This window comes from Lepidochelys olivacea, assembly GCF_965140295.1.
Source record: "Lepidochelys olivacea isolate rLepOli2 genome assembly, chromosome: 10".
NCBI classification, from domain to species: domain Eukaryota; kingdom Metazoa; phylum Chordata; order Testudines; family Cheloniidae; genus Lepidochelys; species Lepidochelys olivacea.
Genome location: NC_140420.1, coordinates 58,664,359 through 58,808,537, shown reverse-complemented (window position 1 = coordinate 58,808,537; position 144,179 = coordinate 58,664,359). Strand labels below are relative to the sequence as shown.

General features: G+C 41.8%; 1 protein-coding gene across 2 annotated transcripts; it reads left to right on the top strand.

Moving 5' to 3' along the window:
• Positions 1–72,320: 72,320 nt before the first annotated feature.
• Positions 72,321–143,859, top strand: LIPC (lipase C, hepatic type; the record flags this gene model as incomplete). 2 transcript variants are annotated; one of them, XM_084642346.1, is made up of 9 exons in its annotated part: positions 72,321–72,465; positions 119,873–120,060; positions 122,113–122,292; positions 125,472–125,589; positions 128,851–129,084; positions 130,610–130,852; positions 136,919–137,039; positions 138,526–138,744; positions 142,520–143,853. In XM_084642346.1, the coding sequence occupies 9 exons, from the start codon at positions 72,321–72,323 to the stop codon at positions 142,641–142,643; spliced, it is 1,572 nt and encodes a 523-aa protein (XP_084498472.1). In that variant the 3' UTR covers positions 142,644–143,853. The 2 variants fall into 2 exon arrangements, with proteins under 2 accessions (XP_084498472.1, XP_084498473.1); XM_084642347.1 differs by lacking the exon at positions 72,321–72,465 and having other exon boundaries at positions 119,893–120,056; positions 142,520–143,859.
• Positions 143,860–144,179: the final 320 nt, after the last annotated feature.

Here is a 144,179-nt window from a genome sequence, read left to right as displayed (position 1 = left end):
TTGTTCAGTGAATGTAGGAGACCTACCCTCAGCTGCATGTTCCTTTAGGCTAGCCAGCCACTCCTATCAAAAGGCAAAGAAAACTGAAGATGCTGCCATGGCCATGAGGGAGGCAGCTAGCTACATGATACGGAGTCAAAAGTTCTCAAAGGCAGAAGTGCTTGAGACTTTAGCTGAATGTGCACAGCTGTGTTCTGGAATCACTAACCAGGATTTGTTAGGTAAGTCAGTAACTTTAGTTACCAATTTTGTTTCAATAAAGATAAAGAGAACTGTGTAAGTTGTTTTCTTACAGAATTTAAATAGACAAAAATGTGCATCCAGCCAAGTACAAGACTCAAGGAGCTTGGCTTGTTTAGCCAAACTAAAAGAAGGTTGGAGGGGAGATATAGAATCATAGAATATCAGGGTTGGAAGGGACCTCAGGAGGTCATCTAGTCCAACCCCCTGCTCAAAAGCAGGACCCATACCCAATTAAATCATCCCAGCCAGGGCTTTGTCAAGTCTGACCTTAAAAACGTCTAAGGAAGGAGATTCCACCACCTCCCTAGGCAACGCATTCCAGTGTTTCACCACCCTCCTAGTGAAAAAGTTTTTCCTAATATCCAACCTGAACCTCCCCCACTGCAACTTGAGACCATTACTCCTTGTCCTGTCCTCTTCCACCACTGAGAATAGTCTAGAACCATCCTCTCTGGAACTACCTCTCAGGTAGTTGAAAGCAGCTATCAAATCCCCCCTCATTCTTCTCTTCTGCAGACTAAACAATCCCAGTTCCCTCAGCCTCTCCTCATAACTCATGTGTTCCAGACCCCTAATCATTTTCGTTGCCCTTCGCTGGACTCTCTCCAATTTATCCACATCCTTCTTGTAGTGTGGGGTCCAAAACTGGACACAGTACTCCAGATGAGGCCTCACCAATGTCGAATAGAGGGGGACGATCACGTCCCTCGATCTGCTCGCTATGCCCCTACTTATACATCCCAAAATGCCATTGGCCTTCTTGGCAACAAGGGCACACTGCTGACTCATATCCAGCTTCTCGTCCACTGTCACCCCAAGGTCCTTTTCCGCAGAACTGCTGCCTAGCCATTCGGTCCCTAGTCTGTAGCTGTGCTTTGGGTTCTTCCATCCTAAGTGCAGGACCCTGCACTTGTCCTTATTGAACCTCATCAGATTTCTTTTGGCCCAATCCTCCAATTTGTCTAGGTCCCTCTGTATCCTATCCCTGCCCTCCAGTGTATCTACCACTCCTCCCAGTTTAGTATCATCCGCAAATTTGCTGAGAGTGCAATCCACACCATCCTCCAGATCATTTATGAAGATATTGAACAAAACCGGCCCCAGGACCGACCCCTGGGGCACTCCACTTGACACAGGCTTCCAACTAGACATGGAGCCATTGATCACTACCCGTTGAGCCCGACAATCTAGCCAACTTTCTACCCACCTTATAGTGCATTCATCCAGCCCATACTTCCTTAACTTGCTGACAAGAATACTGTGGGAGACCGTGTCAAAAGCTTTGCTAAAGTCAAGATACAATACATCCACTGCTTTCCCTTCATCCACAGAACCAGTAATCTCATCATAGAAGGCGATTAGATTAGTCAGGCATGACCTTCCCTTGGTGAATCCATGCTGACTGTTCCTGATCACTTTCCTCTCATGTAAGTGCTTCAGGATTGATTCTTTGAGAACCTGCTCCATGATTTTTCTGGGGACTGAAGTGAGGCTTACTGGCCTGTAGTTCCCAGGATCCTCCTTCTTCCCTTTTTTAAAGATTGGCACTACATTAGCTTTTTTCCAGTCATCCGGGACTTCCCCCGTTCGCCATGAGTTTTCAAAGATAATGGCCAATGGCTCTGCAATCACAGCCGCCAGTTCCTTTAGCACTCTCGGATGCAACTCATCCGGCCCCAAGGACTTGTGCACGTCCAGTTTTTCTAAATTGTCCCTAACCACCTCTTTCTCCACAGAGGGCTGGCCATCTATTCCCCATGTTGTGATGCCCAGCATAGCAGTCTGGGAGTTGACCTTGTTCGTGAAGACAGAGGTAAAAAAAGCATTGAGTACATTAGCTTTTTCCACATCCTCCGTCACTAGGTTGCCTCCCTCATTCATTAAGGGGCCCACACTTTCCTTGGCTTTCTTCTTGTTGCCAACATACCTGAAGAAACCCTTCTTGTTTCTCTTAACATCTCTCGCTAGCTGCAGCTCCAGGTGCGATTTGGCCCTCCTAATTTCATTCCTACATGCCCGAGCAATATTTTTATACTCTTCCCTGGTCATATGTCCAACCTTCCACTTCTTGTAAGCTTCTTTTTTATGTTTAAGATCTGCTAGGATTTCACCGTTAAGCCAAGCTGGTCGCCTGCCATACTTACTATTCTTTCGACACATCGGGATGGTTTGTCCCTGTAACCTCAACAGGGATTCCTTGAAATACAGCCAGCTCTCCTGGACTCCTTTCCCCTTTATGTTAGTCCCCCAGGGGATCCTACCCATCCGTTCCCTGAGGGAGTCGAAGTCTGCTTTCCTGAAGTCCAGGGTCTGTATTCTGCTGCTTACCTTTCTTCCCTGTGTCAGGATCCTGAACTCAACCAACTCATGGTCACTGCCTCCCAGATTCCCATCCACTTTTGCTTCCCCCACTAATTCTTCCCGGTTTGTGAGCAGCAGGTCAAGAAAAGCTCCCCCCCTAGTTGGCTCCTCTAGCACTTGCACCAGGAAATTGTCCCCTACGCTTTCCAAAAACTTCCTGGATTGTCTATGCACCGCTGTACTGCTCTCCCAGCAGATATCAGGAAAATTAAAGTCACCCATGAGAACCAGGGCATGCGATCTAGTAGCTTCCACGAGCTGCTGGAAGAAAGCCTCATCCACCTCATCCCCCTGGTCCGGTGGTCTATAGCAGACTTGGACCACTACATCACTCCTGTTGCTCACACTTCTAAACTTAATCCAGAGACACTCAGGTTTTTCTGCAGTTTCGTACCGGAGCTCTGAGCAGTCATACTGCTCCCTTACATACAGTGCTACTCCCCTACCTTTTCTGCCCTGCCTGTCCTTCCTGAACAGTTTATAACCATCCATGACAGTACTCCAGTCATGTGAGTTATCCCACCAAGTCTCTGTTATTCCAATCACGTCATAATTCCTTGACATCACCAGGACCTCCAGTTCTCCCTGCTTGTTTCCAAGGCTTTGTGCATTTGTATATAAGCACTTGAGATAACCTGCTGATCGCCCCTCATTCTCAGTATGAGGCAGGAGCCCTCCCCTCACAGACATTCCTGCCTGTGCTTCCTCCCGGTATCCCGCTTTCCCACTTACCTCAGGGCTTTGGTCTCCTTCCCCCGGTGAACCTAGTTTAAAGCCCTCCTCACTAGGTTAGCCAGCCTGCTCGCAAAGATGCTCTTCCCTCTCTTCGTAAGGTAGAGCCCGTCTCTGCCCAGCACTCCTTCTTCATGGAACACCATCCCATGGTCAAAGAATCCAAAGCCTTCTCTCCGACACCACCTGCGTAGCCATTCGTTGACTTCCACTATTCGACGGTCCCTACCCAGGCCTTTTCCTTCCATGGGGAGGATGGACGAGAACACCACCTGCGCCTCAAACTCCTTTATCCTTCTTCCCAGAGCCACGTAGTCCGCAGTGATCCGCTCAAGGTCATTCTTGGCAGTATCATTGGTGCCCACGTGGAGAAGCAGGAAGGGGTAGCGATCCGAGGGCTTGATGAGTCTCGGCAGTCTCTCCGTCACATCGCGAATCTTAGCCCCCGGCAAGCAGCAGACTTCTCGGTTTTCCCGGTCAGGGCGGCAGATAGATGACTCAGTCCCCCGGAGTAGAGAGTCCCCGACCACCACCACCCGCCTCCTTCTCTTGGGAGTGGTGGTCGTGGAACCCCCCATCTCAGGACAGCGCATCTCATGCCTTCCAACCAGCGGAGTCTCCTTCTGCTTTCTCCCCCCAGACATATCATCTGGTCCACTCTCCGCAACGGTACCTGTGGAGAGAACATGAAAGCGGTTAGTTACCTGTGTCCACATTGCTGGAACCCGGACATTCCCCCTTCTTCTTCTGGAGGTCACATGTTGCCAAGCTTCTTCACTGGCCTCTTGGCTCCGCTGTGCAACCTGCTCTAAATCTTTAGAGCTTTGTGCCCGTAGAAGCATATCCTGACTTTTGTCCAGAAAATCCTCCGTTTCTCGTATGCAACGCAGGGTCGTTATCTGTTGCTCCAGACCTTCAATCTTCTCTTCCAGTATGGAGACCAGCTTGCACTTTGTACACACAAAGTCGCTTCTGTCCTGTGGAAGAAAGACAAACATGGCACATCCAGTGCAGGTCACAATAGCTGAACCCCTCCCTTCCATACCACCTTCTTACTATGAGCTTCCTCAGAGAAGTTGGCAAGATGTAAGCCTCACTGGGTTCACTCCAGGTGAACTCCCAGGCAAACTCCTGCTGTGTGCTGCTCTGCTGTCCCCCGCTGCTCAGCTGGTTCACCCCCGCTCAGCTGGTTCCCGAAGCTCTGGCTATTTTTAAACAGCCAGGCTCCCCTGAAACAAACAAACAGACAGCCCCACTGCCCACCCCCTGCAGGCTACCAGCCAATCAGACACTCGCTCAGGCTCTCACACTGCCCTCCCAGCAAACACATGCTCGGATACTTACTCAGCAAACACGCACTCGGATACTCACCAATCCCAGGCAAACTCCTGCTGTGTGCTGCTCTGCTGTCCCCCACTGCTCAGCTGGTTCACGAAGCTCTGGCTATTTGATATGATTTAGATATGATTGCTCTCTATAAATATATCAGAGGGGTAAATACCAGAGAGGGAGAGGAATTATTTAAGCTCAGTACCAATGTGGACACAAGAACAAATGGATATAAACTGGTCATGGGGAAGTTTAGACTTGAAATTAGACGAAGGTTTCTAACCATCAGAGGAGTAAAGTTTTGGAATAGCCTTCCAGGGGAAGCAGTGGGGCAAAAGACCTATCTGGCTTCAAGATTAAACTCGATAAGTTTATGGAGGAGATGGTATGATGGGATAACATGATTTTGGCAATTAACTGATCTTTAAATATTCATGGTAAATAGGCCCAATGGCCTGTGATGGGATGTTAGATGGGGTGGGATATGAGTTACTACAGAAAATTCTTTCCTGGGTATCTGGCTGGTGAATCTTGCCCATATGCTCACGGTTTAGCTGATCGCCATATTTGGGGTCTGGAAGGAATTTTCCTCCAGAGCAGATTGGAAGAGGCCCTGGAGGTTTTTCGCCTTCCTCTGTACCATGGGGCACGGGTCACTTGCTGGAGGATTCTCTGCTCCCTGAAGTCTTTAAACCACGATTTGAGGACTTCAATAGCTTAGACATAGGTAAGAGCTTTTTACAGGAGTGGGTGGGTGAGATTCTGTGGCCTGCATTGTGCAGGAGGTCGGACTAGATGATCATAATGGTCCCTTCTGACCTTAGTATCTATGAATCTATGTAAAGTACAGAACCTTCAGAGGTGTCTAAACACCAGACAGAAATCTCTCTGCTTTCTTTTCTCAAGGGCGATTTCATGTAGTGAACAGTATCACAAAGCCTTTGCCTGGCATGCAAGCAAGCTTTAGCCTGTTGCCGCTGCTTTTAATTCCTGATTTGTGCAGCCAAACTGAGGACCAAATTTTAATAACTTTATTTACAGTCTTGTGCCTTAGCTAATAGAGAGTAAGTATCATGATCCATAGAAAATGAGAGAATTTCAGTTGTACATCTATTTCAAAACCCAATCCCGCTCTCCAAGGGTGGTTCAGGTATTTCCATCTGTGAAAACCAGGACCAGCTCTAGGCACCAGCAAAGCAAGCACATGCTTGGAGAGGCACATTTCCAGAGGCGGCGTTTCTTTCCCCCGGCTCTGCTCAGTCAGCCAATGACTCTGCTCAGTCAACCAACTCAACCAACACGTCCTGGCACAGGGTCCCCCCCTTCCCGCCCCGGCCACACGTGTCACAATCGGCAGAGGAGCCGGAGCCTGAGATCGGGGCAGGACTCGCAGCCAGTAAGGGACCTGCTGCCCCGGGCGGCTCAGCGCTGGGTGGGCGCCCCTGGTCCGCCCCCCTCCCCATGGCTGACCCGCCCCCCAGCCACTCTGTCAGTTACTGTCCCCTGTGCGGGGGTGAGGCTAGGTCTGAGATCGGGCTGGGGGCCCACAGGCGGAATGTACACCTCACTCCAAACACTGCTATAGCATTACGCATTCTTTTAACAATTCCAGTATCAGTGGCTTCTGGTGAGCGCAGTTTCTCAAAACTGAAATTACTAAAAAATTATTTGAGGTCCACCATGTCTCAAAATCATTTGTCAGGACTTGCATTCATTTCAATTGAAAGTACCATTGCAAAAAAATTTAGATTTCACTTAATTATTAAAAGACTACGCAAGTATAAAAACCAGACAAATTCAGTTCATATAAAATTCTTTTAATTTATGAGACACCGGGCACACCGGAAGACACTAATGTTTTTCATCACAGTGTATAGTTGAACCCAAATTGTTATTAATTGTGATTTTGTTAAAATTAAATGAATACACTAGTAGGAAATGGTTGTATTTCACTAACTACAAATTCTGTTTTAATTTTTAAAAAAATTTTAACAGTCAAAAAACAAACAAACAACACATAGCAAAGTGCAAACGTGTAAAAGCCAAAAAAAGGGGCGGGGGGGGGAGGCTGCCAAAATATTTTTTCCTTGGGACAGCAAAACCTAGAGCCAGCCCTGATGAAAACTGACAACAGCAAAGTATCACTGTAATTCCTACAAATGGCTAATTTATTACTTACTTTTTTTACTTGCCACAATTATTTAAAAGGAGCCCCATGCACATAAGCATTGGCTTTGGGTCACAGTTGCAATAGTTTCACATTTGCGCTTCCAGATGCGACAGGAAGGGTTCAGCCAATTGTACAACATATTACACATTATGCCGCACAGGCTCAGTCTGCTCATGGTGTCTTGTACTGTACATTGATCTGGAGTTCATTTACCTCAAATAGCCTTGTAAACATCACCACCTAAAAGCAGTTAATCATACATTCAGCCAATTAGAAACATTATGGATGGAAAAATATAGCCAAGTTATTAGTCCGAAAATGTACCAACCCCTCTCTCTTTGCCCAACCCCAGCTATCTAATGTTAATGTTGCTGTGCTACCTTTCAGGCAAACTCTACAACCACATTGGATTGCACCATGCTGAAATGATGTGCTTCCACCAAGCTGGGAAATACTTTATCAAAGCCATGCAAATCTGCAGTGGGGCAAACTTTTCTATACAGAAGAGAGCTCTATTGCTACAAAACCTGGGAGCAATCTACAATGCTTTATGCCAGTATGAAAATTCATTGAGATATCACGTCGAGGCAGCACATCTGTACGGTGAGGTGTTGAACATGTGATTCATTCAGCAGGGTGGAGAGGTTCACCTCTCAGGGCCGGCCTACAACATTTTGGCACCTGAGGCGGGGAGCTCAAATGATGCCCCCATGCCCTCTCGCTTGGACCAAAAAACTTTGAAAGGTCTCAATTCTGCCTTCTTCCTGTTATACTCCTCTCATGGTACTGCTCTGCTACCTACTCCAATGAAAGAGAACTAACAACTTAAACTTTTTTGAACAAGGCGTTTTAAGTAACACTTAACTTTCAAACATCTGAACAGCAAATGTTACTTTTCTTGTCTGCATAGTAAACACTGGCATTTTTATCTGTTTGAAAAATCAAAGTGGTGCTTTCCATGCCTTCTTGGTTGCAAAGATTTGAACTGCTTCCTGCTGAAGGCCCACAGTTTGGACCAGCTTATGCTCTATTGAGATGGTTGCAAGGCTGACCAGCCTCTCCTGTGTCATTGTGGAGTGTAGATGTGTTTTTATTAACTTCAGCTTGGAGAAGCTGCGTTCTCCACTGGCAACTGTTACAGGACGTGTTAGAAGTATGCACAGAGCAACAAAAGCATTTGGAAAGAAGGTGGTCATCTTATTTGTGCACATATATTCCAGAACAGCCTTTGGAGTTGATCCTGCTGAAAATGTATCTTGAAAGGGCTTTCAGTTCATCACCTAAATCACTTGCATCAATATCGTATATGTGTATGTCATCATGTGTCAACACTGTCTCTTGTGCCCTGCATTGCTGGTGTAGGTCTTCTTCAGGTATAGTGAGGATTTTTGGAATATCATACAACATCCCAAATATACAGCTGTTTTCCTTGAGCTGCATGAAACATTCTTCAACTGCCTGTATTGCACAATCTAGCACCTGGTTAAAGAATTCAACTTTGAATTGTTGTTTGGGGTCTCTCATGGGATTATCCCGTGCTTTGTAATCAAAATGTCTTCTTCTTCGGTGACTCTTGTATTCTTGAATGGGTGGGAAAACAGCTTCAATGTGAAGTTCCTCTGCCAACTTCTGTGCCCTCTTCAGAACGTTTTGAAATCCCTCATCTGACCGGTAAGACTGTAGGTATGACTTTGCTTTGTCCAGTTGTTCCATTGCTCCAGATATACCAAGGTCAACACCTTGGAGTCTCTTGCTTACAACATTTATTTCAAACAGTATGTCATGCCACGACACTAAGCCACACAGAAATTTGAAGTTATATATGTTTCTGGTGATTCCATTTCCCTCTGCCACTGTTCTCCCATGAACAGTTCCTGTCATAGCATTATCCTCCATAATGGCAACTATGGCATCATCTATCTTCCCAATTTGGTGTTTGATAGGCTTTATTACCTCCACTCGACTTTCCCATCGTGTGGCATTCAGTGGTTTCAGTGTCAGAGAGGATGTTCCCAGATGTTGCTTCAAAATTTGTCATCGATGAGCTGATGCACAGAAAAATACATTGATGCTTTGAACTATATTAAAAAATTCAGCAGCCTCACTAGAAGCTGATGCTGCATCACTGACCACCAAGTTCAATGAATGAGAACTGCATGGGACAAAAAAAGCTCGAGGGTTTAACTCTCAGATCCGTGTCTGCACTCCTCTGTTTTTTCCTCTCATGTTGGCACCATTATCGTAGCCCTGACCTCTCACGTCAGCTATCGCAATTCCTGTATCTTCCAGCTTTTTAAGAAGCACATTTGTCATACCAGCTCCTGTAGTATCATCACTGTCAATAAATTCTAGAAAATGCTCTCTGACAGTCACCATTGCAGGGACATTTTCACTGGGTTCTGTTGTTGTTACAAAACGCACCATTAAAGTCATTTGTTCCGTATGGCTGATGTCAGGTGTGCAGTCCAGAATAACAAAGTAATATCTTGCTGACTTCAGATCTGCCACAATCTTCTGTTTGACTTTTGTTGCCAGTAACTGTATGATCTCATTTTGAATGGTTTTTCCAAGGTAGTGGTGCGTGTACATTTCTTGGGTGGCGACTCTTCTTAGATGCTCCTGGAGTACAGCGTCAAACTCAGCCATCAGCTCCACAGTTGTAAGGAAGTTTCCATCATTTGGCACATACAGCTGATCTGAAGTGCCACGCAGTGCTAGGTTTTGGGTAGCAAGCATTCTCACAACGGCAATGAGCCTTTCCAGAACATTTTGCCAGTAAAGAGACTCTGATGCAATCTTCTATGCTGATCATCTATGGTGGCCTTTAGCCTTAGTCTCATCTCAAGTTCTTTCCACCTATGGAATGCTCTCTGGTGATTTGCTGCCTTCTCATGGCATGTCAGATTTCTAGCCAGATTTTCCAGTCCTTTGGAAAATCTGCACCAGCAGCACACACAATTGTCTACACTCTGGGTCCCAGTGGTGCCCCCTCACCCCTACAGTCTGGCACCTGAGGCAGCCGCCTCAGTTCGCCTCATGGTAAGGCCAGCCCTGATCAGACAGGAATCGCCAGCCCTGGGGCAGCTGCCCTTTTTTGCCCCCCGTCGGTGGCCCCTGCAGCACTGTGGCAGCACTTTAACACTGTTGCCCCTTCCTGCTGCCGGTACGGACCCTAACGTGGGCTGCATATGGGATGGTACCAGCTTCTTACCAGTACACCATACTGGCTCACTTTCACCACTGACCCTCCCCTCTAACTGAGTCTAGCAGTCTGCTTCAGTCTCTTGGCTGTGTTTGTGGAGGCAGCCTAGTACAGGAGTGTTGCCCCTTTCTGTTTCAGGCCTTTCTGCCTCCCCTTCCTTCTCTGTATTCTCTCTTTTATAGCAAGCCTTGTTGCCTCCATTGGCTGCAGCTGTGGGTGTCTGTCTCCATGACTGGCAGCTGTGACAGCTGCAAGGGGTGTGGTCAAACTGCTTGCTTGTAGATAAGAGAGGTTCTCCTCCCCCTTCTGTCTCTGAGCAGTACGGGGTTTGTAGACCCCATTGCAGGCCCCATTTCAGCAAACCATTCAAGCACACACTTAACTTTATGTCAATGGGACTTAAACACATGCTTAAGTATTTTGCTGAACAGGAACTGACTACAGAATTTGGGACAGATTCAGCAAAACTATTTTGTGCCATCTTCTAGCCTATGAAATGTTCTAAGGAAGAAAATTTGGGGAATAGGTGAATATGCTAATAAAGATTTATCGTTAAGCCTCACGCTTGAAATACTTGGATCCTATGCCTAGACCCACAGCTGCCAGGACTTTGAGCACAATCCCAGAAGAGTGAATATGGGCTTGTGTTTTTAATTAACTTGATTGAGAGGAAGTGAACGATGCACAAGCACTTACATAAATAACTAACAGTGAAAAATTACAGATCTTCCATAGTGTTTTCATTAAACATTACACAGACTTTTTAAAAAAGGATTGAATTCAAGTGTGGTGCCTGAATGCAGCAAGATTATGGCAAACAATGTCTAGAAGGAAAATGCCCCTTTGGTGCAGAGGCTGTTAACCACTCAACATGACCAGTATTTCAGTTGTCCTAAATCAGATTAAGTCCTATAAAGTACTCATTAATTGTTAAGGAAATCTGGTTGTTAACTCTATTTTCCTTGGGTGAACCTAATAAAAGTTCGCAGATCCAAATCCTGCAGTCCTTGCTTAGGCAAAAGTCCTATCAAAGTGAATAGAAATGCTGCCTGACTACAGATTGAAGGCCCTATCCTTCTATTTAATCAGCATACCTATAGATGTTTATCTATAGACTTCAAAATGCTCCACAATAGTGAGTAAGCATCTGTAGATGGGGGAAACTGAGGCACAGAGAAGTACAGTGAGTTGCTAAAGTTTGCATACTAAGCATCAAGAGCCAGAATAGAATCCAGGCATCTTGATACCTAGCCAGGTGCCCTATCCACTGGACTATACTATCACTATGAAGAAATATGTATATTTCAGTCAGTGAGCTTTGGATACTCAAAGATTGTAGGATTTTGTCATAGGTAAGGATAGTAAGGTTTGGACCAGACATTATCTTTTTTCCTTCTTTGCTGTCTTTTTGATATTTTTCTGGCATCCTTTTGAATGCTTGTATTTCTAGTCGGGCTAGCCATGCATTTTGCATGGGATATCAGCATGCTGTACATTCAAAAAGGTACAGCATGGTTATAATGGATTTAGGTTAGTCATAAAGCAGCTATAAAGAACCACTGATGCCTCATGAAAAAGATCTCTATTGGAACAATTCTGCCTCCAAAGCATCTAATTTTATGCTTTTCCTTCCCCTGCTTTTCATTAGTTGGATATTTGTACGACAGCAGGCTTTTGTTCTTTAGAAGGTCATCTGAACCTGCTGGCTTTCCCTCACCTGAAATCACAAGCCTCTGACTATGACATCACAGTTCCTCCCTGTTTAACAAACAACATTTATTGTAAAACGAAGCAAAGAACAATGACCTTAGGTGAGGAAAACTCAGCAAGTTTCCAAAGGAACAAAGATCATGTGTTCTGCAAATAGCCCAGGAATAATTAAAAAAACCTTACAGGGTAAACAAATACATTACATAGTACTAGGCAAGACTTGTTTCGAGACACATTGTTTATTAAAGTATCAGTAACTAAGGTAACTGCAGCCTTACACCAGTGATTCTTAACACGAGAGATACTAACATTTAAAAATTAATAAAATCCTCTTGATCTCCCCTGCACCAACACAACACAACACACTGGTCTTTTGTCACATTTTCTATGCATCCAGCTCACATATTTTGCCACAAAACACACAAGGCTGTCTCTGTCCGACTGCATTACCTAACTCTTACAATGTGGGGGAGGTAATATCTTTTATTGGACCAACTTCTGTTGGCAAAAGAAACAAGCTCTCTTCTTTAAGAAGAGCTCCGTGTAGCTCAAAAGATTGTCTCTTTCGCCAACAGAAGTTGGTCCAATAAAAGATGTTACCTCACCCACCTTTTGTCTCTAATACCCTGGGACCAACATTGCTACAGCTAACACTGCAAACAGATACTGAAGTTTTCAGAACCCACGCACCAAGGTAAATGACATTTCTAGGCAGGGATGGAAATGAGCAAAACCTCTCTCACCAGTACCATCTGAAGAAGTGTTGGGGGGAGGAGGCGGTGTGGGTAGCACATATACTGTGCATCCAGTTCAAGCACATTTTTGGTACTGTTTGCTCTCATTGTACTTTTTTCCACTTTGATATTTTCTCTGCTCCTCTTTCAGGCTGTGGAGACATAAGCCACACACTACAATTATTTTCATTGTTCCAGTTTATACAGTAAAAATAATAATTGCTCAGAAATCCTTCTATGTGATCCTTACAATTTCTGTCCTGTTGCAGCAGTGTTGGTCAAGGATATGAGAAACACAAGGTAGGTGAGGTAATATGCAAAGAGGAGGTCTGAAAGATTATATCTTCCACACCAAACAGAAGCTGGTGCAATGAAAGATATTATCTCATCTACCGTGTCTCTCTCAACTTCTGTGCTTGACTTGTTCAGTTTTAAAGGTGGTTTGCACCAGGCTTTGGTAAGCTTTTCCCCACCATTGATGCACTGTTTCATTCCCTTGCTAATTAAAGATGTTTGGCTAATCAGTGTCTTCAAAGTCTTGTCCCTCTCAGCTAGCTGGCTGAAAGATATTGCTTATACCAAACCTGGTTTAAAGGGTTACATGTCAACATGTTTAGGCCTAGAATTCAAACTAACTACTTAGCCTATGTCTAGAGCCACCCCTGAACAAATCAGTATAAAAATATACACCAAGACAAGTTATAAAGGAATTTTCCCCAGATACCTGTACTGATTCTATAGTAACTGCAAACAAAGTATTTCTTTCAATCTCCACCATAATAATATAGATTTATTGCTTTGCTTCAGGGTACATCATGTCTGTAAGTTAAAATGTAATACAAGTAAAATAGTGATAATTAATAGCATAGATAATTTTAAACAGTACATTCATGGACCCAATTGTTCATGCAGAATATGGGAGAATGTATAAATCCGTTTATGTAACTATAACTCATGAATTACTTACATTAATCTTTGCTTTAGGTGCACTGAGAGAGAGAAACGCCCAAGGACAAAGTCTCTGCAATTTAGCATATGCTTACAGCCAGCTGAAAAACTATAGCATGGCAGAGTATTACTATCAAGAAACACTTAATGCATTTTTGGATGTGGGTAAGAGAGCTGCCTCCAGCCACTATAATTTTAGATTTGTAATAAACCCGCATTTTCTGCTCTTAATAAATCAGTAGTGTCAGTCTGCAGCAGGCTGAATCCACTGATTTCACATCATGCTTGGAGAACCCATAATTAACTGGCTCCCACTACAGAGGAAGTGTTCCATACCTTTGTATTGATATTGTTTAGTGTCCAAAAAGTCTATACAACATCAAAGTGCCTGACACTTAAAAATGTCTAAACTAGAAGTCCATTGACATTGGACTTCATTGAAAAGAACCAATAATTGTTTCACTAGCATAAGATCAGGTCTGGAACAGAGTTTCTACAGTTACCAATATCAATGGAAGATTTTTCATGGAAGTGCCTCATGAGTTTCTTGCTCATCAAGATCAGCACAATTGTTTACAATGTCAACAGAAGATTTTTTTAATTTGTTCTTTCCCCACCCCCACAAGGGAGCCATTACAATGGGAAAAGAATGTTCTTCTCTTTGGTATTAAATGAGCACCAGAGAGAAATAATCTCTTCCAACATCAATACACTTGAAATAAAATAATTTGTGTTAAATTACAATTAATATCTACATGAAGTCACTAAAGGCAAAATAATTTAACATTAAGTCTGTCATTCTGTCCCAATCACCGTGACATGTGTAGGTATTTAAACTAGCTGTGGGATAGTAAATCATAGAATCATAGAATATCAGGGTTGGAAGGGACCCCAGAAGGTCATCTAGTCCAACCCCCTGCTCAAAGCAGGACCAATTCCCAGTTAAATCATCCCAGCCAGGGCTTTGTCAAGCCTGACCTTAAAAACCTCTAAGGAAGGAGATTCTACCACCTCCCTAGGTAACGCATTCCAGTGTTTCACCACCCTCTTAGTGAAAAAGTTTTTCCTAATATCCAATCTAAACCTCCCTCACTGCAACTTGAGACCATTACTCCTCGTTCTGTCATCTGCTACCATTGAGAACAGTCTAGAGCCATCCTCTTTGGAACCCCCTTTCAGGTAGTTGAAAGCAGCTATCAAATCCCCCCTCATTCTTCTCTTCTGCAGGCTAAACAATCCCAGCTCCCTCAGCCTCTCCTCATAACTCATGTGTTCCAGTCCCCTAATCATTTTCGTTGCCCTTCGCTGGACTCTCTCCAATTTATCCACATCCTTCTTGAAGTGTGGGGCCCAAAACTGGACACAGTACTCCAGATGAGGCCTCACCAATGTCGAATAGAGGGGAACGATCACGTCCCTCGATCTGCTCGCTATGCCCCTACTTATACATCCCAAAATGCCATTGGCCTTCTTGGCAACAAGGGCACACTGCTGACTCATATCCAGCTTCTCGTCCACTGTCACCCCTAGGTCCTTTTCTGCAGAACTGCTGCCTAGCCATTCGGTCCCTAGTCTGTAGCTGTGCATTGGGTTCTTCCGTCCTAAGTGCAGGACCCTGCACTTATCCTTATTGAACCTCATCAGATTCCTTTTGGCCCAATCTTCCAATTGGTCTAGGTCCTTCTGTATCCTATCCCTCCCCTCCAGCGTATCTACCACTCCTCCCAGTTTAGTATCATCCGCAAATTTGCTGAGAGTGCAATCCACACCATCCTCCAGATCATTTATGAAGATATTGAATAAAACCGGCCCCAGGACCGACCCTTGGGGCACTCCACTTGATACCGGCTGCCAACTAGACATGGAGCCATTGATCACTACCCGTTGAGCCCGACAATTTAGCCAAATAATATCTCCCACTGTACTGAGACCAATCTGAGACCCCTGCGTTACCTTGGCACCTAATTTAATGATGAGTAGATAAAAGAAGGAAATTTCAGATACAGGTTTATCAGTTAACACAAACTTTGGGGGCAGTGTAATACTATCAGGTCTGTAGTGTTGACTTCCAACATGTGGCTTTCAGAATTTAAGTGGTCACCAGCATCTTCCACTTAATTTAGCACCTGCTGCTGGGACCCTCCCCTCCTCAAGTCTTTCACATTTTGGTAAAATGAACGCCCAAAGGGAATATGGTGTGACTAGTGGGTGTAATTCAGTACAAACCACCACACAGCCATACTGCATCATCAGAAATCAGAAGTCCTGAAAAGGGAAAAGCTAGTGCCCATCTCCTCTGGAATAACCTGTTCTCTAACATTCAGTGCTATGTAGTCATTGTGGAGTTGTCTGGTCATTTGCACACCTACCTACTATACTAAATATCCAAATGGTGGAGTATAAACCTAATAGGGACTGATCTGAAGCTCATTGAAGCCAATGAGTCTTTCCTCTTGTCTTCATTGAAGACTGTTCTAGGCAAAATACTTAAGCATGAGTTTAAATATAATGTGCTTAAGTGCTTTGTTGAACAAGGATGGATTTAAGTATGTGTCTTCATTGTTTTGCCTACATGGAGGCACAATTTCTTGCTGAATTCATTAATAGTTATTTTGTAGCTGAGATCAACTAAGCATTTGAGTTCTGAATGTAAAAACAAAAAATATTTAAAATCAGCAAACTATATTTTAATGTGAACAAGCCTGCCATGTTTCAGCAAGGAATGTTTTCCCTCAAGTTAGAAACACAGAATGCAATTGTATATTGGAATTGCCATCTAAACTTTAATTTCTTCATTAAACTCATTATATCTGAATACACAGAATTTAACATGTGTGCGGTTATTCATTTAATGTCTGGCACCATCGTGTCTGGTAATGTGTATTGGATTAGGCCCCAAATTAGCAGTAGTTTAGCTACTGCTAAAATTATTACAGGGAGAAAAAATATTTTAGTTAACACAGGTGAGCCTGAAATCATTGCATTCCATGTTGCTTCAAATCGATAGCAATTGTTCCTGAAATGAAACATCTTATCTTTCCTGGAATAGAAGCTCCAATGTCCTGTCAAAGCAAAATAAAGCAACCAAACAATAACCCTCCCCCACCTCCACACTATTTACTGGAATAGGATCAAACCATCATCCATTTAGCTCAGGAATACCCTGCATCCAACACATTTCAACCCTGTACACACTGACTTGTCCATTCTGTGTTTTAAAGTTGAATTTATATAGACAGAATAACAAACTTTGAATAGCAATGATATGATCTCTTACAGGTGATTTGTACGGCCAGCAACAAGTCTGCGAAGGATTGGGTGCTACTAGTTTCTGCCTAGGTGACTTAGATCAGGCCATCTCTTATTACAAACAAGCTCTGACTCTGTTTGGAAAGTCAAAGGTACTTTTTGTTTGCACTGTTTGCACACAATGTGTAATGCACACAGAAGATAAAGACTTTTTTTTGTCAGCATTAGGAAATAATGTAAGCTGTTTTCTCAGAGCCTGCACCTTATGAAGAATTCCCATTCACTCCAGTGGGAGTTCCACACACATAGCAGCTAGAGAATTGAGTCTTTAGCTGCACCTTCCTAAATGCAACCTTTCCTCCCACACAGTATTTGTCAGCTGAGTGGGTGATGAAAAGGAGCTTTACAGGAGTGGTGGGCTTAGAGGCATTATTTAAAAAAAAAAAAAGAGGCAGAAGGTTTCAATCAACTATTTAAAATTCTGCTCACTGAAGTGCATTCTGCTATGCCTAAAATGTAATATATTATGTAACAAATGCATTTCATAACAGCTAACTAGGGAATCTCACAGACTGTGAATTAATTAGCAAAGGGAGTTTCTGATGTAGAACATTGATCATCTCAACCAGCAGGTTGGCCTCTCTTTTTTTTTTTTTTTTTTATTAAACTGGCAATGATTTTCTCAAATTCTGTAGGTCAGAGTAATAGCTGCAAAGATCACAGAGCCCCTCCTGAGAGAGGCACTGCTGTTGATTTGAGTGGCCCAGTGCATGCCCTGTATTTCAGGGAAAGTGCCTAACTGTGCTTGCTGCAAAGATGAGATAAAGAGTTCAAAGAGCAGTTAAGGAGGGGAGGGGGAGTAACTCATGGTGGGTATGTTTTTGTTTGGAACATCCCATTCTACAGCACAGGGTCTGATCTGTGTTTTAGAGCGTAAAGGAACAGGCGAAAAAGGACCTTGGATGAAAGCATGTTTGCAAATATACATCAGAGCCACCACTGGCTATAGTGTCCTGCAACCTCAAGCAACCCAGCCTCATTTAAAAAAAAGAAAGATTTTCAATATTAATATCTAGTTATTGCCACTATGGCATTTATCAAAGATTACGGTTCATGTTTGGATTTGTCTCACAATTCAACTTAAATTGTTTAGATTTTTCTCTTTTCCCACTATATGATGGAACCCAGTATAATGAGAGCAAATTATTTTCAAGCTCTCTGCACAAACAAGAGGCATGTCACTGTTTAGCTGACATTCTGACACTAGAGTGAAGCATTTGCAAGTTATTTTTAAGGGAAATATTAGCTCTGGTAAATTACACACAAAAAAAACCAACAATGAAAAGTTGTTTTAGGTGAAAAATTTTTGTTGAAAAATTTAACGAGACAAAAAAAAATGACAACTGACAGGAGAGAGAAGGGCTGAGTTATACACAAGTAGATATGCTGCTTTAAATACCCCAGAGAACATACATTGCAGTTATGTAGGAAACATTAAAATGAACAAAGAAAATATAGTGTAATGGCAAGACAAAGGATAGTATAAATATGGGGTATTTATCAAGGAAGATTACAGCTCATGTTTGGATTTTCCTCACAGTGAAATATCTAACTGTTTTGACTTTTCCCTTTCTTTTTTTTCCTGAAACAGGAAACATCTGATCTCTTCAGAGAAAGGGTTTTAGGGAAACTGAGGGATGTTACTAAATATCAAACCAGTCATCAGTGTCCTGTTTCATGCAGAGATGGCTTTTCAAACACAACAGCAGCTGTAAGTTTAGGGCAGGGAGAATCATTACAAAACATGAAAACAAAAGCTAACTTTAAAAATCATTGCTCATTTGCTGGACTCCCTTTCTCCCTCCTGCTAGTTGCTAACAAGCACAGTGTGTGCTGTTTTCAGAGTAGCAGCCGTGTTAGTCTGTATTCGCAAAAAGAAAAGGAGGACTTGTGGCACCTTAGAGACTAACCAATTTATTAGAGCATAAGCTTTCGTGAGCTACAGCTCACTTCCTCAGATGCATATCGTGGAAACTGCAGCAGGCTTTATATATACACAGAGAATATGAAACAATACCTATTCCCACCCCACTGTCCTGCTGGTAATAGCTTATCTAAAGTGATTTCCAGCACAAATCCAGGTTTTCTCACCCTCCACCCCCCCACACAAATTCACTCTCCTGCTGGTGATAGCCCATCCAAAGTGACAACTCTTTACACAATGTGCATGACAATCAAGCTGGGCTATTTCCTGCATAAATCCAGGTTCTGTGGCATTCACCTAGAAAGGGAAGGTGAGCAGCAGCTGTCCCATCTGTGTTGCGAGAGGAGGTAGCACTGGTGGATGACAGAATGAGCTCTCTGGAACACATGCAGTCTGCAGCATTGTCCAGAGCCTTGAGTCAGAGGGGAAAAGATCCCTGGGGATCTCCTAAACTTATCCCCTTCTGATCTCACATCCATGTGCCAGAGGATCCCCTCAACAGCTCTAGTCTAGTCAAAAGTTGGTCCAATCAGAGATATTATCTCACCTACCTTCTCCTTTGTTTAGTGATAACCAGAGCAATAGGAAACATTCAGCTGGGGACTGACTATCCAAAGACTAGACTACACTGAATGCAAACACAAGGGCTGAGGATTAATTAGGTGGAACTGTGTGCACATCAGAAGCAGGCAGAAAGTAGGCAGAAGGGACCAGAAAAATGATAAGACAGCCAGTTAAGCTTTTGTATAATGGCCTTGAGAGGAAGCCAAGAAATTTTTTAGGCAAATTTCTGGCTGGAAAGTAAGGCTTGGAATCATGGGCGGTGGGTCTCAAAGGCAGCAGGGGTTGTGTCTCCCCAAACAGCCTTGCGTGGTCCCTCCCACGCTCTGTCCCCAGCCCCCTTCCTGCTTCCTGGGCTGTGCTGCAGGGGGCTCTTCCCCTCCCATAGCTGGGACCCCAGGCTGGCAATGAGGGGCTAATGGGGTCCGGCCTGCGCTTCAACGCTGGCCCGTCCAGTGCGCTGCCTAGGGTTGCCAGGTGTCTGGTTTTCAACCAGAACATGTGGTCAAAAAGGGACCCTCCCCAGCCCAGTGAAAATGAGTGAGTGAGTGAGGGTGGGGACAGCAAGCAACAGAGGGAGCGGAGATGGAGGTAGTGGAGCGGGGCCTCAGAGAAGGGGCAGGGCAAGGGTGTTCGGATTTTTGCAATTAGAAAGTTGGCCGCTATCCTGCCCTTCCGGCACTCACCCGCCCCGCGTTCTGTGAAGTGTGGGCTTCCTGTTATTTTTCTAAGTTTCCTGACTCCCAGGGTTGTCTCTCTAAAACCCTATTGATTCATAGTTGCACAGGCCACTTCAGATTTAAACACAAACAACTTCATCTTCAGATTAAAGTTTGAATCTAACTATTCAATTCAGAACAGATTGATTTTTTTTTTACGCACTAATGTATTCTGCATAATCAGAACTTCTTTATTCAGTTCTGAAATCCTCGTAATATGCTTTCACCTTTTAGGGATGGAAACCGGCAGCTCTATTCCATTTCACTTCCACAACCTAATTCTATTTTATATAATTAGAATAAAAAACCTACTAATGAATCCAGGAGCTTGGGAATGGATTCTCCCCTCACTTACAAATGGTGTAAATCTAGAGTCCCAATAGAGAAGCCAAACAAATTTAGAATCTGTTCTGTATCATGTCAGTTTTACTAGAAATACTGTGCTTATTAGAATAATAATAAAAAATCCTTTGCTCTTTCATAGCAATCTTCTCCCAAAGTTGCCAGAAATGACCATGATTCTGTGGAATCTGAACAAGAAACATAGTAAGTTACAGCAATGCTTTAGTTGGTCAGATTTCAGAGACCTAAAACACCAAACTTCTTTCTATAGTCCATGTTCTGTTTTAAACATACAAAACTCCAGTACACTTGGCAAATTTGGCCTTGTTAATATTAAGCAACCGTTATTTAAGAGACTCAAGGCAAATGGATATGCATAAGATGAAATAAAATACAGCAAAGACGCTATAAACTCAGCGTAAACATTACAAATATTGTTGAAACCTGGGCCATTCCCAGTACTTCTGAGCAACCAGACTCTGCCCTCACTTCTATCCCTGGCAGTCAATGTGGTTTAAGGGCTGCCCATGAGAGCAAAATTTGGCACAAGAGGAATAGGTCATTGACAACATCAGTGGCACGTGTATTTAATGAAAGAATGCTAGGACTCAAGATGCATAAGGAGGAGAGATGTCTCTTTGGTTTGTTGTTTTAGACACAAGTATGAGGCAGTCACTCAGCTTTTAAGCAGTAAAATATGCATGTTAGTATTGTTATGTAAAAAGGACAATGGTGAGACTATTATGCTGCTCTCCAATTCCCTGTCAAATGCTCCACTTCTGAGAGAAAGATGACATTAAACTCTGCTTTTATCACACACACACACACACACCCTTTAAAAACAAAAACAAAATGATAGTTTCAGCAGCACACAAGTTTCTTTCTAAAAATTCAAGGAGTGGATGGGTCATGCATCAGTCACTGAATGACCCTACTACTTTAGCCCTTCTCTAGCACCTTACATCCGAGAACGGCAAAGCATTTTGTAAACACTAATTAAATAAAACCTTGCCGCACTCCTGGAAAGTTATATTGAGAATTAAAAGTATTAGCATATTATTCCTATTTTACAGATGGAGAAACGGAGGTTAGTTGATTTATATAAAACCACAGAGTTAGTCAGTGTCAAAGCTGGAATTAAAATCTAGCAGTGAAATCCTGATTCAGTTGACTTTGACGGGGCTAGGATTTCACCCCAGATCTGGACTCCCAGTCCTGAGTTCTAACCTCAAGGATACGCTGCTTCCCATGAGATAGGCTCAGAATCACCAGGTAACAGGTGGTGGTGAAAAAGTTCGAGATTTTTTTTTTCTTTAAAAAAAGGGGGGGGGGCTGATTTCATTGCTGCACCTGTACTGACCCAAACTAAGAACTTTTACATCAAACTTTGCAATAGGCAGCCAGAGTCCTTTCTACAAAACATTAGTATATTTTAGTACCAGCAATTAGGAGTCAAAGTATCTGATCATTCCACCGTGTCCAAACCTGAATCAGATTTTAAAAAATGTACGTAGTAAGTTTTATTGCCAGAAGCTTGTTTCCAGTAATTGCATGCACAACTACTAGACACTTAAAAGTTACAAATGGCTACCTGCATGCTCAAATACCAAACCTGGGAGAGCAGCTGTTGATATCATAGTTTATGTAACTTTTGAAAATCAAATGGAAACAACTGAAGAAGCAGTAGTTTTGTTGCAGCAATGATTCCATGCTGTTAGATATTTTAGAGGAGAGTTTGTTGTGGAAGATTTATCCAGTCATGTATTGAAAACCTGAGTCAGAAACAGTCAGACTGTGAGGAAGAGCAATTCCCTTGTTATGTCCTGTCATGGTTATTCCTCTGAATGTCTAGGTTCACATCACAAACATAGCCACTAGATGTCACTTTATTAAGGTTATTTTAGTAATCCTGTGCTGTTTTATTGGCATTAGCCCTTCAGAGGTAGTGCGCAGTTTCATTTTGATTTTAAAACATGAACATTTTAAGACCAGCTAGGAGTTGATGAATCACTTGTCTAATTTGAAAACTACAGAATTTCCCATATTTCAAAGACTGAAATCTCAGAACATACAGACAATGGAATTACAAAACAGGGATGAATTTGGCCCTGGGTGTGCATTAGAAACGTGCATTATGTATGTGATCACGATGAAAGGATAAAGAGAGGACTCAAGCACCAATTTCTATTCAATTTTTTTCAGTCTGTATGAGGAGCCACGGAACGAGTATTTGGGTAATAAAAAGAAACAGAGAGATGGATATACTGAAGGTGAAAGGAGTGTCACTTCCAGAGCAAATTCAATGTCATCTCACCTTATTCCACTGTAACAAAAGTGCTAACAGGTACTGTAGATATGGTTTAAAGATGTTCCATTTATTTTATATTTAGGGTACAAACCCTCTGCTTTCTGATGCCTCAAGTCTCAGTCTCTGACAGGTCAGTCTTACTGAGTAGGACATGGTTTGAAATATCCAGACCTTGCATTCATGCAATTCTCCTTTATAGAAAAAGCTGACCCTGGCGAAGAGAGGGAAACAGAACAGGAGGATGACTGCATTTCTGGGCACATGAATATAGAATCACAGATGTGGGCCAGATTCTTCATTTCCTTACGTGTGTGTGCATCGGGAGGACCACCACTGAAATCAGTGGAGATACATGTCCTGCTCTCACAATGGTGTAAGAGCAGACTATGGCAACACGGAGGCAGCACAGGCCATTACACATACACAGACTTTTGTTTAAATCCCGTGGTAGAACAAAGGTTGTAACAGCCAAGAAATGGCAAAACATTGTGAATCTAAGTCAACACTGAACATTAGATTAACATATAGGTAGGATCCAATGTTTATCTTTAGGAACATGGTATTAGATTGGTTTAATATCAAAGACATTTACCCTGAACTCACTGAGGACAATAGGGTTTTGCCATTGACTTCAATGGCAGCCCAATCAGGCCCAAGCAAAGTGCATTTAAAAAGAAGGGAAGAATAATAATTTGTACAACAAAATAGAACTTTAAAAAGTCTTATTTGAAATAATAGCAACAATGATGGCGTCATTTAACATTTTTATACCTTCTTCCATCCCAAAAGATCCCAAAGCACTTTACAAAACTACTGGATAAAACTGTATGTAGAGCTTCAACTACTGAGAATGCAGCCATCTCTGGGAAGGAGATTGGCAGATAACTGCTCTGCACTGGGATTAGAGGATATTTTAGCCAAGAACACAGGCTAACCTCTGCTGTCATGGAAGGTGTGTCAGAATATTTGATAGTCACACAAAACAGCCAGGTCTTCTTTGACTTTTTAAGGTCTCTTCCAAAACATTGAGGTATACACTGTAATAACTATGCTCATTTTCTCAGTATGTTCATTCCACCCCAGGAGCTGTAAATGCAAGCAAGACAATTAACTCTTTGGAAATGCCTCAGTTCAGCTGATTATTCTAGTTTCTAGTAATTAAGATTGCATTCCATGATCCTCAGCCTTATTAAATTAGTGTTTACAGTTCTGTATGCTACAAAAATAAAACATGGTTATTTTAATTAAATTATTCATAAATGGCATTCGTTCTACCTCAGATGTATGTATAATGAGAACAGGGCCAAATAGACTCATCATTCATTTTCATGTATTTTTGTCTGCTAATTGGAGATACACGTAACTGTTCAAATTAAATGCAAATCTTTCCAATTTCTCTATCCTCCTCCTTTCTTAATCTATTTCCTTCTACAGGACCGTACTCAGAAGTCTTATTTGCCCTCCCTCCCTCCCTGGACGTGGACCCTTATTTCTGGGGATATTCTTCCAGTCCTGACATGGTTTTCAGAAGCTCACTGATTTTCCAAATTGCCTGCTGTGTCGCAAAACACACAGAGAATATTAAAGAGCAATGACGACTGTCTCCACTATTTTATATAGCAACACATATGCTGTCAGCAATTCAGTACAAGAGGAGATCAAGTCTAGTTTTAAAAGGATGAAATACTAACAGTAGTCATAGCAGCTCCCAACATATTTGAATTGTAGATGTTTCATATTGCTGTTTGCAGCCAAAGAGACTATTTTAGTATTGCAGTTCTAGGAGCAATGGGCCCAATTCTTCTGTCATCCTGATCAGAATTCTGATTAATCCAATTGAATCCAAGGGGGTTACTCCAATTTACTCTGAAACTGAGTTACTCCAGATCTACACCAGTGTAACAATGCAGAATTTGGTCCCATGTTTCATGGTGTAAGACAATTTTGCAACAGATTTTCTGTCCTGTGAACAGGCAAGGGGGAACAGAACTTACCGGCAAATTGCCAGTATACATAGCCAGCTCTTACACCTCTCACCAGACATCCACTGAGATACAGGATGTTTTGGGGACGGAAAAGGGACCATAGCCAATCAGCTGGTGAAAGCTAGGTCAGCCCCTAGGCTGCTCTAATCTGCTCTGGGACTGGTACAGAAAATCAGGAAAGCTTCCTGCTTGTGTAACCAGAACCACGCAGCCATTAGTTTAGAACTGGAGGAGAGATTCCCTTACAATTACTTTAAAGTAAGGCATGATCCAAATTCAAGGCATCATGGAAGGCATAGCTTGAAGTGATAGGTTTAGACCATACTCTTTTCCCTTTGCCATCCCAATACACATTTAACTGACTGTTCTTAAAAATACAAAGAATTTCTTTGTTCTTCCCCTCTTCCATTCTGTATCAGCTCCAGAGAATGCCAATAGAAGTTCCATGAACAAAGCACAAATACAGCACTATGGATAATGGAGAATGCTGCCCTTACTGAACAGAGTTTTGTTTTAAACAAAAGTCTTATAACTGTTATTGCACAAACCAGGGCATTTAGGAGCTATTGCGACAGTCTCTTCATCAGTACAATTAAGCAGAGAAGTTCCATTGGAATCTAATCTAAATCTGAAAAAAAAGTGTCTAAAATTTAGACTGGGTAACTTGACCATTGCTTCATTTGAACCCAATCAGTTTCATGCATAAGGGTCAAGGCGGGGGGAAAGGTGGGCCGGGGAGAGAGAGGGGAATAAATCCATAAAGAACAAATATCACACAAATGAAACAGCTAAGGAGCTGCAATACAAAACAAAAAGCATGTCCACAGACATGTACAATCCTAGGTAATGCCAAAACCACCAGCAGCAGCTTCATCCTCCTGGTCAGTAGATTATTGCCTACAAATGAGCTGCACTGTTCTGGAATAACAGTTTTTTATTTATTGGTCAACTTAGCCCTGCAGGGCTTCCTTTGTCTGCCAGAGAACAGTCTTCTTTGCCTGGCATAAGGTAGGTATTCTTTTACTATCTCTCTCCAAATCTCTATTAATTCTTAGTCTTCTTCTAGTGTCCTCTGTATGTGCTTGAGAACAGCTGGGGTCTGGTATCTCACAACCACTCTATAGCAATCTGAATATAAGGAGCAGACAATAAGGGATTTGAGAGAGCACTTTCTACGGTGAGTAGGAACCGGAGCTTTCATATTAGAGAGCACTGCTTTGAATAGCAGAAGAGCTAGAAAATCTCTGGATTTACATCCTCACATTGCCAGGATGCAGTCATTTCTGATGGACTTGGAAAGTATAACTCAGTGCTATTTGCAAATCCCAATGTTCTTTCCGGGTTGGAATTCTTCCTCAGTAGAGCTGCTGAAATTCAACATTTCTTCCACAAACCATTCCTTATCACAGTTTCTTCAATGATTAATTAGACTCAGTGCTGGTAGCCTTGGTAGGCTGGGATGTGTTTTATTCCATGCCAGTAATAGGAATGCATGCACAGTGAGAAATCATGACTCACAGCTTAAAGGAATTAATTCTTTTTCACATTTGGTTAGTCATTTCTGATGATATATATTGCTTTGAAATATTTCTACCAACACCTTTCAGTCTTTTTTAAAATATATAGTCAGGAACTAGTATCTGGTGTGTGTAGCCACAAAATCATAATGCCTCGGTTTCCTATATAAAGTTGTAAGAACAACTTTTAAAAAAAAGAGTTCACACAGAGCCAGTAGCCATTTTGATCTTAGAGTTGCTACAGATGACACACATACACACTGCTCTTCCATGGAGATGTTACATTTGCTCTTTCACGTTTCTTTATTGTTTTCCTTTATCTAAAATAAAAGTCTTCAGACTAAAAGTATATGGTTACTCTTTGTGTTTGGAAAAAAAATAGCATCTCAACACTGGAATGGGGCATACACCCAGGGCCGTCCCTACCCATACGAAAAGTACAGAGCTGCGGTAGGGCACCAGGAAATTTGGGGCACCAAATTTCCTGGTCACAATCAGTGGCCATTTATTTTCCTTTACAAAAATGCAAGAGCAACAATGCATAAGTTTCCTTCTCCTGTGTTCTCTGGCTTTTTGCTGTTGCACTGACTGTATGGAGACAAACAGTACTTCTTGGGGGACTGCTTATCCAGTAAGGATTCTGATGCCATGAAATGGGGATGTTATCTGATGATGCTGTATTTTAATCATCAGTTTAAAGGGCAATTAGAATATAGCACTGCGCATTAAGACCGACAATGCAGAACTCCTTACTAAGAGACAGGGCCAAATTCAGAGTGGTGTAAGCAGAGGAAATACTATTGGCTTCAGTAGGGCTGCTTATACCACAGCTGACTTTAGCCCATGATTCTGGGCAAGTACTATCACTTCAAGACATGGTGGAACTCAGTAAAAAGCCTGAGGCAACAGGAAAGTGGTGATTCAGATATTCTTATCTTTTTTTAAGGAAAGAAAACAGTCTATCACCACCACACACAGCTCCAGCCAGCCACAATTAGCTCTTATCCGATCTTGTTCAGCGGTGTTGCCAGGGAAAGACAACCCACTCCGTGGTGAGTGGCAAGAAATGCTAACATAAATGGTTGGCCCTTGAATGCAGCCAGACTAACTCTTCCTTGAGTGTTTCAGCTCCTTTCACAGCCTTACATTCACTTGAAGCACAGAGGCTGAAGTTCCTCTGTGTACCAAAACAACAGGTACAGCACTGGCAGTGGCCGTTGGGTTTCTAACTTGACCTTTGTGCCTCAGACAAAGGTCTGGGGGAGAGAAGTGCACAGTGTTGATGCCCACAGAGGCTTGTAGCTCTCTACACTGCACTAAAAAGTGTGATCTTGTTAATTAATGCCAGTTACACTGCGATGGGGTTTCTGGTGCTGTGAACACCTGCCCACTATAAGCTGGACTGGAACCACCAACTCATTTCACACAAACCATCCTACAATCATTAGATGTCAACAACTTTTGGTCACCATCACCTACAGAAAACCAAGGAGATGGTGTCTGAATCTCATTTAGGAGAACATTTGGGGCTCAAGACCAAGGCCAGGGTAAAGGTTGTCATTAGTTAGTAGCACATTCTGGTGACAGTTCAGCACAAAATAATAGTTGCAGTGCAAAAATCTCATGAAATCATTAGTTTGTGAGACTGTCACCATCTTGGGCCAAACATAAGATTTTAGCCTCATCCAAAATCCAAACCTGAACATAGGTTCTTCTACTGTTCTAGTTATCACCTGGAACCAGAACTGCAGGGTGGGGGTGAGAGAGATCCAGCAACATGAATTCAAATGTGAACTTAATCCCCATACACCTCATGAAATCTGATGTTTTGTTCTTGATCTATCTCCTACCATTAACTTGGGCTGCATTCATCCATTGACCTAAAGGTGAAAGAGCTGGGCAAAAATGAGAGCCTCTCTTTTCCTCTGTGTTGTCTCTGTTCTCACTCCTCCTTTTTATTTCCTTCTACTCTGCTCTCTCTCTCTCTCTCTCTCTCTGCTGTACCCTGCATATGTGAACAACAGCAGAATGAAAATGACTAAAATCCTGATCTCTGAAGCGCTTCCAGCAATTCTCCCTGACTGGGGAGGGAAATGATACAGGAACTGGAGACGCCAGCGGCTGGGCCTGCGGTGTGGTTGAATGCAATCTTCGTGGCTGGACTTGTGTTTCAGCTGCTGTGTATCCTAGAACCGAGATTTGAATCTTGTTGCCAAAAGGCCACAGCTCCCTCAAATAAAGCAAGAGAAAACCCCCACTGCACAAGTGAGAGTAGTGATAAGCTTGCCTCAGCTAAACAAACATGCTGCACTGGCTTTGGTGAAATTATTTGTATTATGGGCACACCTAAATCCCTCAGTCAGAACGGGGGCTCCTTTACACTGAAAACTACCTAAGGACATGTGCCCGGGCCCTGAAGCACTTACAATCTAAGATGACATTTGACATACAAAAGGAGGGGGAAAGGAATATGTAAAATTTGTCTATTTGACTGTATGGTCATTATTTTTCTCATAATTATAAACAGTAAGTCCAGCTATCCTTATCTTACCCTCAATCAACTCATTTCATATATACAGCAAGCCAGCAGTGGATCTTGAGGAGATATTTGGAGGAGGTAGCAAAGATCTTACAATCCATTTGCTCATTTTTACTGGAGTCATACCCTGAGCTGATAAGTACAAGGATTTCACACACTGACTCCTAAATCCCAGGGCTGCTTGGTATGCTAGATCACTGTTCCATTTCATATGTATATTCCACAGTATTAATTTAAGTTTGTCTGCATTCACTTTATTTTCAGTCTACCTACACTATCACCTTAAAGATAAATCTCCCTGAATATTCTTCAATTTATTTATCTTCAATTTCAGTATCCTCAGCAAATAGTTATCTTACAATTGATATTGCTATCCATCATAATTAGATACAGCAATCAACAAAAAGATGTCTCATAACTGACCCCAAAGGAAATGCACCGTTTTCTAATAGTCACTCAGTTACTTGTTTCTGAGATTGATCTCTATCCATTAAGCTATTTTTCCCTCTCACACAGAGAGTCTTCACTATAACATCACCATGGGACCTTAAATTTTTTTTTAATGTAAATTTATTCTGCATTATATCGCCTGTATTAGCTGTGCCAATCATGGCAGTGATACTGTATCTTGAAGAAATGCAAGAAGATAATGAACCAAAACCTTCCTCTCCTAAATCCAGCTTGATTGGCTCTTATAAAATTAAGTTTTTCACAGTGTTCCTTCACGAAATTCTGCAAAACAGACTGCTAATATTCTCAGTCACAACTGTTGTTAAGGTACCTAGGCAACTCTAACTGCTTGCCAATCTTTCCTAACCTTTATCTTGAATTATGTTTACCCCAGAATCTGCTCTTTTAAACAACACATTGGGATTTAATTTCTACTCCCATTTCCCTTAAAATTCATGGGTATGTATTATTTGGACCTGCATTCACTCTAAGAGATTGCAGTGTTTAAACAACTGTTTCCATTCTTATCTATACACTAGCTAACACTTCCTGTGTCCTAACAGGAAATCTGATCTCTGCCATACACAGTTCTTTATCCTTTCATTCCATTTTAAAGCCAGCTGGAAACTAATTGTTCTTTAAGGGCAATGAAGTGACAGGACATCCATTAGCTTCAGTAAGAGCAGAATTTGGCCTTAAGTCTACTATGTCCTTACAGGATTTCCCTAGACTCCCCCTGAATTTCCCCAACACCCTTCCCAGTTACATGCAGTGGTGCCAATTTAGTCGTTGGTTGGAAATTTGAATTGAAATTGAAACATTAATACACACTTTAAAAGCATATACAGTATATGAGAAAATACTTGTACCTGAGAAAGCATAATGGGTTTGAAAAGTATGAACAAAGACTGGCTTCCTCACACAGCTGTTATTTATGACAATGTTGGCACATTTGTTTCGGCTATATTGGCCTACCTAATAATTTCAAATTATTATTTATAAGCAAGGTCTGAATGAGCTCTCCCCTGACAGCTAGTGATAAGCCAGGGGTAGATGTAAAGGCTTCAGGACCAGACTGTATTTACATGAACACACCTACTCTGCCTAGGTATCCAGCGGACAGCTGTGCTACCCAAGTGATCAGTTTTGGCTGGTATTGGGTTACAAATCACTTAAGTATTAAATGTGGGGATTATGAAATGTTGTTATCCTTATTGTAGGAGTAAAGGGCAGCAGAACTGTGCTTAGTCTGACTGAATGAGGGGGTCTCCCTCAGGGCTTAATTTGCACTAGGGCTTGCCAGGGCTGAGCCCAGGCACCTCTAGGCTCAGCAGTTCATAGCCCTGGGACCTCTGGGCTTCTCACATCAGTTCTGAAAGTAACAAACTAGCTTGAGCTCCAGCACCTCTTTCGTTACAAATTAAGCACCGGTCACCCTCAACTGAACTGCACTCCCTAAGCGGAAGGTTTGGATGCCAGATCCTAGTGAAGAGAGAGAGAGAGAGGGTGGGGTAGAGGTGTTTTGCTTGATTAACTGTGTGGGCTCTGCCTATTTGACCTGTCCCCTCTCCTGTTTAGAGAGAGAGATGATTAGGCTTCATAAGTGACCACTAGAGCTGAAATCACTAATAATCAGGTTTAAGAGTTTAGACCTGCTGTGGGACAGTGTTTCTGTGGAAGAGACAAACCAGCCAGCACTAGCAGCGAGGTTCGCCCACTGAGAGCAGGGTGGAACCACGAGAGACCAACTCGCAGAGGTCACAGTGGCAGGTGGCAGCAGAAGGTGACAGTACAGGGCCATTGGGGACGGAGCGGTAGAGTGAACGGTGGCACGACAAACAGAAGCAGCCAGAGCACTGGACTATGTTTTAGTGACTTCACTACAGAATGTTAGATTTGTGACTGGGAAACTTATATAAATACATTTCCTAGTAGGCCAAGATTTTTAAAATGCATTATTTGCCAAGGTCATTATCTCACATCATCGCTATCTCAAGAGGTCATTATCTTGGGGAGTTTCTGTACTAAAAACTTTATTATAATTATTTTTATGTAATTGGTCCAATGGTCCATCTATCCCAGTATCCTGTCTTCCAACAGTGACTATTCCAGGTGCTTCAGAGGGAATGAACAGAACAGGGAATCATTGAATGATCCATCCCCTGTCATCCACTCCCAGCTTCTGGTGAACAGAGGCTAGGCACGCTCAGAGCATGGTGTTGCATCCCTCCCCATCCTGGCTAATAGCCATTAATAGATCTAACCTCCATGAACTTATCTAGTTCTTTTTTGAACCCGGTTATCATTTTGGCCTTCACAACATCCCTGGCAAAGAGTTTCACGGGTGACCGTGCGTTGTGTGAAGAAATACTTTCTTTTGTTTGTTTTAAACTTACTGCCTATTAATTTCTTTGGGTGACACCTGGTTCTTGTGTTAAGTGAAGACGTAAATAACACTTCCTTATTCATTTTCTCCACATCAGTCAAGATTTTATAAGCCTCTATCATATCCCCTGTTAGTCATCTCTTTTCCAAGCTGAAAAGTCCCAGTCTTTTTAATCTCTCCTCATATGGAATCGGTTACATACCCCTAATCATTCTCTGCCCTTCTCTGAACCTTTTCCAATTCCAGTATATCTTTTTTTGAGATGGGGTGACCAGAACTGCATGCAGTATTCAAGATGTGGACATATCATGGATTTATCTAGTAAAAGTGGAGGAGCTTGGTTTGCCCGACTGATCAGTTAAGCCAATACTGAAAACCTATATGAAAAGCCTGCAAAACACCATGCCTCTGGCATGCATCAACATGCAGAAAGCCTTATAAGCCAGTCACTGTCAAAGCCAGTTTTAGAAGAATTTAATGAGGCTGTTAAGAAGGTCTGTGAACCAACATGGCTGTTGCATCATACTTTTTATTTAAGCAAAAGATACCACACACAACAAACTGGAGGCCAATGTTAAGTGCATTGCCACTTGTTAATCCTGAAGTTGGACACTGGTTTCAAACAAGACTGGCAAATGCTTGCTATCTTTCTGAAAAAACTCAGCTGACTCTCTAGAAGCATGCAGTGCAACAGTGAAAGACACAGCAGTTGAAAAAGTGAAGAACTTTCTCACCATATTCAAAATATGTGCATTCATGGTTGATGAAGCACCAATACAAATAGGCATCAAGTATTAAGTCATTGCGTATGTTATCTTGATGTCTGTGGTAGGCCAGTAGATGCATTCTAGATGTTCAGGTTATAGAAGACATATCAGCTGCATCTGTGACATCTTAGAAGAGTTAAATGCTTGTAAATTGAACCCCAAACAGATGGCGGCTTGTGCAAACTTCTCTGGAAGACATAGTAGAGTACAAGCTTTGCTCAGAGAAAAGGGTAACCCTAATCTCTCCTATACACACTGCAGAGACCATCTACTCCAGCTAGTGCTAGTACAAGCCGCAGAATCTTAAAAAGACATTAAAAAGCCACAAACTTAATGGCTGTTTTTTGCTGAAAAAAAGAGTATGAGTCCAAAAGGACTGAACATCTTGGAAACAAATAGAAGATACACTGGGATTGAAGTTCAAATTAGTCCAACCTGGGAAAACCTGCTGGCTTTCTCATGAGTGATGCTTGGCTGTTGTCTTAAAGTTACTGCAACCGTTATTACTGGCTTTGGAAAGCATCAAGATAGGACAGATTTAAGTAGTGAGGCTGGTGGACTACATTTGTTACTAAATTCAGAGAAGACTATTGTCATTCTCTCTCTTGTATGTCTACTGTTGAAACCACTTGGGTCATTAAACAATGTCAACCAGGCATCTGCTACAACAGTGGTAGATCTTTGTCCAGCAATAGAAGCTACCCTTGGATCAATCAGAGATATCCATTGAAAATGTACTGGAAGAAGCAAAGACTTCAGTCCAGAAGCTGATTAATGAAGGTACTTATATTGACTCTTTAAGTGAAGAGGACAAGAAGTGTTTGTTAAGCCAACTGAAAAAGTACACAGACTCGATTCTTACAAATCTACAATAGCAATTTCTGGATTCTACTCAATCTCCATGTAGCTTTTACAGATGCCTGTCTTATAAAACACCTACAGTTGAGTGGAGTGAGGCACTACCAGCAATAGAGCTGCTATGTGATCAGGACAAAATAGAGAATTTTGAACACAGAGTGGAATATTATACGATGAACGAAGATTTAACTTCAACTTCTTTCTCCTCACTAGTTGTTCGACCCAATCTTTGTGCTATGTTTCCTGGGATGAAAAAAGTAGGAATTTATCACTTGCTACTCACAGTCACAACCGCTACAGTTGAGCATACAGTTGAGCATTTTTCCTCATTGAATAGAATTTTGTGTTCTGAAAGAAGTCGCCTTTTGCCTGATCATGAGCATATCATAAAGGACCTGAAGTAATGGACATACAAGAAGACACCAAAAAGTGAAAAATTACAAGAAACCAAGATGGATGTAGATGTAGCTCTTCGTAGGAGGCTTGAGTGGCCAACTTTAATTTTTGTGACGATTTTAAAACATGAGTTAAATCTAATAAAATGGTTGTGAAACATGTTTCAGTTTTTACTATGGCGCCATACAGACCACCTTTGCCCTCACAGTCTCAACCCTTGTTGGCCTCACCCGCCCTAAATATTCCAACACCTCCCCTAATCTCAATTCTTGGGGAAAACACTGCTTATCTTTGATCTCTGTTTGCCCTCTATAATGAGTGGACCAAATACATGTAGATGAGTGATGTGGCTGTCTCACAGAGAGAATAACCTTTAGTTCATGTGGGAGAGGCCTTGCTGTTAAAAAAAAAAATCCAAGTTACTTTCCTGGATCCCTGTTTGTGTGTGAGATTTACACGGTAATTGTATCTCTGGTCATATGGATTATTATACAAGTAACCTTGTTTGAGAATATATTTGTATTTGTAATATATAACATGTTAATTCTGCAGTCTTTTTAAAAGTGTGGCAGCATGGTGGCTTCTATTGTAGAACCCGCAAAATAGTGACACTAGCTGGTGACCACTATTCACTGTGTCTAAGGAGTGAATTTTCATCAATGTTTGTTTGAAAGCTTCACTTTACACTGAAAATTGTTGCATCAAACTGTAATCTGTTTCAAAGTCAGGTGAAAGGGAGTGTTCTGATTTTGTTACATACTATGAGACACAGAGGGCCAGATTCTGGTATAACATAGGTACCTCTGGAGTAACGTCACTCAAGTCCGTGGATCTGCACAGATACAAAACTTAAGAGAGATCAGATGCAAAAAGCTGGAATCAGAAACTTCCATGCTACTTTGGAGTGACAATTATGTGGATGTCCTACTGCTAGCTGGTTCACCTAAGATGTTTAGGAGTCTGTTACTGTTCCAGATAACAGGCCTAGTTCTTTAGCTTAAACAGCAGAGACTCCTTGATTTCAAAGCAAGCAGCGGCAGGGTTTTATCCCCACAGAGTACCACATTGAGATTCTGACATTCATGTAGATTTCATAGTTATTTCAATACAATTCCACTATTTACCCTCAATTAAATAAACAATTATATGGATTTAGATGCATAGGTCACTTAGGCACATCTGAAAATTTTACCATTCTAAGTTATATTTTCCTTTATATCAGTACATCTGCATATTTTCTTGTATAGTTCCTACCACTGAGGCTATAACTGAAGAAATACAAAGCCCAAAAGAAACAGGATTAAATGCTACTAAAATACTGCGCTAGGATTTTGTAATTTCAATATTTAACATTGTGTTCTGACACCAATAGATGTGTATTTGGCATCACAGGCTAAAGCAGATGTTAAGGCAAGAAAACTGGTAAACACTCAACAGTGCAAAAGGGTTCTATCGTGATTCAGGACTTGCTGAAAACATGCTATGATTGGCTAATGTTGTGTCTGCCAATTAAAGAGAGCTAGTTACATTATTTATTTAAAACAATATCTTTTAACAAAAAAAAAGGGTTATTTTTCAGTGGGTTGTTCAGGAGCTGATCATAGTTTCCTCAAATGCATGCATTATTCATTAGTATTCAGTCTATGGGGGTTGTTCATAAACTGTTCACTTTGATTAATCACCATTTGTATTATAGTCGCCTGGTATAGATTTTCTGTTCCCTGACTGGATGACAGATTTTTCAGTCTAGAGAATAACTTCTGTTTTCCCATATACAAGGAGAACCCTATACTTTCAAACACAATTCCCTTTATTTTACATTAAAAAGAACAAGCGAGCACAAAAGTAATACAGATACAAGCTACATACAGCACAATGATGATTATAAGTGCTAAATAATGAATAGCCCACTTCTGAGATGAACGTTTCAATAACATGAATCAAACTTCTGGGACATTTTACAGCAAATTGCACTTAGGTATTTTATTCACAGCCATTCATAAATGAAGTGTTTGGGTTTTTAAAATATTTACACAGTTCTACACTAACTAATTATTCAACTCCTCAGAAGGTTCACAGGGTGCTTTACTCATTGTATGTGTCTCCTGCACCTTAGAACTCCTGGTTCTCACCCAGCCCTGTGTTTTTGGGCCACAGGTCCATCACCAGAATCATAAGGAAGCCCAGCAATCCAAGCCACTTTAACACTACTTCCCTCCTCCTAAACCAAACACTTGCACCCATACAGAATCCTACTGAAATCAGTTGGACCTCTCGCACAGACCTCCATGCCCATACAGTGTTCCTAGTGTCCCAATCAAGTCAATGGGACTCCGAGCACAGACCCCTACACTGTACAGTGCCCCACACCAAAGTCTGTAGGATGCTATATGGACACCAATTCTGCACTAGTGGATTAATTACAGGGCTAGGGCCTTGGACTGGAAGCTCCTCAGGGAGGGACCATGTCTGTTTCTGTTAAGCACCAAGTCCTCTTTTGGGCACACAATTTTTTTTTAAATGATGGGAATAAATTGCTGATTTTTCCTGACTTTCTTTGCTCACTAGTGAAGGAGAAAGGCGCTGTAGCAGAACGTGAGTATGCAAGGGTAGCTGTGCTGTACCTACTAAACTCAAGTTATCTATGGCGAGAAAACCTTCAAGTTCTGGGATGTAATCTCTGCTTTCAGGCTGCTGGATAAATCAGGCAGGCACAGTTGTGCTTCCATTCACAGCATAGGGGCAAAGGTTAATGGAACTGGCAGCCTCTCCTAGAAAATTTGTTCCCTACATCCATTGTATCCATTTGCAGTTTGAACAAAGTGTTATTTTGGCATGTGGCTATTCCCTGGACAAACAAGTTTGCACAGATCAGTTATTTATTTAGCTGCTTTCTTTTTTAAGCTGTTTGTTTTAGAAATAGACTAGCAACTGAACATCTACACCTAAAAACATGAAAGGTGAAAAGTTCAGGTGCTATGAGGTGTCTGGTCAGAGGGACAGGAAACTGAGCATGCCGCTGTGATTGAGCAGTTTAGGAGGTAGATAAAACCTTTAAAAGGCTCTCATATCTTATGCTGTCTCATGCTTCCTTGCTCTCAGTTTCCAGGCAGAGTCTGAATTTCCTTTTAAGTATCTCTGACATCATTTAGTCCAACACATAGCGCTACAAGAGGCTGAACATCAAATCTCTTGAATTGTGTATTAGGTCTCTCTGCAACCTCCTTCATCTTTGCTTCTGGAAGATTAACAACAATCCTGTAGCTAACCCCTTTTTACACACAAAGCATATGATTGAGTCTCCTATTACAATAAATCTATATCCTTCTTTTGCTTCCCAGCGTTCTCTCATTATGCTTTGCTGCACAGTGAAACGATCCTTTGAATCATATTCAGTGCCAACCAGTACCTGAAACCATAAGCACTTCATTTCCCTATATACTATTCCTTTTATGTGTCCAACAGCATCTCCTGCCTTTTACCTATTCACCATTTGAGAGCCACTAGTTTTATCTATACTGCGCCTCTAAAACACCCTCCACACAGTTCTCAGATATTCTGGGGCTAAAATGACAACACTCCTACAGTACCTTTGGTCTCAAAGCACAGTACAAACTATGCCCACAAATCACTTCACACACCCCTGAAATGAAGCAACTCAGAAGCTGAAAGGCAGCAACTGCTTAATAGTGCATTGCAACATGACCACAGTAGTTAGGTCAGCAAATGGTGAATAAATTTGTTCCATCTGAACTTGCTGTTGGGTTTTAGGGTAGGGGTAGGAAGAACGTAATTACGGCAATTTGGAATTTGACCAGGACAACAGTCTCGAAAGATTCTTTGGGAGTTTTAAATGATCATGAGTGGTCAGGATCTTAATTTTACATTTAATCTGGAAGATGAATGGTCACTGTGTTGTCAATGAACCTCTAACTGGTTTGCCTCAGAACCTTTTAAATCAATATCTTATACCTCCTACTCTCTATCAGACACAGATTTTACACTCAGTACAATGCAGTCCCCCTGTTTCAACACGACAGCCTGGTTTTAAAGAGAGGACTGGGAATGCTTATAATTTACCATGTGTGTTGAAAAACCTTTATTTGTTTTGAACTAATTTCAAGTTCTAACTGAACTTCATTTGTTTTGGTCTGCAGCAGGCAGAAAAAAACCAAAAGCTTCTAAATAATGGTTTGGGAACAAACTAGGCTTCTATTAGCAACTTTAAAAAAAAAATAAAAAAGGATCTCTGAGCTCTGCCAGCTCCCTTGAGCAAAGGTCACAAAAAAGGCTAGTGTCCTTTTCTGTTCTCCCTTCTGAAAAAAACTAAACAGCTTCACTTACCAGTGAAAATACCTTGAAATGTTGGAAATAGCAATTTAATTATTTCTACTCTACAGTAGTTCTATGACTTGATTTGCATTAGTTCAATACAAAATAAACGACACCCTGAATTTAGAGAGCTGTGAATGACTGGAAAGGTATGTGCACACTGCAATTAGACATCTGCGGCTGGCCCTGGGGCTCCTGGGGTTTGGGCTAAGGGGCTGTTTAATTGCAGTGTAGATGTTGGGGCACAGTCTGGAGTCTAGACTCCAGGACCCTGTGAGGTGGGAGGGTCCCAGAGCCTGGGTCCAGCCCGAGTCCAAATGTCTACGCTGCAATCAGACAGCTCCTTAGCCCGAATCCAGCAAGCCTGAGTCAGGTGGCATGAGCCAGCTGCGGGTGTCTAATTACAGCATAGACATACCCAACGAGGCCAGAAAAGAGAGCAAATACAATATGACGACACTGACACAGGTCCACAATTTCACTCAGATTCACCAAGTTCTAAGATTCCTTTTATGTCAGGTGTGGTGCAACCAGAGCTCTTGGACCAGAGCTGGCCCACCTAGTGTTTTGTGTGGAACCAAAAGCAGAGGCTGCTCCATGGAAGCAGAAATTGGCTTTTCCTTTCCAGATTTAACTAATATTCAGAAAGGGAATCTAGCACCTGCCTACCAGATTTGAACACCCTCAAAATTCAGGAGTGCTCAAGCACAATTTAGGCTGCTGTTACTTTATTTCTCCCAAATAAAATATACTGATCGACTGTAATTTGCTGTAAAAAAAAAGTAGGATAAAATTGAGCAACAAATGCTGGCATCTTCCCAGTGCTAACTAGGGCTGGAATTGCTATTTTCAACAGCCATTATCATTTTTTTTAGTTTTGTTTGTTTAAAAAGAAGACAGTAATATTGCATTGGCAAATTCCCCACAGAAACAAAGAGTGGAACAAAAGAATAACAAAAAGACACCTCAACTTTTATGTAGGACAGTCTTATAATATGGATCCAGATAGCCTCCAATCACACAAGCTCAAAATTGTTCCACTTTGCTGACGTTTTGTAACCGGGTGGGAATCAGTCCTGTCTGTGCGCTGGGCACAACCAAAATTCCTACTGAATTCAGAAGTGCCTTGCTTTGGTAACCATACTACCTGATATTTTCACCCTTTGTAAGCGAAGCAGGTTTACACTTAGTAATTGGGTGGGAAGACTCTCAGAAAAAGTTAGGTGATGTAGGAGGTGTTGCTTATTCACTAGGTAATGTGAGACCTTCCTGTTACAACAGTAAACCAGTGCAGCATAGAATGCACTTTGCTCCTAGAGTCTAGAATGGGGTCCTTTGCTTCTATACACAGCCCATTAAAGACAATGAAAAAACTCCCACTCACTTCAACAGGCTTTGGACAGAACTGGTTATACATGGGGTAACTCCACTGTCTTCACAGGGTCCTGGTACCACAGTGGAGCGGGACCATGTGAGCTTGTTGCAGAGCTGCTGCTCAGGGATGGGAACCTCCTGGCACGACAGCCTCCAAAATCATTCAGGCTGCACTTTCTGCTCGACTATGTGCTAGCTGAGGGATGCATGGGAATTGGTCGCCTCTGCTGGAGGTGATGGGCATCTCAGGTACTTAAAGCCATGGCCTAGAGGAGGGAAGTGCCTAACTGCAGAGTATGCGGCTGCCTAGGGCCAGCACTGAGGATTTAGAGTCTATAGTGCCGCCGTTGCAAGGTTCAAACATGCTCAGCCTTGGAATCGCCACCCCTCCTTAGACTAGTAAGCTACAGCTATCTAAGGCTCGCCTCTCGCGATTGGCCCCATGGCTTTAGCCAGAGAAGCTGCAGGTGGCTCTGTGACTTCTGGGGGCCATTAAGCTAGGAGCAGATAAAGAAACTGGAGTTAACCTCAAGGAACAGAGGTCACCCATAAGAAAGGAATGTCAAGGGAAGCAGGGAAAGAGGAAGCAGGTCAGGCTTGCAGGGGAGAATAGCGTCCAAGGTAGAAGGGAAACAGGCCTGGGGAGAGGTGATGGTGACCAGGTAGTAGACTAGCATGTAGATGGGAGCAGAGGGAGAAAGGCTGATGACTTCAGGTTTCCAGGGGTTAAGTCCTCACTTTGGGGAAATGGTGTTTGCAAGTGGCTTGCTCAAATGGCAGGATGGATGCTGAGGGAGGGATTTGTCAGAATTGATCAGGTAACTGCTGGCTTTGGGACTCTGAGCGGAGACTAGGACCGCATACTGTGACTGGTGAAATAGGCTGGTTCTGGAGACAAGGCTATAGAAGGTCTGAATGAGGAAGGAGATAGATCTGTGGGGAGTTTCCCCTGATCACGACAGAAGTTCTGCTCACTGGACACTGGTAAACCCACGTGAGTGTACAGCTGAATGAGAAAACCTGGGGGCTGAGGGAGCTGGGTACGGCAATGCAGATAGTCACGCAGAGGTGTGTGATCAAAATGCAAAATGTCCCCGAGATTCAGCACCGGGTATACTATGGCACTGCCGCACCAGGCCCACAATGATGACATGCGGGCTCACAAATATGTGTGACACCAGGGCTCACAGAAGGTTAATCTGGCCCTGGATCCCAGTATAGATCTGGCCAAAGGCTACAACCTACCCTTGACCCTTGTATCAAACTCCCACCGGTAATTCTGTTGTGGGTTGAGAGGAATACACTCTTAAATATAGAATTCAGCCCACCTCACAGAACAAGTTTGAGTCCCCTGCATCAAAACAAGACTGTATAGCACATTTTCCAGAAAGACCTTCCGATTCTACAGATGCATCCCTCAAGTGAAAATCCCTCTTCAAGGCTCCCCACCATACTGCGTACACATATATTAATATGTACCATATAGAGAAGGCCAGGAGAACATCTGGGACAGTTTCAACCTCTAGGTAAAATAGCCTTCCTCAGAGCAGGAAGTTTATTGAGGGAGCACTGCATGTTATGAGATAGGACTAGGACAGTTCTTCCATCCAATATAATGAAGTTGGAGCAAGCAGTGTGAGACTTAACATCTCTGTGACTTTCCACCTCAGGAGGCCACAACAAAGCAAAGGACTTTTTTCCAAAAGTATTTTACTGTAAAAATGAATGAGTAATATTAATGCCTAAAGCATGCATCCTAGGAACAGGAGGCTGCAAAATATTAAATTAACTCTAGACTAGATTAGCATAGCTTTGATCTGCAAGAACAATACTGGCAATAAAATTTAACTTTGTACTGAATTGTTTTTAAACCTCACTGTAGTTTCTTCTATTGTTGTGTGTGTGCCTAATCTTAACTTCAAATTCAACATGCAAGTGACCCCATGTGTTTAAGTCTAGCCCAGATTTATGCAGAACACACATCCTCCTTTTTCAAAGGGTGACTGATCCAAGTCCAACAACTATTGTCAAAGGATGCATTTTATTTTTGGTTTAATGTTAGCAGCTGAAGTCGAAAGTTTGAAGTTCATGCCGAATGTGTTTAACAATGTTATATTTTAATAAATCAGATAACAAGCCAAAAACTCCAACCTAATACTCAAAAGACTGTCAAATTTGCCATCACAAAATGCACAAACGAAGGTGATTTTTATTCCCTTGGGCGACTAGCATACCCAGACAGAGACTGTAACAATCACTTTTGAAGTTTTTCCATTTTCTATATATCTGAGATTCTGCCACTCAAACCAGTACAATGAACCTAAGTTTAGAGAAATATAAAAATGAAGCCTATGTCCCAGAAGGTACTCACGTGCTTTAGTTAGTACACGTGTAACATATTTACAATTTAAACATTTTACACTGATTTCCCTCTCCCTGCAACTGAAGCTTTTAAGGATCTCTGTCCATTTTCTTCTAAGGTTGAGAACTATTCTCCTCATGAACCTTCTCACTTCGACAGGGATACTCACAGCATATTCCTTTTGCGAGGAAAGTAGCTGACTAGCGCTTCCTATAACGTTGCTGTTCAGTCATGGAGCTGTGGCCATCCTGCCATGAACCCAACAGTCTCCCTTCTGAGAAGCTTCAAAGATCCACCTGCTCAGGAGGAGCAAGCTACAGTCATTCCTAAACCTGGAGTTGCTGCACACTATAGTGCAAAATGCAACAAGGCCACGAGGGCCATTCACAAAGCCTGCTCAGATGGGTCAGATTTTCAGTGGGCCTCCTTGAGTGTACCTGCAGACAGATCGAGTGCATCCATTTTGCATACTGAAAAACCACCAACTGAATTATGAGTGCTTAGACTGAACTGAAAAGGAGACTCGCACTCATAAGCATCAGAAAAAACTAAAGAGCCTTGAAAAGGAAGCACTTTGTATTGGAAAATGGTTGTATGTATTGGCATTTTACATTTGAATTTTTGTTTATTTGGTATAATGGAAAATTGCAGACGTTATACAATGTCAGCTATTACCATGTACATAATAATTGGGCCACATAATTCATTTCTAGTAGCTGTTAGTAGGAAGCCAAGTGTAAAAGAAATAGTTTATGACCTAGCCCTTTTACTATGGATTTATGGTTGCGTGTGACCTTCAGTTAGCAAAGCTAATGTGCTTCATTACACTGAAGGAATCGGAGTATGTTTTCCAAACTCTTATTTTGAATCCTTAAAATCCTTTGCCTTTTGGTTTCTTCTGTATTCATTTTGAAGAGTGAGTAATTTAACATATGAGGTAGTTTTTCTTCCTGTAATTGGCTCATCCATTTAAAGATAAATAAAGCTAGCACTGCTGCTTTCCTATTTATGTTTGTTTGTTTTTTAAAATTAAATTACTTCCCTTGAAACTAAATAATAATGGCTCCAACTACAAAAATCAAAATGAATAGCGTCAGCAAAAAGGGGGGTGGAGTGCACCACAAAGAATACAAATGGAAGGAAGAGATGAAATGTCCAAGCTTGCAATCTTGATATAGCCAAAACTCCCAGTGAAGCCATGCCTGACTGTAAGTGATATGCTCCATTCAGTATTGATGGTTTTGCTGAATACTCTACAATTGCAGTGATCTGCTAAAGACTTAATATCTTTTGTTACTGAATCCAAAATGTCACATAAATGCCCAATCCTGTAATCCCAAGTAAGGGCTTCCTATGCAGGGGAGGGAAGAAAAAACAAACAAAAAAATGAAATGAAGGATAGAGATATAAAAAAAAATTATGGTTAGATCAAAGACAAATACAACCTGTAATCTGCTCCATTTCTTAGTGCTATATCGATTTTGACAGAGGTCCTGAACTATGTGCAATCTTAAAGTCAGGGTTTTAATAATTACAGAAAATGACACTTGATTGTATTCTTAGCTCTTCAGAAATATTATATAGTGGATAGATTAAAATAGAGATGTGTTTCAGGATTTATTAGTCATTATTTAGAGTCTGTCATTTCACAGAGCTAAGGGTATGCAGTTTATAAATTCTCCCATTAACAAATACTGATTACCATGTGTAATTCTTCAAAAGTTATTTCACTGATTTGGAACAGTCTGGAAGACATATTTTTTCTAAAAATCAGTAGTCCATGTGCCTGTCAGAAACACAGCATTCTGTTTTACTACTGAAAATAAGAGGATCAAAATAGCCTTCCAGGCCCCATAAAAATTAAAATCCCAAGACTTTAGTTAAGAACAGTTTTAAACTTGTTTTTGAGAGAAGATTTCTACTGCCAAATTATGCTGTATATTTCACAGGCTCTCTCTGTAACAACAAAATGACTGGAATTATTAACAGAACATTCATTTGCATAGCACACTCAACTCAAAAGCAGAATAGTTTACATTTATCAGGGCCAGCTCTAGGTTTTTTGCCACCCCAAACAAAAAAATTTTTGGCTGCCCCCCCCTTTTTTTGGCTTTTACACATGTTTGCACTTTGCAATGTTGTTTTGTTTTGTTTTGACTGTTTAAAATAAAAAAATGAAAACAGAGAATTTGTAGTTAGTGAAATAAAACAATTTCCTACTAGTGTATTCATTTAATTTTAACAAAAATCACAATTACAAACAATTTGGGTTCAACTATACACTGTAATGAAAAACGTTAGTGTCTCCCGGTGCGCCCAGTTTCTCATAAATTAAAAGAATTTATATGAACTGAATTTGGCTGGTTTTTATACTTGCGTAGTCTTAATAATTCAGTGAAATCTAATTTTTTTGCAATGGTCCTTTAATTAAAATTAATGCGAGTCCTGACAAACGATTTTGAGACATGGTGGACCTCAAATAATTTTTTTTTAGTAATTTCAGTTTTGAGAAACTGCGCTCACCAAAAGCCACTGATCCCGGTAACGTTAAAAAAATGCGTAATGCTATAGCAGTGTTTGGAGTGAGGTACTCGGGGCTGTACATCCCACCCGTGGGCGCCCAGCCCGATCTCAGACCCAGCCCCACCCCCGCAGAGGGGACAGTAACCAACCGAGCGGCTGGGAGGCAGGTCAGCTGCGGGGAGAGGGGTGGACCAAAGGCGCCCACCCAGCGCTGAGCTGCCCAGGGAAGCTGGTCCCTTACTGGCTGCAAGTCCTGCCCCGATCCCGGGCTCTGCTCCACTCGGGCTCCTCCGCTGCTTGTGACACATGCGGCAGGGGCAGATGAGGGGGAGGAGCCACATCGCCCCGCTCCCCTGGTGGTGCGGGGCCAGGACCCCCACGCTGAGCCTGCCACCCCACCCCACGCAGGGGCTCTTTGGTTGACTGAGTGGGGCCGGGGGGGGGGGGCGCGGGAAGGATGGCTGGAATGCCGCCCCTGGAAATGTGCCGCCCAAGGACGTGCTTGCTTTGCTGGTGCCTAGAGCTGGTCCTGGCATTTATATAGCACCTTTTATCCCAAGGGATCTTCCAAAGCTTGTCACAGGCTAAACACCACTGAAACATACAATACCTTCTGATTTGGGGAAAACTTCCAGTGAAGTCAGTGGGAGGTTTAAATGAACGGAGTGCAGAATCCAGCCCATGGAACTTGTGATTGCTAGCTAGAATGTACAAAGTATTAAGAAGATTTTTAAAGTGCTTTGGTTAGGATATTGCAGCAAACCAAAGATTTCTGACTTACCTCTTTAATTTATAGTATTCATTGCAACTGGACTTTTTTATAGCTCTTCTCAAAGAGTCTGTTTGCAAGTTATTCCTGTTCATATTTCTAAAGATGATAGCACTGGATCCTTTTGAGTGGGATAGAAAAAGGATTCCAACTGTAAACAGTGGGTGACTATGCTGGAGGGAAAAAAAGTGAATTCCTACCAGTTTATCAAGCCAGTTCCCTGCAAGTCAAAAGGCTAAATTTGTATTATTACTAATAATTTGTATTGTGGTGGTGACCAGAAATCCTGGCTCCACCACACTAAGCACATTACAAAAGACAACTCCTGCCCCAAAGAGCTTACAGTGTAACTAAACATACAGGTTGAAATTCCATGCTGCATCTAACTCACAGCTCAAAGGGAGACAGGCTAAGGTGCCTTTAAGGCCTGCAGCCTAAGTCATAGAAGGGTCCCTGGGTTGCCCTATGCACCTCAGAGCTGCCCAGAATATCATAGTGCTCAACAATGTGGCCCAGCCCCAGACCTTCTTCTACCAGTGCAAACCCCAGCACATCTCCTAAACCAGGGCTTGAGATGGGGTCCTCAAAGGTCAGCCTTACAGCAGTCTTCCATACTATCTGCATCAAGGGAATCCTCCCAAGGATGCAACCAGGACATTTAGGGTACGTCTGCGCTGCCAGAAAAGGGCAGCTGACTTGAGGGTCTCAGAGCCCTGACTCCAGTCTGAGCCTGAACATTTATACTACTATTTCATAGTCCCACAACCTGAGCCCTGAGAATCCAAGTCAGCTGACCCAGGCTCAGACTTGGTGCTGTGGGTTTTTTAATTGCAATGTTAAAATATCCTGTGAGCCCCTGTATGCTGCTCCAGCCCTTTTACTCAGCTAACGCTAAAAGAGCAGGGGTGAGGTTCTGAGCCTCAAAACTTCACCTTGAATTGTAACTTGAACCCTCAACAGAGTTAGCTAGGCTGTCTGTTTAAACACATCTGATCAGCTTTAATCATGAATAGTTATTATGCATTCTCTCTGTATAAACAGTTGGGGCTGATACACCAAACTTATACCAATGAAACATTTATACAACACCCAACCATTATGCATTTTCTCCATATAAAGAGCTGTCCCATAACAGTTAAACATATAAAGGGTCTGAAAACAGCTCAGTGTTCAGGTCAAGCCAATCTTTACTTCAGTTCCAAAGTCACTTTAGAGAGCTCCAGGCAAAAGCATTGATAGTCTGGAAAGGCCAAGGTAACCATAAAAAGAAAAGGAGTACTTGTGGCACCTTAGAGACTAACCAATTTAAGTTAACCATAAAGTTCGTCCAAATGGGAAAACAGGTGGGGCAGGAGCTACTGAGCAAAGCATTTTTTAAAGTGAAATCTAAGAAATCCAATACAGTTTAAGTGCATCTCTTTTTCTCTCAGTAAATGTTTTAAAACAGCACTCAGTGTCTGGTTTCAGGATGTTTTTATGTTTCTGGTCTTACTGCTTCCATTTTATGTGTTTAAATGCATTTGAATTATTTAGTAGTTTCAAAAAATGATCAATGGGTAATTAATTATTTCAGGCCATTGTGACAGAGCATGGGATAAAGCAAATGTCTAATTTCAAAGTATATTTACTTCCAACTCTCAAAGCTAGGCAAGCTCCCTCCAGAAAAAAAGTGTGTTTATGTAGAAATAGAAAGGAATTGTTTTACTGATCACAGAACTGGAGCTGAATAATTGTGCACAGCTAAGGCGGTGTCTTTCCTGCATCTTTGTTTGTCTTTTTGAGGGAAACAGAAAGATTCCTGGCACCACCACTGTAAACAGGGAGAGAATAATTTACATAATTTATGTTGTAGGTAATGTATCCATACTTTAACATATGCTTGTTACACCTCTAGCAGTATTTTTCTCAGAATAGATGTGTTTATTTACAAACATTCATTTGCACATTCTCTTTATTTTCTATCAAAATAAAGAGATCACAAATAAAGGTTGATTTTATTCAACACAACTGGAGTTGGATGTACAGACTGTTACACTAGGGACAAGCACTGTTGGATACTCCAGAAGCAAGGATGCTAACTTCAGCCCTTAAAAGAGGGGGAAGCAAGTCTTCAGAGACAAGGGAGCTGATTACTTTCCTCAGACGATACCAGGAGGAAGTAGATTAGTATTGCCACAGGAAGAGATGAACACCCCAAAATGTAGCAGGCTGATTACAGAATAAGATTGCTTTGTAAAGATTAGATTAGTGGTCTCAGAAAGAGGTAAAACAACTCAGGAGTGACATGTCCAAATCATAGCCAGCATGACTTAGTGCCTCATTCTTCAGTTATGTATCTAGAGGAACCATCAGTTCATTGTAGGAGTGCCTTTCAGATACTGGCACAGCTCTGATGAAGTTCGGCATAATTTGTGAAGGCCTTTGGAGTGAATGTGCAATTCTTGCATTGCTTTCGCATTTCAATAAAGTGCAATTCTACGGTAACTTGTTCAGTGTTTGATTTATAATAACCCAACCCCATTTTCTAACCTGAAGATGTAGATATGTACTGACCTCTTTTATTTTATCAAACCCTATTGTCTAAAATAAATCACTCAAAATAATTTTGCACCATCCAGCAATAGATCACAGCCCATGCTCACATGCATAATGTTTCAAAAAAATTTGGTTGACACGATGCGAACAAAATTTATTAACAGCACATTTGCTTTAATCTATCCAAAAGTACAGAATAGTATAATAAAGCAATACATTGCATTATTATTTACTTCAAAATGAAGCCGTATAGAATGCATATTGTAACAAATCTCTAGCTACGTAAGATTTCATGGTCGTCTTCAACACAATAGCCAAATAGAACTTCACAGCAACAGCAGGAGTAGAACTCCGGTCTCCCTGCTCCAAAAGTATAGACTTTTACCAATTACATTGGAGGAGAATTCCCATTAATTATGGAAATGAGTAGACTGACACACAGTTGAGTAGTTTTGATTGCATCTAATGGAGGGCAGTGGTATATGAACACATTAGCTGCTTCGTTGCTAGTATATTTGTCTCTAGGAAAAATATCTATTTTAACATGCGCTTCCTATCCAGTAGTAGGGATTGCTTAAATTCAGCTGTTTAATAAGCTGCCATCACTCCACCTATAGGCTAACACACTGCATTATACTTTATATAAAATGCATAAAATGTATCTATCCAAATTTACCTAAGATTTCTAACGGAATACAGAATGAGTGATTTAACACAAATCATTCTGCCAATGCATCACTGCTCCATTATTTTACAATTGTTCTGAAACCAGGACTAAGAATAGCTCCATTAACTGTCAAAAAACTGATTAGAGAGACCAACGTGGCTACACCACCACAAAAAAATAATTGTAAGATGTTTTAATGTGTTCTGAAAATTTTTGTCTGATCTGTAGTTTCTCCTTCAATATAACAAGGCAGCTTACAGCAGACATGGCTTAAACTGAATCTGAATTCAATGTGTAGCAAAGAATCTCATATTTCCAACTATAAGCCTGTAGTGCTTTTCATCTAAAAAGGTGAATAACAGCTTGAAAAAGCTTGTAACTAAGATTAAAGCTTAAAACCTCCATAGACCTTGCAAAGAGCATTTAAAAAAAGCAGCAGATGGGAAGGGTAAATGCCTTTGCACACTGAATTATCAAATACCTGTGAACCTGGTAGTATTTGAAACTGATGTTACCCAAAGATCTACCCAAATGTTGTCTTATGCAATCAGTAAATTAACAAAGTTTAATTTTATAGCTAATTTCATAATAGTGCCACAGATGCCATGGGAGCAGACCTGGGTTTTGGCAGACAGGACTCTTACCCTGCTAACGCTGGGCCGGTCTCTTTCCATTACTGATCGTGGGTACCAGGGATTCTGAAACTGGGTCTTCGTGGACAATCCATTCTGGAGCTCAGTGTCCAATCTGAAGGAATGGAGGTGCACTTCATGGATTTCTCAAGATGATACAGTTTAGACAGGTGTCCACAGATAGGGGCAGACCAAGCTGTGATTAAGCACATGGCTCTCACAAGGCAAAACAGTCAGCAGCTGTGTCCATCTTTGAACGGAATTAATCCATTACAAGACAGGCTGGGCTTATGGTTTTGGATCCACCATTTCAGGAAGCAGAGATGTGAGGTGCCAAACAAAATTCATAAAGAAAGGTTTGTTTTTAGAACAAAACAAAAAAGACGGGGGGAAAAAGAGTGAGGAATTGAATCCTGACTGAGCTAAGGTAACAAAATTCTACCCAGGAAGTGGCAGACAACATTGGTTCCCTCCCACCACCACAGGCAGGGAGAGGGAACTGCAGAACGGTTGTAATTCTTTGTTTTTATGTTTTTCATAACCGTGATCTGTAGTCTAAAACATTAACTCAAAAGTTTTTGGTATGGGAATGTACAGTTATGTGTGGAAAGAAATGTATTCCTTTAAAATGTCTATTCCTTTAACATTGTTGTATGCATTGTCTATTCCTTTAACACTGTTGTTGTATCTGTGTTGGGTCCCAGGGTATTAGAGAGACGAGGTGGGTGAGGTGATCTCTTTTATTGGACTAGCGTCTGCTGGTGAAAGAGAGGCATTCAAGAGTTTGTGTCTCTCTCACCAACAGAAGTTGGCCGAAATAAAAGAACTCATACACCTTATCTCCTATTCCTTTACCAGGCATTCCTTTAAATGAGTTCTATTGTATAAAAATAGCAGAAATATGTAAAGGAAAAAACAGACAACATTTTCCTTAAGCTCTGCTACCAACAGCTAGCCTGAGTACATCTTCAAGCACCCAGTCTGGGCCAGAGCTATCTTTTTGACTTGTGGTATTTGGAGGAAAGGTGCTATATAAAACACTTTATGGACAATTCACTCAGCCTCATGACACTCCCAAGAGGTAGGTTTTATTAAACCCTGTGTACAGATGGGACATCAGTGCCACAGGGAGGTCAAGTGACTTGCCCAAGGTCACACAGGAAGTCAGTGACAGAGCAGAAACAGAACACAAGTCACCTAATTTCCAATTCTGTGCTTTAACAACTAGACCATGCTCCCACATCTGCCTTTAATAAGCTTTTAAAAATGGCTGGGGGAGGGGGGGAGAAAATGTTCCGTTCAACAAGTTTCAGAAACCAAAAGGCTACTTTTCCTGTTGTGTGGGGTTTTTCCCCTTCAATTTCCAAACTAAATTGGCAGTGATTCTAAGCAGACCTACACTGTGTGCCTTTTATCACAGCTTTCTGTGCAGCTACACAGGCACCTGCACATCACGTTTTCAAAGTGATACTTTTAACCGAGACTGTCAGTCAGGAGAAGGTAGCTCTGTAGATGCTTTGACAAGCTGCTACTCAGGAGAACTCACTGGTTCCATGGAACACCAATATCTTGGAGAAAGTATAGGAAAGGAGAAACAATTGATAATGGATCAAGATGGGGTGAGGGAGAGACAGATCTCACACTAGCAGAATATAGGAGTAAGGGGAAGCTAAAGAGAAAACAGAAAGAGAAAACATTAGTAATGTTAGCAGCAATATAGATGATTAATAATATTTTTTCTATTAATAATAAAAGCACCATTGCCACCACCACGTGTTTTAACAAACAGAAGGGTCTTTTCCTGCCAGGTCATATATAAGTGACACACTAAATAATGTCCCAGTACTTTAAAGTAACTCAGTTTCCAAGAGTAAAAAATAGTTTGCGTTTATGCCATGTGTAGCATATGAAAGAGTGGGATGGATCAATGAACTCGAGCTTTCATGGTATTTTGTGGATAATAACCCTGTTTTATCTGTGATGCGTGTTGTGGATTTATAGATTTTTAAAGCGAAAAGGGATCATTCTGGTCAGCTACTCTGGACCTCCTACATCATGAGAATCATAGTATTTCACCAATAATGCTTGCATCAAGCCCAATAACTTGTGATTGAATTAGAATATATCATTTAGAGAGACTTTAAAGACTTCAAGTGATGGAGAATTTCCAATCTCTCTTGGTAAACTGTTCCAATGGTTAATTGCCCTCACTGTAGAAATGGTCATCTTATTTCCGTTTTGAAGTTTTCTAACAATCTTCCAGCCATCGGATCTTGTAACACTGCTTGACTGAGACAAAAGAAACCTCTAATATTAGAAATATTCTTCCTGCATAGGTACCTATAGACTGATCAAGTCACCTGTTGAGATTCTCTTCAATAAACATAGACCAAACTCTTTCATTCCAAGGCACATTTCCTAGATCTCAAATATTCTTATAGCTCTTTTTCTAAACAGTCCCCAGTTGTTATATGGGACACTGGATGTTGTTAGCAAGGTTTCTTACTGACTTTTGTAAATCCGACACGTTTTTCTGATGTCAGTTCATGCTGAGAATAAGAGAGGGTAGGACAAAGAGTAAAAGTAATCTTGAAATCCCTAAATTTTTGATGCCATACATCAAGCAGAAGGGGATGGGGAACATACAGAAAAACCTGCCTAAAGAGAAGAGTTGTTAAGCTGCTTTATTATGTATATGACCCCATTCATGTAACGCTCACCTATTTCCCCTCCCACAGAACACACCTGATCAGTCTTGTCATCTGATTAGCCCTTCGCTACCTTTTGTCTTTTAGGCAGGTATGTTCATTTGCTTAAAGCTACTGGCTGAACGAAATCTACTTTAAAAAGCAACAAGCACAAACTGGTCCTTTGGCTGAGTATATCATGGCTACACAACCATCACCATCATGCTCTCTCAGTTACCACATTTTCGCCTGTGCATATAGCATATGCCCTGTGACTTGTTTGCAGTGCATTTGGCTTCAAATAGTTGCTACTCACCGATGGAGCATAAAAGCTTTGTGCTATCTATTTTGCCCCCGGTAAAATATTTCCACATATAAATTAAATACACCCAGAATGAAGCAATGCAGAAAGTAAAAGAAGATTCCAATGTTTTCTATAAAAAAATTCCCTCTCTCCTAGCGGACTCCAGAATGCTAACATTGGGGTCCACAAATAGAAGTGGGTGTTTCAGGGCCATGAATACTGAAATTTTACTAATATGTTACAACAGAAACAACTGTGCTAAATTCAGTGTTTAAGAGTTTTCCTAATTCCTCATTTCAACCGTAGAACATCAATATCCATAGGACACTAGCACAAAACAGATTGAATTCATGCTCACAGTCACTTAATTTTAACAATGACATGTTCCTGCAAGTCACTGCAATAGCTATGGACACCCGGATGGCACCATAGTTCATCAATTTTCTTACGGTTAATCTAAGACTACAAGTAACATATAAGTGTTTCACCTATTGCCAGTGGACTACTGGTATTTTTATTTATGCCAACAGAAGTTGACAATTTTTAAAGCATTCTGCAATGCCGTCACTAAATTCCTCCCAACCATTGCTATTACTTTCCAGAACAAATCAATTTCCTAGATACAACTGTCAAGGTGAAAAAAAAACAATGGGTCATTGAACGCTGAATATTCCAAATGTTCACATACCCTAAAGAAGCCACGCTTCCAGTTTGCACACACTAAAATACCTTCCACGTGTCTCCAAATAGTCATTCCTACCACTTCCAGCCCAAGCAAAAAGGAAAGAATGATGCACATGTTCCATGCATGAGGCCTTCTCATTTGCCATGGGTGAGATCTAGCTGAAATTACAAAGGAAAACAGACTGCTGGGATCCTGGCTGGGATGGAAGGGAGAGGTGGTGCCATCTCCTTAACAGCCTCATGCATGGACAGGGCTTGAGCAGGGTATGGTTGGGGAAATCACCCTTGGCTCCTCCCCTCGCAGCCTGACTGCACAGTCCCAGAGGGCACTGATGGCTCCCCTCACAAGGCAGGGAGCAGCTTATATTGCTTCTCCTGGACACGGGCTGCCATTCACAGCTGTTTTCTTTCCCCACTTGCCCTTCCCATGGGTACTTGTTTTATTGTGTCTACTGCTCAATTTCCCAGTTTGCCCTGGTTTTTGGTGAGCCCCCTTTTGAGGAGATAAGAAGGATCTTTCCCACATCACAGGCTGCCTGTTATCGGTGTACGTTTTTCGCCTTCAACAGACTGCACCGGAGGTGTTTCTGGGGAGGGGGTATTGGACTGTCAAGCTGTCTGGAGTGGTTCATGAACGTGGCTGCCAACCTCAGGGCAAGCGGTTACAAACCAGCACACAAACCCCAAAATGGTTGTGTTGTGAAATTAGATTTCACCAATCAAGTATCAAGTGTTAACTGCTCAAGCACTACATCAGCCTTAACATGGAGTCACCGACAGCCCCCTTGAGCTCTCCGGTCTATCTTGCCACCCAGGCAAGCCTGTCTTTGTGATAAATGGCCCCTCACATCAAAAATCACAATATTCAGGTTACTCCCAATCACTTACTCCATGCCAATTGTACCTTAGATCTCTCAAAGACAGCGCTTGTAGCCAGTGCTATAATAAACATTTAGTTTAATAACTACAAAAAAGTAATAAGTTATTTACAAGGTTTAAGCTGGTAAATACACATGAGTTACAGTCTTAGGTTTCAAAAAGTAACAGATCTTGCACATTAAAGCAGCTTCTATACTTCCTTTAGCACTAACCCAAACTAAGCAGCTTGGGGATCCTTGTTTATGCTTAGAAATATTGTCCTCTCCAGATTCCAAGCAGCATAATGATAGAGATCTTTCTGGTCAGGAATTTTTATTCCCTTCTCCCAGATGAGAGGAGGATTCATGCACATCCCCTCTCTATGGGGTACAGGGAACAAACAACAAAATCTTTTGTCCACTGATGTTCTGCAATAGTTCCTCTGGTATCTATTGGCTCTCTTTCGTTGGGCAGGAGATAACACTTCCTGTGGAAAACTAATATCTCACACCTGGTAATGTTTCTCTCCTGACTGTGGGGGTTTCCAGTTACATAGCAAACACTTTTATAGTTTCAAAGCAAATACTTAAATATTACTTTATAAAACATAGGATACAGATATTATAAGAGAGATGAATGCATGAAGCAACTCTCAAGCATTTCATGAAGTCCAAACATCTCTATAGATCTAATACCTAGTTTAACAAAACTATTACAGGTGAGCCAGACTAGTTTCCACCTATGCATTTGTCAATGCTCAGTGAGGTCTAGGGACCTTGGTATGAACTGACACCTGGTCTGCCAGCGTCACATGAACTATTGAGTTATTTGCACCAACTGTGTATCACATGTCCGGTATAGGTTAACTGAGATACTAGGATCCTGAGTTATTGCTGAAGCCCTGGGCACTGGCAGGTGCAATCTGGCTGGATCCTTACTCTCTGTTACATGGCAATGGGAGGGCTTCAATGTCTGGTGCAGAAAGATACTTTTCACCTCATCCCTCGCATGAGGAAAGCACGGGAGTGGTGGAAAAGAATATCTCTGGTCTTCCTGGTCCTGATCCTTGGGTAGGATTCACAGGAGGGGGCTAGCAGTACTCCCCTCTTAAGGGCTGCTCTGTCTTCACAGCTGTTGGTTTGCAAACTTCTTTGGAGTTATACCAGCGGGTAGTTTGTGTGGGATGATGCCACCTGGCAGTTTCTCCCCTGGGTCTGTTATGTCGCAGCTAATAGCACTTGCTGACTTGGCTTTAACTAGATCTCTTTATGAGTTATTCAATGCAGTGTCCAGACCAAGCGTGCTATTACACCCAGCGCAGTTGAAATGTAAACGCAGTATTCACGTAGGTGGTCAATGTAGCCATTTCTTTTCACTCTAACTTTCCTACTTGTACTTCAACTGGAAGATATCTGTGGCTTTAAGAACAGCCCAAGGACAGAGGGCTCCCAGATACCTGGCAATTAATTGCAGCTTGCTTAACCAGTTCAGTGTACCCCAATTCTTTAATGTCATGGAATGTATCTGATAAGTGTCATGCAAGGTACCAATGAAAAGCTCATGACTCACTGGTTATTCATACGGCACAATGTAGGTGCAAACAACTGATGCAGAGTTATGGAGAAACTGAAATTATATTTTTTAAAATGTGTTCACCAGCTGAGCAGGCGTTACCCCACCCTAAACAAAGGAATGTGGTTTTTCCACCTGGACATTACTGCCAAAGTACATTAAAAAAAACAATGAGAATGTATTTACATATTGCCTAAACAGACTCATCAAGCTAACAAGGGGTGGAGGCAAACCTCACACTCTCACAAGGGGGTGGGGGTGGGGAGAGATTGACACTCACAGATTTAACATTCATGTAAATACAGCGGTGGGGGCAGGACTTACATAATTTGCATTTTAGCAGATAATGCAAGCGTCACTGAGTCTGGTATCGTTTATAGCTTAGAGTGCCAATCTCAGGGCAGACTGTCAGAAAACAAGGCAGACACCCCAAACTGGTGGTGCATCCTATAATTAGATTTCATTAAACCAGTAACAAATGTGCACTCCTGGACTACTATGTTAGTCTTGCCATGGACAGTCCCCGTAAGCTCTCCAGCCCCTCAGACAAACTGGAGTTTATGATGAAAGGTTATTAAAATCAAAATTCACCACACATTAGGTTACTCCCACCCCCAACGGGCCAATCACTTACCCCAGGTCAATGGATACTCTTGATCTCACCAAAGACAACACTGTAGCCAATTTCTCTAGTAAACTAACTAAAAATTTGTTAGCTAAGAAAAAGAAATGAAAGTTATTGAGGGTTAAAGCAGTTAAAATACATTACAGGTGAGTCTAAGTTTGTAGTCTAATCTGCTAGTTCTCCATAAGTCTCTCCAGGTTGCCCTAAATGGCTTTAGGGACCTCGGTCTTGCATCTGGAACACCCCCTGACAGCATCCAAATATATCAGAGATACAGGATCATTCCCCTGAATCAGTATTTATAGGCCCCACTCACAGAAGGCATGCTGACAAGCGTCTTGACCCATGTAGGTGCTTCCTTTGATGACGAAGATTAGGCAATGCAGACTGGGACTGTGAATCCTTTGCCGTTTAATGGTCCTTGCTTTGAAATGATCTTTTCATTTACATTTCCAAGGCTCCAATTTCCAATGGGCAAACATAATGTAAACACAATGTGATAGCCAGAAACAAACAAACAATCTTTCATTAGTTTTCATGAAGTTTTACATATTAAGTGAACTCACATCTAAACACTAATATCCATTTGGACTTGGTTAGCCTTAGATCAATATAAATCAACAGGTTTTAGATGAGCGAAAAGAACACTATTAGTGTTGGGCAAACGTAATTATCGGGCATATGCCATGTATATGAACAGCCCCTTTTTTTCTATTCTAACAAGTGAATTGGTTTGAACACATTATGATCTTTTCCCATTTCTTTGGTTTCTATTAGCATGCGAGTGAATTAGCCTGCTGCCTAGGTTTTAGCTTGCAGCCTGGTAGGCAGCATCACACTCAGCAGGAAACTTCCTTCACCGGGAGACTCCATGTCTCCTTCCTCACAGTTTGAGTGAACTTTATGTCGGGGTAACTCCAGCTGAAGTAACAAACTGTTGGATATTGACCCTAAAGGAGCAGCAAACTAACTTTCCTCTGATTGTTCCAAAGCACATGTTTTTTGGGGGAAAATAGAGGGCTAAGGAAGTGTAGAGTCATTATCAGATGTTAACCAAAGCCGGTGGAAGTCTGGGATCTGCAGACAGGCTCATGGATCAAAGGCATTGGACCAGGGCTGCCCAATGCGTAGACAGAGGGCATGCTGGTTGCTGACTGTGGGCATCCCAGGCAGAGCACTATAGTAGCAAAGCTTTTGGGCACTTAAGAGTTATAGGGTAAGAGGTGACAGCTCTTCACCAGTTTGGATTGTCCCACAGAACATAACAGCATCTACCTTCCACTCCCCCATTTAAAATTAATTTGGTGCTCACAAAAAAAAGATGCAAAAGTTAAACTTCAGAGAATGAGATCCGCAGAATGTATGGGGCGCAGATTCCCTCCCGACCCACAATCGACATGCCTAAACACTGCCCTGAAAATAACTACAACACACACTCAGCTAGGATTTGACTCAGCACTAGTGACTGAAGTGTAGTGTAGTGTAGATAACTTCTGTGTAAATGGCTGAAAGCCTTATTAAAAAGTTTGCAATTCTTATAGCTTTGTCCGTCCATCATAGGAATTTGCAGAGCCGGGTATCTTAGTATAAGAAATGGAAATTCTTATTGCCTGCCTTAATAAGAACCAATCCTGCTCCCTTTGTACAGGCAAAGCAAACTTTACACAGCTCTTCAATTCAAGTTACAACACATTTTGAATCCTTAATCTGTAGTATTTGCAAATAAAGCAACATTGAAAAACCCAGACAACTAGCAACAATCCTTATGAAATACATCCCTTAAAGACCACATCATCCAGAATAACATCTGCAGTAAACAGATTGACAAGTCTCACTGAACTTTGAAACACTCTTGTTACTTCTCCAAAAATAATAAGGGAGAAAAATGCAGACAGATTACTGCAATATCTGCTGGTACAAATCCCATTAAAAGCCATCACATTGTTCTTCATAAATCAAGATTGGGTGAACTGACCAGAACCCTTAAGAAAAACATGACCTGAACGCAAACTGAAATCAAGGTTCAAAAGGATGAAACGTTTAAAAAAAATTCTTTAAAAAATATCTTTGTTGGATGCCTCTGCCTAGCTCCAACAGAAACTGCTGAAAATATTTTTATCTAATATTGCAGATTCAGATAGTGCTTCTCTAAACTTTCTAAACAAACTTTGAGCTTAATCCAATTGAACCTCTGAACTTTCAAGGATCTTCCATCTCTAAAATAAACTCACTTCCTATCATATAATCTTCTATGAACACAGGAAATGCCATACTCCATCAGACTGGTGGAGTATCTAGTCCAGTATCCTACCTCCAACAGGTTTCAGAGTAGCAGCCATGTTAGTCTGTATCCGCAAAAAGAACAGGAGTACTTGTGGCACCTTAGAGACGAAAATTTATTTGAGCATAAGCTTTCGTGGGCTAAAACCCACTTCATTGGATGCACGCAGTGGAAAATACAGTAGGAAGATTATATTATATATCTCACACACACACACACACACAGAGAGAACATGAAACAATGGGTACTCTGAAACCTGTCATTATGCAAGGCACTGAATTTAGCCGTATGGAGTGGAAATCTGTCAACTTCATGAAAAAACTTGTACAGATACAGACAGACATCATCTTCCTTTCCAAATGCAAACAGATGGACATCCTACCAAAAGGACTGAAGGTAAAAAATCCATTACAATCTACATACCACACAGACTATGCTGACAGCTTGTGCCACACGCTCTCAAAGAAACTGCGGAACCACCTGATCAACATCCTCTACAGCAAACAGGGAAAGATTAAGAATGAGCTCTCAAAACTGGATACTCTCATAAAAAACCAACCTTCCACACGAACTTCCTCATGACTGGACTTTACAAAAACTAGACAAACCATTTACAACACACACTTTGCTTCTCTACAAAAGAAAAAGGATGCTAAACTATCTAAACTACTACATGCCACAAGGGGCCACCCAGCAATATTGTTAATCTGTCCAACTACACTCTTAGCCCAGCAGAAGAATCTGTCCTATCTCGGGGCCTCTCCTTTTGCCCCTCCACCCCCATGAACATGATACAGTTCTGTGGTGACCTGGAATCCTATTTTTGATGTCTCCGACTCAAGGAATATTTCCAACACACCTCTGAACAACATACTAACCCACAGAGACCTTCCTACCAACACTACAAAAAGAAGGATTCTGGGTGGACTCCTCCTGAAGGTCAAAACAACAGACTGGACTTCTCCATAGAGTGCTTCCGCCGACGTGCACGGGCTGAAATTGTGGAAAAGCAGCATCACTTGCCCCATAACCTCAGCCGTGCAGAACACAATGCCATCCACAGCCTCAGAAACAACTCTGACATCATAATCAAAAAGGCTGACAAAGGAGGTGCTGTCGTCATCATGAATAGGTCGGAATATGAACAAGAGGCTGCTAGGCAGCTCTCCAACACCACTTTCTATAAGCCATTACCCTCTGATCCCACTGAGGGTTACCAAAAGAAACTACACCATCTGCTCAACAAAATCCCTGAAAAAGCACAGGAAGAAATCCGCACAGACACACCCCTAGAATCCCGACCAGGGGTATTCTATCTGCTACCCAAGATCCATAAACCTGGGAATTCTGGACGCCCCATCATCTCAGGCATTGGCACCCTGACAGCAGGATTGTCTGGCTATGAAGACTCCCTCCTCAAGCCCTACGCTACCAGCACTCCCAGCTACCTTCGAGACACCACTGACTTCCTGAGGAAACTACAATCCATCGGTGATCTTCCTGAAAACACCATCCTAGCAATTATGGATGTAGAAGCCCTCTACACCAACATTCCGCACAAAGATGGACTACAAGCCATTAGGAACAATATCCCCGATAATGTCACAACAAACCTGGTGACTGAACTTTGTGACTTTGTCCTCGCCCATAACTATTTCACATTTGGGGATAATGTATACCTTTAAATCAGCGGCGCTGCTATGGGTACCCGCATGGCCCCACAGTATGCCAACATTTTTATGGCTGACTTAGAACAACGCTTCCTCAGCTCTCGTCCCCTAATGCCCCTACTCTACTTGCGCTACATTGATGACATCTTCAACATCTGGACCCATGGAAAAGAAGCCCTTGAGGAATTCTACCATGATTTCAACAATTTCCATCCCACCATCAACCTCAGCCTGGACCAGTCCACACAAGAGATCCACTTCCTGGACACTACAGTGCTAATAAGCGATGGTCACATAATCACTACCCTATTCCAGAAACCTACTGACCGCTATACTTACCTACTTGCCCCCAGCTTTCATCCAGACCTCACCACACGATCCATTGTCTACAGCCAAGCTCTACGATACAACCACATTTGCTCCAACCCCTCAGACAGAGACAAACACCTACAAGATCTCTATCAAGCGCTCTTACAATACCCACCTGCTGAAGAAGTGAAGAAACAGATTGACAGAGCCAGAAGAGTACCCAGAAGTTACCTACTACAGGACAGGCCCAACAAAGAAAATAACAGAATGCCACTAGCCATCACCTTCAGTCCCCAACTAAAACCTCTCCAGCGCATCATCAAGGATCTACAACCTATCCTGAAGGACGACCCATCACTCTCACAAATCTTGGGAAACAGGCCAGTCCCTGCTTACAGACAGCCCCCGCAACCTGAAGCAAATACTCACCAGCAACCACACACCACACAACGAAAACACTAACCCAGGAACCTATCCTTGCAACAAAGCCCGTTGCCAACTGTGTCCACATATCTATTCAGGGGACACCATCATAGGGCCTAATCACATCAGCCGTACTAGCAAAGGCTCGTTCACCTGCACATCCAGCAATGTGATATATGCCATCATGTGCCAGCAATGCCCCTCTGCCATGTACATTGGCCAAAACGGACAGTCTCTACGTAAAAGAATAAATGGATACAAATCAGACGTCAAGAATTATAACATTCAAAAACCAGTCAGTCAGAGAACACTTCAATCTCTCTGGTCACTCGATTACAGACCTAAAAGTTGCAATTCTTCAACCAAAAAAACTTCAAAAACAGACTCCAACGAGAGACTGCTGAATTGGAATTAATTTGCAAACTGGATACAATTAACTTAGGCTTGAATAGAGACTGGGAGTGGATGCGTCATTACACAAAGTAAAACTATTTCCCCATGGTTATTCCCTCCCCCTACCCCCCACTGTTCCTCAGACTTTCTTGTCAACTACTGGAAATGGCCCACCTTGATTATCACTACAAAAGGTTTTTTGTTTTTTTCCTCTCCTGCTGGTAATAGCTCACCTTACCTGATCACTCTCGTTACAGTGTGTATGGTAACACCCATTGTTTCATGTTCTCTGTGTATATAAAATCTCCCCACTGTATTTTCCACTGCATGCACCCGATGAAGTGAGCTGTCGCGAACGAAAGCTTATGCTCAAATAAATTTGTTAGTCTCCAAGGTGCCCCAAGTACTCCTGTTCTTTTTGCGGATACAGACTAACACAGCTGCTACTCTGAAAACTATGATGAGAGTGATCAGTTAAGGTGAGCTATTATCAGCAGGAAAGAGAGAAAGAAAAAAAAAACCTTTTCGTAGTGATAATCAAGGTGGGCCATTTCCAGACATTGACAAGAATGTGTGAGGAACAGTGTGTGTGTATGTATGTATGGGGGGGGGGGGGATAAACATGGGGAAATAGTTTTAACTTTGTGTAATGACACATCCAATCCCACTCTTTATTCAAGCCTAATGTAATGGTGTCCAGTTTGCAAATTAATTCCAATTCAGCAGTATCAGTTGCTTCAGACAAGCAGCTCTAAAATAGACAATTATAGGACAACCTGCCATCGGGAAAGTTTCTTCCTGATCCCCATTAGTTAGAGTTTGAGTTCATCTTATAAACCCTCATGCTTCAAAATATCTTATTCTGCACTTTGGGGTTTGTTTATCATGGCTATTCCTTACTCTTTCATAGATTCCCATTTTCATTGTTCAGAAATATTTTCAGATTTGATGTGTATTTTACCCATTTCTTCTTTGATTTTTGTTGTCTGCTTGGTCTTCTCGTTATTTTATTTAAAACGGTTTCAGATACATTGCCTCTCCAGAGGGATTCAGGTTTTGCTCTCATAAGCGTGTTAACTCCTAAGAGTCACCATCAATCAGCACTTGAATGTTTAATGTCTTTCAATATCCTTTGTTTTGCCACAGTTCTCGGGCTTTTATTTTAAGTGCTTTCAAGTGTATCCCTCTTCAAATATTTGCCTACAATGATCCCTGGTTGTCTTGTTCTGCTGTCTTCTTTATTCATAGGAACGATCAATCAATTTCTGAAACAAGCCTGCTCTCTATCTAGTATCAGAAACATTTGCCTCCTCCCAAGTGCAGCCAAGGAAAGGGAAGTGAGTAAGCATTGTTGTTTTTACCATGCAGTCATCTCTTTATGATGTACTTTTATTTGAAGTGAGGGAGGTGAACAAGCAAGGCTGCTTTAAAACAGAAATTGCACTTGTCTTTGCTGTTTTTGCTTAAAACCTTGAAGCTCTGTTCCCAAAAGGAGAAGAACACAACAAAAACATAAAAATGCCATGCATGAGGCTGGGTTGGGTTGCAGTCTTTCAATGAAATTCTTTATGTATGTTTGAGTAGTTTATTTTACATGCAGTACAATGAAGGGAAAAGACCTTTTACCTGAACAAACACAAGCACATGAGTAAGCACAGACTTAATGCACTTCGTCACACACAACAGAAGGCCGTACACCTGGCAAGCATGCCTGATTCTTACCACGGGTTCCATGAAATATCTATCATGCTTGTGGGGGCAATAAGTTCCTTTACATGTAAGCTTTGCCATGTAGAGTTATGGAAGGCTTCCCCCTCTCCCCCAATCTTGACCTCCTATATCACCACTTTTCAGAGTAACAGCCGTGTTAGTCTGTATTCGCAAAAAGAAAAGGAGTACTTGTGGCACCTTAGCGACTAACCAATTTATTTGAGCATGAGCTTTCAAATAAATTGGTTAGTCTCTAAGGTGCCACAAGTACTCCTTTTCTTATATCACCACTGACCAGGCACTGACGTAAAAACAGGGCTTCTTAAATACACAAACTGTTCATAAAAATCAAAACCTAGAATCCATAAGAAGATAGTTGTGGTGGAGCTCACTCACCCTTGCAGATCCCCTTTGCATTGGTGTGGGGTGTTGTCGTGATCTTTGACCTCAGCATCTCCTGTCAGCTACCTGCCTCTGGCCCAGAGTCTTCTGTGGCTCAGCCCTCAGGCCAAGACACTTAGAGTTCAGACCCCATTCTTTCAAGGCAACTAAACACATTACACATTATCTCTAAATAAAGGGCACTGAAGGAAGTAGACTGAAAATGTAAATATTTTATTTACTGAAATTACACAGAAGAACCCACTATTACTATTCAGTTTTATTTATGTCTGGCTATTGTTTGATTTTCAATTCTCTTTTAAAAAAACATTTAAAATACAAGTTTCTCAGTGGTGCTGGTTAAGGGTTTTTATAGTTATCAATGAACACAGCTACACAGGATGTGGTAAACTGCCTTTTTTTTAGCTACAAGAATGCAATTCTGAGCCCAAGGTACGGATTCAGGGCAAGTATAGGTGACAACAGCTTGATTCTGAGTGACCAGTCCAGAAGAGATGTCACATGCATCATAAGCAATAAAACAGACTGCATCTTGCAGAAGACACTCATTTCACAGGATCAGGTCCATGCACACTAAGTTATTTTACTTAGAAGATGAAACTCACTGGCCCCTTAAGACATTGGAAAACATTGTTACAAAGCTCATTGGCCCTATTGCTTTTCACCTCAAGCCTTGGGTAGCTCAATGGAGCTATGCCAGCTGATGATGTGGCCCATAATGTTTCTTCTCAAGCTGAAAGACAACTTTGTAGTATGCTGCTTTTTGTCTGTAGGTGGTTGAAACCCCCCTTGAAGAACATAAGGAATGCTGCACATCATTATTTGAGCTTTTAAAAAAAATGGAAGTAAAGCTACTAAGTTACAGAGCTCCAAATTCCAATATTTTTCCTTGGGATGCACCAAAGCTTCTGCAAATACCAAACTTCCCTGGCTGACAGACAACTAGTACCAGCAACCTCAACCCTGTACCTCAAGAAAGGACTACGGTGTACTCCCATTTAGCCAAAACCCTATTATCCGAACCTCCCCATTATCCAAATCCCTTCCTTGTCCCCCAGCATGAGATACATGCAGGGCAAGGAAGGGATTGGGATAATGCAGAGGTTCAACTTCAGATAACAGAGCAGAGCTCCCACTCCCTCACCCCACCCCCAGAACTGTGAGGAGCATGAGCCCCTGGCTACAGGGGTGGCTTCCCTACTGCTGAATGGCTCCTGGGTCAGTGCAAGAAGCCAGAGCCAAATTAACCTTTTTGTGGGCCTGGTACCAAACATATTTGTGGGCCCCCATGGGGTAAGGGAGGGGCTGGGGGCAAGCACAGCAGGGCGAGCAGACAGGATCCCCCTGGGGTGGCACGGAACTGGTACCTACCTACCTCTGCCAGAGCCAGGTCTTTCTGAGCCAGTTTCTCTCTCTCTGAGCTGCAGCTGGTGGGGAGTCTGACTGCAGTTACTCCTGTAACTAGACTTTTAGTGTCTGGTCAACACTGCTGACCAGACACTGGCAGGTCCACTTTTCAACTAGACTTTCTGGTCAAAAACCAGCCACCTGGCAACAGGGGCACCGGAACGGGGGAACCGGGGGGCCATGGCCCCATCACTTTTAGAAGTGGGAAGGCTATGCCCTCCCACTTTTTTCCTGTCTGGGGGTGGGGAGCGGGGTAGGGAAGGAGCAGAGAGGAGCAAGCCATGGGTGAGGCCTCAAGGAAAGAGGGATCAGGGATGGGAAGAGACAGACTGAGGTCAGGACCTTGGGGCAAGAGGCCAAGTGTGGGCAGGGCCTCCGGGTGGAGGACAGGCAGAGCCACAGGGGGAGAGGAGTGCAGGTGAGGCCTTGAGGGGAGGACCAGAGCAAGGGAGGCTACAGTCCAGGTGCAGTGGCTCCCCCACTTCTCAGGGCCTTCCAGCACTACTAAGTTATTTTACTCAGTTATTACTAAGTGGGCCCAGCCTGACGGTGCCATTGTAAACCCGGTACTTCAGGGAGCCTTTTTCGGCCCCACTGTCATGGGAGTGAGTGAATGGGGAAGGACAGGGGAGCTGCAGAGCCAGTGATCCCTGCAGGTACAAGATGCAGGGAAGGCTGCAGTCCTGGAAGCGCAGAGCAGAGTTCCAGCCGGGGGGTGGTGGCTCTGTTCTGTCCTGCACCTTGCACCTGCAGTGATTGGGTGTCACTGGCCCCCCAGAACCCTCTGCAGCCCCACTGTCATGGGAGTGAGTGAGCGAGTGGGGCAGAGCTAAGACCACTCCCCAGCCAGGACTGTGAAGAGGAGCAGCCTCAAGCCCCCATTGCAGAATGACTCCTGCCCTCTCAGCTATCCAAACTCCCAATAACCTGAATAAAATCCATGGCCCTCTCCTCTGCTATTCAGATAATCAGGAGTATACTGTAGTGATTAATTCCCTGAAGCCAAATCAGGACACAGCAAAGTCCATGTGTCCCAGGTGCCGGCTTCTCAAATGCTTTCCCAGGTTGCCTTTCCAGTATCTAGTTGCGTTTATAATCCTCCAGTTCCTGAGTCCTGTGTTTCCTTAGCTTTGTAGCCTCCAACTTTATTCAGTCAATGGTGCAGGGCCCTCTACTGTGGAAATCCTACCCAGAGGCACTGCTGCTGCTTCAATTCCTGTTTCACTTGAGGGTCTGCAGTCAGTGCGTGGAGCCCCAAGAGCAGCCAGCTTGCCCAAGAGACACATCCCCCAGCAGTCTCCACCCATGGGACTACTATGGAGTTCCAGTCAGATTTTAAAGCCATCTTCTTTTGGCAGCCCCACCAATACCAGCTGCCCTCTTCCTAGCATAGCAGCCCCCTCTAAGCAGTGGGATACACGTTGGACTCCACACATACCCTAATAGGGGTTCCATAAAACCGTTACCATAAATATAACCATTAAAACATTACAAAGCTTATTTTGTCTAAACCAAATAGAAACTTCTCAGTCACCTTATGAGAGATGCACATTACCAAGATGTAAATTTTGACATAACCTCACATATACATATAGTTGAGTTGTGTGTGAAAAGCATGCTTCCAACATGCCTTTTAATGTCACCAAACAGCCAAATCAGAATGGTCACAGGTTTTACGCAAAGATCCAGCAGGAATCCTAAACTTGGAGATTCCAGCTTCAATAATTGTCTATATGGAAACAGACATCTATGGTATGCCTTAGGTCTGCTGCAGTCACTATCTACTAACAAACCTATTAGAAGCTAAATTCCTATGATAATACGATCCTTCCTTCAACCAAGGGATATAGCCTGTGAATTGAAACAAAGGAATACCATTTAAGAAAATGATCATCTAACAAAGTGGGTATTCACCCACGAAAGCTTATGCTCCAATACGTCTGTTAGTCTATAAGGTGCCACAGGATTCTTTGCCACTTTTACAGATCTTTCTATGCCTTTCCTATATGCTGAAAGCTTTTGTGTGATCTCTGTGTGTTACTGACTACAATTTTGCAAATACAGACTAACACGGCTGTTATTCTGAAACCTGAATTTAGTAATGAGAGCCAGTCTGCAACCCAATTGAGACAGAGCAGCTCAAACAAAGTTGGCAACTCATTTATTGCGTGACCTGTCAAACATGTGGTAGGATTGGCTAAGTTACAATTTAGATATGAAGCACTTTTTCTCTGTATTTAATCAGGAAACCTCTACCTTTAAAGCATATTCTATTGTAGGAGATCCAGTCTTCTCTTGATGAGTGTGTATTAAAGTTAATTGGAATTACTCATGTACATCAAATGGCGATTAGACCTAGGAAAAAGAAAAAGACCCTGATCACATGTAGTGTGAATGGGATAGCCTTGCGAGGGGCCATTGTGAGCAGTGACTTCCCTTAGAAAACAATGGCATCTGTTTTCTGTTGGCTAATGTGCCATAGCATGCAATTTTATGCTACATCAATTTATCTTAAATGCATGCTGTGGAATTTCTCATTCTAGTACTGTACAAGTATTCCCAGAGCAATGCCCGGTTTTCTAGCCATTATTGCTCGTATTACTGTCAACGCTGAAAGCAAATTACTAATGCTGCTAGCAAAATATGAATTTGCTTTATATAGCAGAAGTATTACCTGGAAATAGGAGTGTTGCAATAACATGACCATTGACTTCAATGTGGAATTTGATCGGGGTGGGGAGTGGGGGGTTGGAGGGACACACACAACACCACCCACAAGAAAGTGTTAATTGTGCATACTAGTTGGAAATTATGCCCCAGTTAAAACCTTTAGACCAAGACAGATATTGTCATGAAGGAACACACATAAGCACAATTTGTTAAAGATATTAAATTGTTTTAATTTCACAGCACCTTCCATCTAAATTTCCAAACCATTTTTAAACCTCACCTGAATTTAGGCCTGTGAGGTCAATTGTGTCATCATCCTAATTTTTCAGAGGAGGAACAGCAGCCCAGAGAATTTAAGTTACTTGAACAAGGTCACAAAAAGTGTGACAAAACACCAGAAGAGAACTCAGATCTCCCTTACATAGGAGATGAGTAATGATTAGTTTCCTCATACTGAGGAACCAGAGCCACTTCCAGACAAAGCAGATGTCTTTCCAGATCTCTAACAATATGTCTGTGCTTGTTTTTGTCTATGGCATGTTTTATTGTGCTTGTTTTCTAATGTTCTGATAGTATTTTTTCCTGTCAGCTTGTTGTGACAGTCTATACTATTATGTTTACCATTGGAGGACTGAAGAGACAGTTATTCAACAGTCCAGACCGTACACTGAGTAATGTCACACTGGTGTAAACTTCTTACTTGGGTTCATTCCCTCTCTACCCATTGTTTTCTCTTGATCCTTTTAACTGTGACATATCTGCAGTATCATGGATGCATGCAGCCACTGACTTTACATGCGTTTTTGGGTGCGACAGAGAGCTGAAAACACCTTCATACTTTCTCTCAAGCTCCCCTCAGGTTTCTGAGGAGCTCCCCATAAACAGCCACAAGCCCTCTGAGGCAGGGTCTGTCTTTTTGGTCAGTATTTTTACAGTGCCTAGCAGCTAAAATCAAGGTGTAGTCTCTGTTCTTATCAGTTTAATATCTGATATGTCCTTAATTTGAGGACTGTATATTAAATTGATTTTTGAAACAGGGGGCTGGAAGAGGATCTTACTCTGTCCACCCCATGCATTGACCTGGTATTGCAGTGCCTCCGGGAATAAAAAAAAGAAAAAACAATTGAGTGGGTGGGGGTCCATGACAAGGGCTCCTAGGCACTAAGGTAATACAAATAAATAAGATAGGGGAATTTGCTTCAGGTTTTTGTTTATAAAGCCTAACAAATCAATTTATAGTACTAATATGGGATTCAGATCCATCTGGGCTTCTGAGCTGCCAAATGAAAGAATGTCCTGTAACAAGTTACAGCATGCTAAAGGAGGAAGGGTTCAGAGGTGACGTTAGAAAATAGCTTTTAATTGTAAGACCAATTGAACAATGAAATAAACTGTGACCATTGCCTAGAATGGATCATCACTGAGAATGCCACACTCAGGGCTGAGACACTCCAAGAACTAGTACTTTATTCTATCATGAGAGTCACCAAACCAGTAACAAAATGAGCTTCTGTAGTCACACTAGTTAACAAGAAGCGAAAATCGCAGACTGCTTTAGGCATTCCAGATCCTGGTTCCCATCCAGACAAATTAGTCTAATATAGTGAGAGGTTACTGAAAACCCAATTCACTGTACATGAGGTTCTTCTACCAATCCCAAAGAATGAGACACTTATCCCCGGGTCAATATATATTTAGGATCTTACCCAAATATGATGCTGTCAGCCAATTCTTAGTAAATTAAAGATTTTATTAATAATAAAAGAAAAAGAAGAGTTAAATGGTTAAAGAATCATATACAAGTGATTGGAAAATCCTCAGATCAGAATTGTAGCATTGATGGTAAATTTGCTAGTTTGCACAAAAGTCTCTCTGGAATCATTCCAACAGGTCAGAATCCAAAGGCAGATTAGATGTAGACTCAGTTCAAGTCTTTCCACTCATTTTCCAGGGTATTTCAAGTAACTACTTGGAAGATCTCAGTCCCATGGCTTAAACTTTCCCTGTTCAAAGTTCAGCAGACTAGAGATGCAGAATCAGGCCCAAGGTTTCTCTTTTATAGCTGGAACAGGCTGTCAAGTGTTTTGAGCACCCCATGTGACTGCGGCTCCTTCTTTGTTGAGCACATACTGACCCATTCATGGAAGTTAACATTCCATTTCCTATGCATTCATAGGTAATCTAGTTACACTGATTGCTGGTCATTCATTAAGAATAGCAATAGATAAACTGAAGACAATATAGGTAATATTACCAGTTTCCTGCAGTGACTCACATCTTTGATCTTCAGGTTAACTGAACACAATCGCATACATAATGTAAAGACAATTAAGACATGAAAGGGACTTATGCAAACATTTATCATCTCCCTTGATTCCTATTACTACTAATGAATGGGTTAGTGATTGCTGGTCTTCTTACATCTCTTTGATATTCACACATGTGAATTGTACTGATTACAATTGCAATGCCTTTTGTTAATTTATGGGTCATACACAGGGGTTACAGAGTAGCAGCCGTGTTAGTCTGTATTCGCAAAAAGAAAAGGAGGACTTGTGGCACCTTAGAGACTAACCAATTTATTAGAGCATAAGCTTTCGTGAGCTACAGCTCACTTCCTCAGATGCATATCGTGGAAACACAGGGGTTAGTAGTTTGTTATGCTGGTGAACCAGTTAAGTGTCACAATCCCAAAATGATCACCATGTGCTCAGAAACAGGTTAGATTAGTGAGAATGATAGGAGCAATCATGCAAATTAAGGGCTTGAGAGGATAGGATGACCCTATCTTCTGGTTTCAGCTATTCCATCCCATGCAGATAGTTCTGGAGTTCTTATTAAAGCATTTTCTCTCTATTTGCTATTTCTAAACAGCAAATCCTTGCAAACAAAGTATAGCAGAGAGTTTACAAAATACTCTTTAGAGCACACTGAGTCTACTTAACCGTTCTGACAATATAGTTCCTGTGACACTTATGTTCTCATTAACGAGGTCCTCCAGTTCTTGGGAGAATGGGAAATGGCACTCTTCCGCTTCAATCATATGCCTTCACTTTTAGCTCCACTTTTTCCTAATTTAAGAGGATGTCCCAGTTCCGATTTATAAAGGAACCCATGAGATGTGGGTGAAATGCAGGATTTGAAGGCTGCAAAGTTTATAGAACTGTAGAAACATTTTTCCAGTTGAGATTCAGGAGCAAATGCTCATTACATTTTTCCCCCCTCAGGTGGGAAGAACTTCTGATGTTCTCTTGATTCCCTGAAGATCCATATTTTTGTGCAGCTGTAATCTCTAGGTGACATAAGTTAGCCAATGTTCTTCCACCTAAGTAGTCCTCCCAACTGGCACAGTGTGAACCTTTCATAACAAAAGGAAAGAACTGATTAAAAGTAGCCAGTTTGGGATTTTAGTGTGCCCATGGAACTCAGGATGGTTTTCACATAAGAGTTACCACAGCTCCCACACTGGTTAGTAAACTTGGACAAAGATTTGAACACATCTGACTGAACTGTGATTTTGGGTGGAAAAAACTGAATGTCACATTTGTGCTTTGCTGTGAGGACTTTTTGTTTTGCTTGAACGGGAATAAAAATAAGCCTCAAGGCACTACAAATTCCCATGAAGAGCCAAGTGAAAAAAGTTAATATGAAGTTCTGTAAAGGGAGAATTTGGTTCACAAAACTCCATTCCCAACACCTTCCAGCATAAGAGGTGAGATACCTATTTTTCATTCCTCATCTTGGTATCTGCACAGTGGGGTAGAGATTAATCCAATGGCACTAGAAAGGCTCACCTGCAACATCCAGATCATCTCCCACTCCATAAATCTCGTGTGAGGGGATTTTTTAGGAAAGCCATATCAGGCTCCACTCAGAGATCAACCCAACAGTGATTAATTACCTTGGCCCAAGCAGAGGACTTGCCTCCAAATCTGCTGGTTCTCCTAAGATCCACTGAGATCCTGTGCCTCTTCCTCATCTCAGCTCCATTGGAGGGGGACTAATAAGGATTCCCGCAGCTGTGACTGCTCTTGGGACACCCAGGAAGATCTCCAGGAAATCCAGGACGGTTGGGGGCCATAGACATGTCTCCAGGGAATTTCCTTGGGGCTAGGCAACCCTTTGTCCTTGGCTGCTCAATTTCCAAGAAGTCTATGGGCAGGCAGTTGAGACAGCTGAGCCCCCCCAGTTCCCTAATACTGTAGGAACCTAGCTTAAAAGCTAAATTTGTTAAGGAAAAAAAGTATGTAGAGATCTACTAATATTTCAGAAAAACAAAGTGATCTTCAGTGACCTTTTCAAGTTTATGATAGAAATGCTCAAAATGATAGTTAAACCAGGGTGATAGGAATCATGAAGTCAAGCTATATGTAAAGTGGTGCACTGGATCAGCAGGTTACAATGCTCCTGTGGTAGTAGTCTTTGCATTCTGGAGTGAGTTTGTTACAACAAAGTAACGCCTTATCCCAAAAGTAGTTCCAGAGAACTTCGTGGAACTGCATTTAATATAAGGCATTACTCCACTGGAGAAAGGGTGTCAAAATCCAACCCTAGGAGGAACTCTGTCACCTTAAAGAAGCCTTTTAAAAAAAAAGTTTACTATGTTCCCTCTAAATGCCTGTAGTTCCCTCAGCACTACACCTCACACATGACCAGGGCAGAAACAAGCAATGCTCCCTGCCTACTTGACACTACAGTACACACCTTTGTAGTGACATTCATACACATCACAATTATTAACTGCCTGCTCTGATTTCCAGTAGACAATGTACCATACAAAGAATGACAGGTTTCAGAGTAACAGCCGTGTTAGTCTGTATTCGCAAAAAGAAAAGGAGGACTTGTGGCACCTTAGAGACTAATCAATTTATTTGAGCATAAGCTTTCGTGAGCTACAGCTCACTTCATCGGATGCATGAAGTGAGCTGTAGCTCATGAAAGCTTATGCTCAAATAAATTGGTTAGTCTCTAAGGTGCCACAAGTACTCCTTTTCTTCATACAAACAATGACTTTTCTTTGTAGTCACCCCTACACTTATTAATGGAGGGAAATGTCAGTTAATTGTGCTTTGTTAATGAATTTCTCACACAAGATAAAAATCTGCCTACTTACTTTAAACTAAAAACATTTTCTTCTTGTACAAGAGCAGTTATCTATTATAACACTGAAGTTAGCAAAACTATTTATTAAGTGAGGCATTTCAGCGTATCACATTTGATTCCCCCCACGCCCCACTGGCTCCCTTCTACACACACAAACCCCAACTTGGATGTCTCTAGGTTTGTGAACTATTTAGATGTCTTTTTTTTCCCCTTTTAGTCATTTTGCAATATGTTCAGACTGAGCCAACCAACTCTGAGCTAACTACCCGCCACCTTCAGCTGCATTTCAGAACAGAATATTCACCCTCATTGTGATCTGTTCAAAACTGAGCATTGCTGAATAAGGTAGGGATCCAGCTCTAAATTTAATTTCTGCCAAAAGCAACATAAAATGAAAATGTATGTGGATGAAAGCAAATTCAGTTCACATTAGAGTGAGGCACAGAAGGAAAATATTGGAACAGTGAACAGAACACTTAAAGGTTAAAGGTTAACAATTAATGGGTAACCATTCCTTCCAAAGTATTGATAATCTTCCATGTCTCTTTGGCAGCAGAAAATTAGTAGTGAAAGCCTCAGTGTTCGTGTGGAAAGAGAAGAAATGAGAAGTTTCCGATTTCTCTCACTTTTGTTGCTTTTCTTCATCTTTACTCAAGCAAATACACATGGAGGGAAGAAAAAAGGTAATATACTGGCTAATGTAACTACCAATCATGATTTCTGTTTCAAAGTTTGTGCTATAAAGATTGAGAAACTGACTCTTTGGGACTCAACATGCTTTTTTGAACATTATGTTCTCTTAATCAAATGCATGGCCATTAAAATGACATTTATAAGAAAATGTAGCTGTTTTTAAATGAGAGGAAACCATTCTCAAAGAATGTAGCTGTAAGGTAATCTGACCTCTAACATGTTTGACGACAGTTAAGTTAAAAAATGTATTTGTCTGAAAACTCTCTTGAACCAATCGTGCAATCTGTTCTGTGAAAGAATATTTTCTAAAACAGGGAAAAAGGTCTCCAGAAATTTTACAAATTGCTTCATTAATTTATTTATTGGTGGAGTGCTGTTAGAGTGAAAGGGGTATATCTTTGAAATCTTGTGTGTAGAATCATCTAAGTTGTTGCACCCCCATTTTCTATGGGAGTGTGCCATTTTATGTTGGAGTGTCCCTTTGATTATTGGAATATGACAACCACAAAATAGTACTAAACCTCTCTACTTTGCAGGACCAGCTCTAGGCACCAGCAAAGCAAGCACGCGCTTGGGGTGGCACAATTCCAGGGACAACATTCCGGCCACCCCCTTTTTTTTGGGGGGGGGGGTGGGCAGTTGCGCTCTCGGAGCTTGGGGCTGAAAATTTTTTGCTTGGAGCGGCAAAAAACCTAGAACCGGCCCTGCTACTTTGCCAAAGTTAATTTCATATTCAACCTTGTAAACCATAAATACTAAGTAGCAGTTTTCCTTCTTATCTAAGGTTATTTCCAATATTTTAAATCTGGAGGGGATAATATAGTTTCATCCCTAGACTGAGGTGAGATCAGGGCTGGCTCCAGGCACCAGCTTTTGGGTGGCAGCAGCAATTCGGCAGCAACTGCTTGGGGCGGCAAAATTGGTAGAGCCGCCCCTGGGTGAGATGTAGAGTTGTACACCGGCAGTAGAAGTATGTCCTTTGTTGGTAGCTGTGTAAGGTTTTATGATAACAATTCTATTAACTATTTCCCATCAGAGAATACTATACACATTACTTGCACAGTGATTTCAATTCGGGACGGGGGAGGGGGTTCTGCACCCCAAGCCTCACTTTGTGTTTCCACTTTCTGACATAACAAAAACTTTAAGAAAAACCTCAGTCAAAACCAGTTTCACTCAAAACTATAATCTGTTCCAGGTTCCCACACAGCTGGGCCACAGGTACTTAAAAGGCTGACAACTCTTAGCAAAACATTGACAGGCCTACACTGAGTTTCAAATTTTTAATACAACTCAGATGGAGATTTGTTTGTAGTTTGGGGTTTGATTATCTCCATACAAAACCTTGTGTGTTAAAAGTTCAGGTCATTCATCAAAAACATGACAGCAGGTCACTGTACCCCAGGTCCTCTAAGGTCAGAAGGCTCACTTGATGCCAGTGCCCACTCCCACTCCCTTACCACCTCTGGCACCTTTTATAACAAGGCTACCATTCCTTTTTGTAATCTAGGCACAATTATGTCAATGGACTCCACTTGTTTGCTCTTTGTTTCCCTAACTTAGAATCTACCTAGTCTTCTAAGAAGCACATTAAGCATGTGTCCCATTAGAGTTAGCAAGCACATCAACGTTAGTCTTTTTTAAACGAGATACGGTTGATTAAAGAAACAAGAATAGGTAAAGCTAAGAATTTATTTAAAAAAAAAAAAGTCTGCTCTGTTCTCATCTGATCAGAACATGGCTAGAATGGTCTGCAGAGCTTAGTTACAAAGGTTAAAGTCTGGTTGCAGCAGCCTTGCATTCCAGAATCAGATTCTTCTCTCACATCAGTTTTATACCACTATACCTCTTGACCTCAGTGGAGTTATTCTCAATTATTCAAGTAATAACCATTATTATTTTTAAGGATTAAAAAAAGAATAATCAAAGTGTGAACAGCAGTCTAAATTTCAGGTTTGAAATACATAGAATGATACTCCTTTCAACTGGATTTGAATTTGTGGTTAGGTTAGACTTGGCCCCTCACCCTTTCAAAGCAAGGAAATTAAGCACCGAGTAGTTTATTGTGTGAGGGTATTTAGAATGGAAAGACACTAACAGATGTCATTTACTTCAGTGGGATTTAGTGGGTCATTGTTGCCTCAGAAAAGTCAGGCTCTTTAGGTTAGGACATCTAAATATGGATTTAGGAGTTAAGCTTTAAGTACCCACATTTGAAAATTTTGGTCCAAGGATTGGTCTGACTGGTCTCTGCTTGGATGTTGAAGACCCAGATCCCATTACATTCCTTGCATCCTTTGCCAAAATTCCCCGTTGTTGGACAACGTGCTATAGATTTGCTGGCTGCTGCCCTCTACACCATCAGTGGATGCATTTCATTAGAGATACTGTGTAGACGTACAGCAGCAAAGTCCTTTGGAATTAAGAGTTCTATCACCTAAAAAGGTTACTGCGTCTTTGAGGGCTTCGCTGAAGATTTTCAAGATCTGGCAACTGCAAAAGTGAAACTCCAGACATGAATCTTTCCCATTGAAATCCAAAATATAACTTCAGTCCAATTTAATTAAAGATCCTTTTCTTTTGTTCATGGAAATACCCAATCCTAGGGTCTAGAACAAAGAACTAGCCATGCATCAAACAAGCTTCAATGTTTTCTTCTAATACAAATGACTGAACATGTTAATGAGGGGCTTACATTCACCAGAAGAAGAAAACATAATAGGTATTCACTTGATGTGTGCATTGCTTTCCTTTTCCTGCTACTATTCACACAGTAGCGATCACTTATACAGCACACTAGAAAAACTGGAACAAAGTACATTTTCTTGATAATACAGTAGTGCATCTATGCAGCACTGCAGAAATGTTAATTGTTTGTGGTTTTCTTCATTCCTTTCAAAGTAGAACAGGTGATATTGTTTTAATGGGAAATATCAGTCTATAGATACATTCATTATTAATTATTTTCGCCAATGCTTGTTGTTGTTTACCACTGGCTTATGTGACATATTTTGTCATACGAGAGCTATGCTGAATCTACTTGAAGTTTCAGGGTTAATAGTGGGGTTTCATTAACTATATTAATAATGCAGTTTTCAACTTTATATTGCTCAGCAGAGTAGCCTTAGTGTAGTGACCTCTTTTCCTATGTATCAGCTACAGCTGAGAACGGTTTGCTGAAGCTAAGTAAGGCTTCATATGTAGTCAGAGAGTGTGGCAGTATTTGGATGGGCCAGCAGCCACTTCCAAGCAGCATGCATAAGATTTCCTAGCAGAATAAGCAATAACCAGCAAGAGACACAAAAGGGGCCATCTATCTGCACATGCCAAGTCTGGGTGATAAGATTCATTACTTTGGCACCGGGCCAAAATGAATTATGATCCTCTTTATACTATTCCCCTTTTAAAAAAAATTTACTGAAGAATTTCCCTCTAAAATGGTTTACCCAACAATGAATTTGTGAAAAACAAAGGCAGTTTACACAGTTATGAACTCTTGTTAAGTACTCTGATTTCATAAAAAGTTGCTCCAGTTCTTACCCGTTAGTGTGCTGTAACTTCCCTGAAAGTGTTAACTTGTAGAAGGCTAATTTCCTTCATAAGCAGCTAGCAACAGCCTCATGACCTCACATTATGATCAGCCAATGAAAGTTTATTCTGGGAAAGCAATGCATGTGGCATGACACGCTCCACGGTCTCGGCAGTTGGATCTATGGCAACCTGACAGCACCTGCACACGCACACACACGGTTCAAGTTGCTTGTGCAGTTTCAGCTAAGTTCAGTTGAATTCGTCTTTTACCAGTAACACAAAACGGACTTCACTTTTCTAATTGGCCTCCAGATTCAGATACAACTACACCAAGTGCAACAAACGGTAAATACCAAAAAGGACGCGACAAAGAGGAACCCAGTTGAAATGGATTATGAGTGGAGAATCTATTCATACATGCAACTCTCTCTAACAAATTAAGCCACCTTGCACCACATAAGTCCTATGACTTACTACTGTTCAAGAATTTGATTTTCCCACTCGAATTCCCATGGCATACTACCTTACTCTGCAGCTAAATTACTGGGACCACTCACAGGGTAAGGTATTATACAATAGGGCTAATGGTGTCAGAATAAGGCCCCAAGGCAGCAAACAGGCTCCTATTTCCAGTCATTATAGCTTTGGAGTAGACAGACTCCCACAAGGCTCTGCTTCCGTGGCATGTTATTCCACACATTTTATGCTAAGCAAATATATAAAAACAGAGCTGAGATTAGATTGGTCATTTTCATACTTCTGTATATTAAGTCATTTACCCATAGTTCTCTTATTTCAGGTCAAATGTTCTGTAGCATGCCACTGAGTGATTTTAATTCCATATTTCAAGTGCCACTGCTCCACCATTGGGTAATGACGGGTCATGAGGCATGTTGGAGGACATCAATTAATGTTTAACTCTGTGTTCATAACTCCCCATTTACAAAGGCCACTCAATTAGGAGTCCAGTCAAATGTAAATTTGTCCTCCTCAATCACTTACAATACATGCTGGCTATAAAAAAACAGTCCAGATGAATTTTGATTTACCAGGATGTCCATGCAATTACTTAAACTTCAGACACTGTTCAGGAACAAATCCTATTTGCCTGGAAACTTAAAAATGTTTTTTTATAGACACACTAATGTTTATATTTTACAGGACTCTCAGAGGGAAAGGCTTGGTAAGGTGTGGTATTAGAGGGTCAAGTGGGTATTGTTTTGGTTTGATCTCATCTCTAGTTGGCTATTTTCTGATTTGGGGATGAGAAGAAGCTGGTAGTTTTAATTTTTATGTAACTAAATTTTAACCTAGGGCAATAGCTTGAGACCCCCCCCCTCCCCAGGGAGCTTCTGTATTCAAATACAGAATATATACATATCAAATACATAAAATATTTTATGTATTTGATATGTATATCAAATATTTTATGTATTTGATATGTATATATTTTGTTATACTAGCAATATTTCCACTCCAGAGCTTACATTGTACTGATGAAATATTTTTAAACCATCTGAGAATGGACTATGTCTAGGACCGTTACTGTTATCCAGGGGAATGCTTGAGAAGTACTGCATTTCTCACCACTGATTAGTGGCTCTGTAGTGATATATTGTTTATTACAGATATGGGGAAATATATACAAATATGAACTAACTGATGTTTGTAAGACATCTTGAGGGAAGCTTAACCTACAGCTTATCTCAGATACTTGATTTGTAAACTATGTATCTCTGCTAAATTGTATTATGAAGAATCTAAGGGGCTTTCCATATTTATTGAACTTATGAGCTATTTAAACCCCATTTTAAAAGGACAAGTCCTAGACTCCAACCCAAGTGCTATCCCCTGGAAGCTCACTAGGGAAAGTGGTTACCAAACCTTTTTCAGGCAACTGAAATATAACAAAGACTGATCTTGGCTAAATCAGCCAGTTCCTATTCAGATGTGTATGTCTAACCTACAACAGAGTTCCATAGCTATTAATCCCAGTTTCACAAGTGCATATAATTAAGAGAGCTGGCTAGCAGTAGCTTACCTGGACCCAGAACAGAGGCTCACCATTGAGAGCTAAATTGTCACAGCCTTTACTCAGCCATGCAGGGGAGTAAGGTCACCTCTGTTTAGCCTGCTCAGATTGTAACACCAGCTACAGAGGGGAAGATGGTGCTGCTTCACTGACTTTGGCTCAACCCACCTCAACCCCCAAAGTAGATGAACAGGTGCAGTGGGAGCAGTAGACTGTTCTGTGAAAAGGATAAAGTACAGTTCCTCCCTTGTGCCTGGGTGGAAGGTAACCCAACCAATTCATTCTCTGGTCTGCTCCTGGGATGGTGCAGCTATGAGGTTGTAGGAAGGTTGTAAAATGGCCATCTAGACTTAAAGTAGAGAAGGGAACTTAGATTATCAGTCTCGCAAGTCTTAAGTGCCAATATACATACCAGCAACTGGGGAGCAACTGTAGTGGAATACTGCATTGAGAGCCAGCTGGCTCATCACTCAGTAATTTATTGTGCTCCATCTCCATCATGCTTACCGGGGAATAGAAATTGAAATCTACATCATTATGCAAGCTTGTTCTTTTAACAGAGAACAGTTTTTTTGGTAAGGAAAATAATAGATTGGAATTTTCTTAGCAAATGAGATCAAAGTCATGACAGCTGAGGAATTAACAAGAGGTGCTGCATGGGAAATCCTAGGTGACAGCTTGCTTTGATGAGGTTTTTAAAAAGTATGTAATGTAAGATGTGTATGTGTGTGTGGTATGGAACTTTTGTGCTTCCTTTAGTTACTAACAGTACAGTTTTGCCAGTTTTGCAAATAAAATCACTACAATCACTACTAAGAAAACAAAGGCCAAATTCTGCTCTTGTGCAGGAGTTGGTCAAAAAGTAGTCACAGAAGTTGATGGAGATGCTCCCAATTTTTTTTTATTGGGTAGCTAAGATCAGAATCTGGCCACTGCAGTCTTTAGGTTTTTATCTAATAGAGAATAAGTAGTAATAGCAGAATTTACTGGGGCTGAAAGTTGGGGCTGATTTCTACTTCTGTCAGATTTGAGGATATCTACAGAATGGAATCTTATATACAAATGTGATTAGAGAAGTGCTAAAACAGGAACCTACTTGAAAGTCATGCTTAACTATGGACTTAACAGTGCTGAGCACCCACCTGCCCCCACTGGAATGTGGCTAGAAAAAATAAAACAAATCAAGCAGACTAGACCTCGTATTTCTCCAGAGCTAAACGGATCTAGAATGTCAACTCTTCCGTTCTAAATACAGAACCTGTGACTTTTCTATTGGGTTCTAAATCTGGCAGAAAGCATCTCTCCACTTGCCCTTGAGCTGTATTAGTGGGGTTGGGTTGTGAGCAGCAGGGCAAAAATGTTTACACTTGACTGCTCACAGTTAAGTGCTTTATCTGAAGGGTTTTTAGGGACCTACTTATGGATTGAGGTGCCAGACTATAGGCACGCAAGCTTGAAAATTTTGGTTTACATGCACACTTCATAGAATCATCAGACTGGAAGGGACTTTGAGAGGTCATCTAGTCTAGTCCCCTGCAGTCATGGCAGGACTAAGTATTAACCATTAGATGTTCTACTACAGCACACAAACTACTGTGGATATTGGAATCTCCTATTGGGCTAGAGCCAGCTCCTGTTAATTCAATGGATAATCTGCCACTGACTTCAATGGAAGCTGGCACAGATCCTTATTAAGAGAGTTTGTTGCAGAAATCTCACACCAACATAAAAGAAGATATTCCAGACTTTCTTTCTGGAAAGTTTCAGAGTACAAATTTAGGTAGTAAGGGACTGAATTGAGTAACTCAGGCCTTGCCTACACTAAAGGGAAAAGTCTATCTAAGCTACGCAATTTGAGTTATGTGAATAGCGTAACTCAAATCAACGTAGCTTAGATCTACTTACCATGGAGTCCACACTATGCGACACTGACGGGACACTGCTGGATATATAAATTGAGCTAGAAATATGCAATATAGTATAGAATCATAAAAATGACAAGCAAAAAAAGATTCAAGAGCAAGTCACATGGAGTCCTGAAACTGCAGAGACAGGGTACAGGGAATTCCTGCTGGCTGTTTCATAGGGAGGGAGAAGCATGTCACAAAACCTCCTTTCCCTTTCTTCTGTCTTCTCTGCCATACTTGTATTTAGTTCCCTCCATCCCATGCATAAAGGAGTGCAAGGGGGGGGGGGTGATTTCCTGTGGAGAAACTAGTTAACTTTCTGCTATTTTTAAATGTTAGATGTCAAGAACTCAATCCTACAAATTCGAGTGCTCTCCATAGCCACTGAAGTATGAAGTGTAGTAATCAGCCCCTTCCATTTCTACTTAGTCCAGGCTGGGATTTGGGGAAATGGTGACAATAAGTAGCACAGGCTCTACTTAGCTTTGAAGATAGAAAACCACAGTGCATCTGTGCCCAGAGGCTTCGCTTAAGAATCTCCTTTATATTAGTTACCACCAAGTCCTGCCTTTTTTTTCCCCCCTTCTGCGAAGGATACTACCATATCTATGGGTGTTGAGGTACTCAGTTCCTCACAACAGTGACTCCATAGTGTTGGGGGTCATGTTTCTTTTTAGAAATGGTCTTGCTGCAATAAATTTAAGGAGAGGATTATATCACCCTTCTTGAAGGGGGATATCATACCTACTGTGACAAAGTTCCTCCTCTGCCTTGGTGGGTCCTGCACTTATTGGCAGATTTGCTTGCCTCAGAGATTCACAACAGCCTTCAGTTTGGCCACTTTTGCTAGTGGCTCAAACCTGCTGTTCACTCAGCTAACGTCATCACTGGCCAGCATGGGGAAAACGGGAGGGGAACGATCCCCGCAGTCTCTGCTGATCCACCTAGTGGGTCGGGGGACAGGCCAGGGACCTTCCCCTCCAGTGAGACCTACAGTCCAGGACAACTCCTCCCCTATCCAATAGGGAGTTGGGGGGATGGGGTGAACCCAGGCCCTCCCTCTACTCCGGATTCCACTCCAGAGCCCTGTGGATCACAGCTGTCTACAGTGTTTCTAGTAGCAGCTGTGTGACAGCTACTTTCCCATGGCCTCCTCCCCACACATTCTTTATCCTGACCTTCTTCCTGATGCCAGATAGCATTTGCACTCCTCAGTCCTCCAGCAGCACACCCCCTACTGACTGAAGTGAGGTCCTTTATAAACCAGGTGCCCTGATTAGCCTGCCTGTCTTAATTGATTCTAGCAGTTTCTTAATTGGCTCCAGGTGTCCTAATTAGCCTGCCTGCCTCAATTGGTTCCAGCAAGTTCCTAATTGTTCTGGAACTGTCCCTATTACCTTACCCAAGGAAAAGGGAACTGCTTAATCTGGGGCTAATATATCTGTCTTCTATCACTCTCCTGTAGCCATCTGGCCTGACCTGGTCAGACTACACACTTCTGTGCACTAGGAGGTATTCTGAAAGCCTCCCTGTACTCCCCAGGGTGAACTTAGTTTAGGGTGACCAGATGTCCCAATTTTGTAGGGACAGTCCTGATATTCAAGGCTTTTTCTTATATAGCGCCCATTACCACCCTCCCCCCCCCCATCCTGATTTTTTTTCATACTTGCTGTCCAGTCACCCTAAGGTAGCTCTACATATTCACCAGTGCAGAGCTGTGGCTAAGTGCCAGAATTTAACTCACAGAGAGCAAAACTTCTTTCATTTAGTAAACTCTGTATGCTCAGTATACAGAATTTGAAATGTCCTTATTTGTGAGCATTGTTCAGCGCACATGGTGTTTCATTTCTTTCTTGTTGACCTTGGCTTGCTGAAGTGAACATCACGTACTGGTCAACTGTCGACTGTTTGGAACACAATTTTTGTAAAGATAACCCTAAAATCTAGGGCTTAAATTCTGCCTTTGAGTAGGACCTTTCTGCACAAGTAGTCCTATGAGTTTCAGTTGGACAACTTGTTTAATAGAGTACTACTAGTACTACTGGCTCCATTAGAATTTAAAGGGCATCTTTCTCCTCTAATTTCATGGACTGATTTCTAATAATTTCATCAGCAAGAAAAAAAAAGCAGAAGGAGACAGTTCTGTTACCCTGCTGATGGCTTGTGAAAGGTTTAAGGACGGTGGGGACATTTCTGTCTGGTGCTAATAATATTTACATTAAGGTGGTCTAGGGCACACTTCCCCTTGAAAAACTAGAGCTAATATAATTATTTTCTCCATAGTCAGCAATCTAGTCTGCCAGTTAAAATACTTCTGAGCTCTCTGGACACTTGCCCAAATTAAAGCCTAAATTTCCCTCAGACCCCTTTGTGCATACTTACGCAAATTAATTCTAAGTATTGGAGAGAATGTTTAACTATGAATGAATGATCCAACTCCTGTTCCAGTTTTCTTTTCAATATTTCCAGTTTTAACAAGGTGATTTAACTCAGACTATCAACCTCTGTACATAATACCCTACTGTAGAATAGATTTGACAGATCTGTTTGCCCTTCTCTTCCCCATATCTCTCTCTCCCCCCCCCCACTCCTTAGATCATTACTCTGAATTTATATTAAATACAGAACCATGAGCTTTCCCAAACACATTCACAGAAACAAAATCTCAGTCCTCCAAGGACCAGAGCAATTTCTGTTAGACATTTCAGTGCCAAGGCAGGTCAGTGAAGTTATTATTAGCTTTAATTAGCACTCCTTCAAGCTATTGAATTCTTTACCTGCAGCCAAGAGGCATGCAGGTCAGTGCAGAATTCTCTTACTTCTAAGATCTAAATCCCATTCTCATTATTACAAGCAAGATACAAATATCACCAATGCAAACTGACTTTTGGTAAAGTAAGATTTGACCCATGTACCCAAAATGGCTATACAAGCAAAGATCAGATAAAAACAAAACTTTAGAGGAAAGAAACTCTCCAAAGAGAGTCTAAGAATTTGTAAAGAAAATTCATTTGGTCCTACTAATTACAGACAGACCATGTGTTATATGTGGTATAACAGGTCACAAACAGATAATTCACACACTCAGCTCAATTATGACAATGTACATTACTTTTAGGTCTGTGCTTTATGAGTCTGAATATACATGAAAATTGACTCCTCCTCCAAAAATCTGAACTACAAATATCAGGGCAGACTCAGAGGTCCAAAAACAAACTGATATCAGTTATGAAGTGGTCTAAGAATTGATGAAGTCCACCAGCACATCATTCTCATGCACTATATGCATATTCTAACAAAGTGCCATGAGACCGGAAGCCTGACAGCAGCTCTCATTATTAAAAGACACTGCCACTTCATTGAGGGAGCTGCTGGAGGATTTATTTGGGAGAAAATATAATATGTAAAATCAGTGATTTTATTGGGATTAAGAGACAATCCACAGGGAAATCTTAAATCCAGAGATACAAATACTATGAAAAATGAAGTACAGCTATTACAGGAATTAAGAAACAAGATATTGTGTAAAACATGACACAAAGTACTAGCCCCCATGAGAGAAATGCATCAATGTGTATTAGCCAAGATGGTCACGGATGCAACCCGTGCTCTGGGTGTCCCTAGCCTCTGACTGCCAGAAGCTGGGAGTGGATGACAGGGAAGAGATCACTTTATGATTGCCTGTTCTGTTCATTCCCTCTGAAGCACTTGGCATCGGCTACTGGGCTAGGTGGACCATTGGTCTGACCCAGTATGGTTATTCTTATATCCTCCACCTTACCCCTCATATAAATCCCACAGGATTAGAAAGAAAGTGGAAAGACTGAAAACATGCGGACAATACAACAACTCTTCAGTCAGCAGGCCTGGATTCGCTCATATGTGCTTGGTGAACTTACACATACACCCCTCCCCCTCCCGCATATATCTTGGGGGAGGGGGAAGCTGAATGTCGGAAAAAAATGGTCATAGCACAGCAACACTTACTCAAGTTTAGCCCACTGCCTCCCCATCATGATGGGGGCAGGGTGCAGATGGGCCAATGTTGAGTGAGCGACATTTGTGACCTGGCACATAGGGTCACAGTGCCACTCTGGTCTAGGGTTCCCCAATGTCCATGCAAAGGCCCCAAAATCCTTTGGCTATGCCATGTTACTCAGCTTTCACAGTGAAACTGGTAAGCTCAGTGAAGAAGCAGGAGGCGGCCAAGAAAACAACAAATAAGCACTGCATGTCTTGGTGAGGTAATCTAGGTACAGCAAGGGTAAACAGGAGGTCATCAGATGTAGACAGGCAAATTAAGTTTAGCCCTCCATTAACCAAAACTAATTAGTCAGCTGAACACAGATGCTTTCTGTGACAGGCTGGGGGCATGTCTGTCGAATTGTGAACTCCATTTTGGTGTGTGAATGCCATTTTGTGATTATAACCTTCATTGTGATCTCCATGTTGGATTATGGCACCCAGGTAGTGTTGAAAGCTAGTCTAATCCTGACAAGGTCAGTCTGTTCTTATAGATTCATAGATATTTAGGTCAGAAGGGACCATTATGATCATCTAGTCTGACCTCCTGCACAACGCAGGCCACAGAATTCCACCCACCACTCCTGTGAAAAACCTCTCACCTAAGTCTGAGCTCTTGAAGTCCTCAAATCGTGGTCCAAAGACTTCAAGGAGCAGAGAATCCTCCAGCAAGTGACCCGTGCCCCATGCTACAGAGGAAGGCAAAAAAGCTCCAGGGCCTCTTCCAATCTGCCATGGAGGAAAATTCCTTCCCGACCCCAAATATGGTGATCAGCTAAACCCTGAGCATATGGGCAAGATTCACCAGCCAGATACTACAGAAAATTCTTTCCTGGGTAACTCAGATCCCACCCCATCTAATATCCCATCACAGGTCATTGGGCCTATTTACCATGAATATTTAATTACCAAAACCATGTTATCCCATCATAACATCTCCTCCATAAACTTATCGAGTTTAATCTTAAAGCCAGATAGATCTTTTGCCCCCACTGCTTCCCTTGGAAGGCTATTCCAAATCTTCACTCCTCTGATGGTTAGAAACCGTCATCTAATTTCAAGTCTAAACTTCCTGGTGGCCAGTTTATATCCATTTGTTCTTCTGTTCACATTGGTACTGAGCTTAAATAATTCCTCTCCCTCTCCGGTATTTATCCCTCTGATATATTTATAGAGAGCAATCATATCTCCCCTCAACCTTCTTTTAGTTAAGCTAAACAAGCCAACCTCCTTGAGTCTCCTTTCATAAGACAAGTTTTCCATTCCTCGGATCATCCTAGTAGCCCTTCTCTGTACCAGTTCCAGTTTGAATTCATCCTTCTTAAACATGGGAGACCAGAACTGCACACAGTATTCCAGGTGAGGTCTCACCAGTGCTTTGTATAACGGTACTAAAACCTCCTTATCCCTACTGGAAATACCTCTCCTGATGCATCCCCAGCTTATAACTAAAATTCTTGTTATTAATCCCTAAATGCATGACCTTACACTTCTCACTATTAAATTTCATCCTATTACTATTACTCCAGTTTACAAGGTCATCCAGATCCGCCTGTAGGATATCCCTGTCCTTCTCTAAATTGGCAATACCTCCCAGCTTTGTATCATCCACAAACTTAATTAGCACACTCCCACTTTTTGTGCCGAGGTCAGTAATAAAAAGATTAAATAAGATTGGTCCCAAAACCGATCCTTGAGGAACTCCACTGGTAACCTCCCTCCAGCCTGACAGTTCACCTTTCAGTAGGACCCGTTGTAATCTCCCCTTTAACCAGTTCCTTATCCACCTTTCAATTTTCATATTGATCCCCATCTTATCCAATTTAACTAATAATTCCCCATGTGGCACGGTATCAAATGCCTTACTGAAATCTAGGTAAATTAGATCCACTGCATTTCCTTTGTCTAAAAAAATCTGTTACTTTCTCAAAGAAGGAGATCAGGTTGGTTTGGCACTATCTACCTTTTGTAAAACCATGTTGTATTTTGTCCCATTTACCATGGACTTAAATGTCCTTAACTACCTTCTCCTTCAAAATTTTTTCCAAGACCTTGCATACTACAGATATCAAACTAACAGGCCTATAGTTACCCAGATCACTTTTTTTCCCTTTCTGAAAAATAGGAACCATGTTAGCAATTCTCCAATCACATGGTACAACCCCTGAGTTTACAGATTCATTAAAAATTCTTGCTAATGGGCTTGCAATTTCATGTGCCAATTCCTTTAATATTCTTGGATGAAGATTATCTGGGCCCCCCGATTTAGTCCCATTAAGCTGTTTGAGTTTCGCTTCTACCTCAGATATGGTAATATCTACCTCCGTGTCCTCATTCCCATTTGTCATGCTACCATTATCCCCAAGATTCTTTTTAGTCTTATTAAAGACTGAGGCAAAGTATTTGTTTAGATATTGGGCCATGCCTAGATTATCCTTGACCTCCACTCCATCCTCAGTGTTTAGCGGTCCTACTTCTTCTTTCTTTGTTTTCTTCTTATTTATATGACTATAGGACCTTTTACTATTGGTTTTAATTCCCTTTGCAAGGTCCAACTCTACTTGACTTTTAGCCTGTCTCACTTTATCCCTACATGTTCTGACCTCAATAAGGTAGCTTTCCTTGCTGATCCCTCCCTTCTTCCACTCCCTGTATGCTTTCTGCTTTTTCTTAATCACCTCTCTGAGATGCTTGCTCATTCAGCTTGGTCTACAACTCCTGCCTATGAATTTTTTCCCCTTTCTTGGGATGCAGGCTTCCGATAACTTCTGCAGCTTCAATTTAAAATAATCCCAGGCCTCCTCTACCTTTAGATCCATAAATTCTTCAGTCCAATCTACTTCCCTAACTAATTTTCTTAATTTTTGAAAGTCAGCCCTTTTGAAATCAAAAACCCTAGTTGCAGATTTATTTTTTTTAATCCTTCCATTCAGTTTGAACTGAATTAGCTCATGATCACTTGAGCCAAGATTATCCCCTACAACCATTTCTTCTATGAGGTCCTCACTACTCACCAAAACCAAATCTAAAATGGCATTCCCTCTAGTCGGTTCAGCAACTACTTGATGAAGGAATCCATCAGCTATCGCATCTAGGAAAATCTGAGCCCTATTATTATTACTAGGACTCGTCCTCCGGTCTACATCTGGGAAGTTAAAGTCTCCCATGATCACACAGTTTCCATTAGTATTTACTTTATTAAAAACATTGAAAAGGGCTCTATCCATATCCAAATTAGATCCCGGCAGTCTATAGCACACCCCAAGCACTATCCCAGGGGAGGCTCTAATAGTTTTCTTCCCCAATGTAATTTTTGCCCAGACGGACTCTGTCTTATCCATTCCATCGCTTCTTATTTCTTTACATTCTACCTCATCATTGATATACAATGTTACTCTACCACCTTTACCTTTATTTCAGTCTTTCCTAAACAGCACATACCCTTCAATACCTGTAGTCCAGTCATGACTCCTATTCCACCATGTTTCTGTTATCCCTATAATATCTGGTTTCACTTCCTGCACCAGTAGCTCTAGTTCCTCCATTTTGTTACCTAGGCTCCTCGCATTGGTGTACAAACATCTTAATTTTTGCTGTTTGGCCTCACTCACATTCTGTACCCTATTAGGCACGGTCATTCTACAGCCAGTATAACCTATTAGACTGGTATCTACACTGCCCTTCCTCCTTATATACATTCTCCTACCCAGGGCTGTATCCTCTCTTACTTCGTTTTCTTCCCTCTCAATGCTAAAATCCAGCGTGGAGATTACCTGGACATCTCCCAACCATCTCCCCCAAATTCCTAGTTTAAAGCTTCTTTGTGCTCATGTTATAGGTAGGATACCTAACACAGGGAAAACAAAGAGAGCCATCAAATCTGATGAGCTAGTAGTTGAGACTATCTGCAAGAACAATTAACAAGGAAGGAACTGCAGTTTCTCAGCCTGAGCCACATGGGCCAGAAGGGGAGAGGGAGACTTTTAAAAAAATGGCTACTTCTCTGAGGTGGGGGCCAAATTGCATGTTATGGTGGCTGGCAAATAGATCAGGTTAAGAAGAGGAAGCGCTGCTTAGCCTGAGGACAGTGACCAAACCCAGGACTCAGACAAGGCAGACTGGATTCAAGGACTGTTTATTTTCCAAAGATCTGTAACTCACTAGTACTTTCAAGTGTCTATGGTTAAGAAATTCCTTTGCTAAGACTGTACTCTCTGCTTTCCTGACAGTATAACTAGAAAGCAGAGCTCCTCCAGCTAGGTGGATTTTGGGGGAATGTGTTTAAGCAACTGGGGGCACTGGTAGCAGGGTCCCACTGGCCAAGAAGAATGTCAGACATGGGGACTGCAGCTATCATATCAATTTTTTCAGAAGGCCTGTTGAGTGCCACAAAGCAAGCTATCATTCTGATTGACTGCCAGTAATGTCATTATCTTTGTCAGTAACATGCAGAAAATGCACATATCTGAGTTTTCCTTCTTTAGATGTACCATTTCCTGACACCAAAGAGCATTCTGAACATCAGAAAATTGTGCATTGCTGGGGTAGTCACACACCACCGGTCACAGTAATTGCTTGAACATATATTGTGTCGTGTCTTTTTGCTAAAATTAATTAATATAATGGGAGTTGTGTACCTGATTCCCCACATATCAAACTAAAAACAGTTGAATGAATGTCAAATCTGTCATGAACCTCTCTCTTCGTGCAAACATTAAGCAAAAAAAACTCCCCCCAGAAACAGGCCTAGCTAACTGCATTACTAAAGTATAACTCTGCAGCTCACCCCTCACAATCAGCTTTCAGAAAGGAAGAGAACTAAATATTCAAACTGATTATGATAATGAACAGTTTGGTCACCGACTAATTCATAAGGTTACAAAGCTACATAAAGGTTTCAGAGTAGCAGCCATGTTAATCTGTATCCTCAAAAAGAAAAAGGAGTACTTGTGGCACCTTAGAGACTAAGGTGCCACAAATACTCCCTTTTCTTAAAGCTACCTAAAGGTTGTCAAGTACTGATATTATAATAGGTCCATATTCTGGGTTCAGATGTGCACTTAATCTTCCATTTTTCAGTTGCTGGAGGCACTAACAGATCAGAAAAAATAAGGCACTTATTTTGGAATTTTCCATTTTGCTTTTAAGCTAGGGATGAATTTTTTTTTTAAACCACGTGCAGCCTCCAAATTCATGCAGTCAGAGGATTCATAGAAGATCAATGGCTAATATATATTTTCTTTAATTGGGTTTTATTAATTTCAGCATTCCATAGTAAGATTCTCTCTATTTGCATGACAAGGCTTCAGTATTGGTATGGTTGGACATACAAATTTACATAGAAGGTTACTTCATGGTGCTTTATTCTGATGCTCAGTCTGCTGATAAAAGCTTTCAGTTGAAAGTAACCTAAAATATTATATAAATATATATATGAGCAAGCTAATTTGAAACAACATGACATGCTTTGATAAGCACATTTCAACTCATTCCCAAAACCAAGACTCATGTCTGATATTATTTAACATGACAGTCACCCACAAATCTCTCATTAAATCAACGTGTATATTGATTCTATGCCTGTGACATTTTCCTTTCCTGTAATGGACCTAAAGCACATGAATCCAAAAAAATACAACTCATGCATTCAATATACTTGATCTGCAACAGCCAGTGATTTATAGGACAGTCCTGTGACACTTCAGATTTTCCAAACATGGAAGTGAATAAACTATCCCAAGATGGCAGCCACACAAATTCCTTGAGTCAAGTTGTTTAAAAAAAAAAGGGGTGGGGGTGGGGAATGCTATGGTTATCATCATTACAGTTCAAACTTGATGGGGGAATTTAGGATCTTGTTCTGCCAGCACTAAGTTAAGCCATGTATTTATTTTATGCAAACCTAATCACTATTATATCATATACAGAAAACACAAATAGGTTCCCTGTTTATGGAGGAATATATAGCTAAAGTATGAAAATTCTTGTTTGCACTTGTTAAAAAAAGTTATTAAACATAAGAATATAACATAAGTTATAAGAATATAACATAAGTTGCAAACATAAGTTCACCTCCTGAGAACTGCAGAGTTACACCCCATGGGATCTCCTTGTTATACAGAGGTTTTGGGTTGAAGCAAGAAGATCCATGATTAGTTCACCAGTATTGGCATATACTGCAGTACAGCTCTGCTACAGCTCTCTGACCTGTGGTGGCTTATTTTACGGTTCATTTAACGTGTGAAGTTGTTTTGGATCAGGTAACAACTAAACATTTCAACTATCATGCCTGCTAACCAGTGCGTACCCTGTTCCACCTACATTCCAACAAGCAGCACTACAAGGTAGGGGAGGGGTTATGGTCAGACAGGTAATCACCCATCCGTATTACAAAAAGTTCCCTTGGGCATCAGTCATTAGAAGTTAATAGTGGAGACCAAGGACCTGACCATCTCCAAGGTAGCTCTATCCAAGCCATGGTGACTCTTGGTACTTGAATCATGCCAACACAGACATGTCTATATGACTCCCACCCAGTCCATTCAATGTTTGTTCTCATGCTCCCAGCAAGTGTGTCTTTGGAAAGAAGCTAGCTTCTTGCAACCAAGTAGGTAGCCATACAAAAGCAAATGGGTAAACTGAGTCACAATTTTCATAAAAATACTGTAATTTCCTACAATCTCCACATCTGGCCTGTAGGTCTCAGAAAAGGGACAGGATATTTGAGTAATATGTTATTATGCAGACAAAAAGCTCATAGCTGTGGTGATGAGCTCTATAAACACTCCAAAAGAAATACCTAAAGAACAGAAGTGATAAGCTTGTACGAATAGGCTGTTGTATTGCAGTGTAGCCAAGTGAAATACGTATACAACGTGCTTATATAGAATTTTTAATAAAATACTTCTCCTTTATTACATGAAAGGCTGGCTGTCAGTGTCACTTGCAATACAATGAAATTAAAATAAAATTAAAATTCCTTTTCTAGGCAATAAAAGCAGCATTCCTTCTTTGTTTTCTGTATGTAGGTTGGTTGCGTTTTTCAGGGCTTTTAAAAATCATTTCAGTTAAGCTTCTAATTTGATACTGGAAATCAACTATGTGCAAGAAGGCAGCCAACATTCAATCAACAAAAAAAAGGTAGGTCTTTTCTTGCTGCTTTACTTTGAGTTTTGGATACAAAAACTCCAATGCAGCCAGTGTTGTTGTAGGTTAACAAAAGTGGAATAAGGGGAATAAGTTTTCATTTTTGAAACTTGGGAACGTTGGCTCCAGAGTATGAAAATATTCTTAAGGGGACAATTCACCCCCATTCATCACTGTGATGAGTGCTCACAGTTACTTGAGCTTAGCAACGGACAAAGGTTTCCAAGTTCTCCTTTCATGATGCAGAGCCAGATTGTGCCGCTCAGCCTAGGGCCCAGGTATTTTCCTCATTTTACCCTAATCTGAAGGAAAAAAAAATCATTAAAGGACATTTTATGATAACATATTTGCTTGGAGCAGGGGTCCTAACTTTGCAAAGATCAATTCCTTGGAGGCTGGATTCTACAGCTCCTCACTTTTCCTCCCCCCCCCCCCCCCCATTAGCCACAGCTGCATTACTAGTTAGCTCTTTAAATAGCTGCCTAACAGCAAGCCTTGGAAATAACACCAAAAAAGGCTCTAAAGCAATGTGTGTTCTGATTTGCGAACAATGATCTGAGAAGTCAGGAACAGCCCAGCTGGTTCTGAGGTGACATTCACTGTGAAAAAAGTATTGTTTCACAAGTGGTTAGGTAAAAAACTCTAGAATTCCCTGTTATTGTCATGTGGCAATTTTCTTCTAAATAAGCCATTCTTAATGTTAAACTACTTAATAATAAAAGGAAATAATCAAGGCAAACCCTCTCACCACCACCACCACCCACAACAATCCTATTTTACCTGAAGCCTTCAGCTTTATGAATTTAGCACAACACTTATTTCCATCTCAATTTGCAGGGAGTTAGAAGAGAAAATCTCAGAGCATTCAGTTGGGAATAAATACTGTATGAGTTAAAGACTGCTTGTCTTTGTTCTGCATGTTGTCCACTCTGAGGACAATTGGAATACTCACAGGAATACAGCCAGTAGGATTTGACAGGTTTCAGAGTAGCAGCCGTGTTAGTCTGTATTCGCAAAAAGAAAAGGAGGACTTGTGGCACCTTAGAGACTAACCAATTTATTTGAGCATAAGCTTTCGTGAGCTACAGCTCACTTCATCAGATGCATTAGGATTTGACAGTATGCCACTGGGGGCGGGGGGAGCTGGTGGGAGGAGGGGACAGGCCATGTGAACCCCAGTCACCCAATACTCCAGTACTTTTTCTTTCAAAAGGTGCTGTCTTTGGCATTCCTGCTAAGGGAGACTTGTATGCAGTATATATCTTCCCTCATAAGTGTGTCAAACCATTTGAGTTCAGCTGGCAGAAAATGCAGAGGCAACTGCTTTCAACTTCCTACATTTTTTTTTAACACCTATCCTTTTTATTGTAATACAAAAGAGTCCATGTGGCGCTGTAGGAAGAATGAGATCATATGCAGCCTCAAATAACTCTAAATATTCATTGTTGAGGTAGTTTTAAAACCATGCCAATTTTGAATGGCTACATCTCTAAAAATCCATCCTCAGTTCGTTTACAATGATGACATCGCTGTATAAACCTCCTTAGCAATTGGAACTCCCACACACTTGGCTATGCCAAGCATCATAAATGTAACCCTTCTGCCAGGTGGAGCTGGCAGCAACTAGGGCCAATTTCAATATCTAGGGCAGGGGTCTCAAAGTCCTGGCCCACGGGCCATCTGCAGCCCGAGAACCTCCCCAATGCGGCCTGCGGGGCTCCAGCAATTTTGGGGCCCGGTCTCGCCCTTGGCCCTGCCTGCTGCCCCCAGGCGCTCCCTCCCCCCGCGCGTCCACCGGGTGATTTAAAATGGCCTGGGGCCCCACCCACCCCCAGCAGCGCAGTGGAGCTGAGCAGCTTCCTGCGCGTTCACTCCACGTGGCTGCCAGCCCCTCCCTGCAGCCACGGGGCAGGGCTGTGCCTCCGCGCACTGCTCCGAGTGCCCCTGTGGCCGATGGGAAGCAGCACACTGAGGCCCCCCGGCCCGCCCCACCTTGGTAAGCACTGCACTGCCTGACCCCCCCTCCCAGAGCCTGCACCCCCACCCCTTCCCGGCCCCAAACTCCCTCCCAGAGCCTGCTCTCCCTCCCCACGTCCCTCCAGCCCCCAAACTCCCTCCCAGAGCCTGCACCCCCTCTCCAGGGCCGGCTCTAGGCACCAGCAATTCCAGAGACGGCATTCCAGCCATCCTTTTATTGATTGATTGATTGATTGATTGGGCAGTTGTGCTCTCAGAGCTTGGGGCGGCAAAAAACCTAGAGTCGGCCCTACCCCTCCCCCTTCCCACACACCCCCTCCTACCCCCAAACTCCTTCCCAGAGCCTGCAATCCCACCCCCTCCTTCTGCACCCCCAGACCCCCTCTGCCCAGAGCCTGCACCCAGTACCCAAACTCCATCCCAGAGCCTATCCTCTCACTCCTTCTGCACCCAAGCTCCCTCCCAGAGCCTGCACCCCAACCCCAGACCTCCTCCCCCACCCAAACTCCCTCCCAGAGCCTTAGGCAGGTGCGGGGCAGAGTTTGGGGGGCGGGGGCAGAGTTCTGGGCAGCATGAGTGACATTATTGGCCTGCTGGGAGGATTTGAGGACTGGCACTGGCCTGAAGGGGTTCCTTTTAACAATACAAAACAGAACTGGCTTGAGCTCCTATCCCAACTCAGAAATTTACCACTACACCAGGGCCCCTCTAAGAGAATATCTCCCAAGCACTGAGTCAATGTATAACAAAAGAGCTTTTAATAAAAGGGAAAGGGAACCAAGCTGGGAAACACCACAACCACATTCAAGAGCATACGACCACAAGCAAACCCAACCTCACTGTGTGTTGAGCAGTGTCCTTTGCCCCATTTCCCATCTTGTGGTGGGAAAGTCCAACAAATCAATGTCCCTTTTAAATATCATTCCCCTCTCCCTCCGCTGCACCCCACTCACAGTTGGCTGCCCTTGGTTAGTGAAGACTCAGAGTTCAGAGGTGCATTCGTGTGGGGAAGCAGGCACGAGGCTTGAACAATACCTCTGCTGCCCCTGGCTACTGTCTCCTGGCCATGGGCCCACTGTCCTCAGCCGCCACTGCTTCCACAACATCATGTTCTGAGGTTCCACCACTTAACCCAGCTCTTGATGATTTCAGCAGGTAGCAGGGCACCTCAGAGCCAGTGCAGTCTCCATGTTCACTGTCCCCACACAAGGCCTAAGTCTTCACTCCTAGGCTAGCTCAGCAGTGATGTCAGCTCTAGGAATCACCAACCAGCAACAAAAACTCTTAAGTGAGTCTAATCAGCTCCATCATTACACACTGGAGAGGGGCCCTCAAACAGTGTCTAGGACTCTTTGGGCAGCATCCACATCCTCAGTAAGAACACCTGTCCGCACCTAGGCGCCTATCTACTTGGCATCCATACCCCCTGCTTAGCAAGTGAGGGTGAGTTGAGAATGACTCCCTCAGTCAGGGCATGCAAAGCACAGTTCTGCTGCACGTTACTTGTACAATAAGGGAAATGTTTCATTAGCCCTGCATTCAAATACTAGAGTGCTTGTAACTCAAAACCAGCCAAATTGATCAATTTGGCAAAGCAACTCCATCTACTGTTCCCCTAGGCAGAATAGGCACATCTATGCAAACATGATCAGCTCCTGAAGTGTTTTCCCCTGGCTTATCGCTAGCTGCCAGAGGAGAACTCATTCAGACCCCTGCTTACACCAGCAATATTTTTAGAAGCTTTCTTTGCCTGATAATTTCACAGCCTCTAGTCTACCATTCTCCTAATGAATACAAATTTAAAAAAACACGATAATTAAACAGAGAAATATTTCATCCTGTCAAATATTTGGCTGTCTGGAGCATGAGGAGAGGCTGGGATGGAGAAACTGATTTGTCTCCATAGCAATAAGAGGAAATATACCTGTAAAACTGTCTGCATTGATCTGCTGCAAGACGATTATTAGAAACCAGTCCAAATACCTAAGCAAATTTCAAGCATCCTTCACAGACAGTGGTGACTAAAGGGCCATATATTGTTTAGTTACTGCCACACCATCAGGTTAGCTTCCCATTCTGCCTTTGTCATGGTCAGACTTCATTTTCTTGCTGAGGCTTACAAATGGTGCTTGCCCTCACCTAGCCATATCCATAATCCAGGACAAATTGTCTTACTTCCAAGTAGTTTTTAAACTAATGAATGTTAAAATAATGAATTGCAGGACATAAGAAGGGGGGTGGGAAATCAAGCAGGTGCAAAATACCCTTTCTTTAGTCAACCACTGTAGAGGGCTCTGCTGAGAAGGCTATTTTTAAATTATAGAGAAATTCAATTCTCATACATACTGTATGTAACCCACAGCTTTGCTCCATCACTTGCACTGCTCTATGCATCATATGCCTCAAGAAAACACTTCTGTTCCTTAAAAGGAAGAACATTTCCTTCTACCAAAAGCCCACCCTATATACAAGCAGACAGATGTGAGACATTGTGTCTTATCAACACAGTGGTATGGGATAGGTGTGGGCAGTCAGCAATACCTTCTTTAAGTATCCACATCCAATGCCGTGTGCCTAATCACTGCAATATTTGCTCAAGTGGATGATGCTCAGGGAGCATGCCTTAAGCATGTCAGGTAAATGAAGCTGGACCGGATGATGCTCAGGGAGCATGCCTTAAGCATGTCAGGTAAATGAAGCTGGACCAGAATTTTATTTGTTCATTCTCATTTACTCCCATTTTTCCTCAAGCATCAGCTCTGTCCCTAGATTAGCTCTGGAACAGAACACTTTCACAATGGCAGGGCTTCTCCCCAGCTTCTAAGCATACACTGCCCCATCCTTTGAATAGCTTTACTATCCACACATGAGCAAAACCACAATTGGTTCTTCAGTTCACTTCTCAGCCAGTCTTTATATAGCCAGTGCAGCTCTCCACCTGCTCTGCTACTCTTCTGGAACAACAGGTCCAGGGTAACCTTCCTGGGTAGCTGGCTCCCTGTTCCAAGGCCCCACCACAGGAGTTAGTTCCACTCCCCAGGCCCTGCCCCTTTTAATTGTCTCAACTGGGCCCACCTGCTCTGACACAGGGGTGCTCCACTTGGTCAACTCACAGGGACCACCTATTCTGTGATAAATACTATGAATAATTTTTGGTCCATCCACAAACATTTACAGGGACATATTTCAGATAATTCACTTAGGTTACCTGCATTTCCCTCCATCCCATCCCCAAGAATCAGGAAGTTTGAGTTACCCAACTATATTGTGACATTAGAAATATACAACAGATGCACCAAAAGGATTCAACAGTTCCACGGAGCACCTCTCTGGGTTATTTTCTACCTCCTATCTCCATGTGAGTGAGAATGAACAGAAGAGAATGGTGCGATGAAGATGAAGAGAATGGTGCGATTCCTTCCATAAAGGGTTGAAGCCTAACTGGAAAATGTTATTTTAAGTGGCAGGTGAACCTTCCATAGATAGATGGGTAGATAACAAGCATCCAGGTGCACACGTGGCCTTTGTGACACTCGATTAAGGTTACAGGATTCTTTGCATGGAGATAATATCAGATACTAATTAGGAGTGGGTAAAGCGGTTTGGCTAAATCAGCAATCAAAACCTTTGCCCAAAAATGAAATCAAACCTTATCCCAAGCTTGAGAAGTGTTGTTAAATTTTGTTGTCAATTTTTCTTTTTCACTTCATTCAGGCAGAGACAACAAACCTGCCGAAATACCATGAAAAAGGCAGTCCTCATGGCATTGCTGGCCTGGCTGAAAGCAAGAAAAACTGGAAGTTGCACACAAAAGCATACTGTTCTGAAATTGCCAGTTCAGTTTTTCAGACCTCAGAAGTTCAGTCAGCTAAACAGCTAAGCAGCTAAATTTTTGTATGTTTATTCCAACTTTGGTTGGAGTGCTTTTGTAGCCAGGTCAGTCCCAGGCTAGACACAAGGCGGGTGAGGTAATATCTTTTATTGGACCAATTTTGTGAGCTTTGCCCCACACTAATATTAACACTAGATCATTCTGACAGAAATTGTACCATTTGCAAAATTTTCATTTCTACAAACTGTCTTTTAATTTTCATGCAAAAACATTTCTAATGAAGGACGCAGTTTAAAAAAAAGTACATCCTGCTCCCCTTGCCTCCATGCAGAAGCCCTTGATATACTCTGCCAGAGCACTTATTCTGCACAAGTGTTTGTTTTGTTCATGAGAAAAATTGTCATGCACTAAGTAATTGTGTTTTTACTGCAAACCCTCTAAGAAAAGAGGTAATAAAACTGAAGGATTGGAGGGAAAATTATGTTTAGGATGAAATGAACACTTTTTTTTAAAGGAATAATTCTCACTACATTTCAGCAAAATGTGTCCTTTAGAGTGGCTACCACACAAAGTATTAACTCAGGACTACAGAGTGCTTCAGAAAAAGCATATCAGTTGACAGATTAGAATAACTGCTACATACCTTTGAAGTTAGAATGCTTAGAATACAAATACTGTAATTATATAGTTCTGTAATTATAGTTAATAGTTACCAGAAAGGTTAAAAATGAACTTGTGCAAAATAAAGGAATCTCTCTCCATTTAATTGAAGGTTTTGCTATTAGATTTGTCAGTCCTAGATGGAGGAGAATATATTTCTCTTTATTTACAAACAGCATGCTCTTTTATGTGAATCCATAGAGAAAATTATGGAAGTTATTAAACTCCCTGGTAGAAGTGTAATAGATGGAACTGGGTAGATTTTTTTGCTTGCAGTGTGAGTTGTTTAGTCTAGGCAGCCTCCATAAATCTGAACAAAATCCATGACGTTGCTACAAAACAAAATGAAAGAGAAAGAGGACACATACATCACATAATCTCCATGGGGGTTGGGTCAGTTCTTGGAAATGAAAGTGAATCTATCTTCAGGTGTTATTTACAGGTTATACTCAGGAGCCTTAGACGCAAGAGAATTTCAGGGAACTATTGGCACCCAACACTCTTGGACCTGGAGTGCCTGTTCATCTAATTTACCTTTTAAAAAGAAAATTGCAAGGCACTATAAAAGCTATTCTAATTACTAAATATCTATATTAATAGAATAAACAATGGTGGAAGCAGCCATTATGGCACCTTCCTAACTTTGAGAGATAATAAAAGCAGCCATGCACCTGAATGCATAGAAAAACAAAAGATACCTTCAAAGGTTGCTGTGAAGTATTTGTATATTTCCTGCAAAATTCGTGCTGGCTCTAAAAAAAGAAGGAATAGAGCTCACCATACAATAACTTTCAAAGTCTACTGCCTCATGATACAGAGACTCCACTGGTTTCTTTAGCTGATGATCTAGTGACAGTGGACAGAGGCCAAGTGTCCATGATGATATTATTACATTTATTCGCCTTTGATATGGCTGAGCACAAAGTATTGCTGATATGCCAGCAGGATCAAATTGGCCAATGGGATTGTTCTTTAGAGTCTCTGTTCTCTTCTTCTCTCGCAGATTTCAGAGAAGAACCTGGGAAGTAGCAGACAGTGGATAGCACCAAGTAGCTGCTCACTTGTGGTGGTGACAAAGGGTTCCAATCAGCCATGGTCACTGTGGCATGTATACAAGGCTGCCGGGGAGACTGTGAGGCACTGTGGGTTGCTGGTAGCACTCAATTCTAAGTTTCTTTTTCATCAGGCTGCACTTTGATCAGAATTGTCCTTGTTTGTCCAAGACACAGACATTAACTAACGCAGCTGCAGCTCAGTCTGGGGTGGGCAGAGGTGATGCTGGCAGTGTAGTCTGCCTGCTTAGCCTAGGGGGTCTGACATCTGCGCATTTCATCTGTGCTATGTCCATCTTTAAATTGCATTTGCTTCCCACTTGCTTTCAGGGGCAACTGACAGTGTTGATCCTAGTCTAGTAAATTCTATATACTCTAGGAATGGCTCTCTTAGGGGCCAACTCTCACACTATGCTTTATTATGATGGCAGAGGTATTTTTCCTGACAGTCACTGCCTGCACACTCTTGGAGAATGGAGGGTCCCCAGGAATTCAGTGTCTGTGATAAACCAAATTTATTAATTGGAGCATGGTACCAAACACATCGTTTTGGTCAAACACTGGATAATATAGTATGTTTGGTTGGGGTGCCAAACAGAGTGGGGGCTCTCTGCACTGCATATGTGAGACAGATTAATTTGTTGAGCCTTTATTTACAGTAAGTCATCATGATCCGAGATGCCGCAGCATTGGGCATATAAAAACCATAAACTAAACAAGACAGTTACAGTGGAGGCTTACAAAAAATTCATCAAAACATTACTTTTGATGTGCTTTTCATCAGTAACAAAGGAAACGGGTACAATGAACATTTGTTGGACACAACCGGAGTTCCAAAGGGGCAGGCGTGCGGGATTGAAAGGAACTACCTACTGCAGTGGGGAAGAGTATTCATCAGAAACAAAATGGAACTGTAACCCACTAGTCAGTGTGTTACATGTCACCACATGGGCCTGGTCCACATGGAGGCTCATGCTTTAGCTCTGCAGATCTTAGGTTCAGTCACTGGAGATGACCAAGCTGATGGATGTCACAGAAGCACTACTGTATTTCCACAAAGATCTGTTAAGCATAACAGAACGGAACAATTTTTTATTATTTTTGATTGGTCACTGACAGTAAGAGCAATGTGTACTGTGAATTCTCTATATCCACACACCTAATTGCCATAGATTTATACATCCTTGGTGAAAATACCCTATCACTTACAGTGTGACCAAGTGGCCAGAGCACACAGGACTGGAGGTCAGGATTCCTGATCAGCCAATGATCTTGTGGCCTTCAGCAAGACACTTAACCTGTGTGTGTCTCAAGTTTCCCCATTTGTGTTGTGTGTGGTGTACTACATACCCATCTCAGAGTGCAAAGGTTAAAATAACTGTAAAATGCTTTCAGCTCCTCAGATGACAGGCACTATACACATAAAGCAGTTTTATCATCACGTTGACAAAAGACATTGCATGTTTGACTACACAATGAATTTCAGTACAGTGGAAAGACATGGTTGTTCTTGGCAGAGGCTGAAGAAGTATGATTTATGCAGCATATCCTTTCCCATTCTGAATCTCTGCTCTTTCACATGCATGAACTGCCTTCTCACCTTCTTTGCCCTACAGAATGTAACAGATGCTGGATTCAATATACCAGCCAAAAACTGGGAGCATGGGTAGATTTGTTACATACACCATGTGCTACATAGAATATGCACAGTAGGGGAAGGTGACTTTTTGGTGACAAAAAAATGTTAAGACGACAACACAAAATTAACCTCTTCTAGGGCACCTGACTGTCAGGATTATATTTACATAGCTGTTCTGATGCATAAGACCATCTTTCTCCTTCTGACTCTTTCAGTTGTGGCGTCTGTGCCTTAAACAGAAGGGCTGCAAGGATGTCACTCTTGCGTGATTTTGGTAGCATTTGTACACTTACAGATCTAAGCAATAGCAGATGTTCACCAAGTGACATAACAGCTCCTTTGCTTTTCTACCAAGACATTGCTTTCGCTTTGGACTTTGAGTATGTAAGAGTTTGACCTCCTGGATAAAAAGTAAATTGTTCATTTTCTCCAGTTTTCATTCCTTCATATTAGAGATACTGTGGTAAGCTTTGCTGCATCCCCACATTTGCTATAGGAACATTAAGGAGGAGGATTCTCATGACTGCATAACTCAGATTCTTTGAAGGTTTTCCTAGACGCTGGTATGGAGTTTCACATTGCCACCCATACTAAATCTCAGGAAAAACTTCCTAATGGTAAGAACAATAGGACAATGGAACAGAGTGCCTAGGGAGGTTGAAGAAGCTTCTTCACTGGACATTTTCTAAAGGACGCTGGATAGCCATCTGTCTTGGATGGTTTAAATACAACAAATCCTACATTTTGGCAGGGTGTTAGACTTGGTTACCCTGGCTGCCCCTCCTAACCCTATGCTTCTACCCAGTATGGTTTATAGCAGTGGTTCTCAAACTTTAGCAACCCAAGGACACCCATTTTGATTTACAAATTTTTGGGGACCCCAAGCCTCCTGCTCAGTCCCAGACCCCACCCCCATTCCATCCCTTCCCCCAAGGCCCCACCCACCCCCCTCTTCCTGTCCCCTGCTCACTCCATTCCCCCTCCCTCCATCTCTCACTCTCCCCCACCCTCACTCACTTTTACCAGACTGGGGCAGGGGATTGGGGTGTAGGAGGGGGTGCAGCTCTGGGAGGAGTTTAGGGTGCAGGCTCTGCATAAGCATATACCCTTCCCCCCCCCCCCTTGCTTAGCAGCTTCACCAAACAATGTTTTGTTTTTCAAGTTTGGAGTTTTAGGGATCACTCATCAACTATGCTGAACTGATGGCCAGCTGTGGTGGGGAGAAGCTGAACCAGCTGTAAACCAATCCTGGGGTCAGTTTCTAAGGGATGTTCTAATCTGCACTGGCTTGTAATGACTTCCCCGTGGGACCAGCACAGATAACAGTGCACCCTGGCTATGCCCCAAGAATGCCGCTCCCACCACCAGCACTGGAGGAGGAACAGAAGGGGCTGGCTTTATGCCATCGAGCTGGGCAAATCCTCAGCTGCCCATTTAGGACGGGATTAAGGTCCCTTCGCACGGCACTAGCAGTACAAGGAGACCTGAGCAGGGCCAAGGATTTGGCCCATATAATCTAATTTTACTTCCTTGACTATTAACCTGCATTACTTCCAATACTCCTAGGTGCTAATTGTTCATATAACCAGTCTATGCAATGCATTTCTTTTATTCACTGCTCCCTCTGTTTGTTACAGCCCTTCGTTGCATCTCCTCTTAAGTTACTCCCTGTTCCTGCAACTAAACAGTTCCTAAACAGGAACATGCCGCTTGTGCGCACACAGAACCCTAGTGATCTCAGTGTGGCTCTCAATGGGTGCAAAGATACACCCACACAGAAGGAGCTGCAAAATCCGGCTCTTATACTGTGAGCTCTTCAGAATAGGGGAGGCCTGTTCCTGCGTGGTTGTAGAGCAGCTAGCATCACATGACCTGGCGGCTGATGGTGGCCTCTGGGCACCACTGCAATACAAATAAGTAATACTATCGCCCTCTTTAGTATATTTAGTGGAGTTATTCCGCTCTAATACTGGAGTAACTCGGATCAGAATCTGGCCCCGTACATAAGGAAATCCAAAAGAATTTGTAAAATGAGTAGTTAATATTAAGTAGAATTTAAATCGGCTTACAGTTCAATTATATACATATGACGTGGACATTAAATATAACCAGTATCAAGTGCATTTAAGTTTTGTTTTTCACTGGTTGCAATATCTGCTTCTTAAAATGTGTATTTCCCTTCCACATCGTGCCCTTTTCATATAACCAGTGGGAAACTGCCCTGTTTATTAGCAGCCAAAATCAATGAGGTTATTAGTGACGTCAATAAAGCTCTTGGCATGCTGCTAACCCGTACTCCTCTTTTTTTTGGGCTGATGACTGTTTCTGTAGCCAAAGAGCAAACACGCTCTGGTTGAATCATTCATAAGCACCAAAGCATGTGGGGCGGGAGCATTAGAAGGAGGGTTGTTTGTTTGTTTGTTTTTATAATAAGCTTCCATGGTGACAATGTGGTAGGTTTTAAAACCAGAAATATATTATAACCTTGAAGACATTCCCTGTCAGATTATATCCATTGCCACTGTGTCCACGTAATAACTAGCTACTAGTACTATTAATATTTTTTAATTTATAGGCATTTTTATGGTACTTATCTCCACAGCATCTCAGCTTTCCATAAACTTTAATGAGTTTGCAACACTAATATGAGGCAGAGGCCAAACTAGAGGTTACAGAGAGGTTAACTGACTTGCCCAAAGTCATAATGCAAGCCTGGGGCACAGCTGGGAGAGCCAGGTATCCTGACTCCCTGTCCTGTGCCTTGCCCACAAGTTCATCCTTCCATGTTTGTGAGTGCCACTGAGTCACGTAGATGAAATTGGCCCGAATTTCAGAGGTGTTCAGCACCCTGCAACTGTGGTGGAAGTTGTGGGTGCCTGGTGGAAGGCACCTGAGCAGCTACTATGCGAGGTCTCACTATATGTTGAAGCTGACTATCCTGGACATCCTGGTCATTGCTAATTAATTTATTTTCCTCCATTATAACCACATTTACCACTCTGTGCTCCTTGCTCCAGCTTTCAGCACAACACCATAGGGGACTCAGCAACTATGATAGTCAGTCCACTAATTAGGGTGGCTAATTTTGAACATCCAAAAATTGTGAGTAGGGAGCTTGTCCCTAAGACATGCCCCTTGACCAAAGTTTTCACTCCTTCACAGGTGTGCACTAATTATCCCGCTGTCACCAGTCCACTTCTGAAGTGGCTAAATTTCAGTGATATTTTATATACATCATTTGGGGAGTACACTGTCCTCTTGAGGATGAAAGGCACTAGAGCAATTTTCAAGATACCTTCAGAAGAAAAGTAGGGATCTGTGATATTGCATGCCAAGAGAAACTACCTGGAGCTAACTTGCCTACTCTGATCTTAGAAAACACTTGAGACCTGAGCCTGCATGGTCCTGAGCACACACTAAGGGGTCTGAGTGCCCCCAACTTCCACTAATTTCCAAAGACATTCAGCAACTTGTAAGCCCTTTGCTAGCCTACTTCAAATCTGAACAGCTTCTTTCTTGTTGCTTGGCAGCTGCCCTCTTAATTCAGTGTTTGCTCTTTCCAGGCTGTCAGATCTGATCCTGTTTGGTGATCTCATCCTAACTGTGACTGGGCCCGCCGCCTATACCCTCACCTCTTGCTCCATCCGAGACCACTCGGAGACTTCCTTGCTTGGCAGCACCAGCATGTACTTTATTTACAGCGTTAGACTGTCTCCATCAATACATATCAGTGCTTCCATGCCCTTGCACTGTGTTCCCACTTTCTGTCCCTTTCTTTCAAGGAAGGAAAGGTTGAAGTGTCCCTACTCTGAAAACTCCCCTTGACAGGCTCTCCTAGCTGCTGCCACACCATGCCTTCCTCAAGCACTTCCTTCCTGTGCGCCTTTTAAACCATTTTGCTGTTAATGGGCTGATTAGCTCATTAATTTCCTAATCCCAGTTTGACCTGGTAATCAGGCATAGCCCTGATCAATTAGGTCTTTGCTGGGGGAATCTAATTAGTGCTAATACTGACCAGAGTGCTGACTCATGCTCCATCTCGCAGCACTCTGTCACACTCACCTTTAAGATTAGGGGGATTTTCCTGTTGTTTCTGATTCAACATTAGACTCTCCAATTGGATCCCAGCAGGTATCACAAGGAAAAACCTCACACACTCTCCGGAAAGCTAAGAACACACTTTTTCAGGAAATTTGATAAAATCATTCCAGTTTTGGTTTTTCCACATACCAGGAATACACATGTAAAATACCCAGTAAAAATCAACATTGTGTGAGTTTGTCATAGATTTTCTTCATTGAAATCAAACAAACTTCCTTTCAAAACTGAATACAGCTTCAAGCTGCTTACTTCTACTGTACCACATTTGATGGATTATGTAGAGCTAAAGACTTAGTGGCCACAGACCCAGCTCGGTTTCCACAAACCATCCAACAACAACAACAACCATTCCAGTTCTAACAATAATTCTAATACTATGCATAGAATTTCAATTGATTGTTCAGTTAATTTATGATAAATCTCTTCTCCCCAACAAAATATCATAAGCAAAGATCAAAGAATTTCAAGAAATTCATTTCTTTTTCACCATTCCAACATTTGTTAACTGGTACGGTGCCTACAAAGAATGACTAATGGCACCTGGTGAATCCAAGCACAGCCTGTACTCCCAACATGGAAATCAATCACAATGAAACCTCAGCCTGACTAGGAAAATTGTGTCCATGAAAAAAAAGTCAAGGTTTTAACCCAAAACGTTTCCTTTATTTTGGGAAATTTGTTGCTCAGGAAAATTGACAGCCCTGGAGACTGCAGTTCTCTAGCCAAAGACCAAGAACAGCATGAGCAGTGGAAGCTTCCTTGTACTGCTCCACAAATAAAGGGGTGAATGGATAGTTCAGTCTTCATGGCCTAATATAGTCAGTTCCTCTATTGAGGTTCACAACAAAATTTCTGGTTAGTGCAAATATTCAGGATGTTTTTAGGTTGTGTACACTGGCCTACTGTGAATTTTTAAATAAGACTTGAAGTTCCATTGTTCATTTTTCCAATTGTTGTATTTGTAGGGGTAGATGAGTAACAGGAGCAGAATTTTCCCATGTTTGTGGTTGCCACTAGGTACCACAGCAATGCAAATAGTAAAATAACAACTATACTGCATTACACTGTTGGAAATTAGTGCAATCTACCCAGCTCATTGATGGTTATACTCTCCAGTTTCCATACCCTCAAAAAATGGAGTACAGTCTCTTTTCCAGTTTGGCCCATGCAACATTAACATTTGTCAAGAACACTGAAATAGAAGTGTTCTGTCTAAACAGTGACCTTTACAATTTTCTTCAGTCTGATGTCTTAGTATCAAAGCCCAAACATGTGGGCTTTAGAAATTGCCATAACGGAGCAGACCATGTAGCATCCTGTCTCAGAGTAGCCAATAACACACATTTCAGAAGAAGGTGGAGGAAACACCATATCAGAGAATTATACACGTAATAACTTGCATATAAGGGAATAATTCATATACCTAGGAAATTAGTGGCTGGCTTATGCCCTGACGCATGAGGGTGTATATCCCTCAGACATTTTTAACCTCTAATATAACTCTGGATTTTCTGGTTTCCCCCAGCTTCTATCAGTGAATATCTTTTTAAGATGACCTGCAAAGCAGGGCAGGAAATACATGCAGAATAAAGTGTGCCTGCATAATTTTCAGACTAAACCAGTCACTCACTGCTCCTTTATCTTAGGCAAGGTTTTATCTCAACAGACTCCTGCTAAGACATTCTGGTTAAAGGGAGGTTGTTTGTTGTGGGGGGGGGAAATAACTTGACAAAAGGGTGAGGGAGAATGCAAATGAGTAGCCACTGCAAACAAATGACCCGATGATGTGAGGTGCTGAGCACCTGAATCTCCCATTGAAATTAAAGGGACACAATAGTGTAAAGCATCTTGTAGGTTCCAAGTCCAGAGGGGGGGGAGGGATAACTCAGTGGTTTGAGCATTGGCCTGCTAAACCCAGGGTTGTGAGTTCAATCCTTGAAGTGGGCCATTTAGGGATGTGAGGCAAAAATTGGGGAGTGGTCCTGCTTTGAGCAGGGGGTTAGACTAGATGACCGCCTGAGGTCCCTTCCAATCCTGATATTCTATGGTTCTATGAATGTCATCTTAGTGTCTGGTTCACACACAGCCTGTAGGTATCTGCAATAGCTGAGTTTTGTTTCTCACTTTTTGAGAGCATCATTGCTTTAATGGTATTAGAATACAGATTTTTGTGCCTTGAGTTTCCCTTTTCTGTTAAAACTCTTAATCAAGAAGAAAAACAAATGCCACATCAATATGTTATGGCTCTGTTTCTACAGTGTCTTCAGATCTTATACATCATTAGATTCATTGGGCTAAATCCTTAGATCCTGACCAACCCACTGAGGAGTCTCCCAGCCTAGCAGCCTCCCAGCCTATGTCCTCCACCTTCCCAGATTATCGAACAAGGGGTGCAGCTGACACATCCCTTTGACTCAGAGATCCATGGCTGCTGGAATGCTTTGGAGTGTGAGCCTCTAGTGTAGATTAGAGCGTAGGTCAGGCTGCTGTAACTTGCATTGGGGGCTCAAACAACCACAGCATCCAAAGGCACCTTTTCCTCTTTCTTCACCCTCCACTTCATGGTCTTCCATGCTTAACGTAGCTTGGCTGGACTGGAGGATCTTGCCTACGTTGTTTTCATGGATGTAGGTGTAGGATCTCCCCAAATGTGGAATTCTCCCCAAACTATTAACCCTGCCAGAGCAAGGAAAACACAGTGCTAGAGCAACAACGGTTTAAAAGTCCAATATTCTATGAGCCTGTAGTGCTACAAAAAGGCAGCTTTATACCTTTGAAAATGGAGATTTACAGCTTCCAGTGGGACACACATCATTTACTGCTAGCTGCCCAAGTTAATGCACCTTATCATGACTTTTAAAATATAATTTGCTACATCCTCTTCTACAGCTGGGGTCATGGTAACTAAGGTGATCTGGCTTTACAGGGAAAGTGATAGAAAAATCCTAATAAAAACGGTTTTAAACTCCCTAAAATAATTTTTCTGTAATGCAAGTGGTATACAGTATAGAAAATACAGGACAAAGGTGTGGTACAAAGGTTTTTTCAGCACTCATTTTGGACAGCCTGCATAACTCACTAACAGCTTTGCCAATTTTAAGTAATTCATCATCCCCAACTTAAGCTAAAAAAACCTTTATATCACACCACCATAAATCTCTTCCTGTAATATATTATGTGAAAGAACTTTACGGATTAGAGCTGGAGTGCTTGATATCTATAAATTCAGAATAAAAATATTATGACAGGAGATTAATGAAAAAGAAAACACCTAATCAGTGTATAGTATAGAGAATCTACATGAATTCAGTCTAAGGTAAATAAGCAGGAGATGTATTTAACTTGGTCTTAATGGGGCCAAGAACTAAAGAACTAAATGTTCTTTAATTCCAAGTCTTTTTTGCTAAGAAGCTTTCTTTCTGAATACAATGCATGAACAGACATAACCTGCAATGCATACCATTTACAAGAATTTGTTGCAGAAATAACTGCTTTGGATCATCTCTTGTTTATCAGACACCCACTGTAAGAGATGATGGAGAAAATTTAGGACATGCCCAAAATCTTCTGGGCCCTTTGATCTGAAATCAGTGAACACATTAAACTGTTATTTAGATGAACATCCCTAGTGACTTTCAAAGCAAACAGCTACTATGTGCTTCAAAACCAGGACTTCCCGGGCGGCTATTTTTGCCTTACTAATTCTTCCAGATTAAAACAGTAAAAACAAAATAAAGTTTTAAAAATTCAAAGGGTTAGATGAAAGGTAAGGAAAAAACAAAAACAAAACAGGAACACTAGAAAGAAGAGAAGGCAAAACCAGAAAGGCAAGGGGAAAGTACTAGCAAATGAAGGTTCCATGGGAAATATGTATTTCAATATTTTTAGCACCATTTCTACTAAAATCCAATTCTCTTGGAACTGCAACAATTTAATATACTCAGTCACTAAGTTATTTATCTTAGACTGAGACATCTGGCTTTCTGGGAACTTGCAAAGACATCAGCTTAATTCCCTGTAGCTTTACCACAGGCATAGCTCCGCTCCAGAGCCACCCATCTTCAGTGTCATGCAACAGAGCTATTATAGTGCCAGTGGTTTGGAAGACCTTACATGGTTGTTACTCTGATGGGTGAATTTCACCTCCCTTAAAGAGAAAATTTCACACACTGGAGAACTTCTGTAGAACAATCCAGGCATATTTCTACCTTGTCTTTCTCATAAACATTTTCACTATTTTAGCTAAATTTCAAATACAGGGTCATATTTCACATACTTTATGATCACTCTTCTCCTTCTGCCTAATACTGCGGTGCAGGAGTTACAATGAAATTGTGACATCTCAGCCATTTCCATGGCAAGTTGTCATCAGGCTAGATTGTCACTTCACTGCAAGATCATGCAGAAAGAAAAAGCGGGGATGTGAGGAGGAAGAACACTTCTATTTCTAGCACAGATATCTTTAAACAGAAGTCCAAAAAAAACAGTCACATCCTTTGCAAAACTGTCCTCTTTTTTCAAATTTCACCCTGTCAGTATAGCCCTGCTGTAAAGTGAAATGGGTATGGCAACCATACAGCTATGCAATTTTCTCCCTATCTTTTGCAATATATAAGGAGAAGAGGAGGAAAAGAAAAGAGAAAGAAATCATAATGTTCTGACTTAGTTGGTTATACAAGATATACACACAGTTTGAATCCTCGGATCAAACATCCTACCTCCCACATTTCTTATTTAGAGATGGGTTGTCTATTCATAACAAATAATTCAGCAAACTTAGCCATCTTTTTTCACAAATTATCCATGAACAAACTTTGATTTTACTAATTTGTTCCTTATTCAAAATTGTTTGACTCAGCTGCTGTGCAGAGACCACTGTAGATCACAGTTACCAATATATTGTCTCATTGTTCATTTCTACTCACCTGTCCATTTATATTCATCCGTTGTCTCTTGTCTTATATTTAGATTGGTGCAGGGAATGTCTTTTTGTTCTGTCTGTATGGCACCTACCACTACGGGGTCCTGGTCTAGGACTAGGGCTCCTAGAAGCTATGGTAACAGCAATAGAAACTATGAAAAGCGTATTTCAGCCTTATACATGTTCTTAAAAGCAGGAGGGAAATGAGAGCTCAAGATGGGCATCTGCACACTTTTGGCATGTATCTTGGCTAAAAAATTTAGTCACACATTTTCATACAAATATTTTCAGTAAATATCTCTGTAAAAGGGGAAAATCATTGGGATGAATGTTTGCAGAAAATAAATAAAAAGGGGCACATACAGTAAGAATATATTCACAGTCTGTATTTGAACAAGTGTCCATGAATACTTTTTGCAGTATTTGCCCAGTTCTAAATCTGATCAACTTCAATAAGAATTTATTTCCTGTGGGAATTTTGTTGAAATAAGGAAGGGAGGGAAAGGATAATTACTTCCCTTTTACTTACATCTTTAAATGAATGTGTGTTGAGTTTAACATTTGTGGAACATACTAGTCCTAAGAATTTCTGGCAAGACTTCTTTTTGTTTCCCAGTATTGCTTCAAGTAGAATTAAAGATAGGTCAGGTGAAATTCATAGGGTATTGCTTTCAATTTAACAATCACTTTCATACAGTAGAATACTGGACAATCCCTCTTGTGCTTGACAAACACTATTTAAGAGTTCAGAAGGTTAAATAGAACAAGTGTGTGTATTTAGGGGGATTAATTCACCCTATTTTATGAAGATGGGGTCTCCTCTAAACCAGTAACTAAACCTACATTGGCTATATTACTGTGATTGACAGCACACTCTACAAGGCAGAAGCATTAAAATCATCAGAACACTCTGACTAGGCAAGCTCACCCTTATGCAGTGGGCCAGCACAAAGCCCATGCACCATATAAATCCCATTTAAGCTCAATTTAAGGGTCCATGCACCCTAGATGAACATACCATGAGGAAAACCATGTTACCCAGTAACTAATGAAAGATGCTTAGCCCTTTCAGGGGTGGCACATCCTCCTAAATTTCTTTATATAAGAATAATCTACACTGTCTCCCTTTCAGAGAGTATAAAGTGGAAGTCAGGAGACATAGGTTCTAATCCAGACTCTGTCTGAGGACTCTCTGCCTCAGTTTCCCCATCTGCTGAGGATAATCACCACTTGACTGTGGTACTGAGAGGACTAACTGATGTTTTTAAATTGCTTCAAGATGAAAGATGCTAAAGTGGTGTAAAGTTGGTATTTATATTAACCAGAAAAGGAAAAAGGGCCTCAAGCTGTTGAGACTCAGGCTCTTTCCATAAGGTTTTGATTTTTAATGAATGTGAAAAAGGGTTGACCAACAACTTCATTGGCTTTTGTGTTTCAGTCTTTGCCCATCTTTTAGACTAACCATTACTGCTGCTACACTTGGCTCCACAGAAAGTAAACATACTTGGAAAAAAAGATTACATCCAAGTTTTACACAACAAAAGGCAGTTTAATAGGGGAAGAGAAAGATTAGGAAGAACAAAGCACAAGCACCAGAAAATAAATGTCTGTTTGGATGGTTTTTGAGCCAACACAGTATTTACAACTAATGAGGGAAGCAATGTGGATTTGGCAAGAGGAGAGACAATTAACATAGCATGTAGAGTAAAGCAGAAGGCGAATCTGTTCATTTCTGTTTCTTGACATACAGGTTATGCTGCTTGTGCTGCTTCCTCTTTGAAAACCTTGAAACAAACACAGTATTATTTGACTCATATGTGAAGATGTAAGGGAGCTGTTCAGAATAGACAACAGCACATGGGAGCTAAACTATCACAGCACTGAGCCTATGTTCACCGTCATCTCTTTAAAGATCTGCTAGAAAGGCTTTTGCTGGTCTTTTTATATTCTCAGAATCATGAAATGCTGTCATCTGAGACACACTTAGGCATTGGCAGTTTGCATCTCTCTTGGTCACCAGCCTGAATACTTACAAGAGAAGACAGTTCTGAATAAACAGCATCAACAGGAGTGTGACTAGGGTATCATAATAAACAGGTGATGAAGATCTCTGATCAATTATTCTTGATATAAGAAACCTTTGCAAGTAGCGTGCACTCATTGATGTTTTAAACCCAGGTCTGGATTAATGCTGGGGCTTTAGGGGCTGCAGCCCAGGGCCTCGGGCTAAGGGGAGCCCCGCAGGCCTGCGGCCCAGATGCAGCCCACTGCTTCTTTCTATCCAGCCCACGGCAAGTCTCTGCACTGCAGGCCAGATATTGGTCCCCGAGCCTCGGCACCCCGCCTTTCCCCCATGGGCATGGAGCTGCAAGCGCCAGCTTGCCGATGTGTCCCAGCAGCCCCTAGGAAAGGAGCCTTCAGGGAATCTCTGCATGCTGCCCCCGCCCCCAGAGCCAGTTCTGCAGGTCCCAAAGCCACTGGGAGCTGCGGGGGTGGGCGCCTGCAGGCACAGACAGCATGTGCTGTACAGAGCGACCTGGCCCCTCTGTCTAGGGGCCAGACATGCCGGCCACCTCGGGTAGCAGAGCAGTGCGGAGCCAGGGCAGGCAGGGATCCTGCCTTAGCCCTGCTGTGCCACTGCCCAGGAGCCACCCGGGGAAGTGCCTCCCAGCTGGAGCCTGCACCCCTCATCCCCTCCTGCATCCCAATCCCCTGCCCCAGCCCTGAGCCCCTTCCTGCACCCCAACTCCCAGAGGCCCCACAAAATCTAATAGCCCCAGGCCCACAGGAGTTAATCTGTCCCTGTTTGAACCACAGATCAAACAAATTGTACTTAATAAAGAAAAGAACAGTTGTGCTTAACCTGAATATTATTTACAGCTGTTTGTTCTACTGACTTGCATCTTCAGTGATATCAGTGTTGGGTATTTCTTCCGATTGTTCTTTCTGTGGAAGGTAGTTAAATAGTTTCTATTCTAATCAAATTTGGAAACCTAGTGAATAGGTCTAAAGTTCTTGCTAACACATGTACGCACATTCCAGTTATCCATTTTTTTTAATATGGCACAAAATATAATGGATTTTGTCTAGAACACAGTAGGGTAGGATAAGGATAAGGATCTTTGCTTAGTGGCTACTAATTGTATCTACAGCCAAAATCTTTGGTCCTTTTTAATGTTGAAAAAAGTTCATTAGATACAGACCACAGACCTGCTAGGTCCAGTACAGATTATATATAACATAGAGCAGATTGTCATATATATCTCACAGACTTATTTCCTGTGTTTCCCTACAGTGTGAAGGGGGGCTTTTTTGTTGTAGGTCTCAGAACGTGCCCTCCCACAGTGGTGCAGCTGAACTCCTGCACAGGGAAAAGTTTGGGGAGGACAGGCTGTTTTTTATTAGCCAATACAAAAATCATTTCTCTGGAATGGAGTAGGTGTTCACCTCCAGGTAGACGTGGGGAGGATTCTAACTTTCAGAGAAAAAATATCCCTCATGCTTCAAAGGTAAAGAATTCACAAAGGGAAACACAAGAGACAGCCACACCCCTTGTCACCCAGACTATGCATTAGTATGCAATTTTTGTACAAAGTAACACACACACACTCTTTTGTATTAACAGTTTCATTGACTGTTCAGGGGAAGCATAGGAATTGGCTCAAAAATCTGCTATATCAGCCTAAATTTAATCACTCTTCAGGCACCATGGACCACTAAGGCCACCAATACAGCCTTGCCTGTATCCCAGCCCATGAAATCCATACATCACCAATTTCAATTTTTGCTTTGTGCCATGATCTTCTTTCCAAGACCCTGCTTGTCTGTGACTTGTATCTCTCAGTCCTGTTATCTCCATGCATAGAATTCTACTTGTTCATGCTAACTGCCCAGGCCTCTTTACTTTCACCAATCGTCTTTCAAATGAACGTCAGTGCACACGTACAGTATTCTAACTGCATAGCAAACACCAGCTGCTGTTTGTCCCTGAGAACCAAGCAGAGAGGATTGCATTGGTTTGACTCCTTCCAGTTCCCAAGACAATGTCACAATCCTTCCTGTTGTGTTTTCCCCCCAAAGGACAAGGAGTAGATAGAACCTGTTGACCAAACCTGGGGAGTGTTGAAAGTTAGAATGTTGGAATGACAAGAAAATGTTGCACGATCTGGAGCCCTGATGTTGACTGCACACAGTAATTTGAGTGCACTTTGGCTGGCCTATCTTACATATATGTCTAGTGCCGTATAAACCATAATAATCTGGAAAGTAAATGGTCATATTGGCCGAATTACTCTCCCATAAGGAAGGGAGGCAGTTCATATTGCTCCTCCTGGGCATGAGCTGCCACTTACCACTGTTTTCTTTCCCCACACACCCTTTCCAGGGGTGGTGGTTTGGTTTTTTCCTGACTTTACTACTAGATTTCCCTACTTTGCTCTGGGCTTCGGCCAGCTCCTTTCTGAGGGGAGAAGAAGGCTCTTTACCACCTCACACTGGCAGTTAGCGGTGGGGGCTTTTCACCTTCAACAGGCTCTCCTCTGGGGAGGGGCACTGAGCTATCAAATTATTTGCGCCACCTGTGTGGTGTGTCCAGGGCGAGTTAACTGAGGTATCAACAGGCCTGAGTTATTACTAGGGCACCAAGCACTGATCATGCGGCAACTGGCTGGACCCTTATTCTGCATTGCATGGCACCAGGAGGGCTTCAGTGTCTGGCGCAGAAAGGAATGCATGAGGAAATAGAAAAGGGGGATTTGAAGTCTTTCTGGTTCTGCTCCTTGGGTGGATTTACAGGAGGGGGCTAGCGGCACCAATTTTTTGATGACTGCTCTGCATTTATAGTGATTTGTTTGCAAACTGCAATGCACTTATTCTGCCAGGTAGTTTGTGGGAGGAGCCACCTGGCTGTTCCTCGCAAGTCACATTATGTCATAGCTAAGGCTAAGATTTTATCTCGGATATTTTTAGTAAAAGTCATGGACAGGTCATGGGCAATAAAAAAAAATTCACGGAAGCCATGACCTGTCCCTTATTTTTACTAAAAATAATGTGACAAAATCGGGATCTGTGGGTCCTTCACACTGCCAGTGGCAGGGCAGCTGGGAGCTCCGGGGGCCCACATTGCGGGTTGGGTGTTGGAGCTCCACCATGGCTGGGAGCTGCGGGGTGCCCCTGCTGCCCGTGTCGACTTGGAGTTCCGGAGGCGGGGCTACCCGCAGCTCCCTGCCGCTGTGGATGGCAGGGGACCCTACAGTTCCCCACAGCTTCAGGCTGAAGTCACAGAGGTCTCTGGAAGTCACGGATTCCGTTAATTCCACGACCTCCGTGACTAAATCATAGGCTTAGTCATAGCTAATACAAGTTGTGGCCATGGCTTTAACCAGGTCTCTGTGTGTGGTGTCTTCCTCACTGAGGGTCCAGTTCACGGCTCTGTGAATAGTTTTCAGACTTCATTATTGCATGCAGTCTTGTTTTAGCCGTGTTGATCCCAGGATATAGGTGAGTGACGTAATATCTTTTATTGAACCAACATCTGTTGGTGAGAGAGACAAGCTTTTGCGCTTATATACACCTGTAGAGCACTCTGTAAACTCAAAAGCTTATCTCTCTCATCAACACTTCTTTAAACTCATTATTACTTAAACTCCGATTTAAGAGTTCCACACAATGTTAACTCTAATTTTCTACATTACATCCTGCCATTTTGTGTGAGCTTCAGCAGATTATGCTTTGAAAGTGTACAGTTTGGGGGTTTTTTGACAGGCACTTCAAAGTGAAAAGAGGCTCGTGAATAGGGTTTTAGATAAACAGCAGGAACACTGACAACACTTCCAGCAAGAAAAGCTCTGAAAGATCAATTGGTGAAACTAAAGCACTCAGAAAGAATCCATCTCATTAACCCTTGTTTATTAATGGACAAATATATATATTGTATCTGGGATTGGGGTTGCCTCCATGACCATCCTGGCTAATAACCATTGGTGGACCTATCCTCCATTAACTCAGCTAATTGTTTTTTGAACTCAGTTATAGTTTTGGCCTTCACAACAGATGCAATGAGTTCCACAGGTTGACTGTGAAGAGTTCCATGTTGCACTCCAGTCCACTAGTCTATGCTATGCCTCCCCATGACCTAGGTCACAAGCTGCTACTCCTCAGTGGCTTGTGCCAAATTTTAAGTATCTACTAATTCTGGGGGTCTCAGTATATGGGTGGCTGATTTTCAGAGGTGCAGAAGGTCAGTGATTCTCACTAGCCATCCAAGCATGGAAGTACTCAGAATTTGAAACTTGGGTCTATGGCTTTATTAACTTGCGTATTTCTATGACAGAATCAAAACATGTGACTCCCGCATTTGGGGAGCCTGGACCTGAATGTTGGAAGCTCCCTGGAAGTGTGGAGGCCACCAGTGCCTGGACCATGGCCCCTCCCCCTGCTCTGCCCTGAGGCCCGCACCCAATCAGCCTCCTCTCCCCAAGGCCCTACCCATGCTCCACCCCCACTCCACCCCAGGCCCTGCTCAGTCCTGTCCCCTGCCTACACCTTTCTGCCCTTCACCCACCGCTTGTACCTCTCTGTCCCTTCCCTGGAGTGGTTCCCCTCGCCTCTCTACCTTTCAAGGGTCCACAGGGAAGCAGCAGAGAGGCAGGCAGGGGGGAACGCAGGGGGAAGTGGTGGACTGGAAGCAGAAAGAGGAGCCATGTGGATGGGGCCACAGGGGAAGAGCGGGACATGGGAGTGGGACCTCAGGGCAGAGCGGTGGTGGCACTCCAAAGGTGGCAGGCTGGCAGCGTGCCTCTAAAGGGAGCTGTGCAGTATCCTGTTTGGGGAGGCTTAGCCTCCCCTGGCCTATTATACCCACTACCCACGATTGAGGGACTCCTTTGTCTCATAACACAGCAGACTCTGTTGGAACTTTTCACCTTTGAGCGTCATGAATAAGTTCCAAACTGGATTTTTAAGTTTTTCCTCCCAGACCTACCACCTAGCCAAAAGCTCACATCACAACCACCACATTCATACAAAAATCCCAATATAGTAATTTATTACTGAGCAACATCAAAAATATATATGTCAATGTATAAAATGCAGAAAGGTAAAGTCCCTCTGTGTAGTAACTAGCAGGAATTCAGAGAGCAAAAGTGTTGAAAGAAAATGTAAGAGGAGAAAAAACAAAGTAAGGGTGTCCATTTTATTTTCTTCACTATATTTTTAAGTGTTCTTCTCATTTACTAAGAATACAATACATTTTATACCTTGGTGTAGGTAATATTCACAGCTCCTTAAAGTGATTCCATGGTTAAGCATATCTGCTTCTTTAAACTGCACCCCTGGTTTGCTGTGGCTTTATCTTTTCCTAATATTGCTCTTCTCTGAAACCAAAGGCCTCGCATACAAATTCAGCAACTCATGACTGTATGCTGTGAAAGAGAAATGATCAAGCTAAGTTCTAAATAGCTATAATGGTCAAATTGATTTTTAAAGAAAAATATGGCATACTGCATTACTGAAGCTGAGTGTTACAACAGTTAGCAAAGGGTTAACACTTCAGCTTTATTAACTTTATCCCCCTTTAAATGGCTGAATTGGATTTTCCTACCTGTGAAACATACTACACTGTCTGGAGTGACTTGCTGTTACAAAAGGGAATATATGGTAATTAATGACAGAAACAGAAAGCAGCTTCTCACTACTGTAATGCAGTTTTGGGAGCTTTACTGCCATGCCAAAGACATCATTAGCTTGACAGCCAATTAAAATATATTATTTGTATCAAATTTTAGATTCCTAAAATGTAATGTCGAATGGGATGCTTATAACAAGATTAACAATGTTACAGTCTGATCTAAAGACAGAGAAATCAGATGTGAATGATGTGCTATGTATTGTGTAATAGAAAACCCCAATATTACATGTGAGTAGTCCCATTGCTATGCATGCTTCCAGAATAAGAGCCAACTCTGTACATTTATCAAAAGCCTCTTGCAATGTATTGAATTGACTCAGTTAATGTCATCAGAACCTGTGGTTACATTTATAACTGGAACATCAGAGATGGATGTATTCTAGAGATAGGACAGTATGTCAAGAAACATGGTTTCTGAAAAATGTCCGTAGGCATAAAAGTCATGAGAATTGATATTCTCAAACATCACTTTAAGAATGCTCACTTTTGGGAGATGAACTACACACAGAAACATTTCTAATACAGTGGTATATTTTGCATGTATTAAGCAGCTTTCATCCAAGAACCTAAAAGTACTTTACTCACTGTGAATCCCATTCCCCTACAAACCAACCCAGATTCTTATCCAGAGGAGCCACCCCCTCTTCAGCCTATCCCAGGACTCAGCTTCTCTTTGAAACCACCCACCCAGAAGGGAGCAGGGATAGAGCATACCAATGGAACCTCAGTCTGTGAAGGGCTCCCCTTTCTTCCTACAAGCACAAGGTCCATCAGCAAAATGCCAAGTCTCATTTACTTCTCTTAGCCTTTATCCCATGCTGGACAGTGGACATAAGCTCTAATGAATGTTTAGTTCCTAGAAATCTCCTAATATTAAACTTCCAATTTGTACCCTTTTTAACCTAACTGGACCTCCACGATGAGATCAAGAAGGCAGAAAATAAATAAATAGTGTAAAATTCCTTCCTGACACCAAAAACATTAGATTGGTAAGACCCACGGCATCCTGATAGCTCACTATACTACAACAACAAGGAGGAAGTACCGGGCAGCTAAAGATGCAAGGGACCCTCAAATGCACAAGAAGGGTTTAAATTGATGGAAGGGAGATACATCAGGGCCAAATAGCTTCTCAGCTCCACCCTGGTTGGCCAATAGGAGACAGAGAACCCAAGGTAGGAGGGGCCCAGCTATGATATTTCCAGGTATTTGCTCATGATTAGGCCTCAACTAGAGTATTGTGTCCAGTTCTAGGCGCCACATTTCAGGAAAGACATGGACAAATTCGAGAAAGTCCAGAGAAGAGTAACAAAAATAATTAAAGGTCAAGAAAACATGACCTATGAGGGAGGACTGAAAAAAAATTGGTTTAGTCTGGAAAAGAAAAGACTGAGAGGGGACATAATAATAGTTTCCAAGGACATAAAAGGTTGTTACGAGGAGGAGGGAGAAAAATTGTTCTCCTTAACCTCTTAGGATAGGACAAGAAGCAATGGGCTTAAATTGCAGCAAGGGCAGTTTAGGCTGGACATTCGGAAAAACTTCCGAACTGTCAAGGTGGTTAAGCACTCAAATAAATTGCCTAGGGAGGTTGTAGAATTTCTGTCATTGGAGATTTTTTAAGAGCAGGTTAGACAAACACCTGTCAGGGATAGTCTAGATAATGCTTAGTGGTGCAGGAGTTCATCCTTGAGTGCAGGGGACTGGACTAGATGACCTCTTGAGGTCCCTTCCAGTCCTACAATTTTATGATTCATCCCCTGCCTTTCCCTTATGGGAGCTGGTTATCATACCTGCTGATCCAACTAACATCTCTCCTCCCACCACTGGGATGAGGAGCAGGGGAGAATGACATTCTTTGCAAGTCCTTTTAATGAAAAAAAAATTGCACCTGCCTGAAGTGCGTCAGTAGGATCCAGCTGTCCTCTGCTCTTCCTGCAGCTGGGAGAGGAGTTTGCCTGGATCTAAGCATCCCCTGGAACCGTCCTGGTACTAATGCCTAGTGAAGAAGGATGCTTCTTCCCCTTATTAGGAAACATCACAACCAGGAGGGTCACTCCTTCGAGGTCCCATAAGAACCTGAACTTCTTGCCACATATGCAATGATCATGTAATGGAAATATCCTATTGTAAAGTGACACAGAATGTGAAAGGGGCTTTTGAAAATTTTACCCCAAGTCCCATTTTCAAGAGAGACTCAGGCAGTTAGACTCCTAAGTCTCTTTGGAAACTGGTATGGAGGAGCCTAAGTCACCTAGGTGCTTTAAGAATATTCTCCTATAGCTCCTACAAGGGTATGTTATCAGAAAGTACATGTACCACAACCTATACAAGGAATTTTTATCTTGACTTTCTAGAGACAAATCACTTGAGATCCGCTCTAATGGCTTCAGAGGTCACCCAAAACCCTAAACAGAATTATATGCTTGTATTAAATGGTTGCTTTAGCATACTGCTACTTGCTTTGCATCTACTAGCATATATACATTAGTTATATGTCCCCTGCAGAGTTACTATGTTATTGGCTATGCATGTAATAATGTTGTAGAGTCACAACAATTGTACCTTATCCTTATGGTAGATATTGTATCATGCACCATAATTATAAGGCCCATATTTCCTGTGTAATTTCAGTTATTGTGAGAGACAGGCTCAAAGCAAACCTCAGATTCAAACAGCATCAAACTTTGAAAAAGGTCAGCTTTTGACCAAGCTTTGCAGCTTATGCCTAGTTATTAACGGATTGTATTACGCAGCATTTCACTCAATAGAAGTGTATTTTTTTTAAATAACTTTATTCCTCCATGTATTTTAAGCTGTACTGCATAAATAGTCTTTGCAGGTTTTGTATTCCTTGTTACTAGGTATGTTATATAAATTTCATTTCAGAGGCACTGGGGTCACAGCATCAGCACATTAGAATAAAGAAAAATCAACACAGCTCAGCAACCAAATTTCGACTCTATACAGACACAACTGAAGAAGGCTGTCTGATTTTGTTTGATCAGTTGGAAACTCTTGACAAATGCAGTTTCAATGCCTCTCTTCCTCTGGTTATGATAGTCCATGGATGGTCGGTATGAACTTCACATTATTTTCTTTTTAATTCAAGATGCATCTGATCTGATCTACTTCCCTTCTTATTATGTTACTACCAAAGTATCTTCCAAGGAAAGGTTAGGAAAAGAATGACTGCATATTTCCTTAGTAGGAAACATATCTTGAAATAGTCCAGAGTCTGTTACTCCCATTGAATTCGGAGACCGAATATCAACCTCTCATAGAGGAGACCTGTGTTAGAGATTATTTTCATATTCCCTGGTTTAAAGCCTGTAGAGTCTGAACAAGTAGCTGAATTAATGTGCTATGTCTCTAAAGGCTCAAGTACTGATTTCATTTCTGTTCTATTTGCTAACAGATACTTCCAGATTGTTATTGAAAAGAAGTGCTCAAAATCTCCCCACATCTCTTTCACACACACCTTGAAGAGAAATTCTCTATAAAACACTTTCAGCTGAAAATGGAGCCTTGAACAGCAATAAATAACCACTGAACTGGTTCCAAGTTAAAAAAAAAAATTAAAAAGCCAGTTCAAAAAGCCATTCTAGTCTGCAGTGAATTTTGATCAGCTCTTCAGTTTAAAAAAATGTTCATTTAACAGACATTCAAAGCAGAATCTTATAGAAGCCACACTTACTAGCAAAGGTGGACAAAACTGTCTGAGCAAATCTTTTATCACAGAAAACTTTATAGGGCATTGCCCCCAAGCACATGGATGTAATACCTTTTGGCATTAGTAGGAGCTACAGATGAATAGGGATGGAGAATGCACCACTAAAATTATTTCAGTAAAGGACCCCAAACAAATATGTAAGGGAAAAAAAGATAAACAACTCTCTTCCGAATTCCCATTGAGCTTTTTGTAACAAAATGGAAAATGACGATGCAATTTGAAATTGGAAGAGGAATACCATATCAGAAGTTTGGACACAGTGAACCAGGGTTTCAACTTGTTCTGCAACCTGGTTAACAGTTCCAGTTTTGTAAAACTCAAGTGAAGTTCCCCATATCAGGTACAGACATGTAAATTCAAGAGATTTTATTTGGACCCTGTCTACAATGAGGTTGAAATCCTGGCCTCATGGAGGTCAATGGCAAAACTCCCATCAACTTCAGTGGAGCCAACATTTTACTCTGGGTCTTTAACCAAACTGAGGGACCTTATTCAAACACTGTCCTCATTGAGCAAACAATGGGCCTGAGCCTATTCCCACTGAAGTCAGTGACAAAACTTCTTAACTTCAGCATGAGAGGGATCAGGGCCTGAGTTGGAACGCCGTGCTTAAGCCAAATTTAAACATGGATTCTCAAACTCTGTTAGAGGGTCAGTGGAGAAGAGATTTAGAAGCCTGTAAGTGCCCCGGTGAAGGGAATGTATTCAATTAGTTTAACTTAATTCTGACAGCTTTAGCAGTTAGAAAATTTGGCTGTATTAGATTTGATAGAAACTAAGGATTCTTACAATCAAAAAAGCATTAGGAATTTATGACCCATTGAATTGAATGGGACTCCTCAGGCAAATACAGGCTTCATGATCAAACCTTTAAAAAAAAAAGAGAGAGAGAGAGAGAGCGCACGCATGCTCACAACAAGAACAAAAACAGGGCAGGACAGATTTCAAAATGATTGATGGAATCGTCTAGAAAATCAGAAGTCTGGAACTCTAGATGCCCAGCAATCTTTCACCACCACACCTACCCCTTTCCCTGTACCTAGGATTTTTGGAGGGTAGCTGCTGTAAAATGAAATATGAGAAATTACTCAGTTATCCCTAGAAGAGAGAGTAAATACAGTGGCACCTGTTCATTGTCAAGGGCCCATGTCAAAAGGCCCAAAAGTTGAATGCTTTTGATATTGGCTCTTGAGTTTGTTTTATCCTTCTGATCTTACTGCTATATGCAATCATTTTATCGTCATCCTCAGAAGTGATATACAAAACCTGATGACTACTAAATAATCCTCCTTGCTCACATATTCTCGTTTTCATGCAATTAGTTGTCAGGAATTGCATAGGAATGTACTTGGTAAAGAGGTTCTTCCCCCCCTCCCACCCAAACCCTTTTTTACAGGTGGATGGAATGTTAGAAGGGTGGATCTGGAAGATGGTAGCAGCCCTGAAATCTCAGCATAAACAAACAAATGTGATTATTGCAGACTGGCTTACACTTGCTCACCAGCATTACCCTATAGCAGCACAGAATACACGCAATATAGGACAAGAGATAGCAGGTTTCCTGGAATGGCTGGAGGTAAGCGCCCCGAATCAAAATGTGTTTCTTTGAGCAAGAGCTATTTTCTCCTTTTGTTTATGCTTTCACCTTAGTTCGAAGTTATGTTGTTAATGTGCTCTGCTTCACTCACTTACGTTCTTTCATTGCAATGCACAAACAAATTTCTTCCATAAACTTTAAGATGACTTCATAAAAATTTTATTGTGCAAGAGAGAAACAGCAAGTGGCCTTCTGTTTATTAAAACATTTGATATTACTTTAGAGATGTGATCGTTTCATGCTACTGTAATTTTCTTTGTTCTGTTAGCACTTCTGCAGGCAGCTGTTTGTCTGAGTTATAGACCTGTACTGGATAATAAAGCTCAAGTTCAAAACACTTAAACTGACAGTGGTCGGTGGAAGCAGGGGAGGGATGAAAGAGCAACACATTTTCAGAGCCTGGTTTTGCGTGAGCATCACTGGCAAGAAGAATGGGCTTCGCTGGACAGGGGCGGAGGTGTTTTGGCTTCAGTTCCCATCTCTGCCACAGACTTTAAGGGTGATCTTGGACAAGTCTTTGCTTCAGTTCTCCACAGCTGGCACTAAGCACTTTGGTCCCCTCAGGCCCTCCCCAAAGTGGACTCAGCTGCTGTGGAAGCAGCAGCAAGGCCTGAGCTGTGCTAATGTGATGACTCCCAGCATTGGCCACTGCGCCTGGTTTCAGTTAAAGAGGGAGCACCCTCACAGAGACAGACACATGTGCTTCAAAGCTGTCCTAGCTGTGGCAGGCAGCCATGCCAGAGCTGCATTGGTCTGATGGCTACCAGCTACTGCTTTTGCCATGATGGTGATGGAGGAGCGCGATGATGATATTTCAGCGGATGGGGGAGTGAAGACTGACAGAACAAGAGCTACCCCTATAAATCAGGTGCTTTAGGCAGCCCCCTATTTAGCGTGCACACACACACACAGAGAGCTGGTCCAGGATTCCCCATACGTAAAATGGGATAATGCTTCCCTACCTCACAGGGAAAATATGAAGTCACAGGCCACATCTACACGAGAGAGATTTGTTGGCATAGCTGTGTTGGTTGAGGTGTGAAAACACACACACCCACAAGCCTAGCCAACACAGCTGTCCTGGCAAAAACCCCAGTGTAGATGCAACTGTGCTGACAGAAGAGTGCTTCTATTGGCAGAGCTCATGTCATCTGGAGAGGTGGTGTAGCTATGCCACCAGAAAACCTTCTGTCAGCATACACTGCATCTACACTCAGGGTCTCTGCCAGTATAACTGTGCTGGTATAGCCGTATCAGCAAAGTCTGTGTAGTGTAGACCAGCCCACTTCCTTTTAGTCATGGCTATGTCTACACTGAACTTTCTTTTGGGGGGAAAAAGAAGTCTGTAAAGTTGACTGAGAAATTTGTAACAAACGGTAATGAAGAGCAAAGCATCTACCATCGGTGATGGCAGGATGATGAGTCCGGTGGCACCTTAAAGACTAACAGATTTATTTGGGCATAAGCTTTTTTGGGTAAAAAACCCACTTCTTCAGTTGTATGACTCCATGCATCTGAAGTGGGTTTTTTACCCACGAAAGCTTATGCTCAAATAAATCTGTTAGTCTTTAAGGTGCCACCGGACTCCTTGTTGTTTTTGTGGATACAGACTAACACAGCTACCCCCTGATACTTATGGAGAGTGGACACTATACCACAGAGAGCACGAAGATAACTGGTGTCACCCTTCTACTTTGTGAGATTAAAAGTAACCTTTGCTCTTGTTCAAACTGGGTCATGGTGGCAGTGACCTGAAGTGATATTTTGATAGCTGATCTATGTGAGACAAGCGGGTGGACTTAGTGCAATTCCCAGCACATCAGAGACATCACTGACGATCATACTTGCTAGCTGTCTCAGCCGACAAACCAAGGACTGACTACAGCATGGGGCTGAAGAAGTGATTCTGAGCACATTGCTGTGGCAGCATGGGTGGATTCCTTTATGCTGTGTCCCCCCAAGATTTACACTGGCTGTCACCTTTCACAGCTTTACATTCCATTGAGAGGGAGATTAAATTCACTGGAGAGAAAGTTCATAAAGTAAACAGTGCTAACAAAACACAGTTGTGTTGAAACTAATGAAACAACAACAAAAACTACCCCCAGTCCACTTAGCAATGAGAATTTTCCTTTCCACCCTCCAGAAGTGTATTTCTGATGTGTGTCCAACTGCTTAGAGCCAGATGTGAACACCTGAAATGGCCACAGTGGAGGTATCAAATATTTCAGAGGTGTATGTGTTTTAATTGAAAATACAAAGAAAGCCAATCTTAGAGTTCTTAGTCCAGGCGTTTAGGAGGCATCATTTCTAGTTTAGCAATGTCTGTTAAGAAAACTATTAATTTCAGATTTCCCAGGTGTAATTTCTGAGAATCACCTTTCACAAGAATTTACTGTTTTCCCTCTAAATACTTCTCTCTAGTGGAGATTGAGAAATGTAGCAGAATAACATGGCTTCCGGTAAAGTCCACCCTGAAAGGTTTGGATATTTCTGTAAGAGACACAAATACCACATTTTTCTTTCCAACTCAGAAAATTCTTGTGCCTCAGAGTGTAAGTGAAAGAGCTAAGATATATGCCGTATTGAGTAGGAAGAGTGATGAGCCCAAGGCCATTCTACTTCAGTGGGCTTGTTTCAGATCAGATACCCAGTTGTACAAATTAGTCCAAGAAATGACACTGATGTATCACTTTACATTTCTGATAAGAAGGCCTGTGATACTTTGCTTGCAATATGCATCAGTGTCTCAGTATGAGGTGACAGGACACTATATGTAAAGGATTGTTTTACCCTGTATTTAACACACATCCAGCAACTGAAAAGCAGAATACTGCAGACACAGATAATACAACACCTGCAACATTTCTAATGAAGATCAGCAAACCCCTGCTATTTCTACCCAGGGCGTACCTGAGCAGAGTATGTGAACAACAGTGTCTAATTGTATGGCAGTTTCCTGAAGTATGCACATGTCCAGTAGAAGTTAAATGAAGTTAAAACCAACAAATGCCTTTTGTGACCTAAGCACCTCATTCGATCATTGGTATCAAAATACAAACTGGCTTGTGTTGTAGCCGATGGGAATTCTTAAACAGCAATTACCAGTTTATTTTTCATTTTTTATGCAACTAAATCAAACTGCTGATGTCTTCCAGGAATCTGTTCAATTTTCCAGAAGCAATGTTCATCTAATTGGGTACAGCCTAGGAGCTCATGTTTCAGGGTTTGCTGGCAGTTATATTAGTGGCACAAACAAGATTGGAAGAATTACAGGTAAAAAAAATATTTATAACTTTAATAGAACAGCCAGCTGGCTTCATTGCTTAAGTGTACTGATACTTAACAGCCTTATGTTACAGCTTACATTAGAACTATAATTTTTTAAAAATGAGCAATCTTATCTTCACTGATTGTGTGAGTATATAACAGTGATATTTACACTGGATTTTCAAAGGTTTTCTTGTAATTAATTTATTTCAGGAGTCCTATGATGCAGTGTGCTAAATAAATTTACGTTTGTACTGGTCTTCTTTTCTAATATAATTATTCCAAATTTTTACACACACACTGAGGTCCTGATTCTGAAAATACTTAAACACGTAAGCAACTTTGTATGCTTGAATAGTCCCAACGAACTCAATGGAACTATGCAAGTGTGAAAATTTACTCAAATGTGGGATCAAAAACTGAAAGATCTGCAGATATTGTTCTCTGTGGGCGTATTTTAGTAGTTATATAATTATTGCACATATTCATGTCTTTAAAGGAAGGCCCATTGTTTTGTATAATGTAGTGCTGAACAGGAGGTAAGCCAGACACCCATCATTTGGAACTGGATCCCCAAAACAAATATGTTTAAATCCAATCTTTTGTTCAGGCCCACCACTATGAGGGAGCAAAAAGTAAAGTCTATAGCCTCAAGCTCCATATATGTTACAGTTTGCAGGACATCCACTACAGGTCCTAAGGTGAATCCTAGGGCAAAACTCTTCTGATTATTAGGTCTTATGAGTAAGGCCCTGTGTAAATAAAGATTTCATGGAGGGCATGGAAATCATGAAAATGCCTCCAAACTGTGATCTCTTAAGTATTTGTCCTTGAAACTGATTACATTTACATGTGAAATTCATTCAGTCCTTGAAATTGACTAACATTTGTTGTACAATTCATTCCATCCTCAAAATTGATTAATTTCAGTTGTAAAATTTATTCCCTGCAAACTCTGTGAAATTCAATACTTTGCCATGTCTGCTATGGTGAATTTTCTTTAAAAAAAAAAAAAAAAAAAAAAAAGATTTACGCAGGGTCCTACTTATGAACCTTCTTACTTATTTGCCTTCTCCAACCTGATCAAAACCAAAGTCCACACAATATCTAGAGTCCGAACATAAACCCTTCCTGGGGTTTGCCTGTTTAACAAAGGAATAGGAGATAAGATAAAGTTCAACTCATGCCTTTGCCCCAGGCGTGACAGCTCTCAGGATTCCTACCTCAGGCCTGCTCATTCTACACCCTATATTCTCTATTCCTGAAGAACTGCTCCTACCTCCCTTATACCAGGTGTCAAAATAAACCACTGCCTTCAGTGAGCCAGCAGAACTCACTGGATATTGCTGGGAAAGGGTTAACACCTGCTCACAGAGCGGGGTGTCTCAGGCACTGCCAGCCTTCTACAGATCTGTAGGAAGAATACCACAGCGTCCAAATGTATTTTCTCAGTTCACCACATGATTCTTTTTCTTTGACAGAAGCTGTAATAAGTGGTGAAATAAATGGAAGAGAAGCACATTTAGAGTCTGCCAAATGCTTGATATTTAAAGGCAAAGTGCACCCTTCTGAAAATATTTCTCTTAGCTGTAACCACTGTACTTTTTTCTTGGCTGGCCAACGCCTGTGCAAGGGCTCTGACAATAAAAAAATGCAATTGTTGTATTTTTAGAGCTGTGAAATAGTCCATTTTGGACTAGCTGTGCATTGACTGCCGGTTCGTTCTCCTTCTAATGTACATTTTCTTGAAGTTACTCATTTTCTGCAGTGGAATGGTAATTAGAGCCTTGATCCTGCTTCCGCTAAAGTCTCTGACAAAATTCCCATTGACTTTAGTGGTGCAAAAGCAGGCCTCATCAGAAAAGCCATACGAACTCCACTTGCCACAAAGAAGCAGAATTTAGCACTTAAGCTTTTATTTAGGCTTTGGTTGGAAAAAGAAGCAAATTTCTCATTGCAAAAAGTTTATGCTCTAATGGGAACTAGATTCAGTTTTGAAGCTTCTCCCACTGGTGTAGAAACTGGGCTGAAATTCTTCTAAGCACAGAATCTTAGGATATCCAGTACTTACGTGTTCTGAATTGGAAGAATTACAGCAAGGATCTTTCTTCTAATATTTCTGTACACCATCTTCCAGCCTGAGTCCAAACCAGGGAAGTGCAGAGGTCCAAAAGCATCAACCTAAGGATTCCACTCAAGTATGGTTCAAGTTCTGGGCAAAGGTTCAGAGTGCTTCTTATTTTATCCTAAGTAGTTTGGCCATCCCTAGCAGGATCCCTCAATATACCCTTTACCCTTTAAGGGTGAGCAAGTGAGAAAATGCTTAAAATAATTAAAATACATTATTTCTAAATATAATTAGGTATATTCTTCAGTAGCACTGAAATAAGCTTGCAACAATAATCTCCATTAACTGAACACTGAATGGAAAATATCTACAAAAATTGGCCACACATTCATTATAGCCAACTTTACTTTTAATACACATGTGCCAATTCTGCTCCCATTAGACAAGGGGATTAGCAGGACTATCCAAGCAGCGTCTGGCCCAGAGTAGTCTTCTAGACACAGAAAAGCAGCTAAAAATGTACATGGGACATTAAAAAAAATTAGTTCTTCAATAGCCCTCAGAAAGTAAGGTGATAGGCACCTTGGAAAAATATTTAATAAACTAAATCTAACACTCCAAGTCTGGAATATTTTTTCTAAAGAGGGATAATTATTAGCTTTGAAGTACAGTCATTTGATGGTGGAGAATCATTCTGAATAAAAATAGCTAACCAGACACCAGAAGCCTTTCTATAAACAAACCAAACATTATGAAGTCTCAGGTCTCCAATGTAAGGTAAAAGTCAAGCTTAATGTGGAACACCTGTCTGCAGTAGGGCCTCTGCCATGTGTGACCTCTGCAGGATTTAAAAACCAAAATTAAGTAAACACCCACCCAAGCAGACGTAGTGGCAGTGAACACGGCTTGTCTACAACAAACACATCTATCTCTTCAGGCTAGTGTCCTTGTATATATAGCAATTACTGTTTGTTAGTGTCTATATTTGCTTTTAACTCTTTGGGTGTAGTTGTGTTCCCCCTACTCGTGGCCTTTTTGTCCCTAGTCTTGTTTCTTAGCATAAAGAAGGCAAGCCGTCACTAAAAGTCCGGGCAGTCATAGAGTGTGTTTTTCTCAGTTTTATGGTATTAATTTCATAACTTCTTCTGGTAAATCAAATCTACTGTAACTCTCAAACAGATTATTTGCATTTATTGTAGGCCTTGACCCCGCTGGTCCTTTGTTTGAAGGAATGTCACCAACAGACCGTTTATCTCCAGATGATGCAAACTTTGTAGATGCAATTCATACATTTACTCAACAGCACATGGGTCTCAGCGTAGGGATCAAGCAGCCAGTGGCACATTTTGACTTTTATCCCAATGGAGGCACCTTTCAACCTGGCTGCCACATCATGCATGTGTATAATCACATTGCACAGTATGGAATCACTGGTAAGAAGTGCTTTTTGTCATGTCAAGGAAGCATTGCAGTCTGACTGACAGCAGCTCTGAGAAACTTCTAAATGTCCATATGCAATTAAATAGCCTAAAGTATCACCCAATATAAACAACATACTGTAAAAGGGAGCTTTTCTTAGCTAGAAACTGATTACCTGATTTTTAAGATGCTCTAAGCACCCACAGTTCACATTGACTTGAGTGAGAGCTCTGGGCACTTAGCACCTCTGAAAATTAGGACAAAAGCATCCTACTATCAACCAATTTGGAATGAGTCCAAGGATACTTATTTTGGGTACTGAGGCAAGAGGAGAGTTTACCCTAATTAAGACAGATACATTTACAATGCAATTAGTTATTTAAAATCAAATAAAATTCAGTACTGTACTACTTACCTCCCCGAATTATCTCCCCCCTTGCTACCCTCACAACCCTCAGGCACTACCCTGCAAAGTGGACAAATTCGCTCTCTCTCTCTCTAGGACCTTATTGCCAATTAGACAAGTAACAATCTAAGTTTTATATATAGAAGCTCTGTCCTAGTGTAGCGCAATGTAAATGTACAGAGACACCCCCGAAGGAGGTTGTAACTGCTGCAATATACTGCCGGAAGATAAGGCACTCATGCAGAGTGACAATTAGAATGATTTGCTGAAACACCAGAACAGGGCAGAGTTTGCCCAGCATACTGCATTCCAAAACATTTTCAGCTGTTCTCACAATACCAAGAAATAAAGCTATTAGATAGCCCATATCTGGCTTCAGCAGCTATGAATTAGGAAGCTCATGAGTGAGGATGTGTTTTCATAGTCTACCATGGTATATAACCACACAGAGAGGAAAATAAGATCTAAAACTGTAATACTAAAGGAAAAGACTGTTAAAAATTACTTTTAAATTGAAGGCTGTTGATAGCAGCATGAAGAATAAGTACCCTAGTGTCAGGCTTGTTTCTCAACAATTTACTGTGGGAATAATGCATTCATATTGTTCCTGTTGAACAACAACAGCTGCAAATGTGATTCATCAGGGAGGTTAGTCACTTAAATAGGTGTACGATATGCCAGGTATTACAGGAACAGCCAAAGTGCAGCACAGCGTTCTGCAGTGCAGCCCACAGTGGCTGTCCTCTTTAATATGAAGTGAAGTCTGAAAAGACTACAGATACCAGCATGCTATGTTCCATATGGAACAGCCAAGATGGGGCATTGCATTCTGGTATCTGTAGTCTGAACAATTTTATTAAAGAAGAGGATGTGTACAATCTGTTCCATTTTGTACACATTAGTTCCTGCTACGTTTGCCAGCTCAGTCAGATAGTGTTTGGATGCTCCTTGATAGAATTAACAATTCTACATGTGTCTCTGCGGGGATTGTCTAACTGATAGGATTTAGTAGTAAATATGATGTGTTGAGAAGGATCAATAAGATTTACATGGCAGCTTACTACACTGCTTTGTAACTGGCATGGGAAGTGGGGGCACAGGAATGTCAAGGGTTTTGCTATTATATTTTCCAGGGATCACTCAGACAGTGAAATGTGCACACGAGAGGTCAGTTCATCTGTTCATTGACTCTCTACTGCATGATGATAAGCAAAGCATGGCCTACTGGTGCAACGATATCCAAACCTTTGACAAAGGAATGTGCCTCAGTTGTAGGAAGAACCGTTGCAACACCCTGGGCTACAACATCAGAAAGGAGAGGCTCCAGAGAAACAGACGGCTCTTTTTGAAAACACGAGCACATGCGCCTTTCAAAGGTTAGTAGGTACACTTGCTCAGGAGCCCAACTAGAAAATGAAGTGAGAAAATTAACTAGGTTTTTGGATCTTGTTAAGTCATTTGCCTAAGTGATAAAATCACTAGGTCAAAATCAGTTTGTCCAGATAGTTGTGAATCCTAGTGGGCTTTTCCCCCCAGCCATTCCCTCAAGAGCTCTCTTAATATTTTAATGGGAGAAGCAAGTTGCATGCTTATCACACAGTAACTGTGGATTCGTGGTTTCTAAGCTGCTCAGGTCCTGATCTGCAGAATTTTCTTATAGCTAACTCAAACCGAACAATTGGTATAGCATATGCAGGCTGCCAGCCAAGCCAAAAAAAAAACCCCCATAATTGCTCAGGGAGACCTGTAAGACCTCCCATTCTGACTGTGGTACAAATTTTATCTGTAATTAGTCTATAGCAGACATACAAATGATTACTTTTCAAACAGAAGACAGAACAGAATAGTGTGGGTTTTTATAGGGTGGAATTGTAGAACTAAAATGAAGCTACTGGAATTCTAGAGTTATCTTCATTAAATCACTTTGTCAGGAGCACAATAACAGCTCACTATTTGAATTTGGAGAGAAAACACATACATAATTACACCAATTACTATTGTGGGGGGTGGAAATAGGTCTGATAGAGAATTACGGAATAGAGGCCTATCTGCACTATAAAAATTGTCAATGGACCTGGTTACATACTAACTACAACATGAGTTCTCAGCTTTGGGACTGAGGGATGGGAGGATGGGAACTGGTATCAGGGGTTCAAAGCCACCATACCCTTTCCATATTGCTATCAGTAAGGGAGGTCTTAGAATGGAAGGGGTTAAGAACCACTGAGTTACAACACAGTGAACACACAGTCCCATCTTGTAGTGTAGCTGGGTCCATGCTAATGACTTGGAAACACAGTAAGAGCCCATCTACACTGCAAGACAGAATCAGGTTTAACCATGTCCCAGGGCTATTGTGCTGTAACCATGTCCACTGACACAATTGCTTTTGTAGTGTAAACGGGCATTGGGTGAGAGTTTGAAATAGTAAAGTAAAGAACACACCTCTTTTCATCACCCCCAAGGTCTTTGGTGGCATCCAATTACCTCTCGAAATCAGGACTGAGTCCTCCAGCCCAGGTCATTTCCTACAAATAGTTCTTACAGTAGTTAAGATGACTTAACTGCAGGTGGCAGACACACACCATCCCATTCCTGACCCCCACAGCTGTGTGGGGGTGACAGGGCATTGGATAGTCAGGGGCAGCCAGAGTAAGAGAGGGGAAGGAAAGGCAAAGGCTGGCAGCTTGGGGAGGATGTAGGAGGAGGAGCCAGGAACAGGCTCCTCCCCTTCCCCCCACTCGACAGCTCCTCCCCTTTCTCCTGCTGCTGCTGCCACCTGCTGGCTCCAAGCTCACAGGAACTAAAAAGAAAGAGGCAGGAGAGCACTGAGGTCAGAGGAGAGAACGTCTCTCTGTCCTCAGAGCTGTTGCCTGCATCACAGAGCATCCAGCAGCGTGGGAATTGCAGGGGAAAGCCTGTGCTACAGGAGATTCTGCTGGGACTCCACAGATGCAATGTGTGCCATGGGCAATCTGGCCCACATGGTCTCACATGCTGTTAAAGAGAATATGAGAATTGTCTGAAGGAGACACTGTGTTCAGTCCTTCTCCCTCTTTTCAGAAATAAGCTATTTATTGTCACCACTTTGGATGCTGAGAGGTTGCCAGAGGGAAAGGGGATGCCCACATAGTTTGCACATCCCTAGAACAAGCTCTGCTTATGTACAGAACTACTGAGTTTTGCTGCTTATACTTTGCAGTATGATGTCCCCAGTGCTCAATGTATAATTCAATGTAATGCTTTCACACACATTTGGCTTCTTTTGAAAGATTTTTGGAAACCCTTCCTCTAATCCTAGTTTAAAATGCATGGCATTTACTCCAAATGGGGAGGCTACAAGCACAGCTCTGTCTCAGCTACTCAGACTGGACTGGATTTAATCCATATGAAAACAGAAAAAAGTTGACATTTTCTGAATTTCCTATTTTATTTTATTTTTAATTATGTGGTAAGCTAACTGTCATGGAACACATCACTCACCACCAGACAGGTGCCTCCTCCTGGTTGTTCTGGAGATTAGCTCGAGGCCAACACCCCATCTGTGGTCTGCACCCCATCACTCCTTCTCCGCAGTCCACCTGCAACCCTCTCACAGCATCAGGAGCCACTGCATCCTATTCATGGTTCAGTCCCCTAGCCATGTGACTATCCATGTTCCCCTCTTCTGTGGGAGTTTAGTTCCTAGTCCAACCACTTCCCCAGTGGTGACTGCAGTCAATTGTCCTGCTACGTCCCCAGTGGCAAGTGGGAGGGACCCAGGCCTGCTCTCTACTCTGGGTCCCAGCCCAGGGACCCTCTGAATTGCAGTCACTTACTGCAGTCCTTTGCCTCTACTATCGCTACTACATTTCCCTAGGCCACTTCCTCAGTCTCAGCAGCCCATCCGGAGCGCTCTCTCTTCTCCCCAGGTTCCTGCCTGCATTGCTTTGTCCGAGATGCTACAGGATTGCAGCCTACTCCATACACAGTGCTCCCTCCTCAAGCTCCAGGCAGCTATAGCCCTGCTCTTCACTGAGGCTCTTTTTATGCAGGCCTGCTGGGCCTTGATTGGCCGCTCCTCACAGCCCCTCTCCTATTGGGCTGCTTTTTGCCACAGCCACTCTAGGGCTCTATTAACCCCTTACAGGCCAGTGTGGGGCGGATGCCCTATCACACTGCTCAAAATATATTTTGACATTTTAGGAGCCCCTAAGCAGTCACTCTTCATTAGTTCTTCAAAGCAAAAATTTATTTTGGGTCAGCATAGTAAGATCACCTTCAGGATCCATGATCAAACACTGCTTTTACGGTAAGGAATCTACTGACAAATGTATCTTGGCAAAAGAAAAGATCATTGGTATTGTTTTCTTACTGGCATCTGGAACTCTTTTCTTACCATAAGCCTTAACTCTGTTGTTCCCAATGACTTTAATTTCACTTTTAAAGACATACTGCAGTTCAATTCCTGGAACTATTCCTGATGTGAAAAAAAAGAAAAAAGCCATTCTCACAGACTTTTGGGATACCAAAAGGTCAATGCCTTAACAAGAGCTTTCTTTCATAGTAGCTGCAAAACAGTCCAACAATTGTGTAAGAATCTGTATCAAGTGATCCTGAAACACTTTCCCAAGAATGCTCTAAAGATCATGTGAAAAACTCAGACAGCAAATAATTAAGAAGCTCAGTGTTATACTTCCTCATAATCTTAGTTTCTTTATGAAACTGGACATTCTATTCTTCAAGTTAATGATAGTGTATCCAGGCCTGAAAGCTGACCTGATTTCATTAAAAAGATAGCAGTTGTAAGAAGATAACACGTTTATAATAGCGCCTTTCATCCTGAAAGGTCAGTGTGTTGTACAGACCGCATGTATGTACGTAACGGGGTCACTCACTTGCCACTGAACTGCAGCCATTCTGTGCAAGTGACGCTACACATCAGTTTTAAGGAGGGGGAGTGAATACTTTTCCATAAAAAGAAAAGGAGTGCTTGTGTCTCACGAAAGCTTATGCTCAAATAAATTGGTTAGTCTCTAAGGTGCCACAAGTCCTCCTTTTCTTTTTGCGAATACAGACTAACACGGCTGCTACTCTGAAACCTACCTTTCCATAATAACTACCAGGCAGGATTGGATAATAGCATGGAATTACCTGATCTGTAATTTGACCAGGAGAGCAGGATAAACCTCTAACTCTTGCTAAATGTGCCCTGGAGGCGTGAATGCCCCAAATTAGTCAGGACATCTGTTACAGGTCTTATCCAGCAGATGGCTAGAAAAAAACAACCTTCATCCTGTGGGGACAGTGAAAGGGTTTTTGCCTTTAGCTTTTGCAGAAATATATTAGAAATATATATTCATAACATGAATCTCCTTCTCAAGTCTCCAAGATCTGTGCAGGCCCAGCTTTAATTTTACATGGTTATGAGCACAGCATTTGTAAGAGGTGCAGTCTGATCAGTGTGGTCTCATGTACCACAGTAGGTTAAAATCTATTTTTAAATGATAGATATGGTGTTTAGTGGATGGATGGGTTTGGATACTTAGCCAAACCAACCAAGGGACCCATTCTATCCACCTCTCCAACCTCTAGGTCAGGGGAGGACAAACGATGGCCTGGGGGCTGCATCCAGCCCTTCAGACATTTTAATTTGGCATTCGAGCTCCAGCCAGGGAGTGGAGTCAGGGGCTTGCCCCGCTCTGTGCATGCCGGGGCTCCCCGCTCCACACTATGCATAGAGGTAGCCAGGGGGCTCCGCATACTGCCCCCGCAGCTCCCATTGGCCAGCAATTGTGGCCAATGAGAGTTGCAGGGGCAGCACCTGCAGATGAGACAGTGCGGAGAGCCACCTGGCCACACCTCTGTGTAGGAGCCGGAGATAGGACATGCCACTGCTTCCGGGAGCTGCTTGAGTTAAGTGACACCTAGAGCCTACACCCCTGCCCCAGCCCTGATCCCCCCTCCCACCCTCCAAACCCCTCGGTCCCAGCCCAGAGCATCCTTCTGCGCCCCCAACCTCTCATCCCCAGCCCCACGCCAGAATCCACACCCCCAGCCAAAACCCTCACTCCCTCCTGCACCCCAACCCCCAATTTAGTGAGCATTTATGGCCCGCCATAAAATTTCCATACCCAGATGTGGCCCTCGGGCCAACAAGTTTGCCCACCCCTGCTCTAGGTGCTGCTCCAAGCAGCATATAGGGGCCACATAGAAAGGGCAAAGTGCCAAGGAAAATTCCCCCAAAGCACACAGGATCAGTAAGACTGGCATAATACTATAATACAGCCGTGTTAGTCTGTATTCGCAAAAAGAAAAGGAGGACTTGTGGCACCTTAGAGACTAACCAATTTATTTGAGCATAATACTGGCATAATACTGGCATAAGCCTATACTATCCCCTTCCAAGCCCCAGCCTGGAAGGGTGGGCCTGCTGAAGGAAGGTGTGTTTGCCCATAGGGCTCAGTGTTATAGGGCATATCAACAGCTCATCACTGTTATGTTTCTTAATTTAAAGCCAGTTGATGTACTGGGGGTAGATGGAGAGTCATCTTGCTCAGAAATCCTCTGATAGACAGTACTATATGAATGCTTTCATCAGCGGATAATGGCTTTTCCAAATGAAACTACTTCTGTTACCATTACTTCTGACAGGCTGACCGGGCAGAGGATAGACAAAGTTGGGCATTCAAAGCTGTATGGCACAATTTGCACACACAGTCAGACAATGATTTTCTGCAATTTGCTACATGTGAAAACAACATATGACATTTACACTGATGATATCTCAGCCACTCTTTTCTACAACTGCATCACTTTTTCAGTTCAAAGACTTTCCCAAACCCTCTTCTTCTAGAACCCATCAAACCTCAAAGCAGTAATGACATATTTCTTCTTTCAATGTGTTGAACAAAGTCATATTGTGAACAGATACGTGTTAAGCACAATGTATCATTATGCCATCAAGAACAGTCATCTGTTCTGCTGGGAGATGTTCCAGCAGATCCCAGTGAGCAAGGCTGACATCCAGAAGAGCGTTCTCAATCCATGTGACTACTCCACTGCCCTTTCCAGTCCACAGAAGGATTTCTATCTATACAGCTGTACAGAATCCAGGGAAGTCAGACCAGGAACTGCCTGCTTACTCTCTGTGACACACATCAGAAATTCTCAGAATTAAATCTTATGAAATCTGAAAGATTTCCCACAGAAAACTCCCCCCACCCATTTCCCCTACATCACACCACTAAAGAGAGCAGTGGGGACCCAAAAACGTGTCAGCTAACGCTGTTTGGCAATGATTGACAGCTGCTGACTTTTGTAATGGTGACCAATGCATTTGATAAAATAAATAAAAGGGAAACGATTTTCAAGTGTCTGCTCTGAACTGCAAACTTCTGCTATCACATGAGTATGCTGCCTGCATGACTGTGACTCACCTTGCAATTTCTTCTCCTGTGCAGTTTACCATTATCAATTCAAGATACACTTCATCAATGAAATTCAAGAGAAACAGGTAGAACCAACTTTTACCGTCTCTCTGACAGGCACTAAAGAAGATGCTGAAAATCTCCCCATCACACTGTGAGTATTAGACACAAAGTCCCTATTTTATGGTGGTGAAAAATGAGGCCACGTTTTCTAATACAGGCTCACTTATATAATAAATATGCATCATTTGTTCTGAATTGCCTGGTTTAGTAGTCTTCAATAGAGACGAACTGGAAATCATGCAAAACAAAAAAATCCAACAGCCTTTTACAATGTTCATGCAAGTCTTGGTATGAAAAGTCACTATAAAATAGACTAGTCAATCTTAGAAGTTTTCTTGAACATTGAGTACGGCATCCTATCCAGTCAAGTTCAGTCCATCCCAGGATGAGCAGTTGTAGAATGCTGGGTCTATTTTGTGCAGTTAAAAGGCAATTTAACTAGAATGGGAGGTTCACCGGTAACGGTGGCTGTTGTCATGAGCCTAGGCAACATACAGAGATACTGTGTAGTATCTTCTTATGGTGACAGCATGCAGGAAGGAGAAGAGAAGAATATATCCCAAAAGATTCCTCTCCAACCAGGCCCATAGCCAGCTAACCACAGCTGACAGAGCGTTTGTGAAGTGAAGGACACACCCCACTTCCATTGCTATATGTCTTTTAGACTTGACCATTACAGAGAATCTGGATTGATGTAAAAGCAAATGGGAACTTGGGAGGTCCTTCCTGGAGAAACACTGAAACATCTGGTGTAATTCCCCACAGTTTAGACAAGTTTAGGGACATTTCTAATGAGGGATTTTCTGCAAAATCTGGGTGTTCTGTATTTACTGTTTTTCCACCCAGAGTGAGAGGGAGTTGGAGGCTCCTGGTGGGAAAGACCTTCGTGTAGTGAAGAAGAGGCACAGAGGGACTCCTTTTTGGGAAATATTTTCTTCTCCTGTCAGGAGTTGCTGCTGCTCCACAAATAGGCCAGGCTTCTCCCATTACTATCTCCCCGGTTTGTCAAATTCTCACACTTCACCATCCCTGGAGGAGCAGAAGCCCTGGAGGAGCTGTGATTCCCCCAGACCAAGGAGAAGGGAAACACCTTCTGATTTTAGCAATGGAGGGGAACTGCCCCCACCCACTTTGATCCCTATATATATGGACAATAATAACAAGAATTAAGTCCCTCAAGTAAGGTCTTTGAGGCAGGGACTCTCTTTTTGTTTGTACAGTGCCTAGCACACTGGGGTCCTGGTCCGTGATTGGGACTCCTAGGAACTACTGCAATACAAAGAACAAATAATGTCATCAGTAGCTCAGTGGCTAACGTACTGACCAGTTTGTAAATGGGAAGAGTACAACTTTATTTTAATAGTATATGCAGCACTGCTGTAGAATCTTGCAAGATTGTTTACAGTTAAAACATGCAGAAAGAAAAACACATTTTCTTCAAGTGTTGTTTAGATATTAGTGTCATCTGCTCTACCTCTTCAGATGGAAACCACAGATAGACCTATAATCCAGAAACTATCATTTACACAAAGCACATTTCAGTGTCCAGATCACTTTTGGTGGTTTTGCTTTTACAGCGTTGAAGGCATTACAGGAAATAAAACCTATTCCTTTCTCATCACTCTGGACATCGACATTGGTGAGCTAATGATGATCAAATTCAAATGGGAAGGAACTGCAGTTTGGGAAAATATCTGGGACACAGTTCAAACTATCATCCCCTGGACAAAGGGCAACCGTCGACCAGGACTTATTGTAAAGACAATAAGAGTCAAAGCAGGAGAAACACAGCAAAAGTAGGTGTTATAGAAATCACTTTTTGGAATAATTAAGGAGCAGTGTGGGCACAGATCTTGAATTATCAGATGTAGAATAACTAAGACTACAACTTTTGAGATATGCAAAGAAAATAAACCTCACTTTACTCCAATTCACTAAACACCACCCACTGTGCCTGTCCATCACACTTTTCTGTCTCCCAGATGAGTTTAAATACATCAGTGGGTGGGATAGGGAGACATAAAAGAACTTACAAACTGCTTTGTAGCAATAGAAGGTGCGGGGAGTGGGCTTGGTTTTCACTGGCTACGTATAGAAGAAGCAGGCTTTGGTCTGCTCATATTTTGTGTATGTCGAGTATGAGGAGGGTGACACGGCTGCATCATAAATCCAGTTGTGATTCAAAATAGAGCTGAATTCAAGGATTAACATGCACCTTTAGATATGCCCAGGCTTGAAAAAAATCACAGGATATTTGTAGGCCTAAAACTGAACTTTTTAGATAATTGATTGCTACATGTGGACTCCTGTTCTCTGACAGCAGCCTCTTTACCAGCTGACCTCTTTGGAAGTCGCAACCCACCTAGCAACAAGCTTTGAGCACTTTGGGTATGTCTTCACTGCAGAGTTAACTGGGGCAGTCACCTGTGTTAGCCTAGCTAAGGCATGAGCAGCCACTCTGCAAAGTGATTCAGTCCTCGCTGGTGCAGCACGCACCCGTGGGAGTCAGCAGGACTTCTGGGGGCATGTCCCATGGTGCTTTATGCAGCAGGAATCTGAGCTGCTCTCTGATTGTTTCCCAAAGAACTGGGGAAATTGGGAGAACTTGTCTGGCCTTCCAGGCACATGGAGGAATTGTGGAAAGGCCTTTGAGACCTATCAGCACTTGAGTGGTTTCATCTGCAGGCTCATTACAAAGTAGGGGGTCAAGTGAAAATGGTGCTTGAGTCCTAGCATATGCCCCCAGCTTGGACAACTAGCCCTGGTTTTAAGCACCACAAACTCTGGTGAGAGGGTTTTATGTGAGAGAGGATTAGAGACAACACGAAAGTAAGAGCCTAAGTTAACTCTGCAGTGAAGATTTTCCCTAATACAATTGACGACCAAAGGCAGCTTGCTTTTCTTTTTCTTTTTTTACATAGACTGTACCTGTCAGAGTCCCTAGGGACCACACAATATCTTTGAAAAGGCACACATAGTTAACGAATGGGAGCTTTATAAAGACAACTCCTCCCCTTTCCCCCCATCACCTGCCCCAACAATAACTCCCCCCAGGGAAAAGGCAGGGTGCCTTACATCATGCTCAGAAGGGCAACAGAGGAGGAAGCAGATTTCAGAACTACGCAGTCTCCTGGCTGATTATTGATTACATTAATTTAACACAAGAAGTCTGTTTTCTGATAAACTTGGTAGATTTTCTCACATTAGTTTCTTTTGCCCTGGTCCAGTCTCTGACAGATGAGCTGTGTGTGCTGTATTAAAACTTATGTGGAGGCCCCTGCATGGTTGGCTTGTGTGTTAGTGAATTCCTTCCACTACAGAGATAGTGGAATTTCCATGGTGGGTTAAGTATCCACAGACAGAGATACTGGAGAGGAAAAGCACCATACATAACACTGATCACTGCCAGTGTTTGGCAGTCACTCCTGCACTCTATGCTGCCATTTGTCTGGTGCTGTAGATGAAGTGATGAATTTTGTCAGGCGAACTGTAAAATCATTGCATTCTGTTTGCTAGGACTTAGATTTTCTTGAATAAAAACTTCTACATGCAAGGTGAAGTTTCATGGTTTTCAAGAGCTATTACAGCATCCCCCGTAGACAAACCATTACAGTACCAGTAACATCAGTGCTTATATTTGTGAAATGGTTTGTCTATTAAAAAAAAAAAAAGGAAAATTTTAGCCAGAAATGTTTGTAATGGCTGCCACTGCTTTAACCTCCTGAGAACTAGCCCTTTTAATTAAGGTTAAATGAGAACAAATTGTCCTACTTTGCAGAAGGCTTCAACCCTGAAGGGACAATTATATTGGTCTTGCTCCAAAGAGCTCAGGAAAGACCTCACAGCCACCAATAATATCTATTGCAGATCATTGAGGGTACCCCTACCATCTGCAGAGCCATAGTTCCCTGGTGCTGATTTGAAAGAGTGACTTACAGAAATTTACATAGTGCTTCAAACCTGAAGAAAAAAATTATACATTTACTTGACCACTATCTTTGTGCTCCTTTTGCTCTTACTCAAAACATTTGTTTTATAAATATTTTCCTCCTCACAGAACAGCATCTCTGACTTGATCCTGCCATAGAGTATTAATCCTGAGTTTTTAACATCTCATGTTGGTATGAAAATGATAATGGATCCGTATTAACTTAGCTCAGTTTGCTGCAGGATCAAATTGGAGAGTAAGACGCATTGGGCATGACAGAGAGACATGGTCCAACCGGAGTTTTGATAGTTTAAGAAAGTGTATACAAAATGTGAAAGGAATATGTGGCTGCTCTGTTTGAAATTCCTAAAGAGGAAGGTTCTTCCCTGACACTGTTGTGTGTGCCAATAATGTGCTGCAAGAGGACTCTCAAAATAGTTCAAAAGAATTACAATACTTGTGTGCTGCTTAGGGATTCCCACTGGAGTAGAAAAGGCTGGGGGTTGGCACCACAAAACTTTGTAGGTGTTTTAGATACAGAAAACAATGCTAAAGGTTGTTGGGTAAGTGGAACTGGATTTTGGTGCTGAGGATGTTGTAATAGGGGCTGACGAGGTGCTATTCTCTTTCTATGCAATCTAGAACTTCATGGGAACTTAAATAACACCGTTGCTGAAATTGTGCTTTGGGGTGAGTGAAAGCTTACTAGGTATTTCTAAAAGGAAGCATAAGGAATACTCAAGGGCAAATCTCTCTTTGAAAGAAATGTAGAGGTGTATTTAAATCATTTATCAAAACTCCCTTGGAGAGACCAAACTGCATGAATTTAATCATTAGCATATTGGGAATTTTAGATTATAAAATACTAGAAGAAACAAACCATATGTTTTGATTAGTCTTCCACTTTCCCAGGCACTTGAACAGTTAACTATATTTTCATATCCACATTTTACCCATTTTAATCATTTGAAACATTTGTTTGTAATGGTTTCATGTGCTAGATTTTCCCTTTGTGTAAAGAGTGGGACACGTGTCAATGAATGCTTTTTCAATAATGCTTCTTAAAGAGCAGAGGAGGGCTGTTCAAGGATGGGCTAAGCTTTCAGCTTCCTTTGAGACCTCATCCTCATAGCCTCAAAATGTTATTATGGCTGCATTTATACAAAGATATTTTCACTAAAATGTCCATCTACTGCTATTAATGTTTCAGCATCACACATGGTAGCAAGAGTGGGAGAACACTAGTGTAGGGGCCAGGCAGCTGCTGCTGTTTTAAGCACCATATTATCTATCAGAACAGATCTACATAACCTGATTCATGCCCCTAGTGGCCATGAGCAAAAATTTCTTCATGAAGACAATACTCACGAGAACTAGCATAAAGTATGGACAAACAGAAAGACCATACAGAAGCAGTAAACTAAATACACAGGAATCACCTATGCCTCACCTACTCCCCCCTACCCTGTTCTAAATACTTTGCTGCCAGATGTACATTCATAATTAAAAGCAAATGAAAACAATTAGGTATCTTATTTAAAAAGCAGAAAAAGAAGTTGAAGTCAAGAATACTATGGGGAACAGAACATTTACACAAAGAAATGTCCAAAAAAGGTAACTTATACTTTGTGTTTTCTATTTAGAATGACATTTTGTTCTCAAAGTGTTGACAACGTGCACCTGCATCCAGCCCAAGAGAAAACTTTTGTGAGATGTGCAAACAGCTCTCGGAGACTAAAGAGAAAATTCAGATTAGCAAGAACATGAACAGAGCTGCCTGTCAAGCATTAGTAAAATCCCACACCTACAACAATAGTTCAAACATTTTAAATATACCAAGTTTAACAAAAAACAATGTACACCAACAGTTCCAGAGGGAACAAGACAAAAATAAAAAATTAATTTTATTTTTGGGATACACCAATATACTGAAATATGCATTTTGTTTGTCCTTAAAGCTATTCCCAAACAGATCAGCTTGCAATTTCTTAGTCAATATCATGTGTTTATATCTAAATTGTTTTGAAATGCGGAAAGATAAAACCTGTTCTGGGGAAATGCAAACATGGTTACTTCAAAAGACTCTTGCTAAAAACTGCCGTTGAACACAAAGGCAGATTTCATGTTGCTGATTCTTTAAAAAGCAATTTGCTTTCCAACTAGACAACTTGGAATAACAACAATTTGCGTACTCCAAGGTAGAAAACAATTTTATTAGCGACAAAACAAGTAGTTCACTGGGGTGAAATAATTCATAGGCTCCATGGGGCAAACCTGAATATTATCAGCTAAAGCATAGTTGAATTACTTACTAATGAACTTGGTGTGTAAATCACTTACTGCAAAAATATTCTTACTGAAGAGAGAAAATTCTCACAACTATAGAAAACTTTTATGAGCTTTTAACTGAATAGCTTGCTAACATTCATGAGCTAAGGAGTTATGAAGGTGACAGGCTCATCCTTGTCTGATACCCAATAAAACTTACAGCGTTATGAGCCAAATAATTGTACCTTTAAGAACATGTTTCATTTAAGTTTATTCTATTGGAAAATGCTTTGCTGTTCAATGTAGTGACAGAAATATTTTAAACTAATTTGCTTTGAAGAAATGCTTAGTGTACATTCCAGCTGATAGTCCCTATTTGCAGTCATGTTCAGTGAACTTCTGCACGTAAATCCTTTTCATCATGCTAGTGTAAACTCTAAAGTTATGTAAAATTTTCACAGTAGACTAACATGATTTACAAATGAAAAATTGTAAAACTTCAGCCATTTTCATTACATTCAGAGAATTATGAAACTTCAAGATTATGTATTTCCATTATTTCCTGTATCAATAGAAAATATGGAAAAAAGAAATAGCCCTAAGTTTCCTTAGAAAATTTTTATTTTCAGTTTATGATTGCATGTGGTAATCAGAAAAATAGTGTTTTGACACTACATTGGTCATTTTGTTATGCCAGAAATCAAAATTTATCATTACAAGTTTGTTTTTACTACTGTGATGTTTAATTTTATTAAAGTCTTTAAGGAATCTGAAATGTTTTTCTCAAATAGTGAAAAATGTTTATGGTTGCTGGTGGTCATGAGGCCTGAAACAAGCCATATCGTCACACCAAAAACAGATAAATGTTAATAAAATATGTACAGAAATTACGAGTCAGGATATTGAAAGATGTGGGAAATCAACAATTTAGGCAGATCTATCAATCTTTAAATTAGTGAGCAATTACTAAGGGCAGGTGTACACTACAAAATTAAGACTACCTAAATTACGTTGATATTCAGCTGCCTCAGTAAT